The sequence below is a fragment of the Oreochromis aureus genome, linkage group 3, assembly GCF_013358895.1.
Source record: "Oreochromis aureus strain Israel breed Guangdong linkage group 3, ZZ_aureus, whole genome shotgun sequence".
Taxonomy (NCBI): Eukaryota; Metazoa; Chordata; class Actinopteri; order Cichliformes; family Cichlidae; genus Oreochromis; species Oreochromis aureus.
Window position 1 is genome coordinate 29011116 of NC_052944.1, and position 144179 is coordinate 29155294.

General features: G+C 40.1%; 2 protein-coding genes, 1 long non-coding RNA gene and 1 pseudogene across 4 annotated transcripts; all 4 read left to right on the forward strand.

Annotated features, from left to right (window-relative positions):
- The first annotated feature begins 5523 nt into the window (after positions 1–5523).
- Positions 5524–57347, forward strand: LOC120439143 (Fc receptor-like protein 5). Its single transcript, XM_039609891.1, has 7 exons — positions 5524–5793; positions 6276–6554; positions 6664–6945; positions 7147–7446; positions 7619–7879; positions 8134–8383; positions 57273–57347. The coding sequence occupies exons 3-6, from the start codon at positions 6798–6800 to the stop codon at positions 8256–8258; spliced, it is 834 nt and encodes a 277-aa protein (XP_039465825.1). The 5' UTR covers positions 5524–5793; positions 6276–6554; positions 6664–6797; the 3' UTR covers positions 8259–8383; positions 57273–57347.
- On the forward strand, positions 23974–121004 carry LOC120439145 (low affinity immunoglobulin gamma Fc region receptor II-like). The gene is made up of 9 exons (XM_039609898.1): positions 23974–24226; positions 30811–31110; positions 31253–31513; positions 36330–36578; positions 36777–36896; positions 120245–120313; positions 120473–120523; positions 120621–120686; positions 120818–121004. Exons 3-9 carry the CDS (start codon positions 31405–31407, stop codon positions 120892–120894), a joined length of 741 nt encoding a protein of 246 aa, XP_039465832.1. The 5' UTR covers positions 23974–24226; positions 30811–31110; positions 31253–31404; the 3' UTR covers positions 120895–121004.
- Positions 108851–116842, forward strand: LOC116311425. 2 transcript variants are annotated; one of them, XR_005612423.1, is made up of 4 exons: positions 108851–109014; positions 116088–116167; positions 116514–116549; positions 116762–116842. It is a non-coding gene; the product is annotated as an uncharacterized LOC116311425 (long non-coding RNA). The 2 variants fall into 2 exon arrangements; XR_005612422.1 differs by lacking the exon at positions 108851–109014 and having other exon boundaries at positions 116059–116167.
- An 8704-nt stretch (positions 121005–129708) lies between the features above and the next one.
- Positions 129709–134820, forward strand: LOC120439139 (annotated as a pseudogene).
- Positions 134821–144179: the final 9359 nt, after the last annotated feature.

Below are 144179 nucleotides of genomic sequence, written 5' to 3' on the forward strand. Positions count from 1 at the left end.
TGTTGTAGGTGGCTGGGTTTATGCTGCTAACAATGCCATCACCTGGGTAAAGACGATGATATGTAGGACAGTCAATGATATTGTCCTTTTTGAAGTTCTTGGAGACAACTGATGGCTTTCTTTTGTGTGATGACCCATGACCCTCTTGGGGACCCTCCCATAGGGCTTAAAATCTGGGACTCTTTACCAGTTGCTCATAGAACTGAAGAAGCTTCTCGGATGAGAGGTGAAACATCTTCAAGGAAACTCAAAGAAGTCCAGTCACTTTTCTTTCCAAACTCCTTAGACTACGATGACCTGGATGACTGAGAACCTTCACAGACATAACTCTACTAACTTTCAGTTGTGTTGTGATATTTTTTCACTTCATTTGCATCAAATACTTTCACAGTACTTCCACAGTGTTTTTTTTTTTGTTTGTTTGTTTTTCTTAATGACAGGACATGGAGTGAAGATCACTGTAACAACAGACAGCACAACCATACCAGCAGGGGGCAGTGTGACATTGACCTGTGATGTGAAGTACTCTGCTGACTTAAAATATGAGTGGTTCAGAGAAACTGCATCTGAAACAAAGTCCACAACACCTGATAAATCAGACAGACGGGTCAGGATCTCTAAAGGAGGCAACTACACCTGCAAAGGATGGAGAAAAGACATAAATTCACTCATAGCACAAAGTGATCCAGTCATCATTCAGGAAATTGGTGAGTTTAAAAATGTCATATGAAATAAAACAACATGGATTCTCCAAAGTTTGGAGGAGATCAGAGAGAGATAATATTATGACACAAATTTACGTCACAAAGTGATTTATGGCCCCAAAATTTCAATTTATTTATGATAATAAAACTGTCATAAAGTAGGTATGCAACTATAAACAATAATGGGGTTATAATGTTTCATAATAATGTTTTTATATTTTAATGATAATATGTTAATCAGTTAGAAATAAAATGTTTGGTTCAGTCATTCATAGATGTGTTTTGTGATTTGGCCCCTGATGCTCCAGTTGCTGTTATCAATTACAGTTTTTAGACAGAGTGACGTGACTCTATGTGATAGGCTCATTTCAAAGGCCATCCTGACCAATGGCTGTAGAGCTGTCATAGAAACATTTTTGAATTGATCTGAAGATATTCTAAAGAGTCAGCTCAGTTCTGGGTAGTTTAATAAAGATTTCTCTGGGGCCGTGATTCTCATGTTGTACTGTTGCACCCAGTGTGACCCCGTGTCCTATACTGAGTTTCACAGCCAGCTAAACTCTGTCTTGCATCACTTCCTCCAAGGAACATGTATGTGTTGTATTTGGACAGGATTTAATGCAAAAAAGTGTGAAACTGAAATGATACAAAATACAGAAAGGTTGCATAAACATAAGCTTGGATTGGACTTCTTTCTATTGACATATGAAGCACATCAAACATTTCCAAATGATTTCAATAATATCATATACCCTGTCTGAAATTACACACAGGTAAGGAACTTACACGTATAACCACTCGAAGGGATTTAACGGAGTGGATGGCTTTAGATTGAAAGAAACAAGGCATGTCTTGTTTCACTCATGAGCAAACAACTTCCTATTACACTTCTTCTAATAACTAATTGACTCAACATAGTAAACTGTGTGAACCTGCGCCTCCTAAAGACCTGGAGAAATAAAATCAAAAAACAGTTCCAGTACACACATTATTATTAACAGGACTATCAGTGACCATTATCAGTGAAGAGGGCTAAACACAGCGAAGGGTGTGAAGAACTTCATGTTCTGGGACCATCAAACATCTTTTTCTGTGGATGACAAACAATAAGACAATTATAACAATAATACTAGTTTAATATTTAATGACTGAAACAAAATGGTTTTCTATGTTTAGGTATGAACTATAGATGCAAGCAGCACATTTTCTGTACATCTTGCAGTCACTGTCTGGGCGATCAGACCTCTGTGTTTGTGGTTGTTTGAAGGCAGACACCTGACCTAGAAGCACGGTTAAAGTCATCAGCATCATCATGACCTGTGAAGCAATAATCACACATGAAATGCATGATTTTTGCTTGTCTCCGTGCCTGTCACTATGGCACAGCTCCGAAATCCTCTCTTACATCCAGGCCCCGGCATCCTACTGAAGTAAGGGGACGTGAAATCAGATGATTTCCCCCGGCTCCACCCGTCCCCTGCACCTGACCCACAAACCACACCCACCACAAATACATGTCTCAAAATTATTTTATATGCAGATGGAAATGGAAATAATAGTGAATGATGTTTATAATGATGCAGTGTTTGCTTACCTTTCCTTGTTACTGGAAACCACTCCATCCTCTTTAATATATATGAATCAGTGGATAAATTCTTGAAATGAATTCACCTGTTTTAAAGTTATTGATCTGAACAGAAATTTTGCTGTGGAAAGTTTCCAACAGGATCACAGTGACGCTGCAGCACAGCTGGTCTCAGATATTCACTGGTGAGACAATCACTCTCAGATGTGAGATTCAGGGAGGTGAAGGAAAGGTGTGGAAATATGAATGGACAGCACCCAACACAAACAGCCCTCCAACATCCAGTGAATACAGGATCAGCAGAGTTTCAGTGTCCCACAGTGGAGACTACAGATGTCGGGGTAGCAGTGACTATCTCTTAACAGGATGGAGTGATGCCTTCACACTGACAGTTTCATGTAAGCTGGTCTATGATTCAAACTGAAGTTTCCTGTTTTCATTTTCATGTCTGTTTAAACATGACTTCAAGAAACAATCCTCTCTCCAATAATAATAATAATAATAATAATACATTTTATTTGAGGGCGCCTTTCTAAAACCCAAGGTCACCTTACAAAGAGAGGAAGACATCAATAAAACAGTAGATTAAAATAGATTCTAATAAATTAAAATAAAAAAACCCAGCAAAATACAACCACAAACAACAAATTAAAAACAAACAAACAAACAAAAAAAACTCGATTTGACAGCAAGTAAAATCTGTATTAAAGCAAGTAAACCAGTTTAAACAAGTAGGATTTGAGTTGTGACTTAAGTAAGGGAAGGGAATCTGTATTTCTTAAGGCTGACGGAAGTGAGTTCCAGAGCCAAGGAGCAGAGCGACTGAAAGCTCTGTGCCCCATAGTGATAAGACGAGCAGAAGGAACAGCAAGATGAGTGGCAGATGAAGATCTGAGAGAGCGGGGAACAGTGGTGATATGAAGCAGATCACAGAGATAAGGAGGGGCAAGGTTATGAATACACTTAAATGTGAGAACTAAGATTTTAAAGTTTATGGCAGCAGCATGGGGAGTAAGGAAGGGACAAAGTTGGTTAATGTTACGTAAGTGAAAGTATGGAGACCGGGCTATGTAATTAATGTGAGACTGAAATGAAAGAGTACTGTCAAGTATGACGCCCAAACTCTTTACCTGCGGCAAAGGAAGGATGGGGTAATTTTCAATATTAATGGAGGAACTGTGAGATTTGGTTAGAGTAGAGGCTGTGCCAATGAGTAAAACCTCTGTTTTATTACTGTTACGTTTGAGAAAATTGGAGGAGAACCAGGATCTGATCTCCATAAGACAGTTCGAGAGGGAGGGAGGTGGAAGGGATGAATTAGGTTTGGAGGAAGTGTAGAGCTGGGTGTCATCAGCATAACAATGAAAATTTATATTATATTTTTCGAATATTTGGCCAAGAGGGAGCATGTAGATAAGGAGTAAAAGAGGCCCTAATACTGAACCCTGGGGCACACCAGCAAAAACAGCATAGAGACTTGAAGAGACAATAGAGACAATGATGATTTCTGATAAATTACTCAATGAATATTTAAAGTGTGATCAGCAGTGTAAGAAATTTTTAACGGTTTACTTTTTTTCAACAGCAAGTAAACCCAGGGCCACACTGACAGCAGGAACAACAATCATACCAGTAGGGGGCAGTGTGACACTGACCTGCTCTGTGCAGAGCTCTGATGGATGGAAATATGAGTGGTTCAGACGAACCCAAAGAACCTCTGAAGTTCAAATCAGAGATCAACAAAACAGAGATATCAGAGTATCTCAAGAAGGAATCTACAGCTGCAGAGGAACAAGAGGAAACCCAGTTTACTACACTGATATAAGTGATGATGTCACCATTGGGAAAACCTGTGAGTTCAGTAATTTAGTTTGAAATATACATTCATTCATGATTAGCAAACACACAATGTTAAGTTTTCTGTTAATTTCATGTTTCTATTTGTATCTCAACTGTTAATATGTGTAAACAGTTTCCAATAAAGTTGTTGTAAAACAACAACCCAACTGGCCTCAGATATTCAGAGGTGAGACGATCACTCTGACATGTGAAGTCAGCACAGGATGAATTCAATGTTCTACAAAGCACGTTACATTGTTAGTAAGACAAAGAGCTGCAGCTGATAGTAGCCACATGTAGACAGTTGGTCACCACAAAAAAGTAAAGCAAAAAAGTTCTTACGTAAAACCAACACAAAGGGACTTTAAAGTGGTCGTCATGGTGATTCTACTGTAGAAACATAAACAGGTAGAAACGGAGCTGCAGCCTGACTGCTCATCAGTTTGTTACCTGTTGAAGTTCAGCAGCAGCTTCACTGCAAATGAGGGCTCCTTTTGTCACTGTGCTGGTCTTAGGTCAGCACTCACTCAGCTTTAGCGTCACTCTGGGTTTTTGGCTAGCTTAGCATTAGCATATTGGCTGTGCAGGTGCTTTGAAGAGCCAAAGTTGTGTTAACAGTCGATAAATTCATGCAATTGTTTCTATCCTGCAGCAGTCTCCACTTTAACATCGCTCTCATCCTTTGTGCAATAAAAATAAAAGTAATGTCCACATCCACGCTGGAGGCTACACCACCATTTGCCTTCACTGACACAAACTGAAATCAACTGATCGTAGCGAGAGTGCAAGAACCGATGAACGAGATTAATAAGCAAGCAGACTAACAATTCCCAGGACTTGGACTACTGTGATCCGGTTCTCTACTCCCATCTCTACCTGCAGGATTACTTATTTCTGCTTGTGTTTGTAGATAAATTGATCAGTGAATGTTTAAAGTGTGATCAGTACTGTAACAAGTTTATTCTTGATGATGATTTAATGTTTTAATGATTTTGTGTCTTCAACAGCAAGTAAACCCAGAGCCACACTGGTAGCACAAAGTTCAATCATACCAGCAGGGGGCAGTGTGACACTGAGCTGCTCTGTGGAGGGCTCTACTGGCTGGAAGTTTGACTGGTTCAGACGTGATTCAGTCTCTTCTAAAACTCAGCTCATGAGAGGAAATGAAGCAAACAGAGTTATTAGTGTCTCACAAGGAGGTCTGTACCACTGCAGAGGAGGGAGAGGAGATCCAGTTTACTACACAGAGGACAGCAGTGACGTAATAATTACAGAAAAATGTAATTAACATTTAAAATGTTTGAGGATGATTGTTTTCACTCACTTTACTCTCATGTTTTAAACATTAGAATTTCCATGTTTCTTTTTGTCTCTAACTGGATATTTTTCTGTGAACAGTTCCCAGTAAGCCCACTGTGACCCTGCAGCCATCCTGGACTCAGATATACAGCGGTGAGACAGTCACTGTCAGATGTGAGATTCAGGGAGGTGAAGGAGCTCAGTGGACGTATGAATGGAGAGCAGCCAAGTTAAACACACCTCCAACATCCAATGAACACAGAATCATCAGAGCTACTGAGTCTGACAGTGGAGGATACAGCTGCCGGGGCAGAAGGGACTATTTCTTCACAGAGTGGAGTGATATCATCACACTGACTGTATCATGTAAGATCTTTCATCCAGAGTATCTAAATAAGGAAAAAGCACTTCTTCTTTCTTACAGGTTTATAACTGTCTTTCATGTTGGTCAGTAAAATGTTTAGTTTTTATTCCAACAACAAAAACCTGAACAGCAGCTTTTTATTCACAGTGAAGAGAACAAAACATATGAGAGTAACTTCTCTGCTGTGCAGCTCTAATACATGAAAGATGAAATGCAGAACAAATGCTGAATCTGTCTCAGCTGCTCCACCACATCCACTAAGAAACATTAAATCCACTGATTGTTCCTCATGTGTGTTTTAACTTAGAAATGCAGCAAATTAAATATGAAAGATTAGTGTTGTATTTGTGTGATAGTTGTACAGTTTGTTGTAGCTTCACCATTAAAGTTATGTGATATTTATTATTTACATATTTCCACCAAGTTATTTCAACTGGTTTGATTCAGTCATTGACTTTTGTTCTTTTTCTAAACTGAACTGCAGATAAACCAAAGGCCAAACTGAGAGCTGATAACACAGCTGTTCCAGTAGGGGGCAGTGTGACCCTGACCTGCTCTGTGAACCCATCATCATCATCTGGATGGAAATACTACTGGTACAGAGATGAGAAATCCTCTGAAGCCCTGACCACACAAGATGCAGTTTTCCACTCAAATGGACAAATCAGTGTCTCACAGGAAGGACTCTACAGGTGCAGAGGAGGAAGAGGAAACCCAGTTTACTACACAGAGGACAGCCAGTCAGTCAGGATTGGGAAAACTGGTGAGTTTAACATGAAGTCAGATAAATTCCTGATTAAGGAGGAAGATGAAGAACAAAAGGCATTAACATGTTTGACATTCATGTGTTTTTATTGTACTTTCTTGAACAGTAACAGCCTCAAACAGGCCTGTTGTGACTCTGTATCCAAACTGGTCTGAGATATACAGAGGAGAGACGATCACTGTCAGATGTGAGATCCATGGAGGAGACACTGAGTGGGATTATGAGTGGGAAACAAACAGCATGATAAAAGCTCCAAATCAAAATGAATACAGGATTAGATCTGCTTCATCATCCAACAGTGGAAACTATCGCTGTAAGGGCAGAATGAAAAGTTCACAGCATAAAACAACAGAGTGGAGTGATTCAGTCACACTGACAGTTTCTGACAGTAAGTAGAGTCATAGTTCATTTAACCTGGAAATAGAAACAGTTTGTAAAATGTGTTTTTATTAGTACATGTTGAGATATTTGACATGTTTAGATAGTCTCACTCTTAAAGTTCATCATAAATATTTGTGAGTCAACATTTTAGTGACATTGAATTCAGAGTTAAGAGACGAAACATTGAGAGAAAATCTTTGTTGAACAGATAAACCCCGTCCTGTCCTCACTGTGTCTCCATCATGGCTGAGTCCTGGAGCCTCAGTAACTCTGAACTGTGAGGTTGAACATCCGTCTGCAGGATGGAGCTTCTACTGGTATAAAGCTGTTCCTGATCTATCAGAGAAATCCTCCAGTTATGAGCTGCTACCTGATGGCAGTGGGACTGCACAGGACTCCTACATCATTCATGGACAGACACACACAGCAGGATATGTGTGCAGAGCTGGAAGAGGAGACCCAGAGTATCACACTGATCACAGTCAACCAACGTTTGTCTGGTCTGCAGGTCAGTTTGAGGACTTTTAATCTTCATGTTGATGATTTGAAAGTCTGTAAATCTGGCTGCATAACTAGCAGGACTCCTGTGAACCACACAAAAGTCAAACGTATATTTCCACTGTGATATTTTGAATCCTAACATCTGTGAGCTTTGTCTCTTCACTGCATGTTGTTTCCAGATGTTCATTCAGCAGCGTCTCTCACAGTGAGTCCTGACAGAGTGCAACACTTCACCTCTGACTCTGTCTCACTGACCTGTGAGGGAAACTTCACTGAGTGGAGAGTGAGGAAGTTCTCTGAGGACGGCCGACTGTACTCTGACTGTAGGAGAATGACTGGATCCACATGTAACATCAACACATCAAAGTCAGATACTGCAGTGTACTGGTGTGAGTCTGGATCAGGAGAGTTCAGCAGTGCAGTCAACATCACTGTACAGAGTATGTTATTATACATTTACTTCTTGCATTCGAATGATTCAAACATCACATGAACATTTGTCCCAGCTTTGCTGTATGCGAAGTAATTTCATGTGTGAAAAATAAAACACATACAGCAGTTTTTAAATATACAAGATCAGATCTTCATGATGAAAAGCATTTGTACAATCTGTTCTTATTATTGTTTTACAGCTTTTTCTAAAAGTGTGCACCAGCTGATGTGACTGAAACAATTGTGTGTGATTGTGTCACAGATGATGGTAATGGTCCTATCCTGGTGAGTCCTGTTCATCCTGTGACTGAGGGAGCTTCTGTTAGTCTGAGCTGCAGTTTGAGAACACAAAAAAAATACTTTCCAATGTGTTTTCTATCACAATGACAAACTTATTCAAAATGATACCCGAGGGGAGCTGAAGATCTCTGCAGTGTCAAAGTCTGATGAAGGTTTCTACAAGTGTCAGTACTCAGGAAGAGAGTCAGCACAGAGCTGGATGTCAGTTAAAGGTGAGCAGGATCAAAACATCTGATGGATTTTTCTAAACCAGTTTGATGACTGAGAAGGAACATTAGATTGTCTGTTTCGAAGGAAAAAAAAAAACAAGTTTATGACATTTTCAGTATTTTTATAGTTTATTAATAACATATGTAATATTGTTAGTTTTTACAGTAACTGTGTCAGGAGCTGACGTCTCTTCATCTCCTGTGTGGTTGATTGTTGGACTGGTTTGTGGAGTCTCTCTCATTATTATTCTCCTGCTCTTGTTGTATCGCTGCAGAACGACCAACAGTGAGACCTTTTCCTTTACTTACAACAAACTCTTTATCATTCAAATACATAAATGCATCATTAGGTCAATTTAAAGCAGATGTCTTATTTTACATTTTTAATAAAGGCCCTGCTAATGAGCAGACGTCTCATCATCAGCAGCAGCAAGTGTACTCCTCTCTTCTTGATGGTTATTTTTTCATCTATTTATGATTTTCTCATGCTATTTGCAACAAGACAATACTTACTAGATTACATCACCTTATTATATTGATATTTTTGTTTAAATTATTGTCAGAGACATGAGATGACTGATTTTCTCTAATCTGTAGGTGATCTTTGTGGCTATGAGACAATCAGAAGATCTGAAAACACTGAAAATGGTACTGTATGGACATTGATTAATATCAAGCTTGTGGAAGCTGGATTACTATATAATAAATGTGTTTAACATTAAAGTCCATCCATCCAACCATTTTCCTACGCTTATCCAGGGCCATGTCATTGGGCCAGAATCCTAAGCAGAGCGACCTCAAATGTCTTTGCGTCACGACCCAAAGCTTGTGACAATAAATGAGCTTGGAGATACTTAAACTCCTCCACCTGTGGCAGTAATTCGATACTGACCTGTAGTGGACACTCCACCCTTTTTACGGCTGAGGACCATGGCCTCATATTTGGTTTCACAAAACCTAATGAAACCAACAGAACTTCAACATCTGTGGAATGCAGAGATGAGGTTCTGAAACCGCCCAAATTGAAGTCTTCTGCCTCTGTCCATAAAAATTATGAACAGAATTGAAGCCAATTTGCAGTCCTCATGTAGTCCAACACCCAACATTTGATCTTTGTATAAGGGTTGAATGGCTTGTAACAACGGGCCAAACACCCCATACTTCCAAAGCTCATCCCATAGAACGCTCAGAGGGACACGTTTGAATGCCTTCTCCAAGTCTTTAAAGCACCAGTCCTTGAAGTATTCCTTCCACTGACCAACAGCATCCTCAGTCAAGGTGCGCAGCACTCTACCCGCAGTACACACTGTGCAGGTAGAGCACTGCTTTCCCCTCCTGAGTCATTTGACTCTTTTCTGAATGATAAAATCTATCATTTATCTGCAGCCTAGTGTGTCCTGGTGCCATGTGCACTTATGGATACACTTATATTCGAACATGGTGTGCAATATGTACAAACTATGGTTTGCACAGAAGTAACAGAACACAGTGGAGGTTCAGATCTGGCAGACCATTCCTCTCAATCATGCCATCCAGGTCTCACTGTCATTGCCCACATGAGCATTAAAGTCTCCCAGTAGGACAACAGAGTCACCAGTAGTAACTCCCTAATCAAGACTGAGACAGAGTCCATCCCCTCTCCAGGAGACTAGTTCCGGATCCCAAACCATGCATTGAGGTGAGCCCAACTATATCTAGACAGTATCTCTCAAACCTAATACCTAAGTCTCCTCTCTCAACAGAAAGGTGCCGTTACATGTCCCAACTCTAGTCTCTGTAGTTCTGGATCTGTCCGCCAGGGTCTCTGCCCCAGGCCACTGTCGAGCATAAACTGTACTTGACCCCTGCGGTGCTTCCTGCAAGTGGTGGGCCTATAGGAGGGTTATTTTTTGGGCTATGCCCGGCCAGGCCCCATGGACCAAAGCCAGGGGATCAGGCGCTTGCCCTTGGACACGCTACCTGGGCCTTGCTTCATGGCAGGGCCCCGTTAACCCTTTCCTGGGCAGTGTGAACTGTTCCTTTCACTCAGCTCAGGGTTCTTTGAATTACTTTTTGTGTGGTCCCTACCCAGGACCAATTTGCCATGTGACACCCTACCAAGGGACGAGCACCGACATAGCCCCTGGGATCCCTGGGACACACAAACCTCTCCACCATGATAAAGTAGTGATTCATGGCAGGAACATTAACATCAATAAGATTATTATTTCAGGTCCAGCAGAAGATGTTTACGCCAATGTTGCATCTGTAATTCAGCTCAGAGTCATTAACAAGACAAGTGAGTGCACAAAGTCTGAGATTTTAAATTAAAATAATGCATTCGTAATTATTCTCACTGATAATAAATGCATTTGACAAAACAAAGGGAGTTTGTTTTGAAATGCCTTCATTTGATCACCTCAACAGGGCAACGTGGTGACCCAGAGGAGAGCTCTGACAACCATAATAGAAATATTTCAGGGTGTTTGGTGTTTGACCCAGCATTCTGAGGTTGCTTTGTTTTTGTGAGTCTCTCTGTGATATTGTGAAAATGGTCTAAGTTTAAGTTTATACAGTTTAACCAGGAGTTTAGTTCATTCTATGTTTCAGAGTTTTCTTGTATTTCCAGTTAATGCTTTACTGTCTGTGAGGTTCCTCTTGTGTCTTTGTCTCATCCCTGTGTCTATTGTGTGAGTCTGTTGTGTCATCCATGGTTATGCTCCCTAGCCCTTTTTGTGTCTCTCGGTTACCTGCACTCTGTGTCTCTTAGTAGTGTCACAGTGTTTTGTCTTTTCCTTCTTGTTTGTTTATTCCTGTTTCTGTGTCAAGCTTGTGTGTTCATGTACTTCCTGTTTTATTTTGAGTCTTTTCTGTATCGTGTTCAGTGTGTCTAGTTTTGCTTCTCTGTCTCGTTAGGCTTAATTCACCCAAGACATTTTCCCATGTTTCCACTTCCCTGATTACCCTCTTGTGTATATATATTGTGGCCCTTGTCAGTGCATCTGTTTTTCTCAGTTCTTTGTTTATTATGGGTTAACCTGATTTGATTCATGTTTGCTACCAGCCATAATAACTGGTGCCCTTTTTGTTAAAATACAATTTTTGCCTCTCGCTGTCTGCATGTAGGTCTTCACAAAAAGCCACAGCGTATGCAGTCGCAGATTGTGACAAAATTCAAATTCAGCCACATCTCTAAAATCTTAACAGCTTTTAGCTCTTTTTCTCTTTAAAGTCTCTGAAAAACTTGAAGTCACTTTGAGTGAAAAGGAGAAGATTTTGAACTCAAAGCAATGATGCTGATACCCTGAGGTTATATTTCCTTCAGAAAAAATCACTCAGTGTGTTTCGCTTGTTTCTCTCCCATTAGATAATCATTTTAATGGACTTTAATGTACTGTAGAGCTGTTTTGATGTTTTTAACTATTTCTTTGAATTTTAATATATTATAAATGTCTTTCATGGAAGCAGTTTGTAACTTGTTAATAAAAGTGTGATATAAATAAAGTGTGTAGTTGTTGTGTGTCAGACTGAGAGTACATGTTACAGCTGTTCAGTGTTGTGCATGAATCCACTGAAAGAGAACATTCATTTAAAGGCACTCAGTTGTTCCGGTTTTCTTAGGGAGGTCTGGCCCGTACTTTCATGTAGTACAGATTTATTTTGACAATGTCAGTCACATGTTCACCAAGACAAAATCTGTATATTGTGCTGCTGAAGGATCATGAGGCAGCCCGAAATGACTGACCTATGGCACTTGTTACAGACACTTTTCTCATTAATGACTGAAGAGTTCACAAAGTAGAGCTCAAAGTCACCAAGCAAGGATCAAAAAGGTTCTTCTGGCCTGTCTCTGAGATCATTCCTTTCATGATAAAATTATGTTATAAAAAGGAAAAAAAAAAATCTCTTTTTAATTACAGCCTAATTCATGGCATCCTTACAGATACCAGGCAGGGAGTGTCCTGCCTTGAGTTTAGTGCTCCCTACTGGACCTTGTAAATTGTTTTTATTGTGAGTTTCCCTTTGACCCAGAACAGGAAGCTGGCCATGTTTGTTGGTGTAAGCAGGTTCACATGTGCTGAAGGGTGCCTGCAGTCATCTGCCGCTTCTTGTTTATTTTTTTATTCGTTTGTGTGTATTTGTTGACTTAAGAGTATAGAGCCATATTTTCGTAACATTTTGGTAGGTTTGTGTTCTAAAGCCTGAGTTTGTGTATAAGTATGTTGCTAAGCTACCCACATGTCATTTATGCATAGGATGACCTATTACATGAATATGTCTTTGCCTTTTTTTGCAAGCCTTGACTTGCTGTAGAGTAGAAAAGGAAATTTGTAATATTTTGTTGTGTTAATCACTTTACTATTGTATTGTTGGTTTTTATATTTTAGTTTCATTCTGAATCAATGGTGTATGGCTGTGCAATGTAAAATAAAGCACCTGGAGCTTGGACACTATATCCTGACTCCTGTATTATTTTGAGTGGAGTTTGGCTGGCTGCTGAATGATGTACCCTATGCACACATGCACACACACACAAGGAGAGCAGTACAGATGATTTCTTTTATCTGGTTCAAAAGGGGAAACAATTGATGATGCCATTGCTGGGTTTTAATAACTTCAGATCAGTAATCTTCGTACTGAATAGTAAGGAGACTCTGATAAAAGCTTCTATTATCTTTTTAATGTGATTTGTTTTGTTGCTGACCACTTGTTGCTGAATTACGATTTCTTTCATTTTGTTTTCGGTTTGTCTATCGAAAGTTAAAAGTAAGTAAACTTTTATTGTTCTGTGTTTTACACGGTTCTGCACACTCACTCTTGATAAATTAAGGGTTTTTAAACTAATCAGTGGTGTCAAATATATGATGATTGTGGATTATGTTTGAATTACTGTTATCCACTCACTGTCTGAGATTTCCATGTGTGTACCTATTCTTCAACATGTGTTTCCTGTAATCACATTGTTTGGTTGTCTTATTTTGTCTCAGCAGTAATTCAGTTAAATAGAATATTTGGAAAACAGTTTTTACCAAGTATGGTTAAACCCAACAAGAAGACATGAAGACTTTTAGGACTATTGAGCAGCAACAGATTGTTTTTGACCTGTGTTTGTATTTTTTAATAAACCTCTTTGCAAATGGAGAAACCTGTAGACTTTCTTATAGATGTGAAACCTTAGAAACACTTTTAAAATAAAAATCAAAGAAATTCAGCAAAGAAATGCAGAGATACATTTTCATCAAGAAGGAATAATTTCTGTTCTTCTGAGCAGCCTACAATCCTGATGCCACATAGCGGAAATGATTTTAAAATGATAGCCTGTGTTTTTATTGTGTGGTCCTTATTAGAAAATTTTGTTTTATACTTTGCATGTTTATATTTTGTTTGCATGCTTTTATTTTGCAAATTGTTAGTGATTCTGCCTACCCACTTTTCCCTAACAGAGGTAAACTTACTCTGAAAGCTCTTTAAAAAACAGTGGAGACATTAGTCCAACATGGGGGTCAGTGCAGCAGGACAACCTCAGCAGAGCAAAGAGTACAAGTAAAGAAGACTTAAAGAAAACCTGTGATTGTGACGCCACGGAGGAGGAGGAACCAGAACCAGTGACAGCTGATTTATGGTAAGCTACAACAGATAAATGACAGAGTATATGCCCACTATATTGCTTTGATGGGTTAGAGATTTGGCAAGGAATGCAGACAAAGAGCACGATGGAAATTTCTTGGTTCTTGTGTGTATGGCACATTTTTATATCTACCCACCACTGCTGTATTTAAGTATGCATTACAATGTGTGAAAACGGATGCAAGCAGAGTCATTCTGATGACGACACAGTGTGGACTAAAAAAAAAGTATGTGGCATGTGAAACTCTGAAAAGAAGTTTGTCATGCAGAAATACAGCTGCCTTTAAGAGTCTCCAAAAAAGTGAGCATTTCAAAACTGTCCTATGTTTTGGGGTATTTTTAGATTTCGTATTTCAAATATTAAAACCAACTTTTAAATAAAAACAGGTACTGAAACTTGTAGTATAAGCAAAAATTAAATTCAAAACTGGCAGTTACATAATAATGTTTTTCCCTATTCCTTTTTTTCACAACATAAATGCAAAATGCTCCTGGCTTTCCCCTGTCATCACATCTCACAGAGGGCAAAAGGTCATGACATCCAGCTGTTTTAAAAATGATCAGTGTTAAAACAAAGTTTGTCCCTATTTGTTACTCATCATTGGACCTGAGATGTTCACAATTAAATATGTCAGCAGAGATGCCGGACAGATAAACCGCTGCCCAAACTGTGAACCTGCAAATTGAGCTTCTATTTTTTGCCTTTTCCTCTGCTCATTTTTTGCAGTATTAGATTACAGAATCAAGCATCTTCAGACCTGGATGTGCCCGTTCTCTTTGCCAACCTCTCTGCTCCCAAAGATAAGAACAAAATCATCACTAGCTCAGAGCAGAATAAGTATAATTCAGTTGATTTGATTATAACACTGTGATTTTTATTATTTTTTGATTTTACTTTTGGATTTGCTTTTGCTAAAATGTTTTTTTTTTTAAAAATACCCTGCAATTAAAGTCTGAAATTGTGGACATTCACTTTTTAATGTTTGTGAAACAGTAAAGGTAAAAATCTGAAAATGGATCCTTAGTTGTGTAAGTAGTGCTTACAGGTTACTGCAGGTGTTTTACTATAACAATCCCTCAAGGCCTACTGTCCAGGCCTCTAAAAAACCCAGCTAGGTTTTTTTTCTTTTCTTTTTCCTTTCTATCAGCCCAGCGTGCAGATAATTGACGAACCTTTGTAATTCAAGTAACAACATAATTGTGACTGTAGATAAGATAGATAACTCTTTATTGTTATTGCACAGTCATACTTAGTAAAATAGTACAACAAAATCGGAAAAACTGTCCCACGTCGGCACTAAGCACAACTAAACAGAACAAAACACAACACAGCAAACTTTAAAGTGGATAAAAATGTGAGATTCTGTTTGCTCTGGTACAAAGTGGCAGTAAGGGTTTTAGGGATATGCTAGTTTAGCTTAGCTCATAGGCAAGTCAGTAGCAGCATGTCCCTCCTGAAATTTCCTGATCACTGTTCAGATGTTTTGCTATTCACTGGACCCATTTAGTAATATTGTTACTTGTAAGAAATGATTCCTCTTTGCAGCTCTAGAGGCCAAACTCAGTGAATTAGAGACCCGGCTTCACACCCTGAAAAATCCTGTAGCTATCCAGACCCACGTAGTCAGTACAGGTGAAGGTAGCTTAGCCAGCATCACCTCTCCTTCAACAGATTGTTCAGAGCAGCCTGGAAACCAGACTGGCTGGGTGACGGTGAGGAGGACGTGTAGTCTAAACAGAACCCGTCAACGTCAATGTGTCTAATTGTTTTTCCCCACTTAGTGACACACCTGCTCAGGAACAAACTCTGGCTATTGGTGATTCTGTTTTGAGACACCAGCAACAATAGTGAATTGAGTTACAGGGGCAAAAATAAACAACACTGAAGAAAACTGGCGACACTGGCTAAAGATAAACATAAATTCCGTAAAATTACGATTCACATCTGTAGTAATGACAATCAGATATGTCTGTCGTAGGTTATTACAATAATTACTGAATTAGTATATGACTTATCAAAACAATGCCAAACTCTAGACTTCAACTAGAAAAGCCACGCCTTGCTGTCCATTAAAAAAGAAAAAGATTTTAGTAAAACCATCAAAGGAAACTGTAAAGACGTTTTATATTAAGCTGATATTAAGTTGTGTTAAGTTCGTTAGTCCTTTCTAGAGGGCGGGGCCATGAAAGAACATGCATTTTTTGCCACAGAAAGAACTTATTAACAAAGAATAAATGTTTTTATTCAACAGGATTACAATTAAAGGCATATGAAATAGCTTTAGGGTAGTCTAAGTGAAAGAATGAGATTGACCCAGACCCAGGACATGTTGGAGAGATTATACAACCACCCTGTATATCTTGTCTGGTCAGATAAGCTAGAGCAGGTGGTTGGGGAGAGGGAGGTTTGGGCTTTTCCGCTGCTTCTGCCAAGACCCAGGCCTGGATAAGTGAAAGAAAATGGATGGATGGGTATGCTAAGACCAAATTAATTAATTAAATAATTAATAAAAAACAGAGTTGTCTACTGATACAATTGGAGACAAAGAAAGAAACCAAAATGCAATGAAAAAAACATATGCAAGAGAAAAGTAAACTGACTTGCTCTGTGGCACAAAATGGAAGATTAATTTTTGCTAAACAACATCAAATAGCTTGATGAATATTGTGAACACATCCTTTGGTCAAATGAGATCAATACAAGTTTGTTCATTTTAAACGGCGTCCAACATGTTTTGCTAATGTTTTGCTAATGGACAGACACATTTGCACTGTCATGGTCTCTTAGTCAGTCTCCAGAAATGTGGCGGTTTACACAACAGGACATGTCACAAATCTGAGATTCTAAACAGACAAAAGTAAAAACTTAACCCTAACCTGAAGAGAAGTGCTGTCTGACCTGATGTAACAGAACAGAGGAATGTTTTATGAAGCGAGATTAATGGGTTAGTGAGCTATACTAAGCTTCAAGTCAAAGTTATCTCTGTCATGAAAGTGCATCTATTTGTACGGGGTTAAATCACCATGGTAACTGATGGTTATTGTGATGGCAAGCCACACATGGTAAGCTCCACACCTCACCACCATTCGATTCACTTTACTTTACTTTGCAGTCACTACTTTAAATAGATCCTACTTATTGTCCAAAATTATTTTTTTATTAAATTTATTTAGTTTTTTATTACACCTTCCAATGTTTATATGGTGTGCACACATATTAACACTGCAAGGTCAAAGTTCTGTTTTATGTTTTGTTTGTTTAATTGTTTTGTATTAGTTGGTTATATGGCAGCCATTTTGTTTTCCCCCATGTGTGTCATTTGGTTTAGCCAAGCTGGTATTTAAGTTCCCTCGTGTGTCGTTTCAGTAGCTCAGTTTGTCTTATGTTTGTTTGAGGTTTTGTTAATTGTTATCTTGAGTTCAGTTTATTGAGTTGACCTCTTTTATTGGTCTGCCTGTTTAAGTTTTTTGGCTTTGTTAAATATATTTTCATATGTTTGGGTCAATAAAACCCCTTTTTTGAATTAAACACCTGTGTCCTTTATGCCTTACTGCAGGGGTGTCAAACTCAATTGCACAGGGGGCCAAAACTCAAGGCTCACTTTAGGTCGCGGGCCAAACAAGATAAACATTTATTGAACACACTAAAACAATGTTTTTTAAACATAAATATGAATAAAACAGACAGGAATATTATTCCAGATTAAATAAACTTAAAAAAAAAAAACACTTTAACTTTAAATATTTTGCTCCTCATAAAAATATATCCTGTCAAAATTAAGCAAGTTAGAAATATGAACATGCTGCCAAAAACCCCAGAAAAAATAAATGAAAGCAAACACAAGGTTGGAGCCGCATGTAAAGAGCTGGGGCATTGCTTCAGGAATGGAACTAATAAACTGTGCGGGCCATTCAGTGTCGTACTTTCCCTTGAGGGTATCATTACACTGCAGCTCCATCTGAATCTGCACAGGTGCAGTTCAGCAAAGTCCGCTGACTTGGTTCAACATTACTTGGCAACAGGGAAAGTGAGGCAGGTTGCACTGGTGCATTTGTGACAGCTTCACTTGAAATGCCTTCACTGCATCATACATGCCATGTCCATGAACTGACAGATTTCCTTGCTGAGCTCAAAAACTCGATTGAGAACTTTTATCACAACTCAACCAACGGACCTCTGTATGATAAGGAATGTCGGCAAACTCTGAATCTATTTCCCACATAAAAGACTGAAATTGACGGTGATTTAAACTTTTAGCTCAGATAAAATTTACGGTTTGCGTTACGGTGATCATTACATGCTCCAGTTTTAGGACTTTACCACACAGCCTTTCCTGGTGTATGATGCAGTGATATGCTGTTAACTCACCGGTACAGTTCTCCTCCTGCATCTTTACTTGCATCCTGCTGACTAGTCCGCTTTTTTCACCGCACAACACCGGCGCTCCATCTGTTTGTCCCAACAAGTTTGTCCCAGGGCAGTTTCATGTCGGTTACACTTTGACATACGTTTTAAAAAATGTCTTTTCCTGTCGTTGTCCCGTACATCGATTTAATGTTCAATATTTCCTCTCCACGGATGAAGATGGCCAGCTGTGCAATGTCCATCATGTCTATACTTTCATCCACAGCAAGAGAGCATGCAATAAAGTTTTTGCTTCTTTCACACAACTGTGTTCTTAAATCAGTGGCCATCTCACAAACCCGATCAGCAATCGTATTTCTCCTCAGGCTCATATTTGCCAAAATCTGCGTTTCGTCTGGACACAAGACGTCGCACAGCTTCATCATGCAGCTCTTCAGAGTGGTACCGGGCTGATTTGACTGTCTCCTCTGCTACAATAAAACTTGCTTTCACAACAGCTTCACTTTGTGATTTTGCTCTGATGAAAAAAGTCTGCTGAAATGTCAGATTCTTCTTTAGACTTCTACTTTCTTTAGTTTCTGCTCTGCATTTAGGTTTTTCAGCTAATCCCGACGTTTTGCCTCTAGTGCCGTCTTAAATTAAATTCCTTAATTACAGCCACATTAGCTCCACTAATAAGACACACGGGTTTACCAGCAATGTCTGTAAACATATATTCAGTCACCCATCGGTGCTGAAAGGCTCTGCTTTCAGAATCAACTTTTCTCTCCACTATTGTGAGCGGCTAGCTTCGCAATAACAGAAGTTTGACTTGATTGACTCGGGAATGTTCCCAGTTAGCCTAGCGTTCAGCAAGGAGGCTGCAGCGCTGCATTATGGGATCTGTAGTTTGTATATTATTAGCGCCTCATATCGCCGGGCCATGCATAACAATAATAGTACATCTATATAAAATGACCTCGCGGGCCGGATATAAATGTACGCCGGGCCGGATGTGGCCCGCGGGCCTTGACTTTGACACATGTGCCTTACTGCTTGGTCCCTGACAGTTATGAGTACATAACCTGGTTAAGAGCAGGTCATGTTTAGAGTTCTGGTTTAAAATAATAATCATCTGGAAGCTTGGTCTCTTGTACTCTGCTGGAATTGCAGCTCCTAGAACACACAACACACACCAAGAATACCTGTTCAAGGCATGAAATTAATTTTACTTTGATATGTGACAAACTAAAGAGGATTTCATGACTGATTTATTAGGCTGCAGACTGTAACCATTAATGTTTTAATGGCTCAACGTTAAAATTTCCAAGTTCTAATGTGTAGCCATAACTTCAGAAACAAATAGCAGTACTGGGAGTGCTATCACCATTAAAATAATTAACTTGAATTAAATAATTAACTAACTTGGCAGCACGGTGGCACGGTGGTTAGCACTGTTGCCGCACAGCAAGAAGGTCCTGAGTTCAATTCCACCATCAGGCGGGGTCTTTCTGTGTGGAGTTTGCATGTTCTCCCGTGTTTGCGTGGGTTCCCTCCGGTACTCCGGCTTCCTCCCACCGTCCAAAGACATGCAGCTTGTGGGGATAGGTTAATTGGATAATCTAAATTGTCACTAGGTGTGAATGTGTGAGTGAATGTGAGCGTGAATGGTTGTCTGTCCCTGTGTGTTGGCCCTGCGACAGACTGGCGACCTGTCCAGGGTGTACCCCGCCTCTCGCCCTATGACAGCTGGGATAGGCTCCAGCGCCCCCCGCGACCCTGGAAAGGATAAGCGGAAGCGAATGGATGGATGGATGGATGAATTAAAATGTTCATTTTACTGCACTTTGCACTAAATCAGCAGATTGACAGTTTTCAGCAGCATTAATCCATCTTTTTGCAACAGTGTTGCAGTTTATATGTTTTGTTTCTTTAAAGTTATGTCACCATTTTATCATCTTCATCTGATAATGTCTCTGATTGGAGTAGGTAGCACTAAAAGGGATCATTTTATGAGTAACCTGACCCATGAAACGCTCTTTTTAATGTACGTGCAAACAGAGCCTGAAACAGAATGCCTGACTTAACAGAGGACGTTGATAATGATTGTTATGATACCTGTTATCTCCCAATAAAGGTTTAGCTTTTTTAAGCCAGCTAATGCAAAGGAAGCCTTCTTTCATAGTATACTGCTCAGGATTGCATATAAAAACACAAAAAACTGTGATGTTCTGAATGGACAGGAAATGTTGTGGTTGAAGCTGAAGCAGCTGTTTGACCTTAGTGTAAAAGGGAAGGAAGCACAGAAGGGCCAGTCAGAAGAAGAAGTTACAGTCTTATCTATATTAAGTACAACATCTTTATATTCTGTATAATTTTTAGTTCAAAATAAAATACTGAAAGATTAGCTGTGCCCCAGTAGAGCTGGATAAAAGGATGGGTCGTTCTTTTCTCTACATGTTCAGATTATTCTGTAAGTATATTACATTATTTGTTTGAACGATAGTGATTGAGGAAACTATTTTTCATTTGTATAAAATACAGTTTATGGGGTGGTGAACAAGTTTCTCTGAGAGTTTTAACTTCTAATTTTGTTTTTAAATGTTACTATCACCCTGATTGTTTCACTAACATGTTGGATGGTGCTCTGGCTCAGTTAGAGCATTGTGGTAGAGCATTGTGTTGGATGCACTACTGTTTTACACTACCAGTTTATAGTATATGTGCACAGAAATCTGAGGATGCGAATTAGCTGTACCATCTAAAAATTTACCTTTTAAAAAATGTTTTAGCAGATCAACTCATTATGAACGGTCAATCTGATGATGTTTTAATCTTGGCTTTAGTGCTCAGTACACTCTTCTATGCAAATGCTAAAGGTAAGACTGTGATTTTTTTTCCCTCCCTTTGTTTTCTGTTTGTAAAACATGAACATTATTGATCTTAACACTAAATTTCTCTTTGCATTCATATTTTGGTCACAGTTGAACAAAATGCAGTGAGAGCTGGAGTATATCAATGGTAACTGAGTTTCTGATGTTCCAGTATGAAAATGTTTTCAATGCTGAAGTTGCAGTGCTTCCAGCACACCCGAAGCTGTACTGGAACAAAATAGAAGAGGATGGGAATATGGGAGCTGACATAACAATGATACATTTAAATTTTCATGCAATTCCTTTAATTTTAGAATTTGCCTTGGCTGCAGTGACATCCCATTATGTCAATCAGGGGTCACTAAAGTTTATATTTGCCAAAATACCGATTATATTTGTTTAAATGAATCAACGCCTTTGACTCATAACTGTCAGAATCCTCGAAGCACCGGTCGAGGAAGAGTAGCAACAGAAATTGAGATCCAGATGCTTTCATTCATTTTAAAGCCTAAAACCTTGTCCACCCTAACTGGAAAACACAAAATAATAGTTTTTCTTATATACTGGCCACCTGGCCCTTATTTATCATTTCTGATTGGTTTTCAGATGGACTCAAAATGCAGACTCGCAGATTCAAAGGTGAGTGTGTTTATTTACAGTAAAACATTGAACAGTTATTGATAAAAGAAAGACCCAGCAGAAATACGTTAGCTTGAGCTCCAGAGCAGTCAGATCCACAGCTTTCCAGTTTTAGACACAAGAAGGCACCGAAATAATCAGATCCTCTAGCCTCCTTTCCACAAGATCATTCTCACTCAGGGTTAGTCAGACCCGGGGTCCAGATATTCAGTGCAGAAGGGAGCAGAAGTTTAGTTGCACTTTCTTTACATCAACAGAGATGAATGTTTAAACAGCGAAGAGCCAGTTCCACCAGTTAACATCCAGCATTGAATAGATGTCATGCTCCAGCTTAAGTCAGAGACAACTGATTACCGAAGCATACACAGGTGAGGTAATCTGCCCAGGTGCACAGGTGTTTGAAGGTGGGAGCTAAAGGAAGACCTGCCTCTAAAACACACATACACACACGCACACACACACACACACGTGTGTGTATTTGTATCTTGTGGGGACCATAAGGGCTGTTGGTCCCCACAAGTATAGTAAACTTCCCATTTTTGATCCCCAGGAAGATATTAATAAACGTCCATGAGAAAAAGACGGAGAGGCAAGTCAGCTAGGAGGACTGGGGAAGAATGACCATTTAATCTAATATTAGACTAAATTGTCTTCTCTTAAAATGTAAAAAGCACACTTACGAGTTTAACCACACTCTAGAACTTATTCTGACACATGGCATAGAAACTGAACATTTAACAGTATTTCTTGAAAACCCTCCTAAACCTCCTACTAAATCTGGAATCATAGAAGGTCTTGAATATTCAGGCCCAGTCTTTTTTTTTAAGACCTCATAGTACCATATCACCCCATTAGAGCACTTCGCTCTCACACTGCAGGCCTACTTGTTGTTCCTTGAGTATTTAAAAGTAGAATGGGAGGCAGAGCCTTCAGCTTTCAGCCCCCTCTTCTGTGGAACCAGCTTCCGATTTGGATTCAGGAGACAGACACCATTAAGATTAGACAAAAAATGTACCATTCACTCACTCTCTGTGAATGGTACTCATGGCCATTGATCAGTGGTTGTTGATCAATGGTCATGAGAATTTGCATAATCATGATGAAGGAACTGACCTCCCAGCCCATCGTTCTTCAGTAGGCTGGTTTCAGTCATTATGCATATATGTGTGTGATTTATTGAAGAGTTTGAGAGTTTGTTGCCTTCATACTGATGTGTTTCTTTCTCTCCATTTGTTTAATCAACTCTACACACTGAACTAGTAATTCAGCAAAAAACCATTGTTGTGGGGACAATGACAGAAAAATAGACTGTCTTAACTTTTAAGTGTATTGTTGTGTAGACTATAACAATGCCTTTATTTGTATTAAGTCAAGGAGTCAAAATTTCTAATTCTAAAACAGTACACATATAAAGAGATGGACTACTCTTCACGTTTGTGGACTGCAAAGATGGATCAAATTCTTTAAAAAGTATACTTCTTTCATTTTGTGTTTTTAATGACAACAAAAAAATAAATAAAAACAGAGTTTTAGGAAACAACAGTTAACTGAAAACTCATTAAGATATGATCATTCACATAAGTATGTAAGTGCTCTATAAAAACACGCAAATGAATACAAAACATAAAATACGATGAGTATTTTAAGAAATTTCTTTCTGAGACAGGTGATGATTTAATGTTTTACTGTTTCCTGCAACGTCAACAGCAAGTAAACCCAGAGCCACACTGACAGTGCAAAGTTCAATCATACCAGCAGGGGGCAGTGTGACACTGAGCTGCTCTGTGGAGGGCTCTGCTGGCTGGAAGTTTGACTGGTTCAGACGTGATTCAGTCTCTTCTAAAGCTCAGCTCATGAGAGGAAATGAAGCAAACAGAGTTATTAGTGTCTCACAAGGAGGTCTGTACCACTGCAGAGGAGGGAGAGGAGATCCAGTTTTCTACACAAAGGACAGCAAAGACGTCACCATTGGGGAAATTGGTGAGTTTAATATTTTATTCAAGCGCTTTAAAAGAGCCACACAGTCTGTTTGTCACCCACTGAAAACAGGATATTCTTCTGTTCATGTTGTGTTTCTATTTGTCTCCTAAATGGATATTTTTTCTCTGTGAACAGTTCCCAACAAGCCCACTGTGACCCTGCAGCCATCCTGGACTCAGATATACAGCGGTGAGACAGTCACTGTCAGATGTGAGATTCAGGGAGGTGAAGGAGCTCAGTGGACGTATGAATGGAGAGCAGCCAAGTTAAACACACCTCCAACATCCAATGAATACAGAATCATCAGAGCTACTGAGTCTGACAGTGGAGGATACAGCTGCCGGGGCAGAAGGGACTATTTCTTCACAGAGTGGAGTGATATCATCACACTGACTGTATCATGTAAGTTGGAAAAATTTTATTCATATTTACCTGAACCAACTGGCCCCTGTCGCCTCCCACAGCTTAACCACAGACCACATCCTGCTTCCACACCTTCATTGTAACATTTTATTTTGCAGTTGTAGCATGCACATAGATCATTTGCAATGACAGAAAATAACTTTCAGTCAGCCTCAGTTTGGGAACCTTGTCACAGATAACTGACGTATTTTAATAGAAATATTTCAAAAGAAACACCAGCTAAAGCTTTGTATCTCTTTGTTTTCCAAACAATGGCAGGCTCTTTTTTATTTTATTTTTTAGTTTTAAATTACAGTAATATGTCACATACAGAGTAATTACTAATTTATGTTTGGTGTTTGTACAGAAATTATTCAAAAATATGATCAGTGCTGTAAGGAATTTTTTCCTGAAACGCGATGATTTAATGTTGTAATTTTTTCTATAATTTCAACAGCAACTAAACCCAGAGCCACACTAACAGCACAAAGTCCAATCATACCAGCAGGGGGCAGTGTGAGACTGCTCTGCTACGTGGAGGCCTCCTTTAGCTGGACATTTGACTGGTTCAGGCGTGACTCAGTTGCTTCTGAAGCTCAAAACCTAAAAGAAAATCATGGAAAAAATGTTATTAGTGTCTCACAAGGAGGTCTGTACCAGTGCAGAGGAGGGAGAGGAGATCCAGTTTTCTTCACAAAAGACAGTACTGAAGTCACTGTTGGGGAAATCTGTGAGTTTAGTATTTTATTGCAAAGCTGAAACACCACTCAGTATGCCTGTCTGTTCACCGAACACCCAATGATTACCAATGATTTTTTTTTGTAAATGTCAAATATTAATGCATAGACAAAACACAGTATTTGTGTCTGAAACAAAAATCGAGATATCCTTCTATTGATTTTATTGTTCTACTCATTTTCTGTGAACATTTCCCAATAAGCCCACTGTGACCCTGCAGCCATCCTGGACTCAGATATACAGCGGTGAGACAGTCACTGTCAGATGTGAGATTCAGGGAGGTGAAGGAGCTCAGTGGACGTATGAATGGAGAGCAGCCAAATTAAAGATACCTCGAATATTCAAGGAACTCAGAATCATCAGAGCTACTGAGTCTGACAGTGGAGGATACAGCTGCCGGGGCAGAAGGGACTATTTCTTATCAGAGTGGAGTGATATCATCACACTGACTGTATCATGTAAGTCATCCATGTTTTTCTTTCATCTGCACATGTGAAAAACACGTTCACAATAGAACAAAAAACATGTCACAGTAACTTCTTTCCTCTACAGTTGCAGTTGCTGCCTCCCTCTACTGTACAGATGCTCAATGTGTCTCAACTTATAAATACAGCAAATTAAATATGAAAGATTAGTGTTGTGTTTGTGTGATAGTTGTACAGTTTGTTGTAGCTTCACCATTAAAGTTATGTGATATTTATTATTTACATATTTCCACCAAGTTATTTTAACTGGTTTGATTCAGTCATTATGTGTGCCTATGCCAAGAGGCACACATATTACTATTCGTCGGATTTATTATTATTATTATTATTATTATTCTCCAGTTTCCGCCTGAAATTTTGCAGCGAATCTCGCCCGCAGTTTTGAGACAAGCTTCATATATGTTACCTCATTTTGTGCGGCTGGATCAGGAATGGTGTGCTATGACTTTTGGTGTTTATAACTATTATAGTTTTTAAATATTAATATTTTAGTGAAAATTTTCCCGCGCCTCTCTGCCTAACAGTTTTGACAATAGGGTTACATATGTTAGATCATTTTGTGCGGCTGGAGCTGGACTAGTATGGTATACACTTTTGGTGTTCATGACTTTTATAGTTTTTGAAATATTTAGATTTTAGTGCAAATTTAGGCCAATTTCCATAGAAACAGACTTTATTTGTGGTGGGTTGGCTCTCTCTAGTGGTATACCGGGAGTAGTACGGCCGAAATCTGTATGCTTGTTTTTAAACTCAATATCCCATAATGCATAGCACGCCTCTGCGAGTTCAACAATGGCGGACACCTCTTCGTTTTAAACGTCTTTTATTCGTGTTTCTAGGTCACAAAATGAACTTTTAAGATATTTTCAGGCGAGAATGTAGGTGTGTAAACTTCAAATATCTGCTCGTTTTGTCAAAACATCCCATATTATATCTGACGATGTTGCCGGCTAACTAGCTAGCGTGGCTAGCGACCCTTGAGCACCGGGCTTGCCTTCAGTGAGACTGCTGACCATCACCTGTTCGCTCGCCAACAGACTGTCTTAGGTGGACTTATTTTTCGTTTATATGGGCCGATGATGCTGGTCGATGTGGAAATAATAACTGAGTTGTTTGGTCTTGGCTAACGCGCGCAGCTACAACAGAGAGCAGCTATCTACCGGTGTGTGTCAGAAAAACATGCGGGGAACGAGACATAGGAGGCGGCGAGGGGACCGCCGATCGACCGGTGGTAGATCGTGGATCAGGCAAACCTAAGGCAGGGCGTGAGGTGAACTGAATTTCAGGTAAGAAGTTATGAATTGCACAGGAGTTTCTATAGAGCTGTGTGCGCTAAGTTACTGACGTTGAACTTTATTTTATTCATAACGGTTAGTCCGTAGAGTTGCCGTACAAACGGAATCGTCCCACATTCAGAGAAAATATTACAATTTATTCTGTCGTTATGAAGCCTCCCTGTCATTCTCTGGCCTGTTGCAACTTCAATCGTGAAACTGATCAACGATCGGCTTTTAAACTCTTGTTTATCGCGCTAAACAACAGCAGCACGTTTAAGCTTGATCAGCTGTTGTTAGAATTCATTTGATTTTAATTTTGCGGCTGGTCCAAACCAGGAGATGTCCTTACTGAATCATCAGAGCTGAACTGGTGATGGAGAAACAGGTTTACCCTTTACAGGGCTCGCAAAATCGCTAGCCCGGCGATCCGGGCTAGCGATTTTTCCAGTCGGGCTACCAAAATCCATCTCAGCCCCGCCCGTCGGGCTATCATGGGAGGAAAGATATGTCAATGCTTTTGCATTCTTTCGCAAATGTAGCTGAGTAATTATGTCATCGGCATCGATGAGCCACTGTCAATATGTGACACATTGAAATCGCGTTTGAATTTGCGCTTGTTTTTGCTTTCACTTTCACTTTGCGCTAACTGTGTGTAGAGAGCGACAGCACTAATTGGTAAGTCACAGATTAATTGCACACCACTTCCTCTGACATCGTCTTATCAATCGTTAGCTTACTATCAAACATGACAAGTGAAATCTCCTGCAGCAAGCTTAAACGTGATAGAGGCTGATTACGCAGAGAATTGCTGATCGTTATGTAAATATGCATGTAAGAGCAGATGGATTTAAGCAGGTATTTTAGTTCTGCAGAGCCAAACAAGAGAGGTCAGGGTGAAGAAGGGCAGCCAAAGAAAAGCCAACCACAAAACGGAAAAGTTATGACAAATCAGACTATGAGGGAAAAAGAAAGCGCAGCTTTATGGTTTCATGGACTAAAGAATTTATGTGGCTGGAATACGACGAGCTAAATAACCTCATGTTCTGCCGGGTGTGTTGTGAGTTTCCCTCGATTTCTGAGTCGACAAAGCGCCTTTGTTACTGGGACCAGTCATTTTAAGAAAGACCCCATCAGAACCCATGACAAATGCAAGAAATGCATTATTGCCCAGTCTGCAATATCTTTCCCAGAACAAACACCAATTGCAAAAAGCATACTAAAAATAAACCAAGCATAACAAGAAGTCCTGAAAATCTGTTTAGAACAGCCTACTATGTTGCAAAGAGTGAACTACCACTGACAAAATTTAGCAGTCTTTGCAAACTTCAAAAAGCAAATGGCCTAGATCTTGGTTGCACTTGCCTCTTACCTGTGATTTCAGTGGAAATGTCAAAAATAAGGATCTGACACAGACTGATTCCTGTTGTACAGTTCTTACAAGTTCATAGAAATTTGTTCAATTAGAACCAAATATTTGAGTTGATGATTGAAATTGTTGTTGTAATTTTTGTTTTAAATATTTTTAGATTGATGTTTTGTTTCCTTTACAGTATTATACTTTAATGTATAATATTGTAAAGGAAACAAAACATCAATCAAAAAATTGTCCTCTTTTTTTTATTCGGGCTACTTAAATTTATTACCAAAACTGAAGAGTGCCTCCCGAAGGGCTACCAGGGATTTTGAAATTTTGCGAGCCCTGCTTTAGGTGACATGAATGAGTTGAAGGAAGTTATGAACTGTTTCTCAGAGACAAATAAACACCCAGCTCCTGTTTTGTGTAGCTGACAGCTGGTAACTGTGCAGGGGCGGATCTAGCAAAGCTTTGCCAGGGGCCAGGTAGGGCATTAACAGGAAAGGGGACACAAAGATATACTTTTCTTTCTTACTCTCGATATAAAATATTTAGCTTTTTATTAAATAGTTATCTGCATCTTACAACCAAAGTTTGTATAATAATACACAAGTTTGGCTGTAGACCATTGTTAATCATTTACTGTGTAAAATAACAAAAACAAAAAGTAAATGCAAAAGTGCATAAATATTTATTTTACTTGTTTGATGTGTGTGGCGGGCGTGGTCTGCAGTGCCGCTGCAGGGGAGGTGGACCCACGGGCGTAAAGTCTGTGCTCTTTCGGCTGTTTTTGGGTGTGTGTCGGGCTGTCAGTTGAAAAGCTACAGCCGGCTGTGTGGGTACACCAAGCATGTGTGAAAAAGTGGTCCATAACGTAATGCTTCAAAGAGTGTTCATGCAAACATTGTCGGGTCTGCCGTGGTACAATGGGACTTCTGCTCATGAACCTGTGTGCACAGCATCTGCAAATCGGGGCTGTGCAAAGTCACTTCATCTTTACCCAAAACTGTAAGCTGTCATCTGTGAGGCGCGAGCGGTGTTTGTTTTTACCATAGTTCACGGTGGAGAATGGCTGCTCTTCTGAGTTTTGCTCTCTGTAGCCGTATGAATGTCAAACTACACTGATTCGCAGCGGCATAGGCACACATAAAATTTCTTCTGAAATTTTCGCTTTCTAGTTGACTTTTGTTCTTTGTCTAAACTGAACTGCAGATAAACCAAAGGCCAAACTGAGAGCTGATAACACAGCTGTTCCAGTAGGGGGCAGTGTGACCCTGACCTGCTCTGTGAACCCATCATCATCTTTCTCAACTGCTCCATTGCATCTACTAACAAAATTATTTATTTTTGCATTCACTGGTTACTGTTTTAACTATCTCAGCATTTTCTCATGTGGCTGCTGTCGAAATATTGCAGCAATCCTAAGCACATTGTAAGCGTAAATGTATTTATGAATGAATTTCTAAACTTCTTCTTTTATTTACAAACTTTCTTTTAAGTGTCTTGCTTCTCTTGTACTTATCTCTTGTTATCTAAACCTGAAACTAGGCAGATCCCTCTTAACCCATTAACTAATGGGTTAAGAGGGAAAATTATTAAGTGATTATTCCTGAGATCACATGGCCCAGATCCTGGGAACTCACATGATAGTGTGGGGCTAGGTTTCACAGTGAGCTCACTCAAAACCTTGACTGATTGTGACCTACACCCATTTTCACACCTTGGCTCATGTGATTAGGTAGAGGATCATTAGGGGGTCCTTTTGTCCCTCTTGGAGGGATACTCCCACAGAGCTTAAATCTGGGACTCTCCACCGTTTGACCCTAGAACTAAAGAAGCTTCTCGGATGAGAGGAGAAACGTCTTCAAGCAACTTAAAGAAGTCCAGATGCTTTTCTTTCCAAGCTCCTTAGACTACGATGACCTGGATGACTGAAAACCTTCACAGACATCTCTTGTACTTGCTATAAAATGACCTAATTTTACTTAGAGATTGGGCTCCTGCTGAAATGATCTCAGATAAAACTCGGGTATATTCCACTGAATGTATTTAGTGTTTATCACAAAAAGAAATTCAAATGAATGACTGGCCAAATGATGGCACGGTGGTGCAGTGGTTAACAATGCATTTTTGCAGCAAAAACATCTTGGATTTGAATCCACTGTGCAATGTTTACATGTTCTCACTAAGCTTGTCACAGCCTCTGCCGGTACACCGGCATCGCCCCTCAGTCAAAACAAGCTTTACAAGATGAAAAATCCAGAAATGTTGATTTTTACTATTCTTCTGACTGTTTAGCATTAGAAAGTGTTCATTGCTCTCCAGGAGAATATCTGACTTTTCCAGTGTTTGATCAGTAAATTCTGTCCTAATTCAAATATAATATTTATTACCAACATAAAAAATGATAACAAATGTACCCCAAATTAAAACAGTGAATTAAAGCCTTCACAGTGCATCTCACATATTATGATTATGTGATAAGTTCTTGAGCTTGAACAGTACCAAACAAAGCTGAGAGGAGATAGTGAGTGGGAAACAAACTTCTGCAGAAAACCTCAAAATAAAAATCAGTACAGAAAAATAAAATAATAAAAACTGCTGTTTATTGAGCAGAATGAAAGGTTCACAACATATAATGGAGTGGAGTGTCAGCCTTTTTGAGAAGTTGAATTCAGTTGAATTCAGTCTTAACAAGACACGCTTACTGAGGAAAATGTTTTTCAACAGATAAACCCCGTCCTGTCCTCACTGTGTCTCCATCATGGCTGAGTCCTGGAGCCTCAGTAACTCTGAACTGTGAGGTTGAACATCCGTCTGCAGGATGGAGCTTCTACTGGTATAAAGCTGTTCCTGATCTATCAGAGAAATCCTCCAGTTATGAGCTGCTACCTGATGGCAGTGGGACTGCACAGGACTCCTACATCATTCATGGACAGACACACACAGCAGGATATGTGTGCAGAGCTGGAAGAGGAGACCCAGAGTATCACACTGATCACAGTCAATCAGAGTTTGTCTGGTCTGCAGGTCAGTTTGATTCTCTTTAATAAGTTGTGTCATCACTGTAAACCACCAAGATTCAGCTCATTATTTTTTTTTCTAATAGTAATTTGACATTTTGAATCCTAACATCTGTGATCTTTGTCTCTTCACTGCATGTTGTTTCCAGATGTTCATTCAGCAGCGTCTCTCACAGTGAGTCCTGACAGAGTGCAACACTTCACCTCTGACTCTGTCTCACTGACCTGTGAGGGAAACTTCACTGAGTGGAGAGTGAGGAAGTTCTCTGAGGACGGCCGACTGTACTCTGACTGTAGGAGAATGACTGGATCCACATGTAACATCAACACATCAAAGTCAGATACTGCAGTGTACTGGTGTGAGTCTGGATCAGGAGAGTTCAGCAGTGCAGTCAACATCACTGTACAGAGTATGTTATTATATATTTTCTTCTTACATTTAACTAAATCTAACTGGAAAACTCAAACTGTTACTCAGAGTTTATATGTGACTTCTCAAACTTTTTATCTGACTTAGTGGTCAGTTCAGATAAAATAATTATTGTGGGTGATTTTAATATCAATGTAGATGCTGAAAATGTCAGCCTTAACACAGCATTTTATTTATTATTTGAATCAATTTGCTTCTTTTAAAATGTAAAAGAGCCCACCCATCACTTTAAGCACACTCTGGATCTTGTTCTGATATACAGCATAAAAACTGAACATTTAACAGTGTTTCCTGAAGCCCCTCAGTTGAACTTTCAGAGTTAATTTTAGTAATTATGTGCTCCAACCATCAAAGTGTGCCTGTTACACCCTATTCCTTCAAGATTGCTCAAAGAAGTCCTAACATTACCCAATGCTTCAATCTTAAATATGAAATGTGTTCTAATGGACTGTGTACATTAGGCATTCAAACTGGCAGTAATTAAACCATTACTTAAAAAGCTGTCACTTGGCCCACCTGTGTTACCTAATCATAGGATAACCTTTGTTTTATCTCAAAAATTACTGAAAGAGTAGGCCGTGCACTGTGAGCAATTACAATAATGGCTGCTGCAACCAGCAATGGGAGACTGCCTTGCTGACATTTATGAGGCAATTCTGGACTGACTGGGCCTCTCCCAGAAGGATCCCTGGTGGTTTCCCAGGAGCAGGTTTGAGGTGGAGAATTGGCACTTCAGTTCCAACAAACTGGCAATTGCCTGGGCTATTGAAGAAGGATATATGGCTGCTGGAGTTGGTGGTTCTTGAGCGGTTTGTAGAAGGGCTTCCAGGGAAGACAGCATGGTGGGTCCCAGCCCCAAATAGGAGGGGGCTCCTCAGCTCTACTCCGGCACCCCTGACTGGGGAGAAGCCATCACAGGCCTCTAACCCTTTCTTGAATGATCTCTTTTCCCCACATCCTAGCAGCTACAGGCACTGCTCCTGACTCACAGGGAGCCACCAAAAAAATGCCAAAGCAGGAGTGTTGGAGGTGTGGGTACCAAGGACAACTACCTGATGAAAATGGGACAGGTATTCTGTGTCCTTGTTCCGCAGAGTGGGTGGAGATTCAATGTGTGCATGAGGATAACTACAAATATCCCATAGTACCGGCTGGAGTTAAGCATATGGGCAAAAAGCATAGAGTCAAGGCTGCATTTAGCTCCCGTCTTGAACACCCCTTAACAATGGAAACTGATTGGCCAGGGTTTGATAACTTGGTGGGACTATGTTTAGGGGTCTGGTCACAGAAGGTAGGGACATATAGAGTTTGTGCTGTGCTGGCGACATGAGGGCGTCTGATGTTGACTCCGGGGGAGGGAAACTGGGGGACTCTTCCCAAGAGATCCTACCGGTTCCGGTGCCTTGCTCCATTTAAGAATTTTCCACTGGAGCAGTCTCCTGATGATACTCTACACTCAGTCTTTGACAAAGTGATAAAAATTGATAGTCAAGTGGTGCACCTAGATGTAGGACTGACATTTCTGCATTTTGGAATGATTAAGGATAGACTATACTGAGGCATTACACTTACATAGAAGCGGAACATACCCACTCCTCCATGAATTGCTGCCTTATCGTAGTGGAGGGGTTTGTGTGTTCCAGGGATCCCAGGGGCTATGTTTTCTCCCATAATAAATTGGTCCTGGGTAAGGGACCAGACACAGAGCGATTCAGAAGACCCCTATGAGAAGACCATCGAGGGAACAGTTCACCCTGCCCGAGATAGGGTTACCAGGGCGGATGCTGGACAAACCTGGCGCGCCTAAACATATAGTGAGGGTGTGCTTGGAATGCCTAGCAGAGGCCCTGCTCCGCGAGATCTTCAACGCACACCTCTGGCAGAGCTTCAACAGCATTCCGAGGAAGACCGGGGAGTCCAAATGGACCATGTTCAGCATCTCCATTGCCGAAGCCGCTGCACTGAGCTGCGGTCGTAAGGTGGTTGGTGCGTGTCATGGTGGTAACTCCCAAACCAAATGGTGGACACCCGAGGTGAAGGGAGCCACCAAGCTAAGGAAGGAGTCCTGGGGCAACCGTGGCTCAGGGGGTTGGGAAGCGCACCTGTAAGCGGAAGGTCGCCGGTTTGATCCCCGGCCTTTCTGTCCTGGTCGTTGTGTCCTTGGGCAAGACACTTTACCCTACCGCCTACTGGTGTTGGCCAGAGGGGCCGATAGCGCGATATGGCAGCCTCGCCTCTGTCAGTCTGCCCCAGGGCAGCTGTGGCTACAACCGTAGCTTGCCTCCACCAGTGTATGAATGTGAGCGTGAATGAATAATGGCATTGTAAAGCACTTTGGGTGCCTTGAAAAGCACTATATAAATCCAATCCATTATTATTATTATTATTATTATCGGGGTTGGTTAGCTTGTGGGAATTCGGAGGCAGCTGATAAGTATTGACGGGCCAAGTGGAAAGCGGCGCGAGCAGTGGCTGAAGGAAAAACTCGGTGTGGGAGGAGTCCTAAGAGGCCATGGAAAAAGACTCGAAGAGATTCTAGCAAATCATCAGGCGGCTCGGGAGGGGAGAGCGGTGTTCTACCTGCATTGTGTATGGCACGGGTGGAGCGCTGCTGACTTCGACTGAGAAAATTGTCGGGCAGTGAAAGGAAGACTTCCAGGACCTCCTTAATCCCACTGGCGGGTCTTCCATGGAGGGACAAAGAGGATGACCCGCCAATCTCTGGGGGCGAGGTCACTATGGCAGTTGAACAACTCCTTGGTGGCAGAGCCCCTAGGGTAGAGTAGGTCTGCCCCAAGTTCCTGAAGGCTCTCGATGTTGTAGGGCTGTCCTGGTTGATACGTCTCTACAATGTTGCGTGGAGATCAGGGGCAGTATCTCTGGATTGGCAGACCGGGGCGGTGGTTCCCATCTTTAAGAAAGGGGACTGGAGCGTGTGTTCCAACTATAGGGTGATCACACTCCTCAGCCTCTCTGGGAAAATCCAGGGAATGCTGGAAATCAGGGTGCTGGAAAGGAGAGTCTGTTCGTTAGTCGAACTTCGGATACAGGAGGAACAGTGCAGTTTTTGGCCTGGTTGCGGAACACTGGACCAGCTCTTTATCCTCTCAAGGATACTTGAGGGTTCATGTGAGTTTGCCCAAACAGTCTACATGTGTTTTGTGAACCTGGAGAAGGCATTCGACCGTGTCCCTCGGGGTGTCCTTTGGGGGGGTGCTCCGGGAGTATGGGGTGTCTGACCCATTGCCATGGGCCATTCGATCCTTATACAACTCTTGCAAGAGCTTAGTCCGCATAGCTGGCAATAAATCGGGCTGGTTCCTGGTAGGTAATGGGCTCCACCAGGGCTGCCCTTTGTCACCAATTCTGTTCGTAATTTTTATGGACAGAATTTCTAGGCATAGCCAAGTGCCAGAAGGCTATTACTTGGGTGGCCTCAGAATCTCATCTTGGCTTTTTGCGGATGATGTGATTTTGTTGGCTTCATCGGATGATGGCCTCCAGCTTGCTTTGGAACGGTTCGCAGTGTGAATGAGAATCAGCACCTCCAAATCTGAGGCCATGGTCCTCAGCCAGGTGGAGTGCCCACCCACTCGGGGTTAGGGACAAGTTCTTGAAAGAGTTTAAGTATCTCTGGGTCTTGTTCATGAGTGACGGGAGAAGGGAGCTGGAGATTGACAGATGGATTGCGATGCAGTCGCTGTATCGTTCTTTTGTGGCGAAGGGAGAGCTGAGTGTGAAAGCAAAGCTCTCAATTTTACCGGTCGATCTACGTCCCTACCCTCACCTATGGTCACGAGCTTTGGGTAGTGACCGAAACAACGAGATCACGAATACAAGCAGCAGAAAATTGATTCCTCCGAAGGGTGGCTGGCCTCTCCCTTAGAAGTAGGGTGAGAAGTTTGGCCATGCAGGAGGGACTCAGAGTATAGCCACTGCTCCTTCACATCGAAAGGAGTCAGTTGAGGTGGTTCGAGCAATTGACAAGGATGCCTCCTGGGCACCTCCTGGGTGAGGTGTTCTGGGCATGTCCCACCTGGAGGAGGGCCCGGGGCAGACCTAGGACACACTGGAGAGATTATATCTCTCAGCTGGCCTGGGAACACCTTGGTATTCCCCCGGACAAGCTGAAGGAGGTGGCTGGGGAGAGGGAGGTCTGAGCTTCTCTGCTTGCCCTGCTGAGTGTGCTGCTACCCAGCCCATGATAAGTGAAACAAGATGGATGGATGGATGGATGGATGGATGGAACATACCCAGCTGTCAATACCAAAGAGCCATTGGGAAATGGCAACTCGTCTCATTCGAACACAATGCTAAGCTAGTCACATGGGGTATGACAAAACTCTGGGACAAATCATGGCCTGATTTCTAATGACCAGACAGCCAAGAGAAGATGCACCAATGGTGCACATCCTGCCCAGAATGTCAGCTGGTGATCCAGCCAGCCATTTTGAGAGCACATTTGTACCCACTATCTTTAATAGAGGTCCCATATGAGTGTGTTGACATGGACCTTATGAGTCCATTTCACTAGAGCAGGGGTGTCGAACTTCAAGCCTCGAGGGCCGGTGTCACCCTGGGTCTACACACCTGAATCAAATTATTAGTTCATCACCGGACCTCTGGAGAACTTCAAGACATGTTGAGGAGGCAATTTAGCCATTTAAATCAGCTGTGTTGGGTCAAGGACACATCTAAAACATGCAGGACACCAGCCCTCGAGGCCTGGAGTTCGACACCTGTGCACTAGAGTATAGCTGATATGACTGAAACAATTGTGTGTAATTGTTTCACAGATGATGGTAATGATCCTATCCTGGTGAGTCCTGTTCATCCTGTGACTGAGGGAGCTTCTGTTAGTCTGAGCTGCAATTTGAGAACACAAAAAATACTTTCCAATGTGTTTTTCTATCACAATGACAAACTTATTCAAAATGATACCCGAGGGGAGCTGAAGATCTCTGCAGTGTCAAAGTCTGATGAAGGTTCCTACAAGTGTCTGTACTCAGGAAGAGAGTCAGCACAGAGCTGGATGTCAGTTAAAGGTGAGCAGGATCAACCCCCCCTCCAAAAAAGATGTTTTTCTGTAAATAGAGTTTAATGACTGAGAAGGGAAATTAGATTATCTTCTTTAAGGCTTGAAGTCACCTGATTTTTTAATGAGAACTTTTTAAATAAATAGTTCGTGAAATATCAACTATAATTAAAGCTTATTAATAATTAATGACTTTTTGTTGTTACAGTAATTGTGTCAGGAGCTGACAGCTCTTCATCTCCTGTGTGGTTGATTGTTGGACTGGTTTGTGGAGTCTCTCTCATTATTATTCTCCTGCTCTTGTTGTATCGCTGCAGAAGAACCAACAGTGAGACCTTTTCCTTTACTTACTACATACTCTTTATCATTCAAAAACAAAAAGGCATCATAAAGTCTATGTAAAAACCAAATCTATCATGTGGCATTTTTAATAAAGGTGCTGCTAATGAGCAGACACTCAATCAGGATGAAGATCAGCAGCACGTGTACTCCTCTCTTCTTCATGGTTAGCTTTTTCATGTAGTTTCAAATATTCTCATGCTATCTGCAACAAGACTCTACTTATTAAATCTGCTGCAGCTTTTAATATAAATGTTATTTGCTAGAATATTTGTGTTTAAATTAGTATCACAGACATGAGGTGACTGATTTTCTCTGACCTGCAGGTGATCGTTGTGTCTATGAGACAGTCAGAAGATGTGAAAACACTGAAAATGGTAAAGTTTACACTTTCATTAATATAGAGCTTGTGGAAGCTGGATGATTATACAATAACTGTGTTTAACATGAAAGTCAATCAGATTATTATTTCAGGTCCAGCAGAAGGTGATTACACCAATGTCACATCTGTGATTCAGCTCAAAGTCATTAACAAGACAAGTGAGTGCACAAAATGTGAGATTTGAAATGCAAAATATACATTGGTAATTATTCTAACTGATAATAAATGTATTTGTGGACAAAACAGAGGGAGTTTGTTTTGTAATGCTTTCATTTGATCACCTCAACAGGGCAACGTGGTGACCCAGAGGAGAGCTCTGACTACAATGATGTCAATCCAAATTCAGCCACAGCTCTAAAATCTTAACAGCAGCTCTTTAGCTGTTTTTCTCTTTTTCTCTTTAAAGTCTCTTAAAAATTCGAAGTCGCTTTCAGTGAAAAGGTGAAGATTTTGAATTCAAAGCAATGATCCTGATAGCCTGAGTTTATATTTCCTTCAGAAAGAATTGCTCTCTGTGTTTCACTTGTTTCTCTCCCATTACTAAATAACTTTAATGGACTTTAATGGACTGAAGATCAGTTTTTATGCTTTTTAATATTTCTTTGATTTTTTATAATTTTCTTTCCTTGAATCATGTTTTAACTTTGTTAATAAAAGTGTGATATAAATAAAGTGTGTTGTTGTTGTGTGTCAGACTGAGAGTACATGCTACAGCTGTTCAGTGTTGTGCATGAATCCACTGAAGGAGAGCATTCATTTAAAGTCACTGATTGTAATTTAAAACAGGTTACAACCTTCCAAAATGAACTAAAACTATCAACATAATGGGAAGTAAAAACTGCTCTGATGTTATGGTCAGGAGCCTGTTTACTGTGTAGCAGAGTTTTCCCAGTTTTCTTGGGGAGGTCCGGCCAGTACTTTCATGTAATACCAATTTGTGCCATTAGGTGTCGAGGTGACTCATTGGGAGATCTGCTCTTGTTGCGTTCATACTAATACCATTCTGAATTTCTAGCGAGTACTGAGGTATCACATTACTGCTGAACATTACTGCTAGCTTATTGTTTTTGTTGTTTTCAGTGTAAATGTTTAAATACTAATAAACAGTATGGAAACCATCAAGTCATTGTTTAACGTAAGTTCTAGTATTTTACTTTAAGTCAGTCAAAGCAGGTGTTAAAATGATACCATTTTTATATTATATTTTCTGTGTGTGTGATTCATATGTGCTGTACTGTTCTTGAATCACAGGTCGATGTGATTCTGTGTGAAGTTTGCATCTCTGTGGGTTTCCTCCAAGAACTCCAGCTGTGACCCTAAACTGAAGACATTCATCAGAAATGGATGAATGTGTTTCATGTTTTTCTGTGACTTGTGCTGCTTTTGCAGTCTTCATGTGGTCCTCTTACATTTCATGACAGCACTGCCATCATGTGTCAGTGTTCACACTGTTTGGTCATATCAGCAGCAACAAACTCAGCTGAAGAGTGTTTTGTCACCTTCCTTTCTGCCCTTTCTACTTTGCAGCATTATATTTGCAGCACTGCAATGATGTGTGAAGTAGATAGTGTATGGTCAAAATTAGGGATGGACCGATCCGATGAACAGTATCGGTATCGGCCTGATCCTGACCTAAAATACTGGATCAGATATCGGGGAGAAATAAAACATGTAATCCATTAACTATCACAAAAGTGCCTCACAAAACTTGCTACATGGTGTAACCCAGCTCATCACGTTAGACCTTAGCACGTCGGAGCAGTATGTGTCACGTGATAGAGCGGCTGTTGTGTGCGAGACCTGTCGAGGGTCTGGAGTTACTTCACACTGAAAGCATGTGGAGCCTCGCTATGTGCTTCAGCTCTGAGCAAGCTATCCCAGAATGAATGTTTGTAAAGCATCCCTATGTTAAGCTTAACAACCGATATATGGAGCTCCGATGTCTGTTCGCTTTCATTGCCTGACTCTGCATTGTCAAGTCTACCTGTACAATGGATAGACTCAATTTTTACTTTGCAAAACGCAGTGTTGCAGGATAAAGATTTTTTTTTTTTTTGTGGTTCAAAAAAACTATGAAAATTACTTTTTTTCATACTTTCACACAACATTCAGTCTCAGGTTAATTGTGATAGAAACAACCTACACTGACATCCATCATGATAAAAGATGAGTGTCATGAGAAGCCATGTTTGCATTTATTTGCACTGTTTACCACTCTGAATGTCTATTTATGTTCAGCTGTAAGTATAAAAGCGTCCATTCTACAACTTCTTGTTTTTTGTTTGTTTGTTTTTTACGTTGTTGAATGCAAACATTATTTTGTGCTGATATTACACATTTTTTCGGAACCAAAGAGTGTTTGGAATCTGCATAAAATTGCATTTTATATTACTTTTTGAATATTACTTTAAATACCTACATTTTAAGTTGTGCTAAAAGTTAAAATAAAAAGATCAGTATTGCTGAACTGTGGAATATTTTTGGTGTAGTGTATTTTTTGCATACAGGTATAAAAGAATAGCTTTAGTGTTTTGTTTTTTAAAACTTGAGTTTTATTGATTATAACATACACTATATCGGATTCATATCAGTATCAGCACATATCCAATTTTATGATATCGGTTTTAGACATCTCTAGTCAAAATCAACAACCTTAGTAGTTGACATGAAGAATTTTGGAGCTGTTGAACACCAGACCAGACTGTTTTTGACCTCTGTTTGTGTCACTTGGAAATACAGTAGACTTTTTGATTAATGCAAAAAAAAATTTAAACAATGAAACAAAAATACAGTAAATTCAGATCTACTAAAAATACAGTTTTGAGAAGCAATATCAAGCATTAAAAGATCAAACTGGAAACATAGAGATACAGAATAATGTCTTTGTCCTTCTGAGCAGGCTCCAATGCCTGCATGTGTGTCATACTGTAGATTATGATCTGTTCTTCATCAGGCTTATTGTGAATCTACTGAAAAACATCATGGTTTCGAGCCAGGCTACCTAAAAACAGGAAATGCAGCTTGTGGTTTCAGCCGAAGGGGTCTGTTAAAAAGAGCATAGATCAGCGTGCAGCAAACAACAGAGAGCTGCAAAAAGCACAGTGGAAGTTTCACTTTGATCTCTGTGTGGACGGTACATGTTTATGATTTATCTGTACTGAAATAATAGTAATTGCTACATGTAAGCATGCATAACATTTCCCCCGTTGAAAAGCAACTGCCCTCAAAAGTCTCTGCATTGACATGCTGTAAATGCTCATATATCTCTCAGTTACATGTGTCTGTGTTCTTAGATCCCTTCTGTTGAACTTCTCTGTAATAATGATTGATAAAGAGAGAAGCTCAGCTGTCAACTGATCACCACCTGATGGTGAGTTGGATCAGATGGTGGGAAAGGATGCTAGACAGACCTGATACACCAAACTGTGAAGTGAGTGTGTGCTGGGGGCAAGGTCTTCAATTCTCCCCTCCAGCACAGTTTCGACAGCATAGTGTTTTGATAGGGAGACTGGGGACACTGGGTTCAAACAGCTTGTGATCTGCATCAGCACTGCTGCACTAAATTGTGGCTGCAAAGTGGTTGGTGCCTCTCGTGATGGTAATCCACGAACCAAAAGGTGGACACCTGAGGTGCAGGGAGCCATCAAGTTGAAGTGGTGGGTGAAGCCGTGGGACGCAGGAAACAAGTGATAGGTACCAACGGGCCAAATGGTGTGTGGCTCTGGAAGTAGCTGAAGCAAAAACAATGAGGCTAGAGAACGAGACTTACTGTCATCCCCAAAGTGATTCTGGAAAACCCCTCAGTCAACTCAGGAGGAAATAGCGGTGCTCTACTTACACAATGTATAGTCAAGGTTCTGCTCACTTAAACTGAGTTGACCAGTAAAAAGAATACTTCTACCTCTGCAGTAGCTCTGTTTTGAGCTCTGACAACAAATTTGCTAAATTATTATTTGTTTTAGGAAACAAAAAGGAACAACAAAACAAACAAACTATACATTAGAATAAAAATGTATTCAAGGAACATGTGTTGGTAACCGATCAGAGTTAATTCAGTATATTGCAGGTAATACATCACAACATCTTCTAATGGGGTGTTATACATGTAATTAAACAGTTTGGAAAGAGGGCTGGACTTTGGTTTTGTAGAAGTATACAATTTACATAAGTATACATATGTTTACAGTTTATTTCTTTAGTTTTAAGAAGGATTTAATTCAAAACATTTGTAAATTAAATACTAGAAATGCATACTTTACATTTCCACATGGAAGAGTTACATAAACTTGATCCACAACATGTAGTTTTTAAAACAAACCTTTTTTTATTGCAGCTTTTAAATAACTTTTTTTCACATCACATATTTGGATTTTCTTTCCTATTTTTTGACCTTTAGTCAGACACTCAGGTCTAATCTGTACGTTTATGTCCAAGTAAGACAAAGATTTGTTTTCAGATTAAATGTGTTATTGCTTAATGTTACTTTGATATGCCGTCAGATAATAAATGTAACTGTGAATGTAAATGTTGTCTTTAGATTTCATCTTAAGGTTTAGCTTCAGTTCAGCCACACAGTGAGTCATTTCCTGTGTTTGGGGTCAAAGCCAAATTTAAAACATATTTCCAGCACAAAGTGAGATCATTTAAATATCTCTTCTGAGGCCGAGTGAGCTTTTTCACCGCATGATAATCTTTAATCTAACAGTCAAATACATTATATATGTTTTTATGAAGTATGGAGGAAGGATGTTAACATATTTCCTGTTGTAAACAATCAAAAGCAAAAACTACAAAGATACAAAACTCTAATGAAGGTGACACTTAGAGTTAGAAACCCTGTGACCATTTAAACGGCAATAAAAATGCACCTGTGATTTCCATAATCCAATGGGCATTAAATACATAAATAAAACATGCTGCGAATCAGAGCTTTCTCAGTTTCATACCTGCCACCTCTGTCTGATGGTCGGCATCACAACATAAAAAACATAAAAAAAAAGGAGTGAGAGAGAATGAGATACATCAGACTAACAGTTACTTAAAAAGAAAAATAAATAAATTCCGGCTCAGACAGTACAAAGGGCACTACATAAAAACAACACATATAATTGCAAAAGTAAAGTCTTCTAAACAAAAAAAAAAAGATTTGGCATATATTGGATTTATAGATGGTACCATCTATGGATATACAAAACCTGACAGAAGAGGAACATTGCAGCTTAAAATTGTTTCACTTCAAAAATGACGTGAGAGTTTTCAAAGAAGAAAAAGGGAAAAAGTGTGACCTGACTTCCTGACTTGAAGCAAAACAACACATTTGTATATTATAGAGGAAGACGTGAAACACAACATGTGAAAGAAGCTGATATTTGTTTGCAATGGACAGGAAATGTAATCATGTCAAGCAACTGCTGTAGTCAAAGCTACAGGTACTGTTTGAGGTTAGTGTAACAGCGAAAGAAGCACAGATCACATCACATCTGAGTGGATCAGAGTCAGTGAGGATGGCAAACTTTGCTCTGCATGACGGGGTTATTCTGTAAGTACATTTCTGTCGTTGTTTGAATGGCACCGATTTTGATAATTCATTCAGTCAAGTTTTAAGACATTCATTTGTTAATTTATTTTAATCTCCCAGTGTGTTTAAATTAATTTTCAGAGGTAAAAACACATTTAATTTAGTTCCAGCAGTGTGAATGCAGGTGGAGAGGAGTTTGGTTTTACTGTTTAGATTTATGGATATTTATTGTCTTTCATTCATATATTTGTGTGCTTGGAGGTTTGTAAATATTTATTAAAATTATAAATTGTAAATAATGTATCTTTATATGTGAGAAGACAAATGTTTGATAATACTGACGGTTTATGACAAACAGTATTTAACAGGTAAAATAAAATAAATGTTCTTCACACTTAAAACAAGTCTTGGACTTGTGATCTCCTCATTTCATCTTTAGCCGATCAGTCAGCTCACATATGTGTAATGAAACTTAGTCTCTGTCTGTTATTGGTCAGTTTAGTCTGTGTTACAGGGCTTTTCATAAAAATCTGACAAACATGGTCAGACCTTGTTAAGTTTTAATTTCTGTGTAAAAGAAAAGAAGCAGTAGTTAAAACCTCATTCTTTCCTTCACAGTTTTGCTTCACTCTCTCTCTTTCCAGAAAGTTGTAGAAGTTTTCAGACGTGTCACTGCTGGATGTGAGGATGGGAGCCACTTTGCTCTGTGAGCTGGGCCTATTCTGTGAGTACATCACTGACTTCTATTGTTTGATTCATACTGATCCATAAACATGTTTTAGTAAGAAGAACAGAGCATCAGTCATTTGTACCATTTCAGGTCATGTGATCAAAGATTTTTAGTGCACTGACTCAGATCAGAGTGAAGCTGGTTTAGTTTATCTAAGAAAAGTTTTTTTCCTCCATCAGTGATAATTTGATGCATTTTGCATTGTAATATAAAATGTAACCAATCATACTAGACACTGATAAGACTCCAAGGATTTTAAGGAGCTTGGTAAGAAAGTAACTGGTGTTTAAACCCTAATGGCATTTGTCCCTTAAGAAGATCATAAACTGACTATTTATTCTATTTACATGCCTCAGTAAATGAGGAACTATGGAATGCCAGGACTGCCAAAATGTTAAATAATTAATTAAATGTGTCAGTAATTAATAATGATTTAAATAATTCATTAAATACATATTTATGACATATTTAATTTATTAATTATCAAGACATTTAATTAATTATGCATTTATTTCACATTTTAATTAATTATTTCATGATGTATTTATTTATTTTATTTTGGTAGTCCTGGCCCTAGGGGGGTCAGGACTGGCTAAATTAATTAATCAAATACACGATTAAATAATATCGGGCGCCCAGTCTCACAGCAAAGTGTGTGATAGTCCCTCTAAGGAGCTTGGAAAGAAAAGCGTCTGGACTTCTTTAATTTTCCGTGAAGACGTTAAAGAACTCCAGACGCTTTTCTTTCCAAACTCCTTAGACTACGATGACCTGGATGACTGAAAACCTTCACAGATGTGTGACAGACCCGCTCGACCCGCAGACAAAGCGTGGGTCCCAATACACAACTGTCATAAACCCCGCCGATTGTCACCTCTCAGAGGTTCAATAGAGACTTCATTTACTGAGGTTATATCTATTGAGTCTTTATTTCCTGATGTTTGTATGTGCCATACTTGTTTCATTCACCAATTCTGAATTATAACTAATGTTAAAGACATGTTTAAGGGGGAGATAGAGCAAAGAAAATCCAGTTAACATCAGATCTTTGTGCTTTTTGTTCAATAATCAGCATGACCTGTGTATAAACGCATAAACTTTATTAAATGAGATAACGTTGGTGTTTCCGTCATGTAGTAACCATTAGGTTTAACTGTACAAAGCTTGTTAGACACTATGGAACACGTACAGACCTTACACTGTTCGACTACTATTTTTATTGTGAATATTGATAAAGAGGGCAAACTGGAAGCCCACTTTGCTGCCCCGGAGCCCTGTACACCACAGAGCGAGGTCAGCATATCCAGGATATTTTCTAGCACACATCCTGCTCACCTGTCAGCTGTTTAACACCTGCTGCTTATTCAAGAAACGCCCACGTTACCTGGTGATATTCACAGTTTAACTTGGGCAGCTGCAGTTCGATATAACGTAATGTCGGCACAATATTGTGCACACGATAAGTAAATTAGTTTTGGGCTTTTTTTCCTGAGCTCAAGGCTGCTGGAGCTTGTGTTTCCCTCAGAGTGACTGACCTGGGTTACAGACGACAAACACGATTTAAACAGAGAGCAATGCACACCTAGAAAACTACAGAGCACTTTATCAGCGGCTGATATCCAGTCACTGGCACACAGCTTTAAAACCTCCACTGAGTTTTAGCTCTCAGTGGTTAAACACTGGACTTAATTCACTCAGGTTCTGTCTGTTGGGTCATGTTTACTTCACTGTTTTATTTACAACTGAGCAAATTAGTTTGGCTCAGATTAAAGTTACAATTCACAACTGCATAGTTTTACTGAAGTCACACTGCAGCACGTTATGTTAACCCAGGGTTAACAGTGTCGGTAGTATCAAACTAATAAAACGGTCATATGAATCTAATTCACGGGTCATATTGATATTCTAGGGCCAGGACTGCCAAAATGAAATAAATAAACACACCATGAAATATTTAATTAAATGTGTCAAAAAATAATTAAATGTGTCGATAATTAGTTAATTAAATACATATTTATAAATTCAAATTTTAATTAATTAATGACACATTAAATTAATTATTTAACAGTGTATTTAATTAATTCATTTTGGCAGTCCTGGCACTCCAAAGCTATAAAAGGAGGATGATGTGCGAAGTGAACACACACACACCTGATTATGACCCTTCACTTGATATGTGACTAAGGTGTTAGTGGTGACGCGTGCACTGGCCGCTTCCTTACATGTTGCTCCCAGCCTTGTCGCTGCCGGTTTTCTGTAGTGTGTGTTTTGTGTTTGCCTCTGTTAACAAAGCCCAAACCTTTGACACTGACTGGGGCTGTCTCTGGTGTTACCTCCTTACATCCTGGTAACAGCCACATTTGAGTGTCTTTAGTTTGATAATGTCTGAAGTTTCTGTCTTTATTGTAGTGCTCTGTACGCTCCTCTGCACTGGACACGCTCAAGGTGACTGAACAGTTTTCACTTTTTTAATTTTTTTATTTTAATTTATTTGTCAAATATTCATTTTAAAATACTGCATAAATCTTAATTACCATTTACTTGTTTTATATTTATTTATTATTCAATATATGAACAGTGTATGAACATACAGTCACAGATTGTGTTTGTGCATAAAAGTGTTTCAGATTGTTAACTTTGTGGTTGTGTTGGATTCTAGATGCTGTGCTAACTATTGAACCCAACTGGTCCAGTTTTTTCATCGGAGAGTTTGTTACCTTCAAATGTGACATGAAAGAAGGAGAAGACACTGACTGGGAATACAAACACATCAGAGATGGTCGAGAATTTATCCGCTACAATCCACACAAAGAGCACACATTAGAAATTAAATATTCAAGTGACAGTGGTGAATATCAGTGCTCTGGTCGCTGGAAGGGATCATATTATACAAAGATCAGTAATACTGTCTCTGTAACTGTATTAGGTAAGTCCTCAGTGACCAATAATGTGATGATTCATGTTTATAAAATTTATTTGAATCATAAAATTCTGAGTACATTTAATGAATGTTGTCACTGAAACTTGTTGTTTTCTGATGCATTGAAACTTGAAACTTTAACAAGGACTACTGCATTTTACTGGGTACTTTGCTCATAGTATACACAGTATTACAATACTCACAGACTGTCATTTATTATTACTTCATGTGTGTATTTTAAAATATAACAAGAATAACTGTGGATTAAATTAATTTTAAATAAGGAGAAGAAGAAACATCAAAAGCTTCATAAAATTTAAGGTGATGATGTTTCTGTTATCTAAACCTGAAACTAGGCAGATCCCTCTGAGCCCATCATTGTTTCCTTCAACAGTGAACTGCATTAGTTTATATCCAGTGTGACTTCTTCAGGCCAGAGATTGGACAAACATTTATACTGTGATTATTTAGAGATCTACAACCTGAATTACTGCAGCTCTGCCACCATGTTGAGACAGAAAAACGGCAAACATTTAAATTGTCTTAAACTGCAAGGAAAGAAAAAAACAATATAATGAAAACATTTGTAGATTTTATTTTGTTGGAATTTGAGTCACCTGAAAAAATCTTTTAAAATTTGGGATTTTTTTTTAACCTTTATAATGGATCAGGTGTACAGTCGTGGCCAAAAGTTTTGAGAATTATATAAATATTGGAAATTGGAAAAGTTGCTGCCTAAGTTTTTATAATAGCAATTTGCATACACTCCAGAATGTTATGAAGAGTGATCAGATGAACTGCATAGTGCTTCTTTGCCATGAAAATTGTCATGGCTGTGTGCAGGCAGGCAGGAAGAGAGGACCCGAAATGCAGGACTCACGGAAGCAGAAGTAACTCAAAATACACAGCTTTATTGCTGGTACAAAACAGAACAGGAAAACACTAACTAAACTAGGGAAACAGAATAACTAGGGAGGTTGACAGGCTGGCGAACAGAACACACAGAAGAAGTGAGGGTGAACAGGCGTTAACGACGCCGACACCGAGTAGGGGAAGACACAGACACTAAATACAAGAGGCGAACGGAGCGAAGAGGAAACAGCTGGGAGACACGGCTGACGCTGATTACACTGACGAGACAGGGAGCACAAAGCTGAACACACTGACATAGGACACAGACCTACAAAATAAAACAGGAAGCACATGACAGACAGAGACACAGACTCATAAGTAGGCATAAAGACATCATGGACAGACAGAAGAAGACTAAGCACAGGCAACCTAAACTAAACATGAGGGCAAGATAACGAAACCCAAACCAGAAATAATAATAATAATCATCATCATCATCATCATCATCATCATCATCATCATCATCATCGGATAGCTTAAAGAAACAATACAATCACAATCAAAACAGCATCACCCGAGAATAAGAACTAATCCATAATGCAGAAATAAACCAAAACCTAAAGGAACTCAAAATGCTGGGTCGAACCGACCCAGGACCGTGACAGTACCCCCTCAAGGGCTGGCCCCAGACAGCCCAACAGAAACAGACCAAAAAAAGAAAACGACCCGACCAGGGCGGGCGGTGGGGGTCAGGGACGGAGGGACAGAGTCCAAACACAAACCAAAAACCCAGGCGGTCAAGAAACACAGATCTAACAAACAGTTCGGGAGGCCGACCCGAGGCCGACCGCACAGGAGGCCAAAACAGTTCAGTTCGGAGGCCGACCGTGTGAAAGGCAGCGGTAGCGGGCAGGTCTGAAGGCGAGCCACGCAGGTAGGCAGTGGCGAGGGACAGTTCAGGGGCCGACCGTGCGGGTGGCAACGGCGGCGGCGAAAAGCAGTTCAGGGGCTGACCGTGCGGGCGGCAACGGCAGCGAGAAAGCAGTTCAGGGGGCCGACCGTGCGGATGGCAACGGCGGCGGCAATTCAAGTCCGGAGGCCGGCCACGCGGAAGGCGGTGACGGCGTTCAGGAGGTCGTCCACAGTGGCGAAGATGCCCAAGAAGCCGCCTGGCAGATGACCGACGATGTTGAGGCGGCAGTTGGGGACCTGAAGGCTGCGTGGCCCCCGCAGCACCAGGCGAGGCGGAGGCTGGACCAGAAGAGGCAGCTGATGCGAGAGCCGGACCAGACGACGATGAAGCCGGACCAGACGACGACGACGGCGTGGGCGAAGCTGAAGCCGGACCGGACGACGGCGTGGTTGATGCAGCAGATGAGGAGACGGCTGCTGCTGATGCAGCAGATGAGGAGACGGCTGCTGCTGATGCAGCAGATGAGGAGACGGCTGCTGCTGATGCAGCAGATGAGGAGACGGCTGCTGCTGATGCAGCAGATGAGGAGACGGCTGCTGCTGATGCAGCAGATGAGGAGACGGAGGCTGGACCAGACGAGGATGAGGAGACGGAGGCTGGACCAGACGAGGATGAGGAGACGGAGGCTGGACCAGACGAGGATGAGGAGACGGAGGCTGGACCAGACGAGGATGAGGACACGGAGGCTGGACCAGACGAGGATGAGGACACGGAGGCTGGACCAGACGAGATGAGGACACGGAGGCTGGACCAGACGAGGATGAGGACACGGAGGCTGGACCAGACGAGGATGAGGACACGGAGGCTGGACCAGACGAGGATGAGGACACGGAGGCTGGACCAGACGAGGATGAGGACACGGAGGCTGGACCAGACGAGGATGAGGACACGGAGGCTGGACCAGACGAGGATGAGGACACGGGAGGCTGGACCAGACGAGATGAGGACACGGAGGCTGGACCAGGCGAGGATGAGGACACGGAGGCTGGACCAGACGAGGATGAGGACACGGAGGCTGCAGCTGGCGTGGATGATGAGGCTGCAGCTGGCGTGGATGATGAGGCTGCAGCTGGCGTGGATGATGAGGCTGCAGCTGGCGTGGATGATGAGGCTGCAGCTGGCGTGGATGATGAGGCTGCAGCTGGCGTGGATGATGAGGCTGCAGCTGGCGTGGATGATGAGGCTGCAGCTGGCGTGGATGATGAGGCTGCAGCTGGCGTGGATGATGAGGCTGCAGCTGGCGTGGATGATGAGGCTGCAGCTGGCGTGGATGATGAGGCTGCAGCTGGCGTGGATGATGAGGCTGCAGCTGGCGTGGATGATGAGGCTGCAGCTGGCGTGGATGATGAGGCTGCAGCTGGCGTGGATGATGAGGCTGCAGCTGGCGTGGATGATGAGGCTGCAGCTGGCGTGGATGATGAGGCTGCAGCTGGCGTGGATGATGAGGCTGCAGCTGGCGTGGATGATGAGGCTGCAGCTGGCGACGGCGTGGAAGCCGGAGGCGCTGCAGCTGGCGACGGCGTGGAAGCCGGAGACGGAGGCGCTGCAGCAGGCGAGGATGGTGAGGCTGCAGCTGGCGGCGGCGTGGAAGCCGGAGACGCTGCAGGCGGCGACGGCGTGGAAGCCGGAGGTGGAGGCGCTGCAGCTGGTGAGGATGGTGAGGCTGCAGCTGGCGGCGGCGTAGAAGCCGGAGGCGGTGGTGCTGCAGGCCGGAGCGGTCCCTTGGACCCTCCAGCAGAGACATGAAACGAAGGCCGGAGCGGTCCCTCGGGCCCTCCAGCGGAGACATGAAACAAAGGCCGGAGCGGTCCCTCGGACCCTCCAGCGGAGACGGGTTGCTGAACGGGCCCCTCGGACCCTCCAGCGGAGACATGAGACGAAGGCCGGAGCGGTCCCTCGGACCCTCCAGCGGAGACGGGTTGCTGAACGGCCCCCTCGGACCTCCAGCGGAGACATGAGACGGCGTCGGAGCGGTCCCTCGGACCCTCCAGCGGAGACATGAGACGAAGGCCGGAGCGGTCCTCGGACCCTCCAGCGGAGACGGGTTGCTGAACGGGCCCCTCGGACCCTCCAGCGGAGACATGAGACGAAGGCCGGAGCGGTCCCTCGGACCCTCCAGCGGAGACGGGTTGCTGAACGGGCCCCTCGGACCCTCCAGCGGAGACATGAGACGAAGGCCGGAGCGGTCCCTCGGACCCTCCAGCGGAGACGGGTTGCTGAACGGGCCCCGGACCTCCAGCGGAGACATGAGGCGAGGCGGAGCGGTCCCTCGGACCCTCCAGCGGAGACGGGTTGCTGAACGGGCCCCCCGGACCCTCCAGCGGAGACATGAGACGAAGGCCGGAGCGGTCCCTCGGACCCTCCAGGGGAGACGGGTTGCTGAACGGGCCCCTCGGACCCTCCAGCGGAGAAGGCAGGTGGCGGCATGGAAGCCGCGGAGTGCGGGACGAACTCATCTGAGCTTCCAGCAAGTGTTGCTGTAGAGCCAGAGGGTATAGGGACCCCTGGCTGAATGTGTAGAGGACCAGGTGAGCTAATGTGTCGCTGACTAGGGGACTGAGCGGCTACCGGGACCTGGGCTAATGGTTCAGGTGGGAGCTTGGCTGCTAACGGTGGTGAAGCAGGTGACTGCACTGGGGAAGGCTGAACTGCAGGTGACTGCACTGGGGCCTGGACTACTGGGGACACAGGTGACACTGGGAGCTGGGCAGCTAAGTGAGCTACTGGGAGCTGGGCAGCTAAGTGAGCTACTGGGAGCTGGGCAGCTAAGTGAGCTACTGGGAGCTGGGCAGCTAAGTGAGCTACTGGGAGCTGGGCAGCTAAGTGAGCTACTGGGAGCTGGGCAGCTAAGTGAGCTACTGGGAGCTGGGCAGCTAAGTGAGCTACTGGGAGCTGGGCAGCTAAGTGAGCTACTGGGAGCTGGGCAGCTAAGTGAGCTACTGGGAGCTGGGCAGCTAAGTGAGCTACTGGGAGCTGGGCAGCTAAGTGAGCTACTGGGAGCTGGGCAGCTAAGTGAGCTACTGGGAGCTGGGCAGCTAAGTGAGCTACTGGGAGCTGGGCAGCTAAGTGAGCTACTGGGAGCTGGGCAGCTAAGTGAGCTACTGGGAGCTGGGCAGCTAAGTGAGCTACTGGGAGCTGGGCAGCTAAGTGAGCTACTGGGAGCTGGGCAGCTAAGTGAGCTACTGGGAGCTGGGCAGCTAAGTGAGCTACTGGGAGCTGGGCAGCTAAGTGAGCTACTGGGAGCTGGGCAGCTAAGTGAGCTACTGGGAGCTGGGCAGCTAAGTGAGCTACTGGGAGCTGGGCAGCTAAGTGAGCTACTGGGAGCTGGGCAGCTAAGTGAGCTACTGGGAGCTGGGCAGCTAAGTGAGCTACTGGGAGCTGGGCAGCTAAGTGAGCTACTGGGAGCTGGGCAGCTAAGTGAGCTACTGGGAGCTGGGCAGCTAAGTGAGCTACTGGGAGCTGGGCAGCTAAGTGAGCTACTGGGAGCTGGGCAGCTAAGTGAGCTACTGGGAGCTGGGCAGCTAAGTGAGCTACTGGGAGCTGGGCAGCTAAGTGAGCTACTGGGAGCTGGGCAGCTAAGTGAGCTACTGGGAGCTGGGCAGCTAAGTGAGCTACTGGGAGCTGGGCAGCTAAGTGAGCTACTGGGAGCTGGGCAGCTAAGTGAGCTACTGGGAGCTGGGCAGCTAAGTGAGCTACTGGGAGCTGGGCAGCTAAGTGAGCTACTGGAGGCTGGGCAGCTAAGTGAGCTACTGGAGGCTGGGCAGCTAAGTGAGCTACTACAGACGAGGGTGGAGGTGTGAGGGGTTGAGGATGGTGAGGGTGCAGTTTCATCCTTAAAGGCGGATCGAGTGATTTGGCAACAAATAATGATGGAAAAGGTCGCTGGTGCCGCGAATACCAAGAGGCGAGGGCCTCCAGGAGGGCAGCTGAATCTTCTTTCCTGGACTGCCCATATTAAATAGTTCGAGCAGAGTCTCGCTCTCAGACCTGTGATTATTTGTTTTAACCTTTTTATGTCCATAAAACTGACGGTCAAAGTTGTGGATGACAATAAGTGATCAAAAAACACTACCTGAATAAGTCTCTTGGGATTGTCTGCAGCGTGGATTACGCTTCGGCAGAAATCCTTCAACTGCTTGAGCATTTCCTCCTTCGTGGCAAAACCTGAGTCCGCTGGGTCCATCTTGTGGTCGCGTCGTTCTGTCATGGCTGTGTGCAGGCAGGCAGGAAGAGAGGACCCGAAATGCAGGACTCACGGAAGCAGAAGTAACTCAAAATACACAGCTTTATTGCTGGTACAAAACAGAACAGGAAAACACTAACTAAACTAGGGAAACAGAATAACTAGGGAGGTTGACAGGCTGGCGAACAGAACACACAGAAGAAGTGAGGGTGAACAGACGTTAACGACGCGACACCGAGTAGGGGAAGACACAGACACTAAATACAAGAGGCGAACGGAGCGAAGAGGAAACAGCTGGGAGACACGGCTGACGCTGATTACACTGACGAGACAGGGAGCACAAAGCTGAACACACTGACATAGGACACAGACCTACAAAATAAAACAGGAAGCACATGACAGACAGAGACACAGACTCATAAGTAGGCATAAAGACATCATGGACAGACAGAGAAGACTAAGCACAGGCAACCTAAACTAAACATGAGGGCAAGATAACGAAACCCAAACCAGAAATAATAATAATCATCATCATCATCATCATCATCGTCATCATCATCATCATCATCGGATAGCTTAAAGAAACAATACAATCACAATCAAAACAGCATCACCCGAGAATAAGAACTAATCCATAATGCAGAAATAAACCAAAACCTAAGGAACTCAAAATGCTGGGTCGAACCGACCCAGGACCGTGACAAAAATTAACTTAATCCCCCAAAAAACTTTCCACTGCATTTCATTGCTGTCATTAAAGGACCTGCTGAGACCATTTCAGTAATCGTCTTGTTAACTCAGGTGAGAATGTTGACGAGCAAAAGGCTGGAGATCATTATGTCAGGCTGATTGGGTTGGAATGGCAGACTTGACATGTTAAAAGGAGGGTGATGCTTGAAATCATTGTTCTTCCATTGTTAACCATGGTGACCTGCAAAGAAACCCGTGCAGCCATCATTGCGTTGCATAAAAATGGCTTCACCGGCAAGGATATTGTGGCTACTAAGATTGCACCTAAATCAACAATTTATAGGATCATCAAGAACTTCAAGGAAAGAGGTTCAATTCTTGTTAAGAAGGCTTCACGGCGTCCAAGAACGTCCAGCAAGCGCCAGGATTGTCTCCTAAAGAGGATTCAGCTGCGGGATCGGAGTGCCACCAGTGCAGAGCTTGCTCAGGAATGGCAGCAGGCAGGTGTGAGTGCATCTGCACGCACAGTGAGGCGAAGACTGTTGGAAGATGGCCTGGTGTCAAGAAGGGCAGCAAAGAAGCCACTTCTTGCCAAAAAAAACATCAGGGACAGATTGATCTTCTGCAGAAAGTATGGTGAATGGACTGCTGAGGACTGGGGCAAAGTCATATTCTCAGATGAAGCCTCTTTCCAATTGTTTGGGGCATCTGGAAAAAGGCTTGTCCGGAGAAGAAAAGGTGAGCACTACCATCAGTCCTGTGTCATGCCAACAGTAAAGCATCCTGAGACCATTCATGTGTGGGGTTGCTTCTCATCCAGGGAAGTGGGCTCACTCACAATTTTGTCCCAAAAACACAGCCATGAATAAAGAATGGTACCAAAACATCCTCCAACAGCAACTTCTTCCAACAATCCAACAACAGTTTGGTGAAGAACAATACATTTTCCAGCACGATGGAGCACCGTGCCATAAGGCAAAAGTGATAACTAAGTGGCTCGGGGAACAAAGCATTGAAATTTTGGGTCCATGGCCTGGAAACTCCCCAGATCTTAATCTCATTGAGAACTTGTGGTCAATCCTCAACAGGTGGACAAACAAAAACTCACTAATTCTGACAAACTCCAAGAAGTGATTATGGCAGAATGGGTTGCTATCAGTCAGGATTTGGCCCAGAAGTTGATTGAGAGCATGCCAGTCGAATTGCAGAGGTCCTGAAAAAGAAGGGCCAACACTGCAAATACCGACTCTTTGCATAAATGTCATGTAATTGTCGATAAAAGCCTTTGAAACGTATGAAGTGCTTGTTATTATATTTCACTACATCACAGAAACAACTGAAACAAAGATCTAAAAGCAGTTTAGCAGCAAACTTTCTGAAAACTAATATTTGTGTCATTCTCAAAACTTTTGGCCACGAGTGTACATTGTCTTCCCTTCTTTTTCATAACAGCAGATAAACCCAGGGCCACACTGAAAGCAGGAACAACAATCATACCAGTAGGGGGCAGTGTGACACTGACCTGCTCTGTGCAGAGCTCTGATGGATGGGAATATGAGTGGTTCAGACGAACCCAAACAACCCCTGAAGTTCAAATCAGAGATCAACAAAACAGAGATATCAGAGTATCTCAAGGAGGAATCTACAGCTGCAGAGGAACAAGAGGAAACCCAGTTTACTACACTGCTAGAAGTGATGATGTCACCATTGAGATAACCTGTGAGTTCAGTCATTTAGTTTGAAATATACATTCACTCATGATTATTAAACAAACAATGTTAAGTTTTCTGTGTTGATTTCATGTTTCTATTTGTATGTCAATTGTTAATATGTGTAAACAGTTCCCAATAAAGTTGTTGTAAAACAACAACCCAACTGGCCTCAGATATTCAGAGATGAGACGATCACTCTGACATGTGAGGTGCAGGAAGGAGGTGAAACCACTGGGGAGTGGGAGTGGGAGTATGAATGGAGAGGACCCAGGACACCCACACAGTGGACACACAATAATTATTGGACAGTTTGACATCACTTTGTGTCATGAACTTTCACCTGGTATAGTGACGGCAATGCTACTCTGCTGCTACAGCACCTGAGGACAATACTTACAGAAATAAACAGAAATACTGCTACTACTACTACTAATAATAATAATAATAAAAATAACAATAATAATAATAATTTCCAACAATTAGCAACAAATCTACAATATTTATAAGAAAGAATAAATCATTCTGGCCTGCGATCTCAGAAAGCACTGCCATTTGTTAAAATAAAAGAGACACATGACCGGGTCTAATACAAAAACCAAGGATGACCAATCAGATTTGGAGCTTTAGTGAAAATATTCAGGGTTGGAGCCACACCAGCTTCATGTCAAAAAGATATCAGGGCAAAGCGGCAGATGGAGGAGAATCGAGGGAAGAAAAGAAAAACATCAAAATAATGTTACTGTTGCTATGACTACTATCCTCACCACCACCAGTCACCTACAGCAGGAGGCTAGCATACTGAGGTTGCCTTTGATAGTGCAAAATGTTTCATCAACATTGTTGTGTTTGTTGGGGCGAAAACTTACACACATACAGTACAGCACTTCAGTCTCACTGCTAGAGATCAAAGATTTATGTAAATTTGACAAGCTGAACTCATTCTGTACAGGAGACACTGCACGAGATTGACTGACAATGGTCTACAGCCAATCACCACGCAGAACACAATGCACTGTAAAAAATAAATAAATAAAAAATTAAAAAGCATTAAAACTGCACAAAAAATATCCGTGAAACAGAGGGGCGCGAAAGTTGACCCACGTTAAAGCGAGGGACCACTGTACCATACAATAGAATAGAATAAAATAAAATACTGTATACAATAGAATGGAAATGCTATATACAACTGAGTAAAATACAATGTTTTCAGAAAAGAGAATTGTACTTAGTGTTATTGCACATGTGTGGATGTGTGTGTTTGGTCAGCTGCCAAGTCTTTGTTGTGGAGTCTGACAGCAGCAGGAAGGAAACACCTGCGGAGTCTCTCTGTCCCACATCGTGGGTGGGATAACAACTATAAAAAAAATAAAGACCTGAGACATGGGAAATGCAGTTTGTGATAAGCAGGAAAAACGCAGATGAACCAACAGGGAACAAAGGGAAACACACAACATATACAGTGGGTAACGAGGGAATACAGGGAGGCACAGGTGAACCTAATCTGACGAGATGAGACAGCGAGGAAGCAAAACAGAATACGCTGACGCAGGACATGGGACTGTCAAAGTAAAACAGGAAATACATGAAAATAGAGACAAGGAACACTAGACGTAACACAAGGAGCACGAGAGGCACAGTGACAAAACCTGAGGGCTAAAGAATAACAAAGGGAACTAGTAATACAAAAGGCAAAACCATGAAAAACCACAAAATAACAGAATCTTAAAGAATCAAAAACCTAAACACAGAGTCAACAGACAATGACAAATTACTTTTTAAATACAGCAAAGAAAATATAAAAGTTTCACATTGTCACTCAAAATGAGTGTAAAGTTTATTGTTTATGTTCACCATTTCCATCTAGTTGTTTAAATTATTTAGATTCAGTCATTTATTTGTTTGTTCTTTTTCTAAACTGAACTGCAGATAAACCAAAGGCCAAACTGAGAGCTGATAACACAGCTGTTCCAGTAGGGGGCAGTGTGACCCTGACCTGCTCTGTGAACCCATCATCATCATCTGGATGGAAATACTACTGGTACAGAGATGAGAAATCCTCTGAAGCCCTGACCACACAAGATGCAGTTTTCCACTCAAATGGACAAATCAGTGTCTCACAGGAAGGACTCTACAGGTGCAGAGGAGGAAGAGGAAACCCAGTTTACTACACAGAGTACAGCCAAGAAGTTCAGATTAACAAAACTGGTGAGTTTGTTAGGACATTTTAAGAGACTGGGCTTGTGTCGATGTGTTCACTGTGGGGAGTCAAGTCATTTAAACACAGCAGGAGTTGACTCAGAATCTAGTCAAGGAAAACAGATGAACTGGATCTTTTATAAAGTTATGTTATGAAATATTAAACATAAAAAAGTTGATTAATAATTAATTTTTGTTTGTTGTCACAGTAACTGTGTCAGGAGCTGACAGCTCTTCATCTCCTGTGTGGTTGATTGTTCGACTGGTTTGTGGAGTCTCTCTCATTATTATTCTCCTGCTCTTGTTGTACCTCTGCAGACAGTTTAAGTGTAAGAGCCTCTTCTTTTCATTCTGTGTTAGAGAGTTTATTTACTACATACATTTTAATTATTCAAACATATACATTTATTCTGATCTCATGCCACAAAATACAAATGGAACAATTTACATCACAAACATGTAATAACATTTGTCTCTTTCACAGATTTGTGCTTCACCAGGTTGGTAAAATACTTTTTATTATTATTTTAAACAAACATCAGTTCACTTTTGAGTTTATTGTTTTTATTTCATGTTTCAGGTCGATCCAGTCTGAGAGTCACAGTCCGGGCTCCTCCACAAATCATGGAGTCAACCAGAATGAAACTCATGAATACAACTCTCTTCATCCTGGTCAGCACTTAAACCGATCTTATACACATCGAGGGCCGTTCAGAGTTTAGTGTAAGTTTGTCTGCTTCATATACAGAATGATATTGTTATTGTAGTATGGTATTGTCCATCTATATGTCCCCAAACTAAACAGTTTTCTCTTATGTTTTTACTCTCTCAGTAATTCTGCTGCCATGCAGGCTGATTTATTCTTCACATTATTAAATGTCTTCAGCTCATAATATCTTTACATGTTGGAAATCACTTTGTCTTTTTGTGCTTGTCTTACAGGTCAGTGAGGAGAGCTGTAGCAGCAAAGCCAAGAAGAAGCTTTTTATGAAGCCACTCTTGCTCCTCTGCTCCCCAAATATCAGACATGCTCAGCTTTATGTACAGTTACAATATTAAATCATAATATCATGTACAGTACTTACTTATAGCAAAAAGTATATGGAGGTATATTCATATTTGAGTTCTGTGCTTTATAGTCAGGTATTTCTTATATTCATTCTTAAAACCTTTGTTTAAAGACTTTTTTAAGAGCAGTGAGAACAAAGTTTGAAATATGTGATCTTTAGTATCTGATAGCACGACTCACATTAGGACGTACTGGTGTGGACAACAACAGTTATCTTTACTGTATTGGTCTAAATTGATACAAATGATATGATCGGTACTGTATGAATTTAAATTCAATAAATATGTTTCATTTATTTTCTGTTTTTTTTCTATTTTATAATTTTCTACATGTGTAGTTAGAAGGTAGAGAGTAAAATCTCTTTTTAAATTTGAATATTATAAGTTGATTTTGGTTCAGTGTATAAGATTATTTCCACACTAACAACACAACAAGAGGTTAACAGGAGCTTCCACTACACACTGTAAAATGTAATATTGTGTTTAATTAAAAATATTAAATAGGCTGAACTCAATTTTTATCAATTTGTTATTAGAACTCAATTTAAATAAGTTACCAGTACTTTTTATGCAAAAACGCTGATAAACTCCATTTATTTGAGTTGTCTTAACTTAGAAAAACTAAGTAAGCTGGAAGTTTTGCTTCTCAGTGCGGAAGGATGAAAGATGTGTTTGAAAATGCCACGTCACTACCGTCCTCCTCCTCTCGGATCAGTCCGCATGTTCACGGTGCATTTTTATGGAACATGTTGAGCAAACCTGGAGAAACGCCAGCTCAAGATATTATTGTTGTCATTGCTGTGGATCTTTACCTGATACACTGACTTGGTGAGTAAATGTTTACTCTTATTCAAACTGATTGTGTTCACACCGAATGCGATAGAGGCGAGCGAAATATGGCAAGCCATTAGTGCCAAAATTCGCCACTTTTCTAACCTGTTTGGTTAAGAAATGACGTAAAAAACGCCGTTTAATTATTCAAAATGCCGAAAAAAGGGCGTTCTGTTTCGACAAAACGCCGCTTTTTCCGACTCACATGGCGCCCTGACGCACCATCCGAGTGACGTAAAAGCGGCGTTCAAAGACAGATGGAAATGCCGTTTTTCCACCACTCGGCAGAAAACGCCGTTCAAAGATGTATAAAACGGCGTTTTTACGGCGTTCTGTGCCAGCTGTAACGGCGTTTAAAACGGCGTTTATTGAAATTATGCAGGGCACTCCCCATGGTTCCCTCATCCAATTACTTTCAACTCATTTCACCCGATCAAAGAAGAGGAAGCGCAGACCACACTAATGCATCACCGATTCACCTTGCTGCTAAGTGATTGCCTATTCGGTACCATTGCTTGTCACAGTATTGACTTGCATTATAATCCCACTATGCATTTTGATGTGTTTAAAGCATGATCAAGCAAACAAACGACAGAATACTTTTTCTGAAACCTTAACTGTGGTACCGGTTATGGCAGCTAACAGGTAATGAGCAGAGCTAGCTCTGCTCATTTCTGAGCTTCTTTCTTTACTTCTCTTAACCTTTAACTTATGTCTTAGCAATCACATTCTGCCGTCATGCATTACCGCTCCGTGCTAGTTATGTTGACTTTTCTCTTCTTTTGTCTTCTCTTTTTTCACCCGTATTTAGACACTCGGCGCATGGCTCCTTTGTTTACGTTAGGGATCAGCTGTTAGCGCTGCGCCCTGCAGCTGCGCTACCGGCAGACAGACCCTATGTCCCCAGTGAGGGAAGAGACGGGGGTGATGTCTCCCGAGAATTACACCTTACACTCCATCTCTCCTTCCTGTAATCACTGTAAACGTGAGATCGCTCCCTGATATGATTGAGGAGCTAATGACGCTAACCCGGTCACAGTGGCAGTACCCCGACACTGCCCGGTACTCCCTCGGTGAGTAGGCTGCCCGGCTTCCAGCTGCTGCGGCTGGACAAGACGAGAGACAGCGGTGAGAGGAAAGGAGGGGAGCTGGCAGTGTTTGTTAAAGACAGTTGTGGTATCCCTGGGCACATTGCTGTGAAAGAACAACTCTGCAACAGAGACATTGAGCTATTAGCCGTTAGCATCCGTGGAGGCAGCCTGTGACTCTCTGTGGTCCGCAGACTGCAAACGCAATCTCCGAGAGCTCTTCTTCTAATATCAGGGGACTTTAATCATGTCTCGCTGGACTCCACACTGCCCACCTTCATCCAGTATGTGACCTGCCCCACCGTAGGCAATAAAACATTGTACTTAATGTATGCCAATGAAAAAGTGGCATACAGTTCATCATCTCCCCCTGCCCAGGGAAGATCTGATCGTAACCTAGTGCTCCTTGTCTCTGTGTGCAGCCCTTAGTGTGCACGGAGCCACCAATCACCCACGCAGTGCAGAGATGGTCTGCGGAGGGCATATAAATAAATAATAAAAGCAAATAAATGACAGTATGCTTTTTCTGAAAAAAACGGAGACCTTAACTTTTATTAAAATACCATTTTACTCAGTTTAAAGTAATACCACTGTATAATAGCCTTCAAATTTAATAATGTTAACAGTATCTCAGGAGTATTTTTGCCCTTTCAACATGCATTAAAGAAGTAGATATGTAGTTTTGAATCGGATCTGTATGTACGTTTTCTGAAAAAGTGTAAATAAATAATCTCAAGAACATGAAATAATTGTTTCCCATGTAAACTGGAGATGTCCTTGTCAATGTCATCAGAGTACTCTGGATGTCTTACATGAATTTGAAACATAAAACCAGAGAGTGGCACATGACAGCGTTGCACATAACATAACTAGTTTACCTGTATGACATGAAGTAATTAAAAAAAAGAATCCATGTAACTTGGTTATGGCTTCTTTCTCATAACTGTCGGCTGCAGTGTGCATTATCTTGACAAAAGTATAAGATACTGAACCCGCTGATATGATGTGGTGGAGGAATACAAATACCTGGACACCCACATATATACATTTGCTGAACTGGAAGATCAAAACAGAGGCTGTACACAAGAAGTGGATGGGGAGGCTGTTTTTTCTGAGCAAGTTTGTGTATGCACCAAAATGTTAATGACAGGTGTTCTGTCAGTTCAGGTGAGTGCAGTGCACTTTGATGTGTTCTTCTTGGATCAGGAGAGCAAGCTCTGTGATTGGCCGCATTTCGGAAGCTGTGGTGGAGAGGAAGTGAGTGAACAAACTGCCATGCATCAATGATATTCCTCTCAATCCACCTCATCAGGCACCTCTCTAAAAGTGTGACTCAGGTCTGTTGCTCCAAAGGATACAGGAAATGCACTGATTTCCATGACAGAATCATGTCTGTTTAATGCTCCATGATGATAACTTTCCTGTGAGCGTTTGAAGATCACTGACATCATGGCTTTTAGCCTCATTGTTTCTGCAAAGAGATTTCTCCAGTCACTGAATCTTTTGATAAAATATATTTTTATGCCTCTAGAGGATGGAATATTTTAAGTCTTTACAACTTTACACTTGGGAACATTATTCTGAAATTGTTGCACAATTTGTTAATGGAGTTTTTTTGCAGATTGATCAACCTCTGCCCATATTTCCTCCAGAGCAACTCTGCTTCTCTAAGACGCTCTTTTAATATCTAATCATGTAACTGACCTGTTACTTTTAAAATATCCCTGCAGCTGTTTCTTTTTAGTACCACTTTTTCCAGCCTTCTCTTGCCCCATCCCAGCTGTTTTGAAACATATTGCTGCCATCAAATTAAAATGGACTTATTTTTAACGACATAGTCTCGGTGTAAACATTTGACATGTTTTCTATGTTCTACTGTGAATAAACTTTGCCTTTGACATTTGCAAATCACTGCTTGCTCTTTTTTTATTCACATTTTACACTGGAGTCCAGTATTTTCAGAACTATGTTTGTACAAAGCATAATCTGTACAAAGCAAAACATAATCTGCTCGCTGTGAACTGTCACAACATCAAACACACGCTAAACCACTTTATATCTACTACACTATACTGAGCCACTTCGAGACCTACTATACAGTTTTTTATTTTTTAATTATGTACTGTCACTGCTTTATAGTTGTATTTATCAATATCAACAGCTGTAACTTTTAGATTAATCAAGTTGACTTTATCGAGATTCAGCTTCAGTTGTAAACTTTCCACTTCACAACTTCCATCTTATACACTTTAAAAATCACTCAACATTTTTTATTGTCAGTGTCACACAGCTCGTTCTTGTATCTCCACTACTCAATGGTACATAGTAAACACGTATTATAACTTTTCACATTATATGTATCCAGTCACCTAGATATTTTGAAGTCTTTCCACTTGCTGCTATTATGTTTCAGTCAATAATTGAACTGTCTCAGTGATATGTGGAGTCCAGAAAGTATATTAAGCCAGTGTTGAGTTCAATACCATGACTCCCTCTGGTGCCACTTAGTGGATTAAATAGTTCTACCACTTGCTCCATCATCGGTCCGTCCAGAGTCAATTCAATGTCTGGCACAGTAATCCTCTCTGGCCAGTCGACCAGCAGTCCCAGCTCATCTGTACCATGAGCACCACCACCACCAGAATCAGTACCTAAGACCTGAGCAGCAGTGATCTCACTCTCAGTGGCTGTCACACTACCATCAGCTGTCCCACCAATAGTCCCATCAGCAGCAGCTGCTCTAGTCTGAAAGATGTCCTGCATGGCAGTTGAGGCTCGGCCCTGTTGCTCGAGGCTGCCTTGGACAAAAATCTGTAATGGGCTCAAGTGTCTCTCTGTCCGCAAGCCATGATTGTTCCACTGTTGAGTGAAGTCTTTCAAATCTCTGTTGATCCTTGGGAGATAGATGTAATGGAGAGCCCAAAGGTGCATTTCATTGTCAATGTCAATGATGCCTTCCTCCTCCAGGTGGTGAAATAAATCACAGTAGACATTGGTCATTCCTTGCCACAGATCACCTCAGAGCCTCTCAATTCTCTGATAATGGGTACTCCTTACTCTTAGGGCGCTTCCACGATCAAAGCCTCTGAAAATGTTCATCATCAGGCAGACAGCATTGTTTTCCCCTCTCTGTCTGTCCGGACCCTCGGGGTACACCATAGGATACCACGGCTCTGATGAAACTTGATAAAACGGTACTGCTATGGTTGTTGTTTGAGGCATGAAGGAAGACCATAAGACGACTGTATCCATCAATAGCCCCATGAATGACTATCCTCCACCTAAAACCGTGGTCCATAAGAAGAAAAATATTATTTCTGCTTTGTTATTGAAACAATGGAAAACACACTCTTAATTGATTTACATGGCACTATTACATGTCAAGTTTGAATTTTTCTCTGTATGTTGCTTGTGTTGTCTGTGTTCTCTCATCTTCCCCTTTAAACATAACCAGTTGTGTTAGAGGACTGCCCATCCCAGGGCCTGGCTCTAGTGGACGTGTCTTATTGTTCAACAATTATATTTGATGTAATGCTGAATTTCACTTTGGTCAAAATAAGTGTTCAATAAATCAGTGTGGTTGGTTACCGTATCAGCTTGTGATTTCCATCAATGTGCCACAATGAGTTTGGACCTGCAACCTGATATGTTCTTCGTTCTGGTCTCCGCAAAACTGCTCTAAGGGCAGCTGCTCCAGGATTCATCCGTAACATGCTTGCTCGAACCCTCCTTCGCTGTACACGTAGTCCACGTACTTGCAGGGAGGCTCTGACAGCCTCAGGACCAATTTGTTCATTGCCAGCAACAATGTCCTGCACATGTTCATCCAAGGCACTGTCAGTCAGTTCCGCATACATTGATGCACGGGTGAAATGATACTGTCTGAAATCAGACAAAAAAAACCATGATTATTTTATCACTACCATAACAACACACTTCATTACTTGACTAGTGGTGCACATTCAAATTAACTTATTTTTACAAATTCACAATACCATTTAATTTGAATAAACAGTGAGTGTGTGTCACAAAGAACTGAAAGTCACACTGGTTTCAAAAGTCACTGACCGCAGACGTCTTCGAATTGTACGAAGTGAAACATTCAAAATATCAGCCATCTGAAGTGCAGTGAATCCACATGACTTCAGGAATGAAAGCTGTTCCCGAGTGATAAGGTAAAGGGGTCTACCTCTACCTCTGTTGAAAACCACTGGTGCCTGGTATCCAAAACAGCCTGAAAATATATAAGCGTTTGGTGTATTTGGAAAATAGGTTAAGACAGAGTCATAATTTATTTCACACTTTTGATGAGTCAAGGGATCGACACAATATGTGCTTACCTTGTTGGCCATGCTGAGTAGACAGTTCGACCTCCTGAATCAATTCAGTCGAGTCACGCAGAAGTTGATCTGCTGCAGTTACATTGATCAGTCTTCCTCTTGCCCACTGAAGGCTTCTCTGCATTGTCTCCAACCTCAAAGATATCAAAAAAATACTTCTTAATTCATGTTATATTTTCAGGCCATATTCCCCTTAAACATTTTAAATGTTAAATGTTTTCGATCTTGCTTTGATTATACCTCCTTAACGCTAACTGTAGCACATCTGGCCCAACATCGTCCATCAGCAGCTGCTGTGTACAGTCATTAAGAATGTTCTTGCACCTTGAGATGAAAATCCTCCAGGCCATACTTTGTAATGGTCTGGTTGAGTCACAACTATTTTTCCACAGTGCCTGCTCTACTTCATCACTCCACCGAGGATCACCACCTGAGACAAATCAAGCCAGCTGTATTTAAGACCACCGTTCACAACCAGTCTTTGCCATATTATCTGTTAACCTATGTTAGTTACTGGCTTCATGTTGCTCAAAGCTCTAGTACTTACCTCTCTGTTCATGTCTTCTTAGTTACTTCCTGGACAACCTTTCACACTCGCAATAGCCTCACTCCCCTGGACACGGATCTCCATTTGCTCCTCAACAGCTGACAACCTCTCACTCTTTTTTATCCATTCGTGCATTACTCCACCTGCAAACAAGTAAGACTGTTCAGACTGCCTATTTGGATCTTTTCTGAACTTCTTCCAAGACCCTCCTGACTCTGCTCTCCCTCTGTTGCAGTACCTGTAGAGGCTATGCCTACACTTGAAGCCAGTGAAGTGTTTGATGGCAGGGGTGAGGCAATGTAACTGTTATGAATTAAACTTGTGACAGCCCAACTCAAGCTATACTTGTCTTGTACGGCTAAGATTGTTTTTGTATTCATCAGTTTTATTTGCTTCTCTTTATCCAATGTCATTTATCATAACAGCGCAGAGTTTACAAACTGCTTGTTCTGACCAAAAACACCTGGCTCGAGTTACGTTTATCTTAAATACATTTCCATAAATACACCATACGTAAAAACACAAAAGGTGACCCGTAGCGGCACACATAAGGTAACAACACAAAAATGGGTCCCACAGTGCCGCTCCACCATCAACTCTCACACCACTGTTTCACTTGCCAAGCTCCAGCAGCCACAGATCATGTTACTGTTCCCTCTACTATGAACTACCGTAGTCCATGTTCATAGCATTTTGCTCCTAGTTGTAGAACTCAAAGTTAACATTCATGCATTCTAGCCTTGTTTTTAATTTTACCTTTTGCATCACATACACATACTTGTCTGTTTTTTTCTATTTTATTACTATATTTATATTTCTATTGTACAGCACTTTGGTCTAACAGGTGTGTTTGTAAAGTGCTATATAAATAAATGATGATGATGATGGTTATGATGTAAAGAACGTTTTCTGTTAACTTCACTCTGAGCCTGCGCTCGAATCTGCTCCTGAGTACACTTCATGTTTCTCATTGTTTAAGGAAGAGAGTTCGATTATAGTCTTAGTCATTTACAGTGATACGATAGTTGTAGGACATACCCTGCTTGCTGGTGTTTTTTCATAGACAAACTTGGAATATATTAGAAATCTATATATTACTGTGATCCTACAAAGACAAAAATTTAAATTATTACTTTCAACAGGTTTCTATATTTAAATAAATCAAAAATTCCATGTTAGTCTTCTGAAAATTGTGACTGAGCACTTTTGGAAACAATCTGTCATCACTGTAAGTATTGAGACTGTGAACAGTTACAGAATACATCTGAAATAAATGTCAGATTCTAACAGGTTATAGTTCTGTTAATAGAGCTTTTGAATCTACTCTTCATACATATTCCTATCTTTAATAACAGTATGTCAACGATGTCAACCAATATTTTCATATTTCAAATACACACCCAAGTTAAAAATTTGAATCTCCACATCGTCTACTCTGCATATCTGAAAAATCAGTTTTGATAATGTTACAATTCCATTGTTAAATGTTCCCATCTATGTTATTCATCTTTGTTTATTTTAAATGCTGTCATCAGTTTTTATTTTTTTTCCAACTTATTAAAAAAAATGAACATGGTCTACATTGTTTTGTTCACTTGAATAAAACGACATTTTTGTATCGTACTCTGGGTTCTTGAAGACCACGCTGTCTTTTAACTTTATTCTTCATTTTCTGCATATACTGTTGTTTATTCATTTCTTTACTCTTTGAGGCTGTTCTCCTGCCATTCTGTGTTCCTAGTGCAAAGTCTGCATTTCTGTGTCCTATCTTTAGTTGGTTACTGCTTTATATTGTTGACCTCTAGTCTTTTGTGCACTTGCTTTTGCTTCCACTGGTCATACTTGTTTGATTCAATTCACCTGTGTCTTGTTTCTCCCAGCTGCGTCCCTCTCTCCTAATCAATATTATTATCTCTTCACCGCGGATTTCCGCACTCATATTTAAGGTCAGTTTTCAGTTCATGGGGTTTGTCTTTCAGTCTGCAGTGCTGGGTTTACTGACTGCTTAACAGTCTCATGTGGCTCTTTGTATACCCCACTGTATTACTAAATCCTGGTATTGTAGATACAACTATACATGCGTTTAAAAAGGCACATGCGTGCTTATAAGGATGAACATCAAAAGCTGAAAATTCGGAACATCTGTCACGATCTAATTCAGATGAGTTTACTGAAATTGCAACTTGGTGTTGCACTATGACTTCATGGTTTGACAGTCTGTTAATCCTGCTTACTGGAAAAAGGCTATTGGGATAATTACTCGGCTGTAGAGTTAAATGACTAAGTTTCTCCCATTGAACATATTGTATTATATGCAGCACTTACGCACAACCATACCGGAAAATCAATGCGCAATTACGTGGCTCTAATATTAGAGCCACGTAATCAATGGTGGCCGAGGCGACGGCAAGGCTAAGGCTAGCTTTGTAACGGAATATAAGAAAAGTATGAAACGAAAATGTGTTCTTTGTTGCTGGACTGTAAGATGAAAGTAGACACAATTTCGGGCTCCTACATTTTGTCAGAAACTGTAAATTAATGAGTTTTTTACTGTACTGGAAATAAGAATAGAAGAAAATGTATTCATTCTTACGTTATACTAAATGTGGTGAAGGCCAGTGCAGTGCAGGAACTTACATGCCTTCTTGGGTGAATTCCTCTGAGAGTAAACATAATGTCCCGCTCTATTGTACAAGACTTGTGAATGGTTACCTGGAGGGATGTACGACTGTGAGAGGGGTGCTACGGAATAGTCCAAGTGATCGCTGCTTTAATTTCCCGGTCAACTATACATAAATTGTACGTCGACATGAAATAAAAAGCATTCTGTCATTTATTTGCTTGATTATGCCCTCTGCGAAGCATCTCTGCACTGCACACTAAGGGCTGCACACAGGGACAAGGCACACTAGGTTACGATCAGATCTTCCCTGGGCAGGGGGAGGTGATGAACTGTATGCCACTTTTTCATTGGCATACATTAAGTACAATGTTTTATTGCCTACGGTGGGGCAGGTCACATACTGGGTGAAGGTGGGCAGTGTGGAGTCCAGCGAGACATGATTAAAGTCCCCTGATATTAGAAGAAGAGCTCTCGGAGATTGCGTTTGCAGTCTCCGGACCACAGAGAGTCGCAGGCTGCCTCCACGGATGCTAACGGCTAATAGCTCAATGTCTCCGTTGCAGAGTTGTTCTTTCACAGCAATGTGCAGGGATACCACAACTGTCTTTAACAAACACTGCCAGCCCCCCTCCTTTCCTCTCACCGCTGTCTCTTGTCTTGTCCGCCCGCAGCATCTGGAAACCGGGCAGCTCCACACTCATGTCCGGAGTTTGCGGTGTTAGCCAGGACTCCGTTAGCATCATAATGCTACACTGCGGTAGCGCAGCGCTAATAGCTGATCCCTCAAGTAAACAAGCGACCCATGCGCCACAAAGTTAAGGTCTTGTTTCAGAAAAAGCATTCCGTCGTTTGCTTGTTTGATCATGCTTTAAACACATCAAAATGCATAGTGGGTAACAAGCACTGGTACCGAATAGGCAATCACTTAGTAGCAAGGTGAATCGGTGATGCATTAGTGTGGTCTGCACTTCCTCTTCTTTGATTGGGTGAAATGAGTTGAAAGTAATTGGATGAGGGAACCATGGGGAGTGCCCTGCATAATTTCAATAAAACGCCGTTTTTAACGCCGTTATAGCTGGCACAGAACGCCGTAAAAATGCCGCTTTTATGCATCTTTGAACGGCGTTGCCGAAAGGCGGAAAAAACGGCGTTTCTGTCTGTCTTTGAACGCCGCTTTTTACGTCACTCAGATGGTGCATTCAGGGCGCCATGTGAGAGTCGGAAAAAATGGCTTTTGTCGAAACAGAATGCCATTTTTTTCGGCATTTTAAATAATTAAACGGAGTTTTTTACGCCATTTCTTAACCAAATGGGTTAGAAAAGTGACGAATTTTGGCACTAATGGCTTGCCATACATTTGGGGCATTTTCGCTCGCGTCTATCGCGTTCGGTGTGAACACACCGTTACTCTTCTTACCCTTTCTCTTTCCCCTCCTCGTCCTCTTCTTGCTCCTACACGTCCTCTTTCTCCAACTTCTTCACCTCCTTGTCCTCTTCCTCCAACTTCTTCACCTCCACGTCCTCTTCCTCCAACTTCTTCACCTCCACGTCCTCTCCCTCGGCCTCCTCTGATTCTCACTCTTCTCACTCTTGCTGCTCCTTCCATTGTACTCCACATAGACAGCTTACCTTTGGCCTGTTTATAGTGCTTGGGCTGATTGCAAAGTGGACTAATTATCTAAAACAGTTTTCACATGTGAAAGTGTGCCAGACAGTTGGCAAAATAGTGTTAATGATACCATACATGTGTATAATTTTGCTAGGAGTGTGTTGGAAATTTGGTAATTGAGTGTAAGCAGTGAGTTGTGTTTACAGTTCTGCAAAAAGAGTGTTGTGCAGTGAATTGTGCCTACAGTTTTGCAAAGTGTGTGTTACAAAATGGCAAACTGAGTGCAAAGCAGTGTTTGTGTTTTTAGTTTTGCAAACTCAGTGAGTGGTTTTGCTATAAGTATTAATAGTTTTAGAAATTGTGCTATAAGAATCACAGTTAGGGTTTAAGCATTCAGAAAAAACTGTAATTTGATGGCTTGTGTGAACTGTCTGATACAAAAATACCATTTTTACAAAGGTGTGGTGAGTTAAGCAAAGATTATTCGCTTTTACAAGAAAACTACAATGTTTTGCTGATTGGGTGAAGAGTTTTCTTATTTGTGTGTAGAGTTTTGCAAAAATAGCCAGTAGTTACAAAAAATGTGCTCAAGCCATCAGAAAAAACTGTAATAGAAAGGTTTTTGATTTTATTTCTATTGAACTCATTTATTTGCATGTTAACCTCAAAGTAATTTTATGAAAGCAAATCAGACTCATTCCAACTACTTCCTGAAAAAGTCTCATTTGTACATATAACGACTTTGTGGGGAAAAGTGTGTTGATATTAATTCTTTAAAAAAGGTTTCTGTCTGTGATTCAGCTGTTCAAACACAGGTAAACAGTGGAAGCTCAGATGTCCCAGTTTTACTGCTGGGCTCAGATCACTAACAGTTAACAGTTCACCGATCTCTGCATAAATAAAAGAATTAAAACAAATAATGTGTTATAATTTTAAAAATTGTACAAATTCATGAAAGTGATGAACATCAGCTTTACATTTTATTTTGCTGTTGTAGTAGGTGTATACAACATTTAAAATGAAATGTAAACGAAATGAAACGATAGAAAATAACTTCCAGTCAGCTTTTGTGTGTGAACTTGATTTTTTTCAAATAAGTTTTTAATAATATTTGCAGTAAGACGACTTTAAAAACACACACATACTTCTCTTTCCAAGACACTCCTCCCGCTCTGACAGAAAGTAAAGAAGTTGTTCACTGCACTGTAACTATTACAGTTTTTTCTGATGGCTTGAGCACATTTTTTGTAACTACTGGCTATTTTTGCAAAACTCTACACACAAATAAGAAAACTCTTCACCCAATCAGCAAAACATTGTTGTTTTCTTGTAAAAGCGAATAACCTTTGCTTAACTCACCACACCTTTGTAAAAATGGTATTTTTGTATCAGACAGTTAACACAAGCCATCATATTACAGTTTTTTCTGAATGCTTAAACCCTAACTGTGATTCTTATAGCATAATTTCTAAAACTATTACTACTTATAGCAAAACCACTCACTGAGTTTGCCAAAGTAAAAGCACAAACACTGCTTTGCACTCAGTTTGCCATTTTGTAACACACACCTTGCAAACCTGTAGCTACAATCCACTGCACAGCACTCTTTTTGCAGAACTGTAAACACAACTCACTGCTTTACACTCAGTTTCCAAATGATCAACGCACTCCTAGCAAAACTATACACATTTATGGCCATTATTTACACTATTTTATCAACTGTCTGGCACACTGTCACATGTGAAAACTGTGTTAGATAATTAGTTCACTTTGCAATCAGCCTAAGCACTATAATACAGGTAAGCTCTGTGTGTGGAGTACAATGGAGGGAGCAGGAAGAGTGAGAAGTAGAGGAGGCCGAGGAAGAGGACGTGGAGGTGAAGAAGTAGGATGAAGAGGACAACAAGGACAAGGAGGAGCAAGAGGAGGAAGAGGAGGGGAGAGGAGTACGAGGAGGGGGAGAGGAAGGGTAAGAAGAGTAAGAAATAGAATTGCTGATGACATCAGAGCTACAATAGTGGACCATGTAATCAACCATGGAGTGACCCTGAGGGAAGCTGGCCAACGGGTTCAGCCTAACTCGAGCTGCTACACTGTAGCAAGCATCATAAGGACATTTTGAAATGAGAGTCGGTTAGTACAGTCACTTTGCACTAAGATTTGTAGCACTGCCATGCTAATGAGAAACACAACAATACCATAGATGCAAAAATACTGAAATTGTTACTTTACAGAATTGCTAGGCGTCCAGCTGTTGGGGGCAGAGGCAGAATGTTCACTCCAGAGCAAGAGACCCATATAGTGAACATGGTGATTGCCAATAATGCAATAAGACTGCGTGAAATACAGCAGCGCATAATTGATAATGACACCATCTTTCAAAATATACACAGTGCAAGCATTTCTGCACTAAGTCGTGTACTTGCGCGCCACAGGATAAGAATGAAGCAAATTTACAGAGTTCCTTTCGAGAGAAACACAGAACGTGTAAAGCAACTGTGATATGACTATGTGCAGGTAAGCTAGTGTCATTGGTTCTGAATTTGGAAGTGCATACTGTAGTGCTGTGCATGGGCCTGATGTGTTGCATTTGTTTTGTCTTGTCCAGAGAGTGATGGAACTAGAAGCAGATGCAATGGGACATGAGCTACTTTTTTGTGGATGAGGCCGGTTTTAACCTCAGTAAAACCAGGAGACGTGGCAGGAACATTATTGGACACCGTGCCATCATCAATGTCCCAGGACAACGTGGTGGTAACATAACCATGTGTGCAGCTATAAGCCAAAATGGTGTTGTTCACCATCATGCAACCATAGGCCCATACAACACTGCACACATTATTGCATTCCTGGACACCTTGCATGACATGCTCACTGTTCAGAGACCAGAGCAGACCCAATATGTCATCATATGGGACAATGTTAGTTTCCATAGGGCTGCTTTGGTCCACAACTGGTTTACAGACCACCCATCCTTCATGGCACTCAACCTCCCTCCATACTCTCCATTCTTAAATCCCATCGAGGAGTTCTTCTCTGCCTGGCGCTGGAAAGTGTACGACCGTCATCCTCATCAACAGGTAGCCCTTTTACAGGCAATGGAGGAGGCATGTGGAGATATTGACCAGGCATCATGTCAGGCCTGGATACGGCATTCAAGGAGATATTTTCCCCGGTGCCTTGGACTGGAGGATATCGCATGCGATGTGGATGAAATTTTGTGTCCGGACGGACCCAGAAAGACGACATGATGTAGGCTGATTGTCTTTTTTTTCCCTTTTTTTTGTGAAATTCCTATTTTGTGTTCTGACTTTGTCTTGGTTTTGATGAGTGTGAATAAACACCAATACTTGAAGTTTGGATCCTTGTATGTTTACATGACACTATGACAAAAGTGTGACCTCAAATTGACATCTGTACACAGAGAATGCAAAAGCCAGATGTGTTTTGTATTCACACCATCAGTGTGCAGTTGGCGCATTGTGTGCTTAGTAGATGATGGCTTGTGTGTACTGTTTGATACGAAAACACCATTTTTACGAAGGTGTGAAGAGTTAATCTAGCTGTGTTCGCTTTTGCAAGAGAACTACAATGTTTTGATAATTGGGTGACAGGTTTTCTTATTTGTGTGTAGAGTTTTGCAAAAATAGCCAATAGTTACAAAAAATGTGCTTAAGCAATCAGAAAAAACTGTAATAAGCAGTGTAGCGGCTCAAGTTAGGCTGAACCTGTTGACCAGCTTCCCTCAGGGTCACTCCATGGTTGATTACATGGTCCACTATTGTAGCTCTGATGTCATCAGCAATTCTATTTCTTACTCTTCTTACCCTTCCTCTCACCCCTCCTCATCCTCCTCTTGCTCCTCCTTGTCCTCTTCATCCTACTTCTTCACCTTCACGTCCTCTTCCTCGGCCTCCTCTACTTCTCACTCTTCCTGCTCCCTCCATTGTACTCCACACACAGAGCTTACCTGTATTATAGTGATTGGGCTGATTGCAAAGTGAACTAATTATCTAAAAAAGTTTTCACATGTGACAGTGTGCCAGACAGTTGGCAAAATAGTGTAAATAATGGCCATAAATGTGTATAGTTTTGCTAGGAGTGCGTTGATCATTTGGAAACTGAGTGTAAAGCAGTGAGTTGTGTTTACAGTTCTGCAAAAAGAGTGCTGTGCAGTGGATTGTAGCTACAGGTTTGCAAAGTGTGTGTTACAAAATGGCAAACTGAGTGCAAAGCAGTGTTTGTGCTTTTAGTTTTGCAAACTCAGTGAGTGGTTTTGCTATAAGTAGTAATAGTTTTAGAAATTGTGCTATAAGAATCACAGTTAGGGTTTAAGCATTCAGAAAAAACTGTAAAGGGAAATGTAGAGAGGACACAAACAGACTGACCATGGATTAAACATGGATAAAGTACTTTGTATTTGTAACATTTGTCTTTGAATAGATGAAGAATAAATCAGAGGGAATCTGTAGTGTAGTTGTGCATGAAGACAGTCTAATGTGTCACATGCAGGTAAATATTTTCTGTTTGGTGCTTGAAGCTAAATGACTGAGTGAATGTGTGAAGTTTGATCTTTACTATTAAGCACTTACTGAAAAAAACAACAAATTGCATGTTTCTAAAATGATTGTTGAATTTTTTTAATTTCTCTTTAAAATCTTTATTTATTGTAACAAAGTTTTTCCTGAAGCAACTGACAGTCTGATGTTTGTCTTTCCTGTAACATCAACAGCAAGTAAACCCAGAGTCACACTGACAGCACAAAGTTCAGTCATGCCAGCAGGGGGCAGTGTACCACAAGGTGGTACTATCTCTAAAGAAACATGGGCATGAGAGCAAAGAGGTGGTGAGATGCGGTTGTTCTTTCGGCTAAAAGGAATCAATAATAAAAAGTATGTGGCAGATCACAAAAGGACTCTTTCTTCATAAATAAGGAGACAAACAAAACATGGTACCAGGAATAAAACTGAATCTGGGCCGAGGTGCATCGTGGAGAACGATAATGGATTCTGTCAAGCCGCTGGAGAGTTTGAAGCTGACGGGAAACGTCGACCGCAATTGGCGTGCCTTCAAGCAGCAATTCCAGCTATATATTGTGGCCGTGGGATTTGAGAGCAAGCCGGATGCAAGAAAGGTAGCGTTACTGCTTACAGTAGCAGGGCCCCAAGCTATTGAAGTGTACAACACATTTGTATACGATGAGCCGGGTGATAAAGACAAGTTTGATGTTGTAATGGGAAAGTTTGATGCCCATTGCTCTACTAAGAATAATGAGACCTATGAGAGATACGTTTTTCGCTCAAGGATTTAGCAGTCATGCGAGTCATATGACAGCTTTTTGACAGACCTGAAACTCAAAGTGCGAACGTGCAACTTTGCTACGCTACGTGACTCGATGATCCGCGACCACATTATTTTTGGCGTGGTGGACAGAAAAGTCAGGGAACGGCTGCTGAGAGAAACCAACCTGACGCTAGAGGGAGCCATACAGATTTGTCAAGCATGTGAGTTGTCACAGCAGCATGTTAAGACTTTCAGTGAAACGTGTGCCACTGCCATCGGTGACAGCGCTACTGTGGGAGCAGTTTCCAGTCAGAGAGGGAAACGCATTCTGCCACGATCTGACAGCAGGATGTTGGACTGCAAGCGCTGTGGCCTGAAGCACATGCCCAAAACGTGTCCAGCCTATGGTAAAATATGCGCTGCCTGCCACAGAAAGAACCCCTTTGCCAAGCAAGGGTTCTCAAAAGGTAAAGAGGACAAGACAAAACAATCAATAAACCCGGCTGAAGATGCTGATCTCAGCGACACATTTTTTGTTGGCCTGGTTAACTGTGAAACTGAGCCAGACACAGAGATAAATGCCGTAGTGGAAGACAAATGGACAGTGCCGCTGGCAATTAATGGGAAGCTTGTCACATTGAAACTAGACACTGGTGCTAAAGCAAATCTGATCAGTTTATCTGACATCAAAGAAATGAAAGAAAAGCCCAAAATGCAAAAAGCAAAATCGTCCCTGAAAGACTACAATGGACAGGAGATTGAGAGTTTTGGCACATGCAGACTAAAAGTAACTGTAAAGGATAAAGTGCACCACCTATGCTTCTCTATTGTTGCTGAAGCACATGAGTCACTGCTTGGCGACAAAGCCTGTGAAGAGCTTGGATTGGTGAGAGGCGTGTATTACATCAACACAGATGTGGACTCACCAAATGACTCTATAGACGACATAGTTCAGAGCTTTGCAGATGTTTTTAAAGGCCTGGGCACCTTACCCTTCACATACAAAATCACACTGAAGGAAAATGCAAAGCTAGTTGTGCATGCTGCTAGGAGAGTTCCTGTGCCACTGAAAGATAAGTTAAAGAAGGAATTGGACAGAATGACAGCCTTGGGAGTGATAAGAAAGGTTGAAGAGCACACCGACTGGGTCAACTCCATGGTATGTGTAAAGAAAAAGAGTGTTGAGCTGAGAATATGCATGGATCCGAGGGATGTAGACGAAAACATCAAACGGGAGCATTACCAAATACCTAAGAGGGAGGAGATTACCTGTGAAATGGCGGCCGTCAGGTATTTCACGAAACTTGATGCTTCACAAGGTTTCTGGCAGTTAAAGCTAGATGAAAGCAGCACCAAATATTGCACCTTTAACACACCATTTGGCAGATACTGCTTCCTGAAACTACCTTTTGGAATAATATCTGCATCTGAAATATTCCACAGGGCAACGGAGCACATAATAGAAGGGCTGGAAGGTGTCCGAGTTTATGTGGATAACATAATCATCTGGGGCTCGACAATGCAAGAGCACAAAGAACGACTAATCAGAGTGTTTGAGCAAATACGAAAGTATGGACTTAAGCTCAACAAGAGCAAATGCCAGTTAGGAGTGCAAGAAATTGTGTTTCTTGGAGACAAGCTCTCTGCACAAGGTGTTCAGCCGGACCAAGATAAAGTCAAGGCAATACTGGACATGCCAAGACCCACTGACAAGACAGGAGTGCTACACATAATGGGAATCGTGAACTTCATCGGCAAATTCATTCCTAACCTGGCAGCAAACACATCCTGTATTCCTGAACTCCTCCATAAAGAGCACGCGTTCGAGTGGACAGCCAACCATGAAAGTGAGTGAGCACATCTCAAAAGAACACTGACAACTGCACCTGTATTGGCATTCTATGACTCTTCAAAGAGGATCAAACTGTCAACTGATGCCTCAAAAGATGGAATTGATGCAGTGCTTCTTCAAGCTGAAGGTGAGCACTGGAAACCTATAGCCTACGCATCCAGGTCCATGACGGAGAGTGATTGTCGCTACGCTCAAATTGAGAAAGAATGCCTGGGATTCGTTTTTGGCCTAGAGAGGTTCCACAGCTTCGTGTATGGCTTACCCTTTTTCACTGCAGAAACAGATCATTGCCTACTAGTGTCCATCATCAAGAAGAACCTAAATGAAATGACGCCCAGAATTCAGCATCTGATGATGAGAATGCATGATATGACTTTCAGCTAGTTTACACACCAGGAAAACATCTGATAATTGCAGATGCGCTCTCAAGAGCACCCACAGGGGGCATGGTGAGTACAACAGAGGAAGACATGCAAACTCACATAAACATGGGCCGTTTATCAATGCCCAAGTACGCGAGTACGTACTCACCGAGAACGCACGGGAGTACGTACCCGCCGAGAACGCGAGCACGGACTCGTGGGCCGTTTCTCAATTCTCGGCACGCGAGCACGGACTCGTGATTTGTACAGTCGGAACACCAGCGTACGTGATGATGTCACAAGTCCGGAGTTTTTACTGCCGTCCCCTCCTAATTTAACTGTGAGTAACATGTTATGAAGCTTAACTTTAATCACAGCCAAACCGGTTTACTCAGGAACAAATAAAACACTGAAATGAACCAAACATTAACATTTAGAAGTGATCTACGTGACTTACATATCATTTTTAACCTCAGTAGTGAAACCTCTATTAATAAAAATAGTGTACATGTACATACGTGTACATACCTTAATAAAAACAAGCAGGTGAGATGTTAGAACGCTTTTATTTCTATTCTAGTGGACACTCAATACTATAGACAGCTGCTGGGGTTTCTGTAACCTGAGTAGTGAGAAGACCATGAGCGGGGGGGGGGGGACGACGATGTGCCGGGAGTCCGCTGTTGAGTTTTGGACGAAATGCATTCTGGGATATATAGCTGTCCCAAGTCTACACCGATGCATGCTCGATAAAATGGGCGGATTGAGAACACATCCGGGACTTTTTCGCGTTCTCGGCGTGATGCGTGCCAATTGGAACAGTACTTGGTCTCCGACTGATGACGTATCACGAGTACACGAGAACGCAAGTACGCACAAGTACGCATATTGATAAACGCCCATGGTCTTTACCGCACTGCCTGTGTCAGACATGAAATCCAAGCAAATAGCTGATGAGACTGCACAAGACATAGAACTGCAACATGTTATGAAAAGCATGTCAAGTGGATGGTCTGTTGGTTCGTGTCCACTCTTCTACCACATTAGAGGGGAACTGAGTGTAGTCAGGGGCATGCTATTGAAACAAGACAAAATCGTCATTCCACAGAAAATGAGGCCAGAGATGCTTACCAGAATACATGAAGGGCATCTTGGAGTTGAGAAATGCAAAAGAAGGGCAAGAGAGACAGTCTTTTGGCCTGGGATGAACAAAGACATTGAGAACATGATAAGAAGGTGTGAGGCATGTCAGAAGTATCGCAACAAACAGACCAAAGAATCTATGGTTGTTGATGAAACACCAACAGCGCCATGGTACAAAGTAGGGATGGATTTATTTCATGTTAAAGGCAAAGACTATCTAGTGGTCATTGACTACCACTCTAACTTCCCTGAAATGGCACTGCTTTCAAACTTGTCATCAACGTGTGTCATAAAAGATGTGAAATCCATCTTTGCCAGACACGGTATCTCATACATAGTGATGAGTGACAATGGACCATGTTTCAGTAGCAGGGAATGGCAGAAGTTTGCAGAGCAGTATGACTTCAAGCATGTGACATCTAGCCCTCTGTATCCACAGTCAAATGGTAAGGCAGAGAAAGTTCACATTCTCAAACAGCTACTAAAGAAAGCCAATGATAGTGGCTCAGATCCTTACCTCACCTTACTCAGCTACAGAGCATCACCAGCTGAGTGTGGTTTATCGCCTGCTGAGCTACTGATGAACAGTAAGCTGCGCATCACACTGCCAAGCTGTGTCAAGCCTACAACGCATTCAAAAGTATGTCAGAGGCTTTGACACTTAAAGATGAAGCAAAAGTCATTTCATGACAGAAGAGCCAAACAACTTTGACCATTAGCAGTTGTGGAAACAGTCAGGATTGAGGATCAAAATGGTTGGAACACCAAAGCTACCGTTCTCGAAGAAGTGGCTCCAACGTCATTCAATGTAAGGACTGAAGATGAACAAATCATTCGTCACAATCAGCGAAGCCCTTTGGAAGGTACCAGATGCTTCTTCAGAAGTCACTGAGATCCAAAGTAAGGATGAAACCACATCTCCACGAGACCAGAGCGGCACTGGAATGGACAATTCAAGCAAGCCTGTGCTCAGGAGGTCTCCACGAGAGATCAGGAAACCTGAGAGACTGGACTTGTAAAAAAAACCAAAAACAAAAACCAAAAACTAATAATAACAGTCCAAATCAGACAAAGCAAAGGTTATGCTTGTGCCATCTGCCATATTGTTTAATGTTTGTTGTTTGACTCACATAAGTTTGGTGATGTGTTTATTTAAAAAAAAGAAAAAGAAAAAAAGGAGGATGTAATGATAAGCAGCTGTTGCTGTAAGTTAACGTAGTTTCATGCCATACCACAAGGTGGTACTATCTCTAAAGAAACATGGGCATAAGAGCTAAGAGGTGGTGAGATACGGTTGTTCTTTCGGCTAAAAGGAATCAATAATAAAAAGTATGTGACAGATCACAAAAGGACTCTTTCTTCATAAATAAGGAGACAAACAAAACAAAGTAATTCTGGAGTCTTTTGGTCTTCCTCACAGGTGCTCTAAAACGACAGCCAGAGGGCAACAAGTCAAACTCACTTTGAAGTGGATGGTTGAAACACTTAAAAGAATGAGCCTTCCTCAGCACGTCTGAAATAAATGACCAAAAGTCCATCTTGCCAACACCCTGAGATTTTGCTGGTTCTTGTTCTTCAGAGTCATGTCACCAAACGAAGCGGCGATACAGAAAGAAATAACAGATTCAGTAAAACTTCTGTAAAAAAGGACAACATTTCAGATGAGAGATTAAAAGATCTCTTTTTCCTTAAAAAGAACAGTCTTAATTGAACTTTTTTGGTGGCATCAGCATGAGGTTTAAAAACACAGTTTGTTGTTGGGGAAAGTTGTAAATTCTGTAGTTGGAGTCTTTGCAAAAAGAGATGTAGCTACACACCACATCAGTGAGTTCATCCAAGTCAGAAGAACTCTCTTGAAACAAGGACCAGTCAGTGCTGTCAAAACACCCCTGAAGGGCAACAGAACTGTCTTTTGTCCAGACTTTAGACTGCTTGGAGGTGGAGGTGGTGAGTGACAGGAGAATGGTGGCTAAGCTGTCATGCCTGTTGGACAACATCTCCCACCCCATGCAGGAGACTCTGACAGCACTGAGCAGCTCCTTCAGTGGCAGGTTGCTGCACCCACGATATGGGATGGAGAGATTTCGCAGGTCTTTCCCCCCACTGCTGTCAGACTCCACAACAAAGACTTTAACTGATCAAACACACACTTCCACACATGTGCAATAGCAATTACACTAAGTGCAATACTCCTTTCTGGTAGCTTTGTATTATACTCAGTTGTATAGCATTTGTATTCTATTTTATTCTATTGTGTACAATTGTGTAGAGTATCTTATTCTTATCGTATCCAGAGTTTTCTCTAGTTTTTGCTATGTAACTTTGAAATTGTTCAGTGATTTCTTAAGATTACAAATGTTAAAATCAAATCAAATACAATAGGAGCATCCGGAGAGAGAGAGACTGCAGGTTGTGTACCACTTTAAAAATGGCGTCGGCAGCTGCTATGACCTTAGCTTTGGGATGAATGGAAACAACAGTGATAAAGATTTGAGGGAATTCCCTGAGTAAATAAAACGGTCTTACAGATACTGACAAGACCTCAATGTGTGGAAGACACAACCATTCACGCACTGTAAAATGATTACACCGGCCCTGGTTTATATACAAACATTCCCCTCCTCCATGACATTTGTGTGTTCATTTATTTAAAAACTTTTATTTGCATAAATACAGCTTTTTCTTCTACATAACCTAAGAGGGAGGTTTAATATTGGCCTGCAATATATTTGTGTCCAAGTTTGAATTCTTTAAAATCATAATAAAAAAAATGATGGTGGTTTTAACAGTTAAAATTTTGAGATACAGTCTCACAGCGGAGCTCTGGGACAGAGACAGGAGACACTGACTTAAAGTTGGTGGTTTTCAGTGTAAACTGTGAGAATGGTGGAGGCTTGAGATCATTTCCTGTCTGAGGACTATTTGTTGAAAACAAAGGTAAATTCCTCACATTTATCAAAGGCCTGATGGACCTCATCTGCATATAGATTTATACTGTTTGATTATAGTGATGAATACTCTGGAGTTGCTTGTACTGTGAGCAGTGAGCAGTTCTGAGACGTTCTCTTCTCTTGACCTCCTGGTAACTTTGTTGTAAAAAGTGACAGAATGTTTTTAGCCTAACGATGACTTCTAGTCCTGTTTTCCACCATCTCCTCTCAGCAGCTCTGCAGATCCTTCTCAGGCTGCAGACAGACTGTTCAGTCACATTCAGGCATCTCAGTTTGAGTGGAGCAACTAAATCAGATTCTTTAGTCGAGGTGTTTTATTTTGGTGGATAACAGCGATGCATGATTTCAGATAAGTTTATTTCCCTGCCAGTGAGGATGTGTGACATCATCTCTAAATAACTGTGTTCTCTGAAGAGGTTGAAGTTCTGAGTGTAGCAGACAGCACGGGCAGAGCAGGCATGAGAGGCAGGTGTAGACAGCCAGCAGTGACCTTGTTAATGCCTCGTTCATTAGCAATGATTTCATGTGAAACAGTTACTGTTGCTGAACTCTGACTAACAGTGACTCAGTGAAACATCTCTGCTGTGGCTGTAAGAGAAGGTGAAATTATTCAGATTAGAAATGTTTACACCGGGGACAGTGGAGATATTTATTACAACTGTTTATGTTTTTATGTTTCTATTTGTCTCCAACTGGATATTTTCCTGTGAACAGTTCCCAATAAGCCCACTGTGATCCTGCAGCCATCCTGGACTCAGATATACAGCAGTGAGACAGTCACTGTCAGATGTGAAGGAACTCGGTCGCTGTTTGTATGGCGAGATGTCACATTAATCAGACCTGCAACATCTGAATACAGAATCAGCAGAGCTACTGAGTCTGACAGTGGAGGATACAGCTGCTGCATCCTAACTCTTTCAGTGCAGTGACACCATCACACTGACTGTATCATGTAAGTTGGACACATTTCATTGAGTCATATTGTTCTTTGTCTTAGTTTAGTAACAAAATCAAAGAAAATCGTAACAAATATTAAACACAGATGTAATTATTTCTGTTTCTTCAGTACCTTCACATGTGTAGTTTCCACCACTGCAGCTCTGAATTATGACAAAATTATTTTGTTTTTATAATTTATTTGAAGTTGTTGAACAAACATGATCAATAAATACAGAATGAGCAGAGCTGCTGTCTGATGATGGAAATACAGATGCTGAAAAAAGAAAAGGCTGATCATCAACAGAGAAGAGTTCTGTTATCACATCACAGCCCTGGTTGGAGTCGGGGATAGCATACAGTATGAAAAACATCTGTGTAAATTATGGTGACTGATAAATGCTGCTGACTGTCCACTGCTTATGCATCTTTATGCATATATATTTATGTGATCATGATCCTTAAAACAAACATTTAAATAAAAAACAGATTAACAAAAAATCTGATAATAAGAGTTTCCACAATCAGCTGGTCTCAGATCAGTTAACAGTGTATAGTTCACCTGTCTCTGCATTTAGGAGTACAGTTTGGTGGCAGAGTATAAAAACAGTCTCACCTGATTCTTGATTCACTCTGATAAAGTTTTCATCATGTTATATACATCCAGTGTTAGCTCCTGGCTCTCTAGCTGGCTAACAGTTAGCTGAGATACCTGTGCTGTCCTCATGTGCTGCTGCCAGTTGTTGATTCTGGTCTAAAGACACTTTTTTTCTTGTGCTGTTGGTGCCTGAAACCTGACATCTATTATTGAACTCCATCTATCCTTTTTTTAACCTATTATCCAGGGTTGTGACCTATTAAGCACTTACTGAACTAAAAAAAAAAATACAAATTGCATTTTTTTAAATGACTATTAAGTTTTTATGTTTAAATCTTTATTTCTTTTTCTTTTTTATTTGTTATCTTTTTATTTTCTTTTTATTTGTTATATAACAAGGTTCTTCCCAAAGCAACTGACAATCTGATGCTTGTTTTCCTGTAACTTCAACAGCAAGTAAACCCAGAGCCACACTGACAGCACAAAGTTCAGTCATACCAGCAGGGGGCAGTGTGACACTGAGCTGCTCTGTGGAGGGCTCTGCTGGCTGGAAGTTTGACTGGTTCAGACGTGATTCACAGTTTTCTGGAGCTCAGAAAATAGGAGCTGGAACATCAGAGCACACTATCAGTATTTCAGAAGGAGGCATCTATTACTGCAGAGGAGGGAGAGGAGATCCAGTTTTCTCCACAGAGGACAGTGCTCCAGTTACAATTCAGAAACAAGGTGAGGACCGTCAATTGAGGATGTAAAAATGTAAAAACAGTAGCAATTTAATAGAAAATGATGTAGCCCTTATTTACACAGTGCGAAAATAAGGGGGCAATGGGTTTTTTTTCCCTCAGTTTACTCTCGTACTACTTATTGTAAATTAACTTCTCTGATTTGGGTCACTTAAACTTACCCCCAAAAGCAGTATTACCTGCTAAAATGAACACTAGTGTATAACAGTGCAGTAAATTACACCATACACAATGTAAAATAGACCATAGCAACCCTCCTTTCGTAAGGCAAAATTATGAAAAATAATATTACAATAAAATGGCAGGTTTTAGTATTCAGACAAAACAAAACCACAGCAAGTTACCAACTGTACATGAATCCCCACATACAGTGTAAATCGTCAGTTATAGGAACAACCGGCACAAACACATCCTGTGTTTCAGGCCTGTACTGATGCTGGAGAACGTAGCAATCCAATAAGATCTCCAAACTGCAGTCTCTGCAGTCAAAGAGCAAAACAATAAATTAAACCTTGTGAAAATGTGCAACCCTCACCAGATTAGTCCAGTTAACAGGTTGTCTTCAGCTACTTGAGAAGCACAAAGATGATGAAGGTCCGTGATCTCCACGTGCTCCACAGATATTTGCTTTCCTTTCCCACGTTGCCAGAGGTACTCTGAGCGACTCTGGCACAATGGAGTGACTATCTGGAGTCTGTCTGTCATGATCTTCTGAAGTTCCACAAAGTTAGCAAAACAGCAGTCTACAGTAGTCCTTATTAGCAGCTGGGTTAGCCTCACTCTAACTAAATACTTACACCTGCTGCAGAAAACAAAATGCAGTCCTGCAGCTTCACACTGAAACTTTACCCTGTCTTACCAATTTGCTTACAGCCACAAACTGTGATTTTTTTTCTTGATGAAAAGTCTAAACTCACTTTATGGAAATACATCAAAACAAGCTAACTTTGTCATTGCACGTAGCATCACCCTCACTGCCATGCTATGTCTCAATTCAGGAGCTGCATCCGTCGGAGGCTGCGTTTGAAGGCCAATTATGTCACAGCCTGGTGACAAAGGCTGTCAGAATTTGAAGGCTGCTCCAAATGCATCCTTTATTTCCCTGAATTTTAAGACTGGATCGTTTGTAGCAGCAAAGCCAAAAAGAAGCTTTTTATGAAGCCACTCTTGCTCCTCTGCTCCCCAAATATCAGACATGCTCAGCTTTATGTGCAGTTACAATATTACATCATAATATCATATGGACTGAGTACTCTCTTATAGCATAAAGCATATTCCTATTTGAGACCTATGCTCTATATAGTCAGCTGTTTTTATATTCATTATTAAAGCTTTCTTTTTATGAAACCTTCAATGTTTCCTGTTTCAGCATCAGTGAGAACAAAGTGTGAAATATGTGATCTTAGAAGCTGATAGCTCGACTTAAAGTCAGCAGTGTTACATTAGGAAGTACTGGTATGAGCACCAACAGATACTTTTACTGTATTTGTTTAAAGATCTACATTATATAAAAATGATCTGATCAGTACTGTATGAATTTGAATGTAATGAATGTTTTTCTGGTTTTCTTTTTTGTTTTGTTTTAAACATTTGTAGCAATTTCATGGATTTATAGTTAGAAGTTTGTTCCTGCCAAATGAACTAAATGAATAAATAACAACAGAAATGATTGTGTGTCATTTACCTGTATATTTTCCATGGTGTTTAACATAAAATAAAGGAAAACAAAATGATTTCCGACAGAGTAGCGATCTACAGAATTCCGAACTGGAAGATCAGATTTATGTTTATAAATCAAATTTATCCATAAAGAGACACGTTCCCTTTATTCAGCTGGTTTTACGTAATTCTAGCCATTAATAACTTGAGAACAAACGTGTCAGTACTTTTGATCAACATGTGATGCAAACTCAACCTCCCAGTGTCTTCTGCAGAGGTGAGCAGCTGTGATAGCCACTGTTACTGTGGGACAGTGTGTTTGAGGTCAGTTAAATTACACACCTTCCTGCTATGTGATGTTACACCATCCTCACCACCTCACTGCGCCTCGTCCTCACATCCAGCTCTGTGATGCCAAAACAGCAGCAAATGATCAGAAACAGTCAGTCATCAGCAATGTCCTACATCAGAGATGTTAGAGTTGTAAAAATGAGTGAAAGTCTTCTTCATGTGACTTACTTAAGTGTGAAGCTGTGGTTTGTTTACTGCTGAGCTGCTTGTGTGCTCTGAAAGTGCTAGTCTTCGTGTTTCAAATTTTGAAAAGTAATTTTGTAATATTACAGAAATCTATTATTTGATTACTCAGGTGTAGCTTGAAGGGCCAAGAAAATCTTCATCAGTAGGAAAAACTTTAAAACTCATGAAAAAACAATTAAAAGTTCAACATTTCTGTTCTTCACATTTACCTTCTAATAGTGCCATCTAGTAAGGTGGACTGGAGTCTGGCCTCCAGGCCACTGCGTCAGCCTAGATCCGTTATATCTGGAATAGCTGGTTTGGGGTTTTTTTGCACTGCTAGTTTTATTATAATCAGTTAGAACAAAATTATTCAAATTATTTTAATGAAAATAGGTGGCCAAAACTTAGATAAAGTCAGTTAAGGGTCACACTTTAAACTGAATAGAGACATGACCATTTTACTTGTATATCAAAACCAACCTTTCACCACTATTCACCCTCCCTTATTGGTCAGGTAAGGTCGCTGTACTGAAGCTCAATCATGATGGTCAGAATTTTTCAGTGTCAGTTAAATTATAATTTATGGCAAAGCCAATAACAGCAGAAAGATGCACAACACTGTTTTAGTTTCAGAACCACATAAAGACTGTCCATTTTATTTTAAGCAATTAAAACAGCATAATTCATTACAGATGTGAAAATAAATAAATCACTGTCCCTGCATACACCTTGTTCTTGTGCAGAATCAACATATCACGTACTTAAATCCAAGAGTGGAGAACAGGACCCATAATGCATCCATGGTTGTGGGACATGACATCAGGGAATTTTAGTAAATGTAGAAAATGGTAGTTTTACGAGTTTTAGAGTTTTAGGATCCATGTGGGAAGCCATGTTTACACTGATATAGAACAGAAGTGTTCTATAAATGAAGCACCACGTGGTTTATTAACAACTGCAGGATAGTGAACAATGAACAGACACAATGGAAAATTTACTGTGTCAAAGCTGACTCATCACTCAGTGGAGATTTGATTTAATAACACAAACCAATCAGAGATGTTAAATTAGAGTTGTAACAAGAGTGAAAGTCTTCGTGTTACTTACTTTTCTCTTTTTTTTATTTAAATAAAGTCAGATTAAAAAAAAGTTTCTTACTTTTTTAAGTAGCGGACTTGGGGAAATGTTGATGGCAGAACACAGGATATGGAAAACTAAGCAGCCAAATCTGTGAAGCTGTGGTTTGTTAACTATTGTGCTGCAGGTGCACAGGCCATCTGTTGGAGCCACAACAGCACTATGGTGCCCTCTACTGACTCGATAAGACATTACCTCAGTACTGACAAATTTTTTAGGAAATTTTTTTAGGATGTAAAACTCATTTTAAGTCTATAGTGTTCACATTTTTTCAGAAGGAAGAACAAGAAAAAATATCTGTCATTTTAAAAAGACTTGATTTGCTTTGGCACTTGAAATTACAAGTTACAGCCCTAGGTGTATCATAAAGGGCCAAGAAGATCTTTACTAATAGGAAAATTATAAAACTGACAAAAAAAACCAAAACCAATTAAATATGTACTTAAACATGCTGAATATGTTTATGATTAATTTGCTGCTTTTCTATCAACCTGAGATTTGCTTCTTTTACTGGTGGACAATGCTCCCACTCTTATTTTGAAAATTCATCACTACTTACCCTTCTCGGGTGGACGATCGTTTTTATGAAACTCAATCATGATGATCAGAATTTTTCAAAGTTGAATAATTATTTGTGACAAAGCAGATAAGAAACATCCAAAACACTGTGTATCACTTTCTAGGTATCCCTGTGTCACACAGTGGAAATTTGTATTTATCTTGTATATTGTTTTTATTCTGATTTTTAGTGTTTATTTATGAGTGTCATTTTATTTGCATGGTTTTATTCTATTTCTATTGCATGGTTTTTAGTGTTTTATGTGACATGGTTTTTATCCACTGTGGACTGGCTGCACATGGGACAAATTAGCTGATGGGGAACACCTGCTGAGGCATGGGTGTGTCCAGAGGTGGCCTATCAGCTGTGTAAAGACCTTTTAAAAGCAAAGCTAGCAGAGCACTGGGGAGAGGGAGGCCCAGAGTGGAAGAGGAATGCTAGGTGGCCAGCGTGACACGACGGCCCAGTTGGACAGTGTGAAGGGCGACAGTGGGAGACGCTTCCTGTTATCGACCGCCGGACAGAGGTGTACCTCTGCCGGCATATGTGAGTAACACTTTTCCCACTGTCGTATGCTGGGTGCAGCTGAGCTGGGAAAGGGTTGCCATGGCTATGAGCCAGGGTCTCTTCCGGGACGTGTTTTCTGGCCCCTATTTGTGTGGTTGCAGGTTGCTGACACGAGGGGATCCATGGTGGCATTATGTGGAGGATTCCAGTGGGAAATGGAAGCCGGGCTGGGATGTGGGCGGCCCAGTGAGAGGACAAGAGGGGAATCGGAGGCTCCTCCCCGTCGGCCTAATACAGGGCTAGCATGGAACCAACTCATGCAAAGGAGTTTCTGGCCCGCTGGTGGACCCATAATGCATCCATGGTTGTGGGACATGACATCAGGGAATTTTAGTAAATGTAGAAAATGGTAGTTTTACGAGTTTTAGAATTGTTTTATTTAGTTTTAGTAGATAACCTTTTATTTCTTACATTTTAAGGGTGTTTTTATTTGTGCTCCCTGGCCTAGTAATAAACTGTTTCTGATGAGACCTGCTGCATCTCTGTGCCCGTGGTATCTGACTCGCTTGCTCCCCCTTGTATTTTAAAGAATCTTTCTTTATAGCGTAAAAAGTCCGCCCGTGTTACACCTGCATTTAGATACAGCACCCTGGGTTCCTTCCCCCTTAATCTGTGTTATTATACCAAACACACAATAAAAGCCCACTCAGTCAACTGAGGGGTTATAATTCGGTCCAAAAGGTATTTCTAGAACATTTTGCACATTTATATTTGTGAGCTCACGTGAACAGAAAATAAAATAAAACCCAGCAATACCCAAATAAACCAACCTGTTTGAGCCCTGAGCAGCAGATTGAGTATGATATGTTAACAAGCACCGCCCTTGCTAGTGAGCAGTACTAGAAAGAGTTACTCACCCCAGCCAGAAGAGGGAAATAGTGATGGGAATTCCAGCTCTTTTTAGAGAACCGGCTTTTTTGGCTCGGATCACTAAAAGAACCGGATCTTTCGGCTCCCAACCAGATCTTCAGGTTGTTTTGTTGCTTTAATCAATTTATTAATCAACAACAATATAAAATTCTGATCAAAAGGAATTACTAATGTAAAAAACAACAACTTGGTTTTATTTATGTATGTTTACACATGTGTACAAACTCCAAAACACGAACAGAGCTACCTAGATCACTTAAATTACACAATTGAAAGCATATGTGTATTGTTTGTGTATTTATACACAAACACATATTCAAATATTAAAAAATAAAAATGTTCATTTACCTGTTACTACCACACACCAAATCCGGTCATTGGTACTTCCTGGCTTGTGCAGCCACTAGGTAACAAAAGCTCAACACTGCCCTTAGCATCCTGGAGCACTTCTGTTGTGTTTTGGAGTTTGTACGTGCTTTTTCTCTACAGGCCACCGTAAATATACTTTTATTTATTCACTCCACATGAAATTTAATAATTAAAATATAAAATACAAAAAGCAACTATTCACATTTCAACTTTTAACCATTTAAATTTTCAGCTTTTTCCTTTTAAACTAATTTAAAGTGAAACAACACAAAACACTGCAAACCACAACACAATAAAATGTAAATTAAAATATGCAAAACAAAAAGAAGATGCACATTCTCTGTCATATAGGCCTGGGATGATTTTTTGGGAGTGTTTTCCTGCTTGGAATTGCATACATAGGATTCACTGCATGAAAAAATTTCTGAATCCTTTATCATCCGCAACTGAAAATAGTTGTGGATGATTACTATACTTTTCTAAGGTGACGTTGTTGTCCCTGGCTCTCTTTCTCTCTCTCTCTCTCCCTCCCACTCTGTTCCTGTGCTACTGGGAGTGTAACTACCACCCCTCCTCCCTCTGCTCAGCGCAAGCACAAGGCTCACGTGCAGAGTGAAGCGAAAAAAGTGCGAGAGAGAGAGGGTGAGAGAAAGAAAAAAAACACGGCTTCCGAGAAACTGCTACACGGCACACTCATGTGGAAGGGACTTGTCAATCACAAGGTGGCCCCACCGTAAGACATACCGAACTTTATTGTCCTTAAACATGATGCTGCATTCAGTAAGACCTGAAAATAAAGTGAATGAGAGCATTAATGTGTCCACAAGGTGTTTACTGCTCTATTACATGAGCTGAAGATCAGGGTTGTTTTCTCATAGACTTCAATACAATCAGATTTCAACCAGAGGAGTCACCACCTGCTGACCATTAAACATGTTACAGGTTTGGATAAAACCATCATTATTAATCAGTTTGAGCTGTAAGGATTGTTAACACCATCTAAGTTAGTTTGGTTGTATTAGGTTTGTGTTAAGATGACTTTGACTTTAGTTTCACTGACTGTGGGTCAATAAATACACATAATTGGTGGAGAATATTGTGTGACTATTTCTGTGTGGTAGGTGACGTCATAGCTGCAGGATCATCTGTACCACCTCTGCACTTAAAAATAAAAATGATTTCATTTTTTTCCATCAACCTGCAGAACTAAGAAGAAGAACAGTTGAAGGTAAATGGTTGCCGTGGTTGCTGTGCTCCAGATGACAACATGTTTTGGCCCTGATAGCTGACAGCACAGAGAGATTATAAGGACACTGTGGGATGAACAACAAAAAGAACAAAGAGCAACATTTTAGGAATATTTATTATAATATTATCAGATATGCAGGTGTTTACCAATAAGTCCTGATATCTAACTTCTGTTTTTGAGCTTCTAGAAAGATTTTTTTTAACACTGCAAACTATAATAAAACTGTAAACAATTAACTTGTGCTGATAATCTTTTGGAGTTTATCCAGTCATATTGTAGGTAACACAGCACAGTATCTTCTGGTGTAATTTTCTACAAAAATTAATGATTTAATCAGATGCTCGGATTCCTTCAGATGAAATGTTTTTCTTTAATATGCTGTGAGGTAATAAATCTATCAATTTAAATGATATTAAATTTGTTGACTGAATGTTTTTTTGTCATTACTTACAGTTCAGCTACACAGTGAGTCATTTCCTGAGTTTGGGCTTACAGCCAAACTTAAAAACAGATTTCCAGCACAAGATGAGAACATTCACAGATCTATTCTGAGGTCAGTGGAGCCTTTCAATTATAGACCAGCATGAGGATATTTGAGACAACAGTGAAATGTGTTTCTATGTTTTTCTGCAACCCGAAGGAAGAATTTCAACATAATTCCTCTGATAAGACTCTACTGAAAATGCAGACTCCAGCGTAGAAACTCAGAAAGAAATACACTTATCATCCCTGATAACTTAGAAAACCTGTGAACACTATCTCACACATATTTTTATCATCACTATATTATATATTCATAAATTCATAATGTCCAAAAAATTAATTATAATTAATGAAGTTTTGTATCTGTGGACTGTGTCAGTCTGCATGTCTGCATTGTGAATTAACATGGGAAATAATTTCCAGACTGAATAATCAGGTTGTTTGATTTCAGAAAGATGGAAAAGGACACAAGAAGACACGTGACAGTCAGCTGAAGTACATGCAGGATGAACAGGTACAGAATAATTTATAATATCACTAATCAGAAGCAGAAGAAACTCCAGCAGGATCCACAGGACACGACAACAAAGACAAAACTATGACCTGCAAAGTGTATCAGTAACTAAGCAACAGAGCACCTTTGTATATCATAGAGAAAAGTAGGAACACAAAACAGGAAATAAGCTTAAATGTTTGCAGTGGACAGGAAATGTGAACACGTCACACAACTGCTGTGGTCAAAGCTACAGGAGCTGTTTGAGGTTGGTGTAAAAGGAAAGGAAGCACAGAGAGGTGATAGAAGGAGGAGCTGAATATAAACTCTGGTCTTATCTACATTAAGTGCAGCTTCTCTTTGTTCTGCATTTATTATCAATGCAAAGTCGAACACTTTGAGATTAGATGCAGATCAGCGTGCAGGGCTGGACGTGAGGATGGGGCACTCTTTGCTCTGTTTGCTGGGGTTATTCTGTGAGTACAATACACACCTTTACTGTTTGAATGGCAGTGATGAAGGAAAATGTTTCTCACTGGTGACAATTACAGTGTATCACTGCTTTAACCTGTTTACCTGACAGCTTCAACACAGCAGACTAGTTTGTTTTCATGTTTCCAGCCTATTTGACAGCTAATAGAAACACATAAATTAGGTGATGAGCAATAACTGTGCAATCTGAAGATTTAAAAAGCCTCAGTTTATATATTTATTGTGATTTTGTCAGTTGTATAATGTCTGATGATGTTTCATTATTTTAGTGCTCAGTACAGTCATCCATGGAAACACTGAAGGTGAGAAATTGTTTTTTCTTCCATTTATATCATATGTGTTGATCTTAACTAGTATTTAGCTTCTCCTGTGTTGCTCTAAATGACGTCCTCTGTGGTATGTTTTGCATCATAAACCAAACATTTCATTGAGATTATTGGTTAAAATGTCAATATAACCATGTTAAGTGTGTGAGCACTCAAACACACACCCAGTAGCGGTTTTTGATGCGGGTGACACGGGGGGGTTGCCCGGGGCAGCATCGTGGTGGGGGGCGGCATATAAATATAAGAAGAGTAAGAAAATAAATATACACTTTAGGACTCGGGGAAAAGGGATCAATAACAATTGAAAATTTATATTTTATAGTTTGATGATTTAATGTCTCACATACAACCTGGCGAAAGGGGAGGGAGATCTGATCTGAAAATATCAACAGTGTGTGTAGTGCAGATAAACTCACCAAGTATGCTGTTGAATGTTTGCTGGATTATATACTGGGATTTTTGTTTTTGGATTACCTCTTGGAGTTATAAAAATGCTAATTATCAAAAGATCCACACAGATGACAAATTAAAGGAAAAACCAACATGAACCATGGTAACCAAATGCTGCTCTGAGCTCAGCATAGAGTTTGTTACCTTCATCCCTCATTTGGTGTTTTGATTAGAAGCTGTCTAACACGTCACTCCAAAAGTCTGTGTAGATGTTCAGTGTGTTGAATTGTGTGGCTGCAAAAGATGATTCACATAATTTAAGTTTGCCAAACATTCAGACCAACAGTTTTATTCTTTTGATCTTTTTCTAAATTACAGAACTTGGAGTGAAGGCCACTCTGACAGCAGACAGATTAACCATACCAGCAGGGGGCAGTGTGACACTGACCTGTGATGTGAAGTACTCTGTTGACTTTGAATATGACTGGTTAAGAGAACTCAGTTTAAACTCTAATCAGAAGATCACAGTAACTGGTGAATCAAAGAGAGAACTGGTGACCTCTAAAGGCGGCATCTACAACTGCAGAGGACGTATAAAAGGGACAAATTCAGTCACAGTACAAAGTGATCGAGTCATCATTCAGGAAACTGGTGAGTTTAAAAATGTCATAAGAAATTAAACAACATGGATTCTCCAAAGTTTGGAGATCAGAGAAATAAATAATATTATGACAAAAACTTATGTTACAAAGTGATTTACGGCCCCAACCTGCCAAGTTATTTATGATAATATAAACTGTTACAAAGTTATAATAAACAATAATGCGGTTAAAATATTTGATAATACTGTTTTTATTTTTAATGTTAATATGTTAATCAGTCAGAAATTAAATGTGTGGCTCAGTCATTCATAAATGTGTTTTGTGATTTGGCCCCTGATGCTCCAGTTGTCACAGTTCAGCATTTTGAGTCTGGTGTGTTTTGGTATTTTATAATATGGTTTATGTTCTGAGTCCTTTGCTGTTGTGATTATTGTAGTTATTATTATTATTACCCCAGGCTCGGTTATGGCTGTTACGGTTTTAGTTCTTAGGTTTTGTTTTATGTGTTCCATGTTGTGTCCACTCTGAGCCTTTCTGTCCCACGTTTCTATGTTCTGTCTCACAGTCTCTGTTAAGTTTACGTGTCTCGAGTTCAGTCGGTGTGTTTCCTGTTTTACTTTGAAGGTCTGTGTCTCATGTCAGTGTTTTTAGTTTTGAGTCACTTGTCTCATCCTGCCTAATTACTCCCAGCTGTGCTCTCCTTCTGTGTCTCAGAAGGACACAGAAGGAGAGCACTGAGGGATAACGAAGGAGACACAGAAGCGTTTCCTTCTGTGTCTCCTTCGTTATCCCTCAGTGCCCCGTGTTTCTCTTTTTCAATGTTTGATCTCCCTCATCCATGTCTGTGTGTTCTGCCTAACAAGTCTGTCAAGTTTATTATTGGTTTCCAGTTTAGTTCTTTTTTTGTGTCCAGCAATAAAGCTGCCATTTTGAGTTCAAGTTTTGCTTCTGTGTTGACATTTTGCACACAGACCATGACACCAGTTGCTGTTATCAGTTAGAGTTTTTGGACAGAGTGACATCACTCTATGTGATAGGCTCATTTCAGAGGCCATCCTGACCAATGGCTGTGGAGCTGTCATAGAAACATTTTTGAATTATTCTGAAGATACTCTGAAGAGTCAGCTCAGAGATGAGAGATAGTTTAATAAAGATTTCTCTGGTGCCGCGATTCTCACCTGATTATTAACAGGACTGACTGAGGATCAGTGAAGAGGGCGAAACACAGTGAGGGTGTAAAGAACTTCATGTTCTGAACCATCAAACATCTTTTTCTCTGTGAGACAAACAATGAGACAATTATAACAATAATAATAGTTTAATATTTAATGACTGAAACAAAATAATTTCCTATGTTGAGGTATGAGCTACAGATGTGAGCAGCACATTTTCTGTACAGTCACTGACAGGGGATCAGATCTCTGTACTGGTTATTTGTGGCTCTGTGGACATGTGACCTAGAAGCACGACTACAGTCATCGACATCATCATGACCTGTGAAGCAATAATTACATGTGTGTGAACAAATGTGTGAGCCATGTCTCCTAATGTTTTAAAGATGATATTTTAGGCCTTTTATCTTTTATTGGATAGAGACAATGTAGGGGTGCAGCTGGGACTTGAACCTGGCCGTACTGCTCACCCACTCAGCTGAATTTTTAATGATATAATGGTTCTGAAATAAAAATACAAACAGAGATTTGTCATGTTTGTCACGGACTACGGCCCTTTGGTGTTAAATTCTGATACTAAGTACACACACAAATTAAAAACGTGTTCATGGTTGACCCAAACATTCAACTACATAGCTCAATATTATTTTATATGTAGATGGAAGTAACAGTGAATGATGTTTTTGATGATGCAGTGTTTGCTCACCTTTCCTTGTTACTGGAAACCACTCAATCCTTTTTTATATCTATATATGAATCAGAGGATAAATGTTTGAAATGACTTCAGCTGTTTTAAAATTATTGATGTGAACAGAAAGGTGAACATAAAACATTCATTCCAGATTTCGGCATCTGATTTTATTCTGTTGGGATTTCAAACTGCAAACTTCTCACTCTGGTTAATCAACCTTTTCTTAGATCAGCCAGCAGGAGGAGATTCAGCCACAGGGATTATAAAGTGTTTATTCATTCCTTTTGTGTCCTAACTGAGGAATTTTGCTGTGGAAAGTTTCCAACAGGATCGATGTGAAACTGCAGCACAGCTGGTCTCAGATATTCACTGGTGAGACAATCACTCTCAGATGTGAGATTCAGGGAGGTGAAGGAAAGGTGTGGAAATATGAATGGACAGCACCCAACACAAACAGCCCTCCAACATCCAGTGAATACAGGATCAGCAGAGTTTCAGTGTCCCACAGTGGAGACTACAGATGTCGGGGTAGCAGTGACTATCTCTTAACAGGATGGAGTGATGCCTTCACACTGACAGTTTCATGTGAGTTGGTTTACAATTCAAACTGAAGTTTCCTGTTTTGTGTTTTAAACTCAACTCGGGGCTCAAGAGTTAAAAGGGAATGTGAAGAGATGTCAGTTTTAAGGAACAAATAACAAATCAGGTACGTCTGTTGTGTAGTTTTGAGCTAAGACAGATCACCTGTGTAACATTATAAACTTGTGTTTGGTGCCAGCCAGAGTCAGAGCCACACTGAGAGCAGAAAGGACAATCACAGCAGTGATATCAGTCTGTTTGTCTTTCAGTGAGGTTACATTAAAACCACCAGGACACAGTTTATGAAATTTGGGGATCAAGGCCAAAGAAAGAAGCCATTTAATTTAACTGTGTGTAGCCGGTCTGAACTTACACTGTTGCTGCAAACTATGTTGTGTCAATGAGGAGATGAGTCAGCTGTTGCTTTGCCTGCTGAGGCGAGTTTATTCTCCAACACTGTTTAAATAACAATAAATTCAGTTCAGCAACTTCATGTGATTGGGCTTCTACATGAACAGCTTTAAAAGAAGCAGTGTCTTTGAATACATCAACCAAGATCTGAACCATTTTAGCACTTTTACTGTGCTTAACCTCTCTGTAACAGGATCATTAGCATAATCTCATCTCTCCCCAGCAGGGCCTCCTTCAAAACTACAGGAAGTGACACATGTGGGAAGTCAAAGGTCACAATGAAAATGAAAGCTTTCAAATATAAAATAAATACACAAAATAACTAGATACATATGTATGACTTGGGTATAAAAATAATGACATAACCAAATAACAGGATGGATTCTCTGTGAAATATAAATAAATGTGATTTAATGCACGTCTTACATGTGGATGCAGGTCGTAGAAGCCGAACCAAAGAGCAGAAAATGGCCTCAGTTTATTACAGACACATTACTACAGTAATCGTTCTCATTACAAAGTTTTCCTCTCAGGAAGCACTCAGGTGGATGGAAAACAAATATTTTATGTTGAGTCTAATATATCACATTCTGCAGTCTTCAGTGTTTGGTTCATCCTTCAATGTTGTGGCAAAACAATGTCACAGTTTGATACCTCAGACAAACAGGCTCTAAGTGGCTAAATACAATAATATAAGTAGAGCATATCCATTTACCCAGAGTCACTGACTGAAAATCTTCAGATCTGTTTAGGTATGATTGATTGCTTTTATGCATTTTTAATGAATCATCTGCATATTTATATAATTTTCCTCCTCTTTCGTATCTGCAGATAATCCCAGGGCCACAATGACAGCAGGAACAACAATCATACCAGTAGGGGGAAGTGTGACACTGACCTGCTCTGTGCAGAGCTCTGATGGATGGAAATATGAGTGGTTCAGACGAACCTCTGAAGGTAAAATCAGAGATCAACAAAACAGAGATATCAGAGTATCTCAAGGAGGAATCTACAGCTGCAGAGGAACAAGAGGAAACCCAGTTTACTACACTGATATAAGTGATGATGTCACCATTGAGAAAACCTGTGAGTTCAGTCATTTAGTTTGAAATATACAATCACTCATGATTATCAAACATACAATGTTAAGTTTTCTGTGTTGATTTCATGTTTCTATTTGTATCTCTACTGTTAATATGTGTAAACAGTTTCCAATAAAGTTGTTGTAAAACAACAACCCAACTGGCCTCAGATATTCAGAGGTGAGACGATCACTCTGACATGTGAGGTGCAGGAAGGAGGTGAAACCACTGAGTGGGAGTATGAATGGAGAGGACCCAGGACATCCAAACGGTTGACGCGGAATGATGATTGGACATTCGTAGTTTCTGAGTCCAGCAGTGGAGACTACATGTGTAAGAGTCGACGCAGAGATGACTCATATTCTTCAACAGAGTGGAGTGAAGCCTTCACATTGTCAGGATCAAGTAAGTCATGTTTGTTGTGTGATCTCCATTTGACAAATGTCATAATGGTCAGCACAGGATGAATTCAATGGTCTACAAAGCATGTTCCATTGTTAGTCAGACAAAGAGCTGCAGCTGATAGTAGCCTCATTGTAGACAGTTTGTCACCACTTTGTGTCATCAACTTTCAGCTGGTATAGAGATGCCAATGCTGACCTGCTGCTCCATCACCTGAGGACAATAATGAGGACAATGATGACATAAACAGGATAAATAAATAATATATTCAAACAAATAACAATTGATCTACATTTTTTTAAAGAATACAAGCAATTCTGAACTATCATCTGATCAAATACTGCCATCTTTTACAATAAGTAAAACACTCACAGACATACCACCAAAAATAATGTTACTGTTTCTATGATTAACATTCTCACAAATCTGAGTCACTTCCACTCACCTTTAGCAGGAGGCTTATTGAGATTGATCTCTTTAAACTCCCAGGTCCGAAAGATGGACCAGCTTATTAATCAATGTCAAAGGAGTTTGCAAAGAAAAGCGTCTGGACTTCTTTGAGTTGCTTGAAGACGTTTCACCTCTCATCCGAGAAGCTTCTTCAGTTCTAAGGTCAAATGGCCAAGAGTCCCAGATTTAAACCCAGTGGGAGTATCCCCCCAAGGAGGGACAAAGGACCCCCTGGTGATCCTCTAATCACATGCGCCGAGATGTGAAAGCGGGTGTGGGACCTAATCAGCCAGGGTTTCGGGTGAGCTCATTGTGAAACCTGGCCCCACCCTATCATGTGATTTCCTGAGGTCAGATGGCCCAGGATGTGAGTGGGCGTTAAGGCGTCTGGGAAGGGAACTCAAAACTGAATTATAGATGGCAGACAGTTGGTGTCGTAAACCACCGCCTCTGTTCAAAGATGGTCGCTCACAGTGGACATAGATGGCCTCTTTCACTCCTCTTTCAAACCATCTGTCCTCTCTGTCCAATATGTGAACATTGGCATCCTCGAAAGAGTGACCTTTATCCTTAAGATGCAGATGAACTGCTGAGTCTTGTCCCGTGGAGGTGGCTCTTCTATGTTGTGCCATGCGCTTGTGAAGTGGCTGTTTGGTCTCTCCAATGTAGAGGTCTGGGCATTCCTCGCTGCACTGTACAGCATACACCACGTTGTTAAGTCTGTGTTTTGGAGTTTTGTCTTTCGGGTGAACCAGTCTGTGTCTGAGTGTGTTGCTGGGTCTGAAGTACACTGGGATGTCGTGCTTGGAGAAAACTCTCCTGAGTTTCTCTGATACACCGGCTACATAGGGGATGACAATGTTGTTGCGTCTGTCTTTCTTATCCTCCCTCGCTGGTGTCTGATCTTCTTTTCTGTGCCTCTTTGCTGACTTTATGAACACCCAATTAGGATAGCCACATGTTTTCAGTGCTTCCTTTACATGTGTGTCTTCCTTCTTTTTCCCTTCAGGCTTAGAGGGAACAAGTTCTGCCCGGTGGTGTAGGGTCCTAATTACTCCAAGTTTGTGTTCCAGAGGGTGATGGGAGTCAAAGAGGAGGTACTGGTCCGTGTGTGTGGGCTTCCGGTAAACTTCAATGTTGAGGTTGCCATTCTCTTCAATGTGCACAGCGCAGTCCAGGAAAGGCAAGCAGTCGTCCTTTGTGTCTTCCCTGGTGAACTTGATGTTTTTATCCATGGCGTTAATGTGCGCAGTGAAGGATTCCACTTCTTGTGTCTTGATTTTGACCCAGGTGTCGTCTACATATCTGTACCAGTGGCTGGGTACTCTCCCTTTAAAAGAGCCAAGAGCCTTTCTTTCCACTTCCTCCATGTAAAGGTTGGCTACAATAGGTGACAGGTCATCTTTGCAAACTCCTTTGACTACGATGACCTGGATGACTGAGAACCTTCACAGACTTATTAATCAATCTTCAAGTACTTTTTAAATACTGCCAAGAAAATATAAAACTTTCACAGCATCGCTCAAAACGATTGTACAGTTAGTATCTCTTCAAGATCACCAAGATTTGTTGATTTTCACCATTTCCATCTAGTTATTTAAACTGTTTTAATTCAGTCATCACCAACACAGATACCCAACAGATTTACTTTACCAAATGGATCATCATGGCCTTGCCGCATTGGTCCATTTGATCAACTTTTGGTGTTATTATTTAATTTTATCTTACTTTATTTTATTTTCAGTTGTTACAGATGGGAGAGACGTGGCTGGGGGATAGGAAAGGGAGAAAGAAAGATGAAGGAAAAGAAAAGCAGAGGGGAAGAGAGACAGTGTGAAAGGGCACTTAAAAAGAAAAAAAAATCTCCCAGATCACTTGTTGAGGGAAAAACAGAAAAAAGAGAAAACAAGCAAAAAAAAGAAAAAAAAGAAATAGAGCATCATAATAAACACAAAACGATTGCATTAATCTAGCTAAGTGTAAATAACAGTAAATGCTAAATATTGAATGTTGTTGTGCAGCACGCAGGACCGACAGCGCACAATGTGCTTTGAGGTAGCAGCAAGAAAGATGTAGTTTGTGTCTATGAACAGTGAACATCCGTATGTACACGATTCAATCATTTACTTTTGTTCTTTTTCTAAACTGAACTGCAGATAAACCAAAGGCCAAACTGAGAGCTGATAACACAGCTGTTCCAGTAGGGGGCAGTGTGACCCTGACCTGCTCTGTGAACCCATCATCATCATCTGGATGGAAATACTACTGGTACAGAGATGAGAAATCCTCTGAAGCCCTGACCACACAAGATGCAGTTTTCCACTCAAATGGACAAATCAGTGTCTCACAGGAAGGACTCTACAGGTGCAGAGGAGGAAGAGGAAACCCAGTTTACTACACAGAGGACAGCCAGCCAGTCAGGATTGGGAAAACTGGTGAGTTTGTATTCAGCAACAATGTTGAATAGATTGATGATTGAGGATTACTATGAAGGCCAAACAGCATTATATCTCATGGTAACGTCTTTGGCATTGTAATAATGTTTTTATTGGAAATGGTTAAACATGAATAGTCATGTAAAATGTGGAGTCTAGAGAATCAGTGTCAGGAATGTGATCCAAGGAGGGGAGACTAGGTGGGATTATGAATGTGGAACAACCACTTTCAGCAAATCTCCAAATCAACATAAATTCACAATTAGTTCTGTATCAACTCTACAAGTAACACTGCAAGTAGTATAGAACAGGAGTCACAACATCAAACCACAGAGCAGAGTCATGCTGACAGTTTCTGACAGGAAACAGAAAATCTCAATGTAAACATCAGTTTTTGTTTCTTTATATTAAGATTTGACTGTTTGACATGTTTATATAGTAAAAGTTTGTAAAACAGATTTACTGAAGTCAACATTTTAAGAGACTGGATTGTGTTGATGTGTTCATTGTGGGGAGTCAAGTCATTTAAACACAGCAGGAGGTAAGTCAAAGTGGGTGACTTTTTTTCTTCTTCATGTGACCTAAAGTTACACATATTAAAAAGAGTTAAATCACAGTTTGGGCTGACATTGTGATCATGTGATCTGTTCAGTTTGACTTTGTTTGTTTCTCTGACCTGCAATTTTCTAGTTTCAGGTTTTGGATGTGAAAGAAGTTCATTTATCGTTCCGTTCATCATCGGACTTGTTAGTGGAATTATTGCCGTGCTGCTGCTGATGTGTTGCTACAGAAAAATAAAGAGTGAGAGCTTCTTTGTTTGAAAATTTACAAGAAAAATAATATATTTTGATGCTGTGACACTTTTAAACAAACTGATGTAATAATGTTTGTGTTTTTTACAGAACCCTGTTGTAACAGGTTGGTGCAGCAGTTTAGTGAGAAATAATTCAACAATAACTTTGAATTATTCCTCATTAAATTTTCATTATTTGTTTCAGTCTCACTCAGTCTCAGAGCACCAATCAAAGCTCTGCTTCACAACAAACAGCCAACCAGAATAAAACTCAGGTTTACTCCTCTCTTCTTCATGGTGAGACCAGAAATTATTACTTTTCTCTTTATTACAGTTTTTAACACTCAGTTTATTATCAAGAAAAAAAAATCTTTTATTAGAAAAAAAACAAAAATAAATCATTATATTTAACTTCTTTTATAACTTCTATTTTCAATGACTTGTAGGTGATCTTTCAGTCTATGAATCAGTCAGAGGCTCTGGAAACACTGGAAGTGGTACAAACAGTATAAACTTTGATAATAACAGAGCTGTAAGAAATGTAAATATTTATTCTGACTGATCAAACTTCATTATTTCAGCAGATGAATACAACAACGTCACATCTGGATTTCAGCTTGAAGGACTTGATAAGAGGAGTGAGTACAACAAACATGAAATGTAATAATTGGTCGATTGTTTTTGTAACTTGTGTAATTTTAGAGGAAGACAGTCTCCATGTTATTAAATACAATAATCCATCATCACAACAGGCAGACATGATGGCACAGAGGAGAGCTCTGACTACAATAATGTGAATCCTGAATCAGCCTCAGGTACAAATGTGAACTCTACAGACACTGAATCATTAGTAATCAGATTACATGTGCAATTAAATGTGTGACATCATTGTCGAAGTTTCAGAGTTTTGTAAAACTGATGAGCTGAATCACTTTTTATATGATTGCCTTTAGTTACGTTCTGTTTCTGTTGTGGTGTCTGAATAAAATAATGAGCCTCTTAAATTTCAAACACAAGCAGCTAAAATGTGAGAAAGTGTAAGTTTCCCTGATGAGATCAGTTCTGTGTGATTAAAGAATGAAAGTGTAAAAGGTCAGAAAGCATCATCACATCTTTGGCACCATTATTTCTTTGTTTTTCACTTTCAAACTCGTATTTGTTCTGATTTTGTTTCAGGTCCATAAAAAGATTATTTCAACAAAACTCAAGACTCACGAACAACGTCAGCAACAAAATCCAACTCAGAACATTTTGACAACGTTTAGAGAACTGCCAGCATCCAGATCAACAGCAGTTATATTAAACAATGACATGCTCTTGGTTTAATGTCAGCACTGGAAGACTGATAATATGGTTCATCTTTGTATTCAAATCTTATTGTGTTTATTTCTGTTGTAATAAGTGGAGGTTGGATGGTGTCGGACATTGTTTCCATCAAGACACAATTTCATGATTTGGTTATATAAGTTTGATTTAGTCTCTTATTTAAAAAAAAATCTCTTTAAGATGTTCACTCACTTCCTCCTGAATTTTACCTGCGATCTTTAAAGCTTACTGTATGGAGAAGTTTTTATTGCATAGTTTTCATATCAGTAACAAAAAATAAGAAGAATTATGTTAATATACATTACTTGTTGCCAAATTGTGATGCATAAAAACTGTATAGTCAACGTTCAGATTGTACAATGTGATTCATGTCACAGAGAAACAGATAAAAATCTGTGTTTGATCAAAATTTGTTGTTTTCTGCGGGTGATGTTTGTGTCTTTTATGCTGTGAACAGTTTGATGTGTGTAAAAAAAAAAGTGTTTTTTTTTTTAAATTGTCAAAATAATATCACAACACTTCTTTATTCCTCTGAGTGACCTGTGATGCTTATGTGTATAAAAAATGTCTTTTCTAACTGTCTGCTTTATCCTATTTATTAATCAGCTGAAAATGACTTGTGATTTCTGCCTGAGCTCCCAGAAAAGAGGAAATGCAGCCTGTGGTTGAAAAAAAATAAATGTTTTTTTCAGTAAATGATTTGTTTTAGCAAAGAGGCAACAAGAAATACAATAACAGCACAGTGGTGTTCCCTTGACTGGTGGGGTGGCTGTAGCTCAGGTGGTAGAGCAGGTCATCTACTGATTGGAAGGTTGGTGGTTCGATTCCTGGCTTCCCCTAGTCTGCATGCCAAACATCCTTGGGCAAGATATTAACCCCAAATTCCTCTCCGATGCATCCATCAGAGTATGAATGTTGCTTAGAAAGCACTTAGAATAATGTGCTTGGGTGAATGCACAAGTTGTGTAAAGCGCTTTGAGTGCTCAGAAAAGTAGATATAAGAACCAGTCCATTTACCATTATCTTGACGACTACATGCTGATATCGTCAAATATAAAATATTTCCTTAGTTGAAGGCATAAAAAGTGGCTGGTGGGCCCCTGTAGCACTGCACTTGTTTTCTGTGTGGACTGCATATTTCTATATGATCTACTTGTACTGGTAAAAATACCACACTGTGAGATCTGAAGAAAACTCTCCTTTAGAAAAGTAACAGGCAAAACTTGATCTCCAATCTCCAACCTTCCTTTCATATCAAAAATCCTTGAAAGAGTAGTTGTCAAACAGCTAACAGATCATCTGCAGAGGAATGGCTTATTTGAAGAGTTTCAGTCAGGTTTCAGAGCTCATCACAGCACAGAAACAGCTTTAGTGAAGGTTACAAATGATCTTCTTATGGCCTCTGACAGTGGACTCATCTCTGTGCTTGTTCTGCTAGACCTTAGTGCTGCGTTCGATACTGTTGACCATAATATCCTATTAGAGCGATTAGAACATGCTGTAGGTATTACAGGTACTGCACTGCAGTGGTTTGTATCATATCTATCTAATAGACTCCAATTTGTTCATGTAAAAGGAGAGTCCTCTTCACACACTAAGGTCAATTATTGATTTCCACAGGGTTCAGTGCTAGGACCAATTCTGTTTACACTATACATGCTTCCCCTAGGCAGCATCATTAGAAGACATAGCATAAATTTTCACTGCTATGCAGATGACACGCTGCTCTATCTATCCATAAAGCCAGGTAACACACACCAATTAGTTAAACTGCAGGAATGTCTTAAAGACATAAAGACCTGGATGGCTGCTAACTTTCTGCTTCTTAATTCAGATAAAACTGAGGTTATTGTACTCGGCCCTGAAAATCTTAGAAATATGGTATCTAAGCAGATTCTTACTCTGGATGGCATTACCTTGGCCTCCAGTAATGCTGTGAGGAACCTTGAGTCATTTTTTGACCAGGACATGTCCTTCAGCGCACATATTAAACAAATATGTAAGACTGCTTTCTTCCATTTGCGCAACATCTCTAAAGTTAGAAATATCCTGTCTCAGAGTGATGCTGAAAAACTAGTTCATGCATTTATTACTTCCAGGCTGGACTACTGTAATTCATTATTATCAAGATGCCCTAAAAACTCACTGAAAAGCCTTCAGTTAATCCAAAATGCTGCAGAAAGAGTCCTGACAGGGACTAGAAAGAGAAAGCATATTTCTCCTGTTTTGGCTTCCCTTCATTGGCTTCCTGTTAAATCCAGAATTGAATTCAAAATCCTGCTCCTCACATACAAGGTCTTAAATAATCAGGCCCCATCCTATCTTAATGACCTTGTAGTACCATATCACCCTATTAGAGCACTTCGCTCTCGCTCTGCAGGCCTACTTGCTGTTCCTAGAGTATTTAAAAGTAGAATGGGAGGCAGAGCCTTCAGTTTTCAGGCCCCTCTTCTGTGGAACCAGCTTCCAGTTTGGATTCGGGAGACAGACACTATCTCTACTTTCAAGATTTGGCTTAAAACTTTCCTTTTGCTAAAGCATATAGTTAGGCTGGACCAGGTGACCCTGAATCCTCCCTTAGTTATGCTGCAATAGATGTAGGCTGCCGGGGATTCCCATGATGCACTGAGTTTTTCCTTTCCAGTCACCTTTCTCACTCAGTATGTGTTAATAGACCTCTCTGCATCGAATCATATCTGTTATTAATCTCTGTCTCTCTTCCACAGCATGTCTTTATCCTGTTTTTCACCCCTTCTTTCACCCCAACCGGTCGCAGCAGATGGCCCCGCCCCTCCCTGAGCCTGGTTCTGCCGGAGGTTTCTTCCTGTTAAAAGGGAGTTTTTCCTTCTCACTGTCGCCAAAGTGCTTGCTCATAGGGGGTCATATAATTGTTGGGTTTTTCTCTGTATTTGTTATTGTGCGATCTACTGTACAATATAAAGCGCCTTGAGGCGACTTTTGTTGTGATTTGGCGCTATATAAATAAAATTGAATTGAAACATGTGACTGTTTGTAGTGGTGGACAAATTTAGCGGTATGCATGCTCTCTCTCTCTCTCTCTCTGTGATAGGTTAAAAATTAAAATTAAAATAATAATTTAATGTTGTACTGTTTCTAAGGTCCCTGTCCCTGGGTATATGTGTACTCTGCAGAGCACATCATGCCACTGCAAAAATTTATGTATATTTGAATAAAGAAATCTTAACAGAATCTGTCTCTCTCTCTACCCACAAAATGATATAAATATATTTTTCTTTCTGTAACTTAAGATTGTCAGATCATTGTCATTCTCCACCTTTCCCATACAAAACGATGTCTCAGATATAATCACTGGGTTGTTTTTGCAGCTAGTATTCAACATAGGGCAGAATTTAGTTATTTATCGAAATGGATTAATCTGCTTGGCTGAGTGTTAAATATTTCCCAGAGCTGTGATGATAAAGGACAAAGACTTTGACTTCAGAGTCTATTACTTACATCACAGCATGTTGCAGAAGAATAAAAAAAAAACATATGTGTTGTAAATTTAGCTGTAACTGTGTCTAAAGAACAAGCTCTGATCAAAATAAAATTTATTTTTGCAAGGATGAAACATTTCTTATCGATTATTGGCTGAAAGTGATTAAAATTGTTTAATGTTGTGACACAGCGGGTCTGCACTTTGAAGGAGAGGGGAACATCTGAAGGGAGGGAAACATTCAAAGAGGCATCTGCTGCTGAAACAACAACCCTGTTAGACAATCGAGACTTAGACAGGGGTCTGCCCAGAATTACAGAGTGGAAGCTGACAAATGGCTGGTCTGTCTTCCTGAACGGCCGGTAAGCAAGGCATGCTAGCATGTAGAGCCAAAGAGGGGCCACCAGGATCAACTTCAACTCCTCAGTCTGGACCTGAGTCTATGACCTGAGGAGGGAGTACAGATGGAAGGCACAGATAAGAGCCTGTGGCCAGGGGTGCACCAGGTTGTCTGCAGAGAGAAGAACAGAAGAACAGATGGCAATGTGTTGATTCTCTGGAAAAAAAAACACAAACAAATAATAATAATAAAAAAAAGGTCTACTTCTGCCCTTCTCAAGCAGCTCCAGATCTGGTTTACCACCTATGGATGGAGTCTCCACTCCTGTTGGATTGGGCTCCCCCTCGACCTGCTGTAATGTCGAGGGAAAGCCTGGCACTTAAACTGCTTTCAGCGAGTAGGTGAGCCCACTGCCACAGTCTCATAGCTATCGTTCAGAGAGGGGGGTGGGTGGGTGGGGGAACCCTAGTCTCCCCCTACGTGTTGATATAGGCAACTGCAACCATGCTTTCTATCCAGATGATGGCATGGTACCCTAACAGAAACTGCTTGCAATACTTATATCGGCGGGGCATGATTGCGGATGCCGTGCGGGTGCGTCCGCCTTCCCTGCACGCCACCGCAGGCCATGCCCCGCCACAAACCCATAGCCCTCAGCCTCAGGAGCTGACCTGCGAGTGAAGCTGAAATGGGTCTAGGTACACCCCGAAGGGCTGCTATCATGCTGCATGCATGTTTCTCACACAGCATGCTGGTGTTCTTGGCTTCTTGGTCTGGGGGTGCAGATGTTCTCTCAGCACAATTTACCACACTGCTGGGTGTTATCTACACTAGTGTATTCAGCTTTGCTGTAATGTTTTGATTCTGGATCTCATCATGGTGCACTTTGCTGGTGTTTCAGTAGTTTTGACACAACAAAAAGGTGAATGATGATGTTTCAGAATAATATTAATTGATAGATGGCTCAACCTGCAGGCGATAGTACATATGACATGAGAGTGTAGTGGTTCACATCACCCTTCAATTCTTCTAATTAGCACCCTTGTTTTTCTGAGCAGACTGTGATGACTGCATGTGTGTAAAAGACTGTTGTTGGTTTATTTTTATCTGCTGAAAATCTGATACCACAAAATTTCTGTCTGGGCCGCCAAGAAAAGAGGAAATGCAGCCTGTGGTTTCAGCCTGAAGTCTAACGTTTGTCTTCTTTAAAGTCAACACAGCACAGTGGAAATGTGCAGGTATGACAATGTGTGAAAACAGGTTAAAAGTAGCTTTATTGTGGTGATGACACATGCTGGACTAAAGAATAAATAAAGCATGTGGGCATCAAGAGAAACGGTGAAAAGCTTGTTTCTCACGCTCATGTCTTTAAGAGTCTCTGCATGGACGTGCTGTAAATGTTCATTTATCTCTGAAATAAATAAAATCATCCATCACTCTCTCTGTCCACAAAATCATATACAGACATGTTTTTCTTCTTACTGCAACTTCCAAACAGGCCAGTTCCTCACAGTATAACACAAAACTCCAAAGTATAATCACTGCTTTGTAACCAACAGAGGAGCCAGTAAATCATCTATACCTACTGATACTAATGTGTCTGTTTGGCTGGTGTTACAGAAATGGTTCCTACACCTGTGATGATGACGTCAGTGCTTGACTCCAAACTGCCTGCTGGACTCTGCAGTATCACAGGGTCCACAAGTTTTTAGGCCTTTTTAGACTTTAAATCTTGAAGCATTACAATCTCATGACATATTGATATGTCCTGAAAAGTTTGCACTTTTGGTTACTTGTGGTTAGGCAAAGAGGCTGATCAATTGTCTAAGGAAGTTAGAATAGGACAATGCTATTGACTAGAGATGGCACGATACCACTTTTTTTTATGTCCGATACCGATATCATAAATTTGGATATCGGCCGATACCAATATGAATCCAATATAGTGTGTTTTTTAATCAATAAAACTGTTTTTTTATCTTGCCGAATTTTGTATAAGTTCAAACTCAAGTTAAAAAAAAAACCCACTAAAGCTATTCTGTTATACCTGTGTGCAAAAAATAAGAAGAGAAGCTAATCCAAGTCTGTATGGTTTAATGAAGGCTGCACCTTTAAGATCAATTGTCTGTATGACCCACTTGGTCACCTATAACATCTCAAAGTTTCTGGCTTTGAACCTCAACCCGTTGATAGGCAGTCTAAACACCACATCCAGAACATCTTGGATTTTGTTGAGAGGATACGAGATGTTATTATGGAGGCAGATGAAACCATGGTCTTGTACAATGTTACATCTCACGAGGTCACCTGAGTAAAGATCCATGTAGGGGTTGAGGCACAAGGAAGGGATCTCAAAACTGCATTGTAGGTGATTCATAGCTGGCGCCATAATCCACCACCTCTGGTCAATGATGGTCATTCACAGTGGACATAGATGGCCTCTTTCACTCCTCTTTCAAACCATCAGTCTTGTCTCTTCAAAATGTGAACACTGGCACCTTTAAATGAGTGATATTTGATATGATATTGGGAGTAGATGAAATCAAATAAATAGTTTGAGATCATTGTCTGTGCATAATCCTGGAGAGTGAGTGAGTGAGTGTGGTGGCCTGAAACTGAGAACAACACATTTTGGGAAGACAGCATTCATGTATGACACAATAAATGTCTGTGGATGTTCAGAAACATTGGCTGATAAGATGACTCAAGATAAAATATTCCAGCATTATGATGATCCACAGCACACTGCACAAATCACATAAAAGTCTCTGAGGATAAAACATAATTATGAGCTGGTAAAATATGTCACCTGACCTGAAACAACAGAAGGTAAGAAGAAAACACAAGAAGCAAGCCTGCATGTTTGCAGTGGACAGGAAATGTGAACACGTCACACAACTGCTGTGGTCAAAGCTACAGGAGCTGTTTGAGGTTTATATAAAGGAAAGGAAGCACAGAGAGGCCACAGTCAGAAGAAACACTCTGGTCTTATCTGTATTAAATGCAGCTTCTCTTTTTATTATTGATGTAAAGTCAAAGTGTTTGAGATCAGCTGAGGATCAGAGTGCAGCAGGGCTGGATGTGAGGATGGGGCACTCTTTGCTCTGCATGACGGGCTTATTGTGTAAGTACATTTGTGACATTGTTTGAATGGCACTGATTAATGAAAGTGTTTCTCATGTGTGAGAATTAGAGTGTATCACTGGTTTGAAGTGTTTATCTGAGAGTTTGAACAAAGCATATTTGTGATGTTTATGATAGTTACAGACAAATGTTGGCTGGTTCCTTGGTTCAGTTTAGTCTGGAGTATCGTGTTGGATACACCGCTGCTTGTTGCACTTGACTCAGTGCCATTGTGTACAAGTTCATATATTAATAATTTTTAAATAACTTTTATAACATTTTTATGACTATAATAGTTTTTTCATGTTTCAAACTTGTTACTTTGTTATGCACAGAAACTGAAAAATACTCTTAAACTCTTAAAACTAATGTCCTAATTTTATTTGTTTTGTTTGATTTTCTGTCAGTTTGACCCTGATGATGATTTGTCTTTACTTCATTACTCAGTACTCGCTTCTACGTTAATGCTGATGGTGAGACATGGTTATTTTTCTCTCCTTTTTGTCCTGCTTGATGCTGAATAAACAATTAGACTTTTATTTTTACTTTTTAATGTTAACAAAAGAAAATCAGATTTTAGAAATACAAACATTCGCAGCGACATGTCAGAGACAGATCATATCAAACTAGTTTTATTATTGTACATGTTAGAGTAGGGTTAAATATCGACACTTCCTTATTAATCAATACTAAAACAGAATGAAGATACTCATTTGCATCAATGTTGATATCTGTAGTGTTGTCTTGGCTTCCTTCAGCTGAGGCAGAAATTCTTTGTATGCAAATTCAACAACCTTTGTGCGTAGAAGTCAAGTTCATGCAAGCGCGCATAAAGAAGCCATCGCACGCCAGATTTACACTCTCATATGTACACTGTAAAAAAAAAAAATCCTAAAAAAACAGTAATATTCCGGCAGCTGGGGCGCCAAAATAATACCATCAAATAACAGAAAATAACTTTCTCATAAAAATACGGTTATTTTCAGTAATGACAATACAGTTTGTTGCCCTAATTTTACATGGGATTTTGCCTTTTTCAAATGCTTTTAAACATTAAATTAGGAACATTTTAATGTGATTAAACAATAAAATTACCTATAAACAAGGTCAATGAATGCGGCAATATGAATAATAATACTTAAATGTACAGAAATATACAGTTAGCAGTTGGTTTAAATAAACATGGATTGCATGCCCTGGGACAAACTGACAGAAGCGAGGCTGCCGTATCGCACCATCGGCCATCACCTACCTACCACCTGGTAGGTAGGTGAAGTGTCTTGACCAAGGACACAACGACCGAGAGTGTCCGAGCCGGGGCTCGAACCGGCAACCTTCTGATTACGAGGCAAACTGCCAATTCTTGAGCCACAATCGCCCTAAATAGCAATAATTATTATTATTATTTGATGTAAAAAAAAAGAATCATGTTATATACATTTCCATAGCATTACATTTGAATTTAACAGTTCAATCTTTCAAATAACGGACAAATATTTGTGAAATCATGATACATTTGTGAATGTATTTTAACAATCTAAATATGGGTATGTACAGACAAATACATTTAAAAAACAAGAAAATTATGTTTTATTACCTTTACAGTGATTTTATGTTAATTTACATTTGAAATGTAAAATCACAGTCTCTTTATGTAAATTTAATGATATTCTAGAAAAACAGTACAAAACTGTAAAATACATAGTAAAATGCTTTTATATTACATTTTTTTTTTACAGTGTATGCATTTTTGACCTTTGAAGTGTTTTTTGTGCTTCTCCCTTTCCTGCTGAACTCCGCTCTCGCTCTGCTATATTTTGCTACACTTGCCAACCAATGAACATTCAGCAGATGCTGACATCATCAACTTCAAACAACGTGCAGTCAGGACCTTAGAGGATGCACGAGAGCATGTGTTGGGTGGGTCCCTCCCCCTCTCTGTCCCAATGAAAAGTCTACACAGACACATTTGCAGGACTCTGCTCTCAAAGATGAATCCTGCTTCTGTGAATCAGCTGAGGTTTGATAGTCTGGAGGGACACGTAGTGCCACCTGCTGCAGAGATATTATTAAATAGTGATTAAAAATCTTTAAATAATATCAAACACAAAACATTAAAATGTCCTTTTTTACTGTCGTAAAAATGGACAAGATATGAATGCTGTAGAGACTCATTAACACTGGAAGTCCCAGAGAGCAGCCATTTGGCTTTTCTACCTATAAAACCTAATATCCTTAATCACCTGTGAACCGCTGCTTTTGTTATGTAAATAAGGTGGGGCCATGCTGAGCCACTTGGAGTGGTTAGTTTCCTGAGCCACAAGGAAACTTGTGTTTGATCTTAGGGAGAAATCAACACACATGGGTGTATTTCCTTTGTTGCTGAGATTTATTGATAAAAACAGTACAAAAAACAAAACAAAAAACAACCATTTGTTAATCTGATGATGTAGCACACAGATCGGTAAATTAAACATTTTTATTCCTGTTAATTATTTTATCATTGAGTTCACTCTCAGTGCAGCTGTTGATTTCTGAGGCTCTGAAACTTTAAACTGGATCCATTTAAACCTTAAAGGTTACAGTCCCACAACCTAAACAAGGAAACATGGAAATCACTTTAGTTTGTTTGGAGATCAAAGTGAAATTACTTTGATTTGATTGATTTGGTTTTGCCAAATTCTGACCCACCATCTGAATGTTGGAGCAGAAACTGAGACTCATCAGACCAGGCGATGTTTTTACACTTGCGTTTTTAAGCTTCTGTTGTCCAGTTTTGGTGAACCTGTGTGAATTATAGCCTCAGTTTCCTGTTCTTAGCTGACAGGTGTGGCACCTGCTGTGGTCTTCAGCTGCTTTATGACATTTACTTCAACGTTAGACATGTTGTGCTTTCAGAGACGCTCTTCTGCATAACTCGGTTGTAATGAGTGGTCTGCCCATTGACATGGAGTTATTTTCACCCAGTGAACTTCCACTCACTGGTTATTTTCTATTGTGACTATTCTCTGTAAAACTGTAAATGATCATCAGTGACGTCCAGCATCAGTCACATCTGTCACTTTGTTAAGCTGCAGTGTTGAATCTAAAAGAAAGACATGGATCAGGAAACTAAACTAAACTAAACTAAACATGGTTTTAAGCACAAATGTTAAAACTATATTCTTCCTGTTTCACCACTTACAACATTCAAATAACTGCTGTGTTTGTGGCTGTGCTGTATCCAAATGTTTAAGCTTCCAAATGAGCAGTGTTGGGTAAGTTACTTTATTTAATTAGTAACTTAGTTACATTACTAGTTACTTCTATCAAAAGTAACTCAGTTACTTCAAGTTACTCGTTACTTTCAAAGTAACTAGTTACTAGGGAAAGTAACTTTGGTTTTACTCAGAATTCTCTTGTTAATGTGTTGCTTCCGTAACTGGATACCCAGCAAGATTGCCAGTCTTCTAGCTTGCTTACTTGCCACAAGTGCACTGTGCCACCTACCAATAGAAAGGAAAAAATAATGTGCACATTTCCACGAGAGAAATCCCACGCCTGGACTGTCGTTGACCGCCGCCATGATTCTAGCCCATGTCACAGCGTCATGTGCGCTTTTTACATCCAACGCGAAAACTGCAGTCGTGTTGCTTTCGATTGTACTCAGAACTCGGAAATTCTGCCTTCCAAATAGGAAGATGTAGGCAACACCAGACTGCAGATGAGCTGCATACAGGGCTGGACTGGGGCAAAAAATCGGCCCGTGCATTTTGACTAGAGACCGGCCCACCATTATAGGAAAAATCATAAAGCCTTTGAATCAAAACAAACGCTGTTGTGACAGTGATGTACACTGTTTTGATGGTATATATGTATCAATCTATCAATCGTTTGTTGTAAGATTCAGATAATTATGTTTTAAAAGCGAGACATTTTAAATGAGAATAAGAAAGAAAAGTATTTCTTTGTGCCCCCTTTCCCTGTTAATGCCCTGCCTGGCCCCCTGGCAACACTTTGCTAGACCCGCCCCTGCACAGTTACCAGCTGTCAGCTACGTAGAAAAGGATCCTGGTGTTATTTGTCTCTCAGAAACAGTTCATAACTTCCCCTCAACTCATTCATGTCACCTAAAAGGTAAACCTGTTTCTCCATCACCTGTTCAGCTCTGATGATTCAGTAAGGACATCTCCTGGTTTCATCTGCATGTGTCCCTCTCACCAGATAACCAAACCGACATCATGACCAGCAGCTTTACAGCTGTGGCTCCAGCAAACATCAGCTGATACTAGAAATTAATATTAAATAAATTCTAACAACAGCTGATCAAGCTGAAACGTGCTGCTGCTGTTTAGCGCGACATCCGCTGGTTTCCTCTTCCTGGCGCAAAGTGGGCGATAAACAAACAAGAGAGAAAAGCCGATCAGCTGATCATTGATCAGTTTCATGATTGAAGTAGAAACAGGAGAGGGAGGGGGAGAGAATGAGAGAAGAAGAGGCAGCTGACAGCGTAAACACAGAATAACTCCAGCTTTGTGTCTTTTTTTCATTGTAGCTGAAGTTTTCAGCTCAATACGAAACGCGTAATATTTTCTCTGAATACGAGACGATTCTGTTTTTTAGGGCACAGTTGGGAACTCTAATAATTAACCTTATGAACAAAATAAAGTTCAGCATCAGTAACATAGCACCCACCCAGCTGTATAGAAACTCCGTCATGCTAGCTAGCACGCAGTACGAAAAAGTCAGCATACCGAAAATAAACTCCACCTAAACTTGGTTTATATCTGACCCAGATAGACTGCAGTCATAACTTCTTACCTGAAGTTCAGTTCACCTGACACGCGGACCGGCGGCCGCTTCGGGTCTCTCCTCTTGCCTCCCTTTTCCTTCATCCACCTGCTGGCTTCCACCACTTGCTAATGTTATTGAATCTGTGGAAGCTCCGCCATAGCCACCACACAAAGTAACGAATAACGAGCCTATCTAAATCCCAGTAACAATTAACGTGTTCCTGATTTTGGCATAATAACTAGTTACGGCGCTTATTACCACAATAATAACGTAGTTACTGTAACACGTTACTTAATAACGCGTTAGTCCCAACACTGCAAATGAGTTAATATCATCTGATTTTACTGCAGCTGTTCTCACTGAAAACAGTTTATGTAAGAGTCATATGGTTGTAAAATCACTTTAATCTGTTTTTTGTTATTGAGTTTCAGTCTGTATTTGAAAATAAATGTTTATCTGCTAAAGTTTGAACATCTTGTCTTTTTAAAGTTAGAGTTTGTTTGATTTCAGCATCATTTCCCATGAGCTTTAGCAACTGGACCACTGTGTGGTTACAAGTGATGGGAATAACGGCGTTACAAGTAACGGCGTTACTTTTTTCAGTAACGAGTAATCTAACTAATTACTATTCCTATCGTTACAGTTACTAACAAGAAAATGCGGTCCGTTACCATTTTTCAACAAACAGACGGTTGTAGCTGTCTTCAGCTTACCGCATCTTATATCAGTTGCACGGAAGTAGCTGACTACGTAAGTAATCTGGACGCTACAGCTTTAATCAGCTGAAAAAGAAAGACAGCAGAAAAAGAGAGACAGAGAGTTTTGAGATGTGAGAGATTTGTGACGTTTAGCGTGTTTGGGGTGTGTAGTTCATGTGTTGTCTTGTGTAGTTAGTGTGTAGCGTTGTGGATAGTTTTGTGTTGTGTGTCAGAACAATGAGGCGACTGCTGTCTCCAGGTAGAAACAGGAGTGATACACCTGCTGCTGTCAGACCTGCAGGTATCAGGCTGTGATGTTCTCCTTTATAGTGGACAGAAATTATTTTTTGGAGTGGCACAAATAATTTGTGTGGCATCTCATTGAAGAACAGCTGATTGTTCTGTAAATAGTTTGAAATGGTTATTTAAGGGTAAAAGGTAAATGGATGCAAATAACTTTGTTGTTTGCAAAACTTGTGCATAGGATTTTAAAATTGACAATTTATATTTGCATTTAAAGTTATGAAATATGATTCATTAAACATGTTTGTGGTTGTTACAGTAAAAATATAACTTTTTCTACTCTGATTTTATGTTTTTGTCTGATTTTAGATCAATTGTGTTAATACAGTTAAAATGAAAACATAACTGTAAATTCAGACACGTGAGGTTGTGCTGAAAAGAATGATTCCAAACAAGGCAAAGTAAATAGTTTTTAAAGGTAAAATGTGGAGGGAAAATCAAGAGTAGTTAAAAATGGCCAATTATACCCTGGACCCCAGAGGGTTAAACGTTTTTAAAGTAACGCAATAGTTACTTTTCAAGTAATTAATTACTTTTAGAATATTGTAACTCAGTTACTAACTCAGTTACTTTTTTGAAGAAGTAACTAACTATAATTAATTACTTTTTCAAAGTAATTTGCCCAACACTGGTGGTTACAGGATGCTAAAAACAATGTTATTCCCTACAATTATAGCTACTTACAAGGCAGCACCTCTTCCAGCTGTCTTAGGGTGAGAGACGGGTACAGACAGGTTACATCAGGGGTTAAAAACACCTTTAATTAGTTCCAGCAGTGTCTGTTTGCAGGTAGAGGGAGTTTGGTTTTACTCTTTAGATATATTTATTGATATTTACTGTCCTTTATTCATACATCTGTGTGCTTGAGGTTTGGAAATATTTATTAAAATTATTTAAAAAAAACAACCTTTGAAATAATCTTTATATGTGAGAAGACAAATGTGTGATAATACTGACGGTTTATGACAAAGATGATGATGATGATTTAATAATAACAATATTTAAATAAACTAAATGTTTTTCACATTTAAAACAAGTCTTGGACTTGTGATCTCCTCATTTGCTCTTTAACCCTCAGTCAGCTCACATATGTGTAATGAAACTTAGTGTCTGTTTGTTATTGGTCAGTTTAGTCTGTGTTACAGGCCTTTTCATAAAAATCTGACAAACATGGTCAGATCAGGTTAAGTTGTTATTTCTGTGTAAAAGGAAGTAGAGAGAAGAGGTTTTAAAAAGTCTTTGTTTCCTTCACAGCTCTTTGGTATCTGCTGTGCTGCTGCTTCACTCTCTCTCTTTACAGAAAGTTGTAGAAGTTTTCAGACGTGTCACTGCTGGATGTGAGGATGGGAGCCACTTTGCTCTGTGAGCTGGGCCTATTCTGTGAGTACATCACTGACTTCTATTGTTTGATTCATACTGATCCATAAACATGTTTTAGTAAGAAGAACAGAGCATCAGTCATTTGTACCATTTCAGGTCATGTGATCAGAGGACTCTCATGTTTGTTACCAACATGGTTGTTTGTAGACTGGATTAGATTTTAGTGCATTGACTCAGATCAGAGTGGAGCTGGTTTAGTTTATCTAAGAAAGGTTTGTTTCTCCATCAGTGATAATTTGATGCATACAAATCATAGCAGCCACTGGTACAACCACAAGTGTTTGATTTATTTTAGATTTGAGTGTCTTTAGTTTGATCATGTCTGAAGTTTCTGTCTTTATTGTAGTGCTCTGTACACTCCTCTGCACTGGACACGCTCAAGGTGACTGAAACGGTTTTTACTTTTTTCTGTCTTTTAATTTATTTGGTAAAGATTCATCTCAAAATACTGAATAAATCTTAATTACAGTTGACTTATGTTTTATATTTATTTATTATTCAATGTATGAACAGTGTATGAACATACTGTCACAGATTGTGTTTGTTCATAAAAGTGTTTCAGGTTGTTAACTTTGTGGTTGTGTTGGATTCTAGATGCTGTGCTAACTATTGAACCCAGCTGGTCCAGTTTTTTCATTGGAGAGTTTGTTACCTTCAAATGTGACATGAATGAAGGAGAAGACACTGACTGGGAATACCAAATCAATAGGAATGGTCAGGGATTTCTCCCCTACAGCACAGAAAAAGACAAGAAATTTAAACTGTCGTCTACACGTCACAGTGGTGAATATCAGTGCTCTGGTCGCAGGAAGAGCTCAGATGATACAAAGATCAGTAATACTGTCTATATAACTGTATTAGGTAAGTCCTCAGTGACCATCTGAATCATAAACTTCTGAGTACATTTAATGAATGTTGTCATTGAAACTTGTTTTTAATCTGATGCACTGAAACTTGAAACTTTAAGAAGAACTACTGTATTTTACTGGTTACTTTGCTCATAGTATACAGAGCACTACAATACTCTAAGACTGCAATTTATTATTATTTCAATAGTACAGTATTTCAGAGACTGTATTTTAATGTATAACAAGAATAGCTGTGGATTAAATTCATTTTAAATAAGGAAAAAAGAAACATCGAAAACTCCATAAAATTTAAGGTGATGATGTTTCTGTTATCTAAACCTGAAACCAGGAAGATCCCTCTGAACCCATCATTGTGTTTCCTTCAACAGTGAACTGCATTAGTTTACATTCAGTGTGACTTCTTCAGGCCTGAGATTGGACAAACATTTATATGTGTTTATTTAGAGATCTACAACCTGAATTACTGCAGCTCTGTCACCATGTTGAGAGAGAGTTTATCTTAAAGGAGAAAAAAATGATTAATTCTGTAGATTTTAATTTGTTGGAATTTGAAATGAAAACATCTTTTAAAATGTAGGAATGTTTTTGTACTTTTATAGTGGATCAGAGATACATTTTCTTTCCTTGTTTTTCATAACAGCACATAGACCCAGGGCCACACTGACAGCAGGAACAACAACCATACCAGTAGGGGGCAGTGTGACACTGACCTGCTCTGTGCAGAGCTCTGATGGATGGAAATATGAGTGGTTCAGACGAACCCAAAGAACCTCTGAAGTTCAAATCAGAGATCAACAAAACAGAGATATCAGAGTATCTCAAGGAGGAATCTACAGCTGCAGAGGAACAAGAGGAAACCCAGTTTACTACACTGATATAAGTGATGATGTCACCATTGAAATAACCTGTGAGTTCAGTCATTTAGTTTGAAATATACATTCACTCATGATTATCAAACATACAATGTGAAGTTTTCTGTGTCGATTTCATGTTTCTATTTGTATCTCAACTGTTAATATGTGTAAACAGTTTCCAATAAAGTTGTTGTAAAACAACAACCCAACTGGCCTCAGATATTCAGAGGTGAGACGATCACTCTGACATGTGAGGTGCAGGAAGGAGGTGAAACCACTGAGTGGGAGTATGAATGGAGAGGACCCAGCACACCCACACAGTGGACACACAATAATGATGTGACATTCAGAGTTTCTGAGTCCAGCAGTGGAGACTACATGTGTAAGAGTCGACGCAGAGATGACTCATATTCTTCAACAGAGTGGAGTGAAGCCTTCACATTGTCAGGATCAAGTAAGTCATGTTTGTTGTGTGATCTCCATTTGACAAATGTCATAATGGTCAGCACAGGATGAATTCAATGGTCTACAAAGCATGTTCCATTGTTAGTCAGACAAAGAGCTGCAGCTGATAGTAGCCTCATTGTAGACAGTTTGTCACCACTTTGTGTCATCAACTTTCAGCTGGTATAGAGACGCCAATGCTGACCTGCTGCTCCATCACCTGAGGACAATAATGACAGAACTACTACTATAACCAACACTCAACAAATAGCAGCAGATCTACAGTCTTTTTTAAGAAAGAATAAAGTCATTCTGGTCTGTCATCTCATAAAACACTGCCATTTGTTAAAATAAAAACACACACATGACTGTGTTTAATACAAAAAGCAATGATGGCCAATCAGAAGGAGCTTTACGGAAAATATTCAGGGTTGGATCCACACCACTTTCATGTGAAAAAAACATGAGGGCAAAGCAGCAGCTGGAGGAGAATCGAAGGAGGAAAGTTAAACGAAAAACATCAAAATCATGTTAGTGTTGTTATGACTACCGTCCTCAGCACCCCCAGTTACCTCCAGCAGGAGGCTAGAATATTGAAAATATTCATTTCAAACACACTCCAAGACCTCCAAAAGTTGTCACTTTATTAAAATCCATTCATTTTTTAGTTCTGCAAAGTTATTTTACACACTTCACAGTGTTGATCAAAATGGATTTAAAGTTTGTTTTCCCTTCTCATTAAGATTTGTTCATATTTACCATTTCCATTTAGTTGTTAAATTATTTAGATTCACTCATTTATTTGTTGTTCTTTTTCTAAACTGAACTGCAGACAAACCAAAGGCCAAACTGAGAGCTGATAACACAGCTGTTCCAGTAGGGGGCAGTGTGACCCTGACCTGCTCTGTGAACCCATCATCATCATCTGGATGGAAATACTACTGGTACAGAGATGAGAAATCCTCTGAAGCCCTGACCACACAAGATGCAGTTTTCCACTCAAATGGAGAAATCAGTGTCTCACAGGAAGGACTCTACAGGTGCAGAGGAGGAAGAGGAAACCCAGTTTACTACACAGAGGACAGCCAGGAAGTTCAGATTAACACAACTGGTGAGTTTGTATTCAGCAACAATGTTGAATAGATTGATGATTGAGGATTACTGTGAAGGTCAAACAGCATATATCTCATGGTAACGTCTTTGGCATTGTAATAATGTTCTTATTGGAAATGGTTGAACATGAATAGTCATGTAAAATGTGGAGTCTAGAGAATCAGTGTCAGGAATGTGATCTAAGGAGGGGAGACTAGGTGGGATTATGAATGTGGAACAACCACTTTCACCAAATCTCCAAATCAACATAAATTCACAATTAGTTCTGTATCAACTCTACAAGTAACACTGCAAGTAGTATAGAACAGGAGTCACAACATCAAACCACAGAGCAGAGTCATGCTGACAGTTTCTGACAGGAAACAGAAAATCTCAATGTAAACATCAGTTTTTGTTTCTTTATATTAAGATTTTACATGTTTGACATATTTATATAGTAAAAGTTTGTAAAGCAGATTTACTGAAGTCAACATTTAAGAGGAAACTTTAAGGACTTGTGTCGATTTGTTCATTGTGGGGAGTCAACACATTTTAAGTTTGTTAATAATGAATTCTTGTTTGTTGTTACAGTAACTGTGTCAGGAGCTGACAGCTGTTCATCTCCTGTGTGGTTGATTGTTGGACTGGTTTGTGGAGTCTCTCTCATTATTATTCTCCTGCTCTTGTTGTATCGCTGCAGACAGTCCAAGTGTAAGAGCCTCTTCTTTTACTTACTACAAACTCTTTATCATTCAAAGACACAATTGCATCGAGAGGTCCAACTAAAAGCAAAAGTCTCATTTTACATTTTAATAAAGGTGCTGCTAACGAGCAGACGCTCAATCAGGATGAAGATCAGCAGCAAGTGTACTCCTCTCTTCTTCATGGTTAGTTTTTAATCTACATTCACATATTGTGATGCGATTTGCAACAAGACTGTACTTATTACATCTGCTGCAGATTTTAATATAAAGGTAATTTGCAAGAATATTTGTGTTTAAATTAGTATCACAGACATGAGGTGACTGATTTTCTCTGACCTGCAGGTGATCGTTGTGTCTATGAGACAGTCAGAAGATGTGAAAACACTGAAAATGGTAAAGTTTACACTTTCATTAATATAGAGCTTGTGGAAGCTGGATGATTATACAATAACTGTGTTTAACATTAAAGTCAATCAGATTATTATTTCAGGTCCAGCAGAAGGTGATTACACCAATGTCACATCTGTGATTCAGCTCAAAGTCATTAACAAGACAAGTGAGTGCACAAAATGTGAGATTTGAAATGCAAAATATACATTGGTAATTATTCTCACTGATAATAAATGCATTTGTGGACAAAACAGAGGGAGTTTGTTTTGAAATGCTTTCATTTGATCACCTCAACAGGGCAACGTGGTGACCCAGAGGAGAGCTCTGACTACAATGATGTCAATCCAAATTCAGCCACAGCTCTAAAATCTTAACAGCAGCTCTTTAGCTGTTTTTCTCTTTTTCCTTGTAACGTCTCTTTGAACTTGAAGTGACTTTGATTGAAAAGGTGAAGATTTTGAATTCAAAGCAATGATCCTGACAGCCTGAGTTTATATTTCCTTTAGAAAAAATTGCTCAGTGTGTTTCACTTGTTTCTCTCCCATCCATCCATCCATTCACTTCCACTTATCCTTTTCAGGGTCGCGGGGGGCGCTGGAGCCTATCCCAGCTGTCATAGGGCGAGAGGCGGGGTACACCCTGGACAGGTCGCCAGTCTGTCGCAGGGCCAACACACAGGGACAGACAACCATTCACTCGCACATTCACACCTATTCATTCGTTTCTCTCCCATTAGATAATAATTTTAATGAACTTTAATGTGCTGTAGATCAGTTTATTTTGAAGCACTTTGTAACTTTGCTAATAAAAGTGTGATATAAGTAAAGTGTGTTGTTGTGTGTCAGACTGAGCGTACATGTTACAGCTGTTCAGTGTTGAGCATGAATCCACTGAAAGAGAGCTTTCATTTCAAGACACTCGCTGTCATTTAAAACAACTTAACACGTGTGATGATCAGAAGCTGTTAGCTTCCTGCTAGCTAAGAGTGACTAATAAAAGCATGTAGCAGATCATAACAGGACTCATTCTTCATAAATAAGGAGACAAACAAAACATGGTACTAGGAGTAAATCTAAGCTGAGGTGCATCGTGGACGACAAGAATGGATTCTGTCAAACTGCCAGAGAGTTTGAAGCTGAGGGGAAACGTCGCCATCTTTCTGCAAGAAATGTGGCATTACTGTATACGATGAGCCAGGTGATAAAGTTTGACGTTGTCAATGAAAAGTTTCATGCCCTTTGCTCTCCTAAGAAGAATGAGACATACGAGAGATACATTTTTCGCTTGAGGATTCAGCAGTTACGCGAGTCATTTTCCCAGCAAATTGTTTTCAAACCCACCGCCGTCTTTCTCTACGACCAACAAAATCCAACCCAGAAAATTTTGACGTTTAGAGACCTGCCAGCATCCAGATCAACAGCAATTATATTAAACAATGACATGCTCTTGGTTTAATATCAGCACCGGAAGACTGATCATATGGTTCATCTTTGTATTAAAATCTTACTGTGTTTATTTTAAATTGGTACAAAACAGTTTTTGAGCCTATTCCACTCAGTTTTTCATAAATTCTCCCTTTTATATTACAAATTTCCAGGCATGTTCTCCACACCCGCCTCTCTGCTCCTTGTGTCATCAATTCTTCCCTGTGATTGGACCGTTTTTACACATGCATTCTAATGATGCAGTGTAAAGTTTTGTAAAGCTCGTCTTCTCATCTTTCAGTAACCATCTGAAATGTCTCTGTAGCCCAACTGCTCGAGGAGATACGGTAGTGCGAATCACCCATGGTAAATAAGGGTACGTGTCAGTTGGATATTCCTTGTCCCATATTTCCAATGTCAAATTCTGAACACAGCTTCCAAGTACAATCACTGGACTGTGTTTACAGCTGTTGGCCAACAGAGGGAGACATTAATCCATTTATAATTTGTTGTATCTCTCATGGTCTCTCAGTCCTCCTGGTCAACCAACACATTCTCTCTCCTTACGAGTATAATGAACTTAAAACTTTACTTTCTGTTTCCGTTCTGTGTCTCCTGTACACACTACTGCAGTTTCATCAGAGAGGCAACCTGACTGTCTTAAAGGTGATTTAAATTCATTCAGAATGAACAACTCTGATGATCATAGCTGGACTGGCCATCGGGCATACCGGGCATTTTCCCGGTGGGCCGATGGTGATTTTTCGTTTTTATGGGCCGATGGGTGTTTTTTTGTAACGGTATAAACAATGAAAGGTGGTGGATTGGCCAGATGCTGGCCGATGTGTAAAAATAACTCAGTTACTTGGTGGTGGCTACCCAGATAGCAAGGAAACATTGAAACAGTGTTGAGTCCATATCAGGCGACGTCATTGAAGCAACGTTGAAGTGTGACGTTGACCCAACATCACTCTTGCACCCATTTTTAACGTTGAAACAACGTCAGGTTTTGATGTTGAATCAATGTTGAAACCTGACATTGATTCGACGTTATATTTTCTAACACTGTTGACATTGAAACAATGTCAGATTCTGATATTGAAACACTGTTGAGCTATGGTATTGATTTTCCACCTCTTTCCGCACAGTTGCTTTTTATTGAAAACAAAAAAAAAAAAGGTCAATAGACATGTATCATTTGCAAAATACTTTATTAAAAGACAAAGTTTCCTATTTACATTTCTATGTTTCACGTCACTTTTTATTATTTACTCCGGGATGGGGATGGATGATGTGCGTCCTGCGCGCCACCCGCATTTATCTGGAGCATATCTGAGCCATTTCTGGACTGCTTGAGCAAAGACCAACTCAGACAGAGTTCGCCCCTACCTGCTGCACCAGGCCATCTAGGACAAAAATAGACACACACACAAAAAAAACAAAGACAAAAAAAAGGGAATTAGAGCACATGAATAAGCTCTTGTTAATTGTCTTCAGCAGGGAGAAAGTATGTAAACTCCTAGGCTGATAAACATGAAAGTCACCAGGCGGAAATCAGTAAACTGCCGCATTTGATTCCCAAAGAGCTATAAGCTGAAAATGTGATATGTCTTAGCATGGTGTGCCGTGTATCCTTTAAAAAAAAAAAAAAAGAAAACATAGGGTCCTCGGGCTGTACAAAGTGTACAACCCGAGGATAAAACAAGTCGAAGACCAAAGACTCCATCTCCAGATTAACCGGACATGAAAGTCTTGCTATTAAGAAAGACAAAGTAATATAGCAAAAAAACAGACATAGGAAATGTGAAACGCACCCAGCACATCAATTGATCCCTTTATTGTTCACTTTAAGCTCATAAAACTACAATAAATGTTAAAACTTACCAAATATGCATCTGCACAGCGCTGTCTCTTTAAATGCCCTTTTTGCTTTGTCTGGTCCTTGGTTTTTTTCCCTGCCCAGTTGAGTACAGAGGCCAGCTCCTTTGTAATGGCATAAACCATTACACGGCGGACTCGCACCTCCAGTGTGGTCCAGCAGCACCAATCAACGCAAAGCGTCTCACCTATAGACACATTTTATGAGATGGAATTAGCGTGTCTCATGTCTTAAATGTGTATGCAAGTGCTTGTGTGTTTACTTCATGTAATTGATGATAGAAACATGTCATTTAGTTTTCCCTAAAGCCTGATTTTCAAGTCATACAAAGAATAAACCAAAGTATTGGCAGTACAATGTATTTCTATTCCCTTGTGTTTACTAGTTTTTGCCTGTCACATATATTTGTTATACCATGTAAACTGTGAAATTCCAAGATTTTCAAACTTGCCTTGTAATAGTGGCCTCACAGAGTCTCTGGAATCTGCAGGGAAAAAAAAAAATCACAACAAGATGACATTCAGGAGTATAAATTGGGGTTTTTTTTAGATAAGAGTACAATGACATTGTGATGCAGCTTTAAAACTTTTTTTAAAAGCATACCATCTATAGGGAAGACATCAGACTCTGCATGCTGGCGAGATCGCAAAGCTGTGTCGGTTTGTGCCGGAGTGGCGAAAGGTGCCGGAAGCTGGGTGTGGCATTATGATGGTTGCTATCAGTGGGCTGGGGGCAGACTGGAGTGATGAGGGCTGTTTAGAAAAGATAATTTTTAAGTATTTAAGAATACAGACAACTTGTCAAAAAGTTTCCTTGTGTCAGACAGATATGTACACAGACACTAGACAGTATTATATTACCTGGTATTTTCACTCAAGGGCCTGGGGAAACCGTTTTTTGTAGGTTGCTCATCCTCTGAGTCCGTATATGTGTACAGGGATTTGGTCTAAAGAAAAGAAATTAAAACGGTCTTAAGTAATTGTAAATATGCTTTTTGGCATATTGTTTCCTAAAGTTAGTTTGATTTCTAACAACACACACAGGAAACAGAGACGTGCAAGAAGGTACAGTATACAATGAATTTTTGAAGTGCACAAGTGTACACGACTTTGCATTTTTAAAAAGTTTACAAACTTCCACTTTTTGGACTATATTATGTGGTGATATTGCAGTATGCAAGCACCACAGATATGTATAAAAGACAAGATCATAAATTCTTAACAATCAAAGATATGTTTGTGAATAAAAGGGTTTTACTTGTGCTTTCTTTTAAGACTGGTCTGGGTTTCTTCTTCGGACTGAAGGTCAGACGTATCACAGCGTTCACGTGGATATCTCTGAAGACTGCGTTCTGCTTCGTGAAATGTGCCTGGAAATACAAAACACAATGTACGGCCAGACATAAATTACGTGTGGACAAAAGTGCAAACGCATAGAAAAATCAGCGTTTTCAAAAATACGCTGGTACGTGTGGACGTAGCCTTATTCATTATTCAAGGCACAAACGGAAAGTCATGTACGCGTGCAACGTAAAGTTAGGTCAGCGTGCAACGTACAGTCACGTGAGCATTCAAACTGAGTCTAAAGTTTTCGTAATGCGAATTGAAGCGAGTGCTCTCAATCATCAAAAGTAACAAAGTCATTGAACACGTTTATACAGTTAACTTTACGTTTATCAATCATATATCACAGATTTAGAATTTTTTGTAGTACTAAGCAACTACAGAGCGAAAGTCTGGGTCAAGCGCCGAGGCCACGGCAAGAACAAAGGAAAACTCGAAGCGTTAAAGCTAGCTTTGTAAGGGAATATAACGAAGAAATTATGAAACGAAAATGTTTTCTTTGTTGATATACTTTGTTCGCAGTGCAGTTTATTTGTTGCCGGATTGTAAGAAGTAGACACAATTTCGGGCTCAGTAATAACAGTAAAAACTCGTTAATGTACAACATTAACGAGTTTTTTACTGTTATTCAAATGCAAACATGGAAATAACGAGTAGGAAAAAAAATCATTCATTCTTACCTTATACTAATCGTGGTGCAGGCCAGTGCAGTGCATGAACTGATGCCTTCTCCGGTCAAAACCGCTGAGAGTAAATCAAATGTCCCGCTCTACTGTAGAAGACAATGAATACCTGGGGATGTACCAATGTGAGAGGGTGCTGCGGAATAGTCCAAGTGATCGCTGCTTTAATTTCCCGGTCAACTATACATAAATTGCACGTAGACATGATTTTTTTTAAAGCTGGTGAACTAGACCAAGTCATTGATAACAAATGAACAATAAATCTACTTTCTCTGGTACTTTATACCCGATCAGTTGCAGTGCAATTTAATGCTCAACTACAAATCGATGGTTTTGATGGTGACCGGGCGAATGATCGTCAACTATAAATAGACGTTTTCTCGACGTTGTTGTTGTCACCTGGTCAACTACAAATAGATCAAATATCAATGACAAAAAACAACGGTGAATCAACATCGTTACAACGTCTCTATAGTAAGACCGTCGGTTTACCACAGTATTTCAATGTTGTTACAACATTGGCATTTCAACCCGACCATATATCTGACGGTTCGGATGAAAAATCAACATAGATTCAATGTCGTCTTGCTATCTGGGTATGGCGGAGCTCCCACAGAGGCCAGCAGGTGGCTGAGGAGGAGAGACCCGAGGCGGCTGCTGGTCCGAGTGTCAGGTGAACTGGATTTCAGGTAAGAAGTTATGACCTGCAGTCTATCTGGGTCAGATATAAACCAAGTTTAGGTGGAGTTTATTTTCGTTGTGCTGACTTTTTACAGTCAGTTACAGTAACACATACTGCGTACTAGCTAGCATGATGGAGTTTCTATACAGCTGGGTGGGTGCTTTGATGTTACTGATAGTGAACTTCACTTTATTCATAAGGTTAGTTAGTAGAGTTGCAAACCACGTTTCGTATTGAGCTGAAAAGGAACGGTCTGTCCCGGACTTCAGCTAGAATGAAAAAGACAAAGCTGGAGTTATTCTGTGTCTTTGCTGCACAGCTGCCTCTTCTTCTCTCATTCTCTCCCCCTCCCTCTCCTGTTGCTACTTCAGTCATGAAACTGATCAATGATCAGCTGATCGGCTTTTCTGTCGCAAGTCCCGTCTCTTTTGCTTGTTTATCGCCCACTTTGTGCCAGAAAGAGGAAACCAGTGGATGTCGCACTAAAACGTTTAAGCTTGATCAGCTGTTGTTAGAATTTATTTAATATTATTTTCTAGTATCAGATGATGTTTGCTGGAGCCACAGCTGTAAAGCTGCTGGTCATGATATTGGTTTGGATATGTGGTGAGAGGGAAACATGAAGATGAAACCAGGAGATGTCCTTACTGAATCATCAGAGCTGAAAAGGTGATGGAGAAACAGGTTTACCTTTTAGGTGACATGAATGAGTTGAAGTTATGAACTGTTTCTGAGAGACAAATAACACCAGGATCCTTTTCTATGTAGCTGACAGCTGGTAACTGTGCAGGGGCGGGTCTAGCAAAGTTTTGCCAGGTGGGCAGGTAGAGCATTAACAGGGAAAGGGGCGCACAAAGAAATACTTTCTTATTTTCATTTAAAATGTCTGCACTGTAAAATGTAATTCTAGATGTTTGTTATTTCAACATATTATTCTATATCAGTTTGACGATAGATGACTGAAGTTGTTGTTATAACATAGAATTACAAGTTAAAAACGTCCCAATTACACCAAAAAAAGCTAACTTGAAAACTCATGTCCAGCTAAATCAGCAACTTATGTGAACTTGACAATGTGGGTAAGTTGAGCACAGCAGGATTCAAAACTGCCTCACGTGACTGCTACCGAGGTGCATCATGGGGAATTGGCGGTTAACGACATGCTCACTTTACTTGGACGTTTCCTAATCGTCTTCTTTGGAATATGCTTTCAAGGTGAGTAACATTGGTTATAACTATAAGGAAAGAGAGCTACAAAAGTTGGAACATGTTTTGAATTTATGGCACACTGTTAGCCTTTGCAGTAATTTCCATAGCTTAGTACTGCAAAATCAACAGTAAAAAACTCTAAAGGATGTTTGCAGTTTAGTACTGTAATTTGCAAGTAATTGTGGGAAAATTCCATGAGATTACATTATTTTTACGGTAACTCACCGTATTCATGGAAACAGCTGTAAAATACAGCAAATGTAACAACTGGTGATGTTACTGAGATTATACTATTACACCATCGGGATTTCTGTTGTTTTTTACTGTAGATCTAAGAGTAATTACCTAAATCCTCATTCAGAGTGTATTACTATAAAATGCAATTCATTGTGAGAGTAGTATCACATGTAAACTACAATATACAGCATCATTTTTAACTTGAGTAAGTTGCAGCTACACTATTTGAAGTATTTGAAGTATAACTGAAGTATACTAAGAAGTACAACGAAATACCCAGCAAGCATTGCAGTGCTTTAACTGTAAAATTAAAACAACTATGAAACAAATAATTGATGTTTTAAACAAGAATTTGTCACAAATTCTTGTGTAATGTCTTTTACCTTCTGAACAGAGTAAGTGGGATAAAAAAAATGTTTAAACCGTGAGTGAAAACGGTTAATAGTTAATAAACCTCAACTCTCAAATCATTTTCTCACCTGTTTGCAATATAATTCTGGTACGTGAACTATGAGTGTAGTTCTCTGCAAAGGAAGCCTTCTGATAGTTGGAACTATTATCTGACTGTCTGGGGAATGGAGTGATTAGTTACATGTGAAAAATATGTTTCAACTGGATTTTAATTACTATGTTTCAACCAGAAGTAACTCAAATATAAACTAAAAAGTAAATCAATAGTATACTTGTAAGTTTAGTATTGTGTTAGAGTAGAGTATATTTTAAGTATACTCTTATAGACTGGAAAGGACATTATGCTAGTACAGTTATAGTGAACAAAAGTACATCTAAAAGTTCATTTCAAGTATACTTCTATATACTAAAAACGGGGGCCAATGTAGTCCCCAAGAAGCATTAGTAGTATACTTACTAGGTAACGATACTTAGACTGATTTCCTAACTACAGTGAACTAACCAGAAGTCTCGGAATATGCTCTGGTGGTCATTTTACACAAGTTCAGGTGTCACATCCATGAAACCTACACCACTAACCAGCATCAGTCCTACAACTTCACTCTCAAATTTAATAAATTCTGGGACAAGCAGAAACTGTATTTTTAGCGGTGCATTTTGCGGCAGGCCAGACTGCTATAAAATGCACTCTCCTTGTAGCACCACTTCATCTTGGTTCAGAAGAGATGTCCTGGATATACGTGATAATGTAACACGGGTGTTTTGTTTGTTCATGTTTAGCGCATTGGGTTGTGTTTTTAAAGCGAATGTTACGTTTTTAAAGCGTGTTATGCGACAGGTGTGTGTAGCACTGGTTACACATCTCAATGGGAGAGCAATAGTCGAGACCACACCTTTACCTGACGTACAACGTGACGTATGGCGCACACTTTCAAAAACAACAATGGCGGATAGAAGATATTGATCGAGGCGGCTAATGCTCCTTTCGCTGGTTGCCAACCACCATTAAATAACAAGAAGAAGAAAATATTGATCTGCTTTTCTTAGTTTTGCACGTTTAAGACGCAATTCAAACTCAAACAAAGCTGCAAAGCAGGAGAACAACATGGCCATCAACTATTCTGTGCCACAGATCCAGTTCGCTGCAGCACAGAGTGATAATGAGATGGTGGAAGAACAACAGAGACAATTTACGGACCGTTAAGATGTGCAACTTAGAAGTAGTCAGAGGTAACTGGATGGAGTTCAGTCAGGTTAAATGCACCGTTGATTGGATTATATCTGAAGATCGTATGCTATTTGTGACAACTCTGCTAGACTCCAAATTTCTCGTCCATGAGGGAGTATCTCAAAAGTAAATGAAACAACTAAACTTAACACTTTTTCCCTAAAACGGACTGACATGGGACACATTAAAGTTGGACTGACACCAGCTAATCAGTCTGAAGGTAAGTGTTTTTTCACTTATTCGAGAGAAGTCAGAAATGCGTTCTTATTACTGTTTGTTTTGACTTTTCAGCTACCGTGCCAGGTTATTTTTATTCAAATGCTAAGACAAAATATCAATATCTATGAATGTGGAGACTCAAACGACTAGTTAGGTAATAGTTGCCGATGGATTTATGAGACTTGATAGAAAGTTGGACGTTTGCAACAGGTGAATCGGTGAACTACCGAGGTTGCGCCCAAATGCTTAAAGCTGTTAGCTGGTCAGTGTTGTCAGATGTGCTTGTACTACCTGTACGGTGCGGAGTGCTGACTTAGTCAGGCTAAACCCATTAAAGCGTCGAGCTCAAATATCTTTTCATTTTTGTGCACTGCTCTCTTGTCTTTTGTCAGCACACATTTTCTGTTATTGAAGCCTTTTGTTAATAATTTTGATCATGTAAAAACTGGGAATTGGTCCCTATTGACAATACTCTTATTTTTTGCATTGCATTGCATTGCATATGTCATTTAGGAAAGGTAATTGGTCATTGAACTTTTTGCAACTATGTGTATTTGTAAATTTTGTGGCTTCTGTGCACGCAAATTTATATTGTTCAGTTTGCATGTTAAAAGCCACAAACATGTAGCTAACTATAGGCTTTCTTGTGGAACTGAGAACTGTCCTGCCACGTTCAGAACATTTTCTGCCTTTCATTCACACATGCCTAGGAATCACAGAACAAGAAGGGAGACCACTGAGGAGAAGTTCTATGAGTTCACGGGTGACCTCAGCTGTCAAGTTCCTGGATGTGGGTATGCTGCACAAAACTTTACAACTCTGTGCCCATCTCAGATTTCACATCAAAGACGGGAAAAAAGTATTATGTCCATTTGAAGATTGCTCTAAATACTTCAGTGTCCGAACATCATTTTCCAGCCGTATTTCTCGAAAGCATAAGTAGACAGTTCAGCAGTCAAGGGCAACAAGAAATTGGGGAATTTGCCATAATACAAGGACAGGACACAGTTAATCTATTAGAAGACAGTTGGCTTTGTGTAATTTAAAAATGCAGGCTAAAATGCTCTTACCAACCAGCACTATACAGAGCATCATAGAGGAATTTCAGGATCTTCTCAGCTGTGCAATGCACGATGTTCTTGCAGTACTGTCTGACAAACTGTCTTCATTTAATATTCCACAAGCAGAAGTGGACAAAATCAATCAAGAACTTTTTCATAGAGGACTATATATATCTGAGACACAGTAGGTTTCCTGACAAAGCTTTAAAAGCAAAACATCACTATTTGTTACATTATGCAGAGCTTATCCTTCACTTTGGACCACTCATTCGTTTGTGCACCCTTAGGTTTGAGAGCAAGCACTCGTATTTCAAAGCATGTACAAGTTCAGTCTTGCATAACTTTGTCAACTTATGCAAGACTGAACGGCATCAGTTACTGCAGTCCTACCTCTCAGTGGGCCAAATGTTTCCACCTATAGTCCAAATGATTGGAGAAACAAGTGATTAGAATCCTCATCTTTACAACGCTCTCATTCAAGAAGCTGTGGCAAACTTTGGATGTGTCAGCAGTTGTCTACAAAGGTACCAAGTATGTCAAAGGCTATGTTTCCATTGTAGATGACACTGATGATGGCTTGGTTTTTGGGAAGATAGCTGTTATACTTGTTAACGATTCTGAATTGTACTTTGTGCTCGAGTTGCATCACTCAGTACTTCTCATTGACCGTGGACTTCACTGCTTGCGTTGCCCTACAGAAAGAAGTGTTTGTGTAAATGCTGACAGTCTGATGGATTATTACCCACCACCACTTTATAACATGGCAGGCCTCTTTGTTGTCTCCCTACACCATTCAGTTTCCTCTTAATTCTCTTTCAGGGATGGAAATTGAAGAGGAACTCACAAGCCTCCTGCCGACACTAGACAGAGAGAAAATAATCTGCATTGTAGAACATCGTTATTGGTGTACAACAAAAAAGTAAGTGTTTGTGGAGGCGGAAGATCTCAAACCCTTTCTCACACCAATTCAAATATGTAAACTACTTCTTGCATTTAAAGGAGGTTTGTGTAGGTTCTGTACAAATCATAGACTTGAGTCTGTGATTTGAAGGTCACTCATAGACTCACATGTCACTGATTAGCTTTTTTTTCCCTTCACCATACTACACATGTACTTTAACAGTATAATATTGAAGAGCGTTTTGGGGCTCACATTGTCTGGTAGATACTTAACACGGAAAACATAAACAAAAGTAGACACTAAATCTAACACCATTAACCTTTCATTGGTAGTGGTACAACTAAGGGTTTGAAATTGTGACAAACTGTAAAATATATTGACTCAAGGTCTTTTCAATGCAAGACCTTGAGTTTGTAGTTCTTTTGCAGTCCTGGGATAGCTTCTTTTCATCTTCAGACAAGGTCCCCAAAACTGCCTTGCCGTTACTACTCAATCCTAATTGAAGGGTTCATCTTTTAGTGAGGACATATTTGTTGACATAGTAGCTTTTTAAGGTAGCTTTTCCAATGATCTTTATTTATTTTCTTAGATGGCAACAGACCAGAGAACCTGAATGACACCATTACTCTGGAGCCTTGCCCTGCTGTATCAGCTGAAACATCAAGCCATCCACCTCACCCCTCCTCCTCCACGTCCACCACTATGTACAACCATTACTCCAGCTCTTGGGTCTCACACTTACAGATTCCTTGGGAAAGATTTCCACTCCGATTGTCGCATGCAATCACAAGAGGGGACAGAGCTCATCCAGAGGACAGGAGAAGTATGGTTAGAATTGTTGTGGAGGCCATGCAAGTTCACTGCAGGAACCCTAAACGTGCATCTTGTGAAGAAGTTGCTAAAATCATTGTAAACAGATACCCTCAAACATTTGCAGATTTTACTGAAAAGGAGAAAGACTGGGTTGTGGACATTATTCACTACTAAGAAGCATCAAATCTAGAGTTGAACATGTTAATCGAGATAATACAACACATAGACTTCGTCAAACAAAGAGAACCAGGAATGAGGAAGACTACAGTCCCAACAGTAATGCAACCTCACCTAAAAAAGTTAGATGCCTTGTGGATAGCTATAGTTGTATATATTGGCAACCAGTTGAACTTCCTGAGGGGGAAACGCCAGCTTCTTTAGAGGAAAAGAAACACATCCTGTTAACAATTTTTAATTCACAAGGACCTGGAGCTGTGGAGAGACCTGATGTGGATGACTTCATGTGCCTCACATATATTTCTCAGCAGCAGCTTATCAACAGTTGTCCCTCACTTTCAGTAGCTGAAATTCAGGAGCAGTGGCCATTCTTGTTTACTCGGAAAGGTCTTTCGAACCACTTTTACAAACTCACAGGCATCGATATCAGTGAGCGCTTAGGTCAGGCCCTCATAACCAAAGGCAGAAGGATTATTAACTATTTCTCCAGCCAGAAGCTCAATAAGGACACTCGGTATAAGGACACTCATCCAGCAGATAGAAAGTGAGGGAGTTTTGACCAACAACAAGGTTGGCACAGCAGCCATACTTCTCATGATGAAGTATTACAAGGAAGATGAAGACTCCCTCTTTGTCTTAGCAGATGTAAGCTTCTTTTCATACAGCTCGATGTTTAATGCTGTTGTTTGCTGTCCTGTTTTTGTTTTGTTTTTTGTTACATAAAATGTCCTGGTCATTTTTCTGGCAGGAAACATCTACCAGGATGTCCCTTGAAGCAGAGAGCAACCTGCCAAGCACCCCAAGGCTGATTATGCTTGGTAAGAAGTCATTTATGAAATAGAGCTGATTAGACCATATTACAGTTTCTGTTTGGCACAGGAGCTTTTCGTGGACACGGGTCTCTGTTTTGTTAGCTCAAATTTCTGTAATTTCCTTTATAAACCAAGGTTGTTGGACATGTGTCTCAGTGAATCCAGCAAAGTAACAATATCAAATTTCACATTACTGATCAACATGGTAGTCTAGCTACACCAACAGCAGAAATACTAAAGTCAATACTGTAAAGTTTAACAGCAGCACAAACTATAAACTCCAAAATAACCATACAGTTGATTCAGCTCCAGTAATTTAATTGGGCTGACTCTTTATTAGGTGTGTTTAATGTGCAGAATAATTCCCAATTATGTACAATTCTAATATGTTAAAACGAACTTATGTACATAAGGCCATTAATAATTAACTGTACGTAGGTATTTGCTTTTTGATTATCTAGACAGTGTGAAGAAGTGAAGTATTGAAATTATTTTATGTTGCATAATGACAACATGTTGCCCCTATACATTTAAAGACAAAGTTCAATGACCGCCACCTGCTGGATGGTGAGTGCAGAGGGGTGTGTAATTGTTGAGCAGGACAAAGAGAACACCTTTGCTGATGCTGTCAGTCTTCTTTGGTTCATTCTATGTATTGAACCTGGAATACCAGGAGTCAGCGTGTGCGACATTGGAACTGATTCAGAGGTATGTTTGAACAGTCAGCTAATTGTGATAGATGATGAATAAATTATCCCTAAGTAACTCATTATTTCAAATCACAACTCAATGTTACTGTATGTTACTATTTATTATGGCATGTTTTAAGGTTTTTTGTAAGGATAAACCCTGAAGAGGGAACAAAATGTACCTCCAAGGTTGGGACAAGCAGAAAGACTGGGACCACTGTGAAGCGAAAGGTTGTTCACATTAACCCTCATGTCACAACTTTCCTCCAGTGGCTTACTGAATTTGAGTGGAGAACTTCAAATTAGGTAACTGTTTTTGCCATTTTTAGTGAATTTCTTGTATAATTTAAGTGACCAATGTGTTGTTACCTGTGTCTCCACAGATGATCCATGGCCCATGCTTTCTGGACATTTACACAAGACGAACAACAATGAAGACAAGCTCTCTCGCCATCTTGCAAGACGCTGTCTCTGTCCAATAGGTTTTTTGAGTGCAACAGATTTGATTTTTTTTTTCCTTCTTTTACCCGTTTGTTAAAAATTATTTCAGCTACTTACACTTTAATTGTCACATGTATTGGCTCACCCTACAAATCAATGAACTCAGTCCACAAAGCAAGGTCAGGGTTCAGTGCAGGTCAGTCAAGTTCCTTCACACCACACACACTCATCCATGTCCTTGTGGACCCTGCTTTGTGCATTGATTTGGTGGTGTGAGCCAGTATTTTGGATAAAGTGTATATACAGGCAGAAGTTTGGGGCTTGATATTATATTCATTACAATTCAGTTTATTTATATGGTGCCAACAAAATGAATGCAAGGCACTTCACATTGTAGGTTTAAGACCCTACAAAATATAACTAAGAAAACCCAACACTTGAGCATATGTTGTCTGCCATGATATGGATATGACATAATATCGTTATTGTTTGTATAACCATCTGAGAAAATAATGGATTACATGGTTCAGTAAAAACAAGTGCTTCCTCAATCAAAATATGTTTTCAGTTCTTTTCAGTTTTTGATTTTGGAAATGTGTATTTCAGTAAATCAGAACAGAAATAAAAAGTGGTGTAAAGCACATGAATTATTTTGTGTGTGTGTGTGTGTGTGTGTGTGTGTGTGTGTGTGTATCTATCTATCTATCTTGATCAATCGATCTTTAGTGGGTATATATATGTTTTTATATAAATATAAATAAATAAATGATACCTTTTTTTTGGAACCCTCCAGTCTCTTACAGTATGTTACTGTTTCCTTAAATTACGGTAAATTACGACGTGTTAAACAGTAAATGACCGCCTGTAGGAACCGCCTGTATCCTCTAGCAGCGATTAATATTTTTGGTACTGATGATGCGTGATAACGGTAAGTTACTGGTAAATATACTGCAGTTTATTACCTTGTAGCGGGCTTACAGTGACATACCGTGGAAAAACGGTAGTATACCAATTTCTTAATCACAGTATAATGTTACTTTGTTGACGTAATTTACGACATAACGACATAACGGTATCTCAGTGAGATACCGTAATAAAAACCGCTACGGTGCGTTACCATAATTTGTCCAAGAGTATTATACCACAACAGCAAAAAACGGTATCATCCTGCACAACGGTAAGCTACCGTAATATGGCGTCACGGTATGACGCTGGCAACAGTGATGCCAGTATGTTACCGTAAAGTGGAGATGAAAAGTCTAACAGTGCATGATGTGTGTTTTTCTCTTTTACCGAAATGTTTGCTTTAGCTAATGTAACTTTAGCCGACAAGGTCCAGCTTGTGTGTCATGACCAAACTTGACCTAATAAACTGACACATGACCTTTTTTATGGGTTTAATGTGGCACTGACCAAATCACAAGTATTGTGCCGCTAGCTTTAAGGTTGTGCACTCAACCACTGTTGCGATATTAGCAAGCTAACTCAGCTAATTAATAAAGCTTATTTCATATTGTCTCTGTACTTGTAAATTTCTTTCAAGTTCACAGGCTGTTGTATTTTGGTGGAAGTTCATTTTGGCAATATTTCCAATAACTGACTGGGTTCAAAAGAACTTTTGGCAGGACTCCGATGCTTGTTGTCATCTGTTTACCCCTATGTAATCACTTAAGTTGTTATTAACTGCTGCATGCTAAGCTGTGAGAGTGCACTGAGGACTGAGACAAAATATGGTCTACAAACCAGCATTATATTAGTTTTTATCAGATAGTCCTCCAGTGTGTTTATTTTTGCTTTAATTCTGTTGTGCAGTTATTTGTTACCCTGAAATGCTTTATGCTTAACAACAGCTCACTATTTTGACTTATTTTTGAACTCTTGTGATCAGTATGACTAGATTGTGTGAGTTTCCATACTAAAAGAGCTGTAGTGATAAAATAATTGGCATCAGAGACACTGATTTTTGGCATGGTTTTTTTTTTTTTTTTTTTGCATAATTTACCTTTTAATTAAACTGCATTCTCTGTATTGTAACAAAACTAACATTGTTTATATGTCAGAAAATTAGCAAACATGAATAAATGGCGAAAACAATATAATTATAACATATATTTTTATTTTACTTATTTTAGGTCTGTGAAGCCAAACTTGATGCTGGGGATTTATTTTTGTCAGTGGAGTCAAATGGTAAGTTACAATTTGGGCATTTTGTCATACTGGAAACACCACAGATTATATTGTAACTTAATAGCTCTGTAGAACAAATGATATAAAGACTGTAGTGTCAGGGTACTTCTTAAGAAGTAATATGGCACTATTGATGATCACATGCAGGTGGCATAAACTAAATATTCAGACCTGTTACCAACAACTGATTCATTAACAAAAGCAATGGAGCAGACTGTTTAGGTTCTTGTGGTTGTAATAACATCCATAACTGCAAGTTTGTCATTAATTTATTTTCACAGGTCTAGATGATCACATCTGTCTTTGTCATTTAAATGAGGTGGACTTGCAAACTTTGCGCTCTTTTGGGTAAATTGCTGTCCACTACATATACACAGAATGTGCACAGTATTTCAGATCTAAAAAGGGAGTATGTAATGGACTTGCTGGCTTTAATGTAAAAAGCCTGTTGTGTAACTTTAATGAGGCAGTTGGACTAAAACAGTATTGCTCATCAAGGTAAACATCTGAGGAATAAGGAAACTGTTACTTGTCCTTATACTCAGTGTTCTTTTAATCGCACATTTACTAAAGTTTTACATCACATAAGTCATTTTCACAATCATTCTACTTTAAAAGATTTCGAGACAGAGCTTATTGTTCTCTGAACTTCCTTGTTTGCTGAACGGCAGGTAAAGTGCATCTTTTGTATGTTTGCTTTTGTGTGTTTGTGTTTTCTCTAATGGGCCTCAGATGACCGTTTGCTTAAATTTGGGTCTCAAAGAATCTTTTTTTATTCTGCCTGTACTCCCCACCCCTCTTCTTCTATTGCTCAGGTTGAAGCAGAATTTGCCCGTCTTACATCTGTTGACCTGAAAGGGTTCCTTTTGCTGTGCTTGACCATTATGGAGAGGTTCGTGGAGCTGTACAAAATCAAGAGCGGCATAGGAGGGCTAACTAGGCTCATAAAATGCTTCAATGATGATGTAAGTGTTCAACTGCGAAATCTAATCCTTTGTTTAAGTTTTAGGTTATCCAGTTCAACTGATGAACTCATTGAAAGAAAGCTGATAAGTAAAGTCTGTCATCATATTTCACAACTGGACATTTAGTGTGGTAACTTTTACAGAATCTATGTATATTGGTGGTAGGTTGGATATCATATTCTACTTGAATGTCCTGATAAGCCTGATTCAAAATCTCCAATGATAATCATATATTGATGGAATTATGCATCAAAAGCTGTGAATTTGGAGCTGTCTACATGCTTCATAAACACTGTTTAAAAAGTGTTTTTGTTTTCTTTTGACTTCTTTGACCAGAGCCCTACACAAAGGAAGAGGACAGAGGACCTCATTTTCTAAAGGAAGATCCCTCACACACTTTCAAGACTGTGAAGGTTAGCATTGTTTCTTTTAGTAAATTTAATAATGACAGCACCACAGTGGATTTTAAATGAAACATGTGGCATCTATGAAACAATAGATGCCACATGATAACATGTGTACTTTTTCCTCACCAAATGTATTATTACAAGATCTTTGACACTGGATTTGGTCTGGGTTTCAGAGAAACTAACTGGCAAGCTAGCATTGATATTATTAGTGTCTTGTGTTTATTCATGTCTTCACCAGGGTCTTTGACATTTCGCTGCTGTACTGTTCACTTCAGCTTTACGTTTGATTTCTCACATTGTATATTGTAATGGCAGAGATATTAGGATATTTAAGGGGCTGCAGTGGCGGCTACAGCTGTGGGGGCAATACTTTGGTGAAATGTCCTGGACCCTGGAAAAGAGACTGTGTAGACTGGGTAAGCAATTAAAGGTTACTGGCCCAGAGTCATTGGGCAGCTGGGTAAAGGTGGATGTTGATATTCAGTGCCAATTATGCAACCTGTTCAGCCATGTCTATATGCTCTTTTTTCATGCTGTTAATATAGGGGGGAAAATAAACTTTAATCAATAAACTGATTAAAGAAGCATTGTCTATGGAGCCACAATCTGATCCTGTAGTGTAGCTGCAGTTTGAACATTTCATGTATTCTCAGCCAGATTTGGTTTAGAGCACAGCCAATATTTAGCATAAGTAAATTTAAATTGAAAATGTTGTTTGCATTCTGCAATTGAAGACATGCTCAGTTATTTATGAACATGATCTTTGTTTAAAGCAAGAAATGGATTTGTAACATGGGGGTGCATATCTCATTCTGAAAAAACTTTAACAGCTAATAAGTGTTACCCAAAGCCAATCACCATCATAAAGGCATCAGTATGGCTCTTCTTTGGAAAGACATGAATTCTTAAGCACAAGGGATATTGTGTAATTGTAACTGTGTAATTTTATTTTTATTTTTTTGTCTTTGAACCCTTTTATAGCCGACAGGTATTGAAGACACGTTTTCTAAGAGGATGAAAGTTGGCATTGCGATGGTGAAAGAAGAAGACATCATCGATGTGTTGGTTGTCCTTGAGGCGGCAGTAATCCTGTCTAATCTGAGGATGTCTCAAGTGCCATTTCCATGCTGATGGGCCTTCTTTTGCCCTCAACATAGACTATCCAAAGGAACTTAAGGGCATCTTTGAAGTCATTCAGAACGTCCTAATGAACATTGGTGGAAGGCAGTGCATCTCACTAGTGCATGGTCTAAGAAACAGACTCTTGCAGAAAGCCATGCAGAACTGTAATTGTATGCTCACAGCATACAGTTGCCTTGGTGTTAAGGACTGTTACATCCTGTGAGGCTGTGGGAGTGTGTGGGCGTGGTGTTGTCTTCTCCCTCTCCTCCTCCTTCTTTCTTGCCCCTCCCCTTGTCTCTCTCTGCCCCTGCCTTCTCCTTTAGAACACACCTGCTGCTCATCTGCCCTCGTTGACCATCAATTACCCTCAGAGGTGATATAAGCTGGAGGAGAGCAGTGTGGAGGTGGGAGAGGCTTCTGGTGGATTTTCCTCTGTGTTGGTCAGTGTGTGTTTCCAGCCTAGGTGTGGAAAGGCCTGCTCTGTGTGTGTGTGTGTGTGTGTGTGTGTGTGTGTGTGTGTGTGTGTGTGTGTGTGTGTGTGTGTGTGTGTGTGTGTGTGTGTGTGTGTGTGTGTGTGTGTGTGTGTGTGTGTGTGTGTGTGTGTGTGTGTGTGCTGGTGTGCGTGTGTGTGTGTGTGCGCGTGCGTGCGTGCGTGCGTGACCAGCCCCACCGTGCGTGGCTTGTTGTGAGTAGCTCAACTGGGCAGCGGTTTTGCTTGAGTGATGGTGGCCTCCATTACTTTGTTTGGCCTGCCTAGTTTGTGCTAATAGCAGCGTTGCTGTCTTTTTCTGTTGAAGCCTTATAGTTGTCTTCTTTGTTGAAGTGGTCACCATTCGCTTTGGGTTGACCTGTCTGAGTTATCATTAAAGCAGCGGTGCTGTCTCTTTCTGTTGTTACCATTTATATGATTATTGAGTTAATTGATTATAATAAAGACTCATTTTGTGTTAAATACCTCTGCCTGGCGTTCTTTTCATTTCAACCCGGATCCAACTGTTACTGTCCCCCACCCTCTTCGCCTAGCTTTCATGTGGGGACGTAACAAGGACAGTTTTTATTTTACTGTTTGTTTTTTTTATTCTTGCAAGTTCTCATTCTCAGTTTTGTATGTCACTAAATGACTACACTTTACATTCCAGATTAGACAATTACTCATTTGTTCATGGTTTAAGAAACTTATGTGAACAACAATATAATGGTGGACTTTGCAGATGCTTATCTCATGCAAGTCAGTAGTTTTTCCTTTGTTTTACAATTGAGCAGACTCAAACTAAAGTTTCTGAAATATCCATCTTATCAAATGTTTCAGAAGCATGCACTCATTTTCAGAGAGATTGGTTCTGTGGAATTTGTTGCAATTGTAAACGAAGACAAATACAAGAGTTTGATGTCTTAGTTGTTATAAACTGATCTTTACTGTCACTTATCAAAGGTTTTGTACTATTTTAATATTTCAAGTTTTATGCTAACAGGTGTGACTGAGCACAATGAAGTTTAAAAATTTTGCAAATGTAAAGAATAACTTTTCTAAAATAGCAAGTGTCCCGTTGATACATTACATTAATGCAGACTTTATGTTGTTACTTCACAAGAATCACTACTGCTCCTAGAGTATTGGTCAGAATTTAATCTTCACCCAAACTGGGCTCAAGACCAAGTTCAAATTTATTGTTTCACAGGGAGCAGCCTTTGAGTTTTGATGGATTGTGAGCCTGATGAGCTACGTCACTGATTTTTCTGTTTCTCAGATGACTAAGATGGCACAATAAATGGTGAATGTTGGGTGCTCATGAGTAATTGTCTTGTCATGTTCTTAAAACAAACTTTCTGTATGAAATGATCAGATAGACTTTAATGGAATCTGTGGGTTTTATTTTTTTTTTTCTGTAAACAACAGAAAATTAATTTAAAGGAATGTAGATATTTAAACCTGAGATCTAAGATAAACCTAACAGGTAGTTTTGCTGAAATGGATGATGGAAAGCTTAAAAAAAAAAGAAAAACTTAAGATGTTCAATACACAATTTTCTTTACATCCAGTCAATCAACTCTGATAATTAAAATGAAACTGATTTACAAGTTCACTCAGCTACCTTAAGGAGCTCAGGTAATTAATAAACTTAAATCAACTTAGCTAACAGATTATGTTAGTTAAGCTAAAATAGATTCCTAAGTTAAAAGAACTACTAAAGTATTTGAATTAACTAAAAAACCCAAGTCAACTGAACTAGGACAAGAGTTTAAACAATAGATTATTTTAATTTAGCTGAAAGGGTTTTCCCAAGTAAAGATGACAATTAAAGGAGTTGAACTGACTAACAAATCTCAGTCAACTAAACTAAGACAAAAGTTTAGACAACATGTGATTTTTCATCAACATAACATTTGGTTGTGTTACAAGAACAAACTCTATTTCTTGACTTAACTTAAAATTTTAAGGCAGCCCTGTACCTGATATTTTCAAGTTGAAACAAGTTATATTTTACAGTGTGGAGAGCAGCTGGGTCCTTTTTATTCCTGTCTCTCTGTAAATACTTATATTTTATGTTTAATGTTTTTCTGTTTGAGAATTTTAAAATTATTTCAAATACATTTTTATAATGACTAATGTCTCAGTTCTACTACACAGCAAATGTTGGCACACGACTTGACACATGTAGAATTTATTTCATATTATACTAATGACAGAATATACTAATACAGTGGGATGCAAAAGTTTGGGCGACCTTGTTAAAAGCCATTATTTTCCTGTATAAATCGTTGGTTGTTACAATAAAAAATGTCAGTTAAATATATCATACAGGAGACACACACAGTGATATTTGAGAAGTGAAAAGAAGTTTACTGGATTTACAAAAAGTGTGCAATAATTGTTTAAACAAAATCAAGCAGGTGCATAAGTTTGGGCACCACAAAAAAAGAAATGGAATAAATATTTAGTGTATATCAATGTGGGTGTCTCCTATGTGATATATGGGGTGCCTTTGTCTGGACGTGTTTCCCATTCAGAGCTCCACAGCAGAGAGGGAAGTTCCAGCGCTCCTGGAATCCCTCTGTGATGGACCGCCAGTCTCCAGGTGAAGGCACAGCCATGAAGTCGTCCACTAGACAGTCCCAGATGGCCGTCACTACCTGGGGGGTGATCTGGCACACCGTGGACACACCGACTCTGAAACTGAACGCGATGGTCCTGAAGGAGTCCCCGGTGGCAAGGAACAAAATTGTTCAAAATTAGTATTATGTGTACTGCAGTTACAAAATACATTATTCAAATTCCAAAATACTTTTGTGATGTCAGATTTAAATTACAAAACATAAATCTTACATAAAACATTTTGTAATTATAAGGATAATTACATAATATATATTAGATATAATATAAAACGGTCAGTTGTGTTTTGTTTTAACTTTAACATATCATAATTTGATTGGTAGCAACTTTTACCCCTACAGTGAGCCAATCACTCATAATTCCTAAACATGTAAATCAGGCAGGAATGAAGTAAGACATTAATAGAAATAAAGAGTTGTATGTTGACATGTAGCCCTTTCCTTGCTTAAATCACTGTTAATATTTTTGAAAAATTAACCTGTGATAAGACATAGCTTATCAAGATAGAACCATATAACTAAAGATGAACCAAACTGTTCACAATTTTATCTAGCTCTCAGTTTTAAGAAAGGCTGCTGACCCCTGTTATAGAGTCTGACAGCTGCGGGGATTATATACAAATATTCAACTATACCAGAATTAAACCAGGTCTAAATAAAAAAAGGAGTGAGTATCACTACAAAGATTAACCCACAGTGGTCCTCATACCACAGTTTGATATCAGCAAACACTGAGAGCATACACTGATATGACACCACAGCCATGCTATCATTGCAAACACTGATAACAGCATAAATCGAATCGGGACTTGATGAGACCTTTTGAGTATCACTAGAAATATTCTAAACAGTCTCCATACCACAGTTTGCTATCAGTAAACACTAGTGATGGTAAATTTGATTCTTTTTACTGAATCGAGTTTTAATGAGTCACTCACCAAAGTGAATCGGGTTTTTGAGTCATTTGAGTCACTGAGTCAGTTGACCAGAGAGTGCAAAAATGTACATTTTCACTCAAACTTAATTTGTTTCTCTTTTAATGTAAATCCTACTGCTAAGATGAGTGATTCTTAAAGAAAACAACTATTTTATATAGCAAAAAAGAGCAAAAGAATTTCTAAAGGGAACATTTCTTTTGTTTATTTTTATTTTATTAGTATTTTCCTTACATGTGTCAAATATATATTTTCTCATCTAAATGTCCACTGGCGCTGTGAGCCAGGGGGCGGTAGTGCCTTAACATTGGTTGCCAACCAAGAAGAAGAAGAAGTAGCTGCGAGCCAGGAGGGAGGGGTTAGCGAGTCATGAGTGATTCGCTCGCTCTATGATTCAGCACAGGAGGGAGGGGTTAGTGAGTCCTGAGTGATTTGCTTACACTATGGCCGTTTCTCAATTCTCAAGTGCGTACGCGAGTACGTACTCGCGTTCTCGGTGAGTACGTATGCTCGCCGAACGCGAGCACGGACTCGCGATTTGTACAATTGGAACACCTGCGTGCGTGATGATGTCACAGGTCCGGAGTTTTTACTGCCATCCCTCCTAATTTAACTGTGAGTAACATGTTATGAAGCTTAACTGTAATCACAGCCAAACCGGTTTACTCAGGAACAAATAAAACACTGAAATAAACCAAACATTAACATTTAGAAGTGATC

Coding starts and splice junctions, on each gene's coding strand:
- LOC120439143 (XM_039609891.1), top strand. CDS start 6,798: ATGATAAAAGCTCCAAATCAAAATGAATACAGGATTAGATCTGCTTCA. Junction 6,946..7,146: donor CACACTGACAGTTTCTGACA/GTAAGTAGAGTC, acceptor TTTGTTGAACAG/ATAAACCCCGTCCTGTCCTC. Junction 7,447..7,618: donor AACGTTTGTCTGGTCTGCAG/GTCAGTTTGAGG, acceptor TGTTGTTTCCAG/ATGTTCATTCAGCAGCGTCT.
- LOC120439145 (XM_039609898.1), top strand. CDS start 31,405: ATGACTGGATCCACATGTAACATCAACACATCAAAGTCAGATACTGCA. Junction 31,514..36,329: donor AGTCAACATCACTGTACAGA/GTATGTTATTAT, acceptor ATTGTTTCACAG/ATGATGGTAATGATCCTATC. Junction 36,579..36,776: donor GAGCTGGATGTCAGTTAAAG/GTGAGCAGGATC, acceptor TTGTTGTTACAG/TAATTGTGTCAGGAGCTGAC.